This window comes from Micropterus salmoides, unplaced genomic scaffold (genome assembly GCF_014851395.1).
Source record: "Micropterus salmoides isolate LMB-PRFRI ecotype aquatic unplaced genomic scaffold, ASM1485139v1 Ms_hic_scaffold_12, whole genome shotgun sequence".
NCBI classification, from domain to species: Eukaryota; Metazoa; Chordata; class Actinopteri; order Centrarchiformes; family Centrarchidae; genus Micropterus; species Micropterus salmoides.
In genome coordinates, this window is record NW_024040263.1 from 8,869,537 (window position 1) to 8,997,904 (window position 128,368).

General features: G+C 39.3%; 7 protein-coding genes across 20 annotated transcripts; 5 read left to right on the top strand and 2 right to left on the bottom strand.

The window, feature by feature from the left end:
- The first annotated feature begins 5,348 nt into the window (after window positions 1-5,348).
- On the top strand, window positions 5,349-27,261 carry uso1 (USO1 vesicle transport factor). Of its 6 annotated transcripts, XM_038713189.1 has the most exons (27): window positions 5,349-5,601; window positions 7,071-7,157; window positions 8,158-8,222; window positions 8,388-8,464; window positions 8,722-8,733; window positions 8,961-9,014; window positions 10,486-10,586; window positions 10,684-10,786; window positions 10,985-11,040; window positions 11,621-11,741; window positions 11,889-12,067; window positions 12,163-12,303; window positions 12,426-12,514; window positions 12,611-12,765; window positions 13,590-13,795; window positions 13,945-13,965; window positions 18,555-18,665; window positions 18,928-19,046; window positions 20,439-20,620; window positions 20,722-20,843; window positions 20,966-21,104; window positions 22,280-22,446; window positions 23,607-23,663; window positions 24,108-24,206; window positions 24,635-24,739; window positions 25,004-25,219; window positions 26,335-27,261. In XM_038713189.1, the coding sequence occupies exons 1-27, from the start codon at window positions 5,536-5,538 to the stop codon at window positions 26,404-26,406; spliced, it is 2,922 nt and encodes a 973-aa protein (XP_038569117.1). In that variant the 5' UTR covers window positions 5,349-5,535; the 3' UTR covers window positions 26,407-27,261. The 6 variants fall into 6 exon arrangements, with proteins under 6 accessions (XP_038569117.1, XP_038569121.1, XP_038569122.1 ...); XM_038713193.1 differs by lacking the exon at window positions 13,945-13,965; XM_038713194.1 differs by lacking the exon at window positions 8,961-9,014.
- A 2,184-nt stretch (window positions 27,262-29,445) lies between these two features.
- coro2a (coronin, actin binding protein, 2A) lies at window positions 29,446-68,144 on the top strand. Of its 4 annotated transcripts, none has more exons than XM_038713199.1 (12): window positions 29,446-29,690; window positions 52,769-52,969; window positions 56,989-57,105; window positions 58,232-58,381; window positions 59,162-59,341; window positions 60,383-60,499; window positions 62,042-62,146; window positions 62,237-62,333; window positions 63,335-63,447; window positions 63,555-63,645; window positions 63,932-64,191; window positions 64,939-68,144. In XM_038713199.1, the coding sequence occupies exons 1-12, from the start codon at window positions 29,676-29,678 to the stop codon at window positions 65,074-65,076; spliced, it is 1,584 nt and encodes a 527-aa protein (XP_038569127.1). In that variant the 5' UTR covers window positions 29,446-29,675; the 3' UTR covers window positions 65,077-68,144. The 4 variants fall into 4 exon arrangements, with proteins under 4 accessions (XP_038569127.1, XP_038569126.1, XP_038569128.1 ...); XM_038713198.1 differs by lacking the exon at window positions 29,446-29,690 and adding an exon at window positions 44,946-45,122; XM_038713200.1 differs by lacking the exon at window positions 29,446-29,690 and adding an exon at window positions 45,971-46,128.
- Window positions 68,145-73,863: 5,719 nt separating this feature from the next.
- Window positions 73,864-80,778, bottom strand: anp32b (acidic (leucine-rich) nuclear phosphoprotein 32 family, member B). Of its 5 annotated transcripts, none has more exons than XM_038713208.1 (7): window positions 80,484-80,774; window positions 77,986-78,135; window positions 77,779-77,901; window positions 75,995-76,187; window positions 75,688-75,812; window positions 75,535-75,601; window positions 73,864-74,568 (listed from the first exon to the last, which is right to left on the bottom strand). In XM_038713208.1, exons 1-7 carry the CDS (start codon window positions 80,535-80,537, stop codon window positions 74,486-74,488), a joined length of 795 nt encoding a protein of 264 aa, XP_038569136.1. In that variant the 5' UTR covers window positions 80,538-80,774; the 3' UTR covers window positions 73,864-74,485. The 5 variants fall into 5 exon arrangements, with proteins under 5 accessions (XP_038569136.1, XP_038569135.1, XP_038569134.1 ...); XM_038713207.1 differs by lacking the exon at window positions 80,484-80,774 and adding an exon at window positions 80,182-80,411 and having other exon boundaries at window positions 73,864-74,565; XM_038713206.1 differs by lacking the exon at window positions 80,484-80,774 and adding an exon at window positions 80,182-80,408.
- A 2,119-nt stretch (window positions 80,779-82,897) lies between these two features.
- On the top strand, window positions 82,898-85,396 carry hemgn (hemogen). Of its 2 annotated transcripts, none has more exons than XM_038713204.1 (4): window positions 82,898-83,055; window positions 83,421-83,511; window positions 83,987-84,588; window positions 84,736-85,396. In XM_038713204.1, the coding sequence occupies exons 1-4, from the start codon at window positions 82,992-82,994 to the stop codon at window positions 84,846-84,848; spliced, it is 870 nt and encodes a 289-aa protein (XP_038569132.1). In that variant the 5' UTR covers window positions 82,898-82,991; the 3' UTR covers window positions 84,849-85,396. The 2 variants fall into 2 exon arrangements, with proteins under 2 accessions (XP_038569132.1, XP_038569133.1); XM_038713205.1 differs by having other exon boundaries at window positions 83,421-83,499.
- A 591-nt stretch (window positions 85,397-85,987) lies between these two features.
- trmo (tRNA methyltransferase O) lies at window positions 85,988-90,263 on the top strand. Its single transcript, XM_038713202.1, has 6 exons — window positions 85,988-86,310; window positions 86,962-87,116; window positions 87,831-88,005; window positions 88,631-88,788; window positions 89,061-89,642; window positions 89,823-90,263. The coding sequence occupies exons 1-6, from the start codon at window positions 86,222-86,224 to the stop codon at window positions 90,056-90,058; spliced, it is 1,395 nt and encodes a 464-aa protein (XP_038569130.1). The 5' UTR covers window positions 85,988-86,221; the 3' UTR covers window positions 90,059-90,263.
- A 450-nt stretch (window positions 90,264-90,713) lies between these two features.
- spag5 (sperm associated antigen 5) lies at window positions 90,714-101,112 on the top strand. Its single transcript, XM_038713197.1, has 25 exons — window positions 90,714-90,837; window positions 91,320-91,389; window positions 91,491-91,616; window positions 91,703-93,882; window positions 94,003-94,195; window positions 94,394-94,510; window positions 94,718-94,810; window positions 94,920-95,054; window positions 95,384-95,503; window positions 95,596-95,688; window positions 96,088-96,222; window positions 96,342-96,435; window positions 96,566-96,713; window positions 96,851-96,901; window positions 97,362-97,536; window positions 97,824-97,957; window positions 98,453-98,621; window positions 98,768-98,897; window positions 99,288-99,534; window positions 99,885-100,017; window positions 100,163-100,243; window positions 100,331-100,480; window positions 100,567-100,641; window positions 100,746-100,826; window positions 100,935-101,112. The coding sequence occupies exons 2-25, from the start codon at window positions 91,351-91,353 to the stop codon at window positions 101,004-101,006; spliced, it is 4,971 nt and encodes a 1,656-aa protein (XP_038569125.1). The 5' UTR covers window positions 90,714-90,837; window positions 91,320-91,350; the 3' UTR covers window positions 101,007-101,112.
- A 1,250-nt stretch (window positions 101,113-102,362) lies between these two features.
- Window positions 102,363-104,271, bottom strand: foxe1 (forkhead box E1). Its single transcript, XM_038713203.1, has one exon. The coding sequence runs from the start codon at window positions 103,940-103,942 to the stop codon at window positions 102,854-102,856; it is 1,089 nt and encodes a 362-aa protein (XP_038569131.1). The 5' UTR covers window positions 103,943-104,271; the 3' UTR covers window positions 102,363-102,853.
- Between the last annotated feature and the right edge of the window lie 24,097 nt (window positions 104,272-128,368).

Sequence of the window (128,368 nt, forward strand, 5' to 3'; positions counted from 1 at the left end):
CACTTTTCTAGCTGTTTATGCATTTGTATTTTCATATGCTGATTATTCATTGTGCTTCTTCTATTCATTTATTTTCCCAGTCTAGGCGAGTCTAACCTGAATGCCACAGTAGTCGTCTGCTGCTTGTCCTCTAGTGTATTTTTCTTTTTACCACTCTGTAGGGAGGGAAGACCTTTTGGTTTCAGCTGGAAAGGAAAACATGGACATGTTATCTTTTTTTATTTTTTTATCTTGCACTGAAAGGGGACGAGAAATCGATGTAGCATTTTTCTGGACAAATCTACTAATGAGGTCTTCCTTGTCTGGTGGTATTGCACTATTCCCAACATTTCTGGGACTATCTGTCAGTTTGAACACAGCCTCTCTCTAAATTTCTCATCTGGCAGTGGAAAGAGAGAAAATTATTAGTGCTCACCTTTTGGCATGAAACGATATTTCCTCTCTTGCAGTTACAAGATTAGATGTACAGACATGGCATATTTTATGTAGTTTTCCAAAGTGAAGCTTGCCTACTCTCCCTTGTAGTTGAGATTAAATGTTTTCAGTAGAGAGACTCCCTAATTTGTTACCATCAGTCTTTGACCCAATATTACAGAAAAATTACATCTCTTTGATCTTGGTGTTTTTAACAGACAGTTCTTATGGGTGCCTCTACCCCTAATGTTTATTTGTCAGCTAATTGCTCAACACAGGCGCTTGACTGCAATCGTACTTTTTACAGCAAAGGTCAATGAAGAGAAGTGTGAAGAGGAGCAATCATGCATTCAGACCAATCTGTTTACATCGTAGTGGTGGTAAAAATGTGTAAGCATATTTACATTGACAGTTTGATAGTTCTTCTTTCTCCACTGAGGTTTTCAACAACCTGCCCTTTCCCAAACTTTAAATGATCCTCAAAAGGAAAAAAAAAAAAATCTGTACATTTATTTTCCTGTGGGTGAGGATGCAGTCGAGTGGATCCACATTGAGTCATTCCAGTCCTTTTTTTTTTTTTTTTTTGAATGGAAGCAGTAGAAGTACCTTCTTGGCTTTAGAGCAGGTGTGGTAAACAGTTGGCTGCCATCTTTATTTTACTGTGTTTACCCTTGTTGCTAGTACAAAGTGTTGCAGGTGGAGAATCCTTTTTTTTTTTTTTTTTTTTCAATTTTGAATGTGTTGGACTTAACATACAATAAACTACTGATATCAGCACCACTCATACCATTTGTCATGTTTGCAGGTTCCTCCATAAAAGATCATGTAAATAACAACAAGCAGTTGTTACAGAAAACCCAGAGCACCGGTAGAAATCAGATCTACCGTCAGGCAGGCTTGTAGGGTTTGTAGTGAAAGAGATACTCCCTTACTGCGGTGCGGATTTGACTGCTGAACCTGTTGATGCAGGTCCAAGGGCGAGCAGAGAACTCCCAGGATCGGTTTTGGTTTTTTTAACTCAAATATTTTGCACCTGAAGAGACACGTTTTGCTTACAGCCTGATTTTGGACAATAAGTATAATGCAAAGCCTGTGAGTTTGAAATATGTCGTTGTTTAAGGCACGGAGGGTAAAAGGTGGACTTTTACAACAGAGTGTAGGATCCAGTGTTTTCGTAGAATACCAAAGACTAAGAGTCAGGATATCTTGGCCTCTGTTTAAATGTTTAAATGTTGTCTCAAAGTCCCTCATACGCAATACTAATTTGCTGGAGTTCACCTTTTTAAAGGTTCTCTGTGGCGTTTTGATCTTTATTTACACTTTTCTTTGTGTTGCACATGCTCGTGGGTGATGCACATTTCAGTCACTGGTTTCACATTATTCCAATGATCTACAGGTTGTGTTAACTCAGGCAGTGAAGAGGCAGACAGAAGAAGACAAAATGCTGAAAATGTTTTATAAAAAAATTATGAAGCGGAAGGAGAACATTCAACATGTTGATGAGGCACTGTGTTTTTGGTGACGCTGAATGAAGAAGAGAAACTTTTGTTTACGAGACAACTCCACAGGGCACCTTTGAGACTGAAGTGAACGCATTTGTGTAAATTCTTAACACAGTAATTAAGTTACAATTGGTACCCTTGCATGTTCAAAGGATTGAACATGATCTCATGATCAGTGGCACCTTCAGCATCTCTTCAGTCACAGACGCCTCTTCAGATTACGTTTCACTTAATGTAGTCAAAGTCAAACCTTTGTGCCAGTAAGGGACCCCTTTGACCTCCTGTTGGATTGCTGCTGCTTTTAGGAAACCGGCCCGCTTGGAGGTGTCCATCTCTCTAGTGAGGAGCTGGGAGGAAACTAGATGCTCCAAAAGGTGAGTGAGGAGGAAGTTGACGCCCCTCCTTGTATAAACCTGCTATAATTAGCACTTTGTCCACTAACTGGATTAGGTGGGAGGACGTTATAAGGCACAATAGGTAGATAGAGTACACAGGGTGGATCAGGAGGGGTTTCCTGTTTATCCTGTCCTGGTTTAGTGACATGAGGCGGAACGGGAGGGATTATCTGATGTGCGTCCTGCCCTGGTTTGTTGACAGATTGGAGGAGTCAAAGGATCATCAGTGATGGGAACAATCTGACATGGAGGGTTTTCATTTCTTGCTGTAGCAGCAACAGTTTCTCTCAGAAAGGACTGAAAAAATAAGCAATACAAATATGATTTAATATCACTCGCTAGCAGTGGTGGAATGTATCCAAGGACATCTACAAGTGTACTGTACTTCAATTTATACATTTGTGGTACAGTATGTTACTTTGTGTGCATTTCTTTTATCTTTCTACTTCACTCCATCTGTGTGTGTGAAATATTATACTTCCTACTCCACTACATTTGTACCATTTCATACCATTCTGTCCAGTGAAAGTGGTTATTTTGAATTACAATTTTTCTGATAAACCAAAGGCAAAAGTATTCCTTCATAGGTTGAGAAATAGACTATTTAAAACAAAATTTTCATTGTCACAAAGTTGAAAACATGGCTGTTTATCTGAGCTCATGAGAAGTTGACTTTTTTTAGACATACATGGTTCTCACACGACAGCGATGGTACAAACATATGATGATATATATAGACTATGATGCGTTGCTGTACATTAAATATAAAGTATTTAAAATTCACACATCCTTAAACATATACATGAGTAAAATGCAACACACACATTGATGCCATAGTAATATTAATGCAGAAACATCAGCTATAATTGTAAAACAATGACATGAAACATTTTACTGCAGAATCAAACTTTTACTTTTGGTAACATTAACATGCTTTTACTTGAGTAAGGTTTTGAATGCTGGACTTTTACTTGTAGTGGAGTATCTACACAGTGTGGTATTGGTACTTTTACTTCAGTAGAAGATCCGAATACTTCTTCCACCACTACCTGCTGGACATTAAAGTTCAACCATGCAAGGATCACAAATTTTACTGCTGAGAAATGATTTCATGCCGGACCATGTTTGCCATTTCCTGAAGCTTCTTGTTGATAATTTGCAAGGTTCAAAAGGATTGCTAAATGCAGGGCCATCACCATGCATCATCTCCTCAAGAGTATGTTAAAAATAAAGTCTAAACATTTTAAAATTAATTAATTAAAATGATTGGGGAATTTCATTATTTTATTCATTCAGTTAACTATAAAATAAAATAAATAAATGTAAAATTATACATTTGATCTAGCAGCTCTCCACCAGAATTAAATTCATGGCAATATGCAGAAGGCATCTAACTATGGGTGTTTTCAAAACTTAAACTTGGATTGCTGCTCATTTAGTTATAAATATTTAATGTTATAGATACATTTTTTAAAGATGTGGTCGTGTAATAATCCAGCAGAAGATTACAGTCCACATTGCACTTAGACGGGGGCCCAGCAGCTCACTTTTGTCCCAGGACCCCTTGCCAGGTAATTCCAACCCTGGGATCACCCACAGGTTAAATGCTTCTTATTTGTTTGACTTTCCGCTGGTATATGCGTCTGTACCGAAATTGTTGTTTAAAAGTGGTTTAGTACATTTTCTGTTTTTTGTACTATATTTCAAATTTATTTCATAGGTATTTTCATACTTCTACTTCTCATCGTCATCTTTACTGCATTGCATTTATTTAACAGCTATTGGGATTTTTATATACAAAACATAGGATATGTTTTGAAAATATAATTCATTGATACAGAATAAACTGCCTAAATAAACAGTGAAAACAAACTAACAAAGACAAACCTTGAATACTACTTGTCCCCAGCTTTGCATAATGTCAGATTGATGTGTGTTGGGCAGATTTGTTTTCATATGGTTTGGGAGGTCAGAGATGTTATTAAGCATATCATTCAAAACAATTCCTGACTTGCCAAAAGTCCTGTTACATAATGACGAGAGCTCCAAATGCTCTTATGTATTTATTTCTTGCTTCCTTGTCAATTTAGCGCTTATTAAAGCATTGACATTTATGAGTATATTCATCTATCAACTTTCACTGCTGCAGGTGATTAAAACTGCTCTAAAGATCATTAATAGCATCAGTGATATTGGAGAGGTGAGGTGCCTGCACAGAGACCAAAGGACACTGATGGACAGTACCCACCCCAGCCATAGCCTGTTGACCCTGCTGCCGCCTGGAGTCGTACCACCAGACTCCAGAGGAGCTTTTTCCCCCAAGGCTGAGACTTCATCTTCAGCACTCCACTATGTAAAATAGTTTTATTTCTGTATATAATTTTTCTGTACAACATTTACTCTTTGTAGGTAGCATAAAAGGAACTACAAACTTAATCTCATTATACAAACCTGTGTGGAAATCCGCCTCATGCCTTGTATGCACACTTACACACATGCATACAACAACAATGCTTCTTGCAGTACTACATGTTTATGCATCAGTAATAATATTATAATTAAATGCATGCATATGCAACATATCACGGCACTGACAGAAGCTAATCTGCTGCTGAGTATGTTTCTTTTTGTCACTTGAATCAGAAAGAGCTAGATATAGACATAAACATACAGTTGACATAAAAAGATTTAAAAACACATAAATTTGTAACAAACAGATGCAAGTTATAAAAGAATAATCAAGCTATGTGTAAAACAAAAACAATGTGGCAGTTACTTACATGCACATATTGAGCATATTTTGCTGATAAAGCCAACACTTTTTCACATTTTAAAGCAGAAACTTTGCATTTCTGCATTATTTCTACTTCACTTCTCTTTTAATGTTATATTTCACACAGTGATGAATTAAATGAAATAGCTGTCTTTGTATTAGTGTATTTTCACACAGTGTAATGAATGAATGAGATTTTCTTGCCCTTTAAATAACTGAACTCGCTTGTCTGCTGATCAGCCACGTAGCGCCACGTCTGCGCGCATGCGCAGTCCACTCACATTGGTGTTCCGGGGTCGGTCGGTCAGTGTACACAGTGAACAAATTATCATTGTGTACCTTTTTACTTTTTCTATTCACATAGTTAGTACGCGGACCTGTGAGGGGAAGTGTGAGGGTTTTTTCAGAAGAGAGACGCTTTGAATACGGCACCAAGAGGACGTCTGTGAAGATGAACTTCTTCAGAGGAGTGATGGGTGGGCAGGCAGCCGGGCCGCAGCCTACCGAAGCGGAGACGGTAGGAAACCAGCCCGGCTAGCCGCGGCTAGCTAACATATGCACCGCTGTGCAGCTGACAGACTCCACCACACACACGTCACCAATTAAACCTGGGTTTTTACACGGAGGATTATTTGTTTTATTGATCTAAAAAAAAAAGAACCCAGGATGATATGTTAAGAGACTGGGGCCTAGAACAACGAGCTAGTCTAGGCTAATAAGCTAACGCAGCGTATCTGTCAGTCAGCAGTAATTAGGGCTGTTTATGACATGTTGCTTTTACCTTCTTGTAGTAGCTATAATGTATGGGGAAATCAGTGAATGAAAAAAACAGACAGACAGGACTTCTAGGGGTATCAGCTGTCAGTCACTCAATCAACATCTTCCTACAATATATTTATTTTCAAGTAACGTTAACCTCCAACAATAAAACCGAATATAACTATATTCACATCCAGTATGAAGGATATAATCAAACAACCATTAAGCTATAAGTGCCACATAAGAATAAGGCTTTCTTGCTCTGCACTGTCCTGTAACTAACGATCACTTTCATTGTCGATTAAACTGCTGATAGAAAATATTGAACATTTGTCATCACCACTTCCCAGAGTGTTGTTCAAAACCCAAAGGGATTTTCATCTTCCAGTGATATAAAATAGCACATCCTCACGGTGTTATCAACTAGTATGAAACAATCAAGATCTTTCATGTACAGCAGCATGAATTAGATGCATCTAGTGTAATGTATGCAGTGATGGTATGTTTTGAAATCGATCCTGCTGGTTTTGCAGGAGCACATAATCAGATCTTTGTCAGTGAACATTCTTGTTTTGGCTGTTTAGAGAGGCATCTTGTTCCTCCTGCATAATGCTCAATACATTCATCAAGATGCTGTTAAATGTTCACGGCAGCACTGTCTTTCCCAATACTGGTACCTAAGGAGTAACTAAACATGAATCCAGTTTTTTGAGGCAGTAAATCATATTTACAGTCAATTTATTCTATTATAAGTTGTTTCGTGTCCCATTGTACAATGTTTTCCAGAGAAACTGTAGTAATTCTGTCCAACAGACCAGTGTTTCCCCAACTTTTTGGCCCCTTAAATTGAAGCAATGTGGCATATGTTACCAGTTGCATTCTGTACTAGTTGTGATCTTGGTAAACTAAGAATATATTTTGTATTGTTTTTTTAAATAAAATTAATCAGAAATAGCTTTGTTGGAGAAGTATGTGTACACATACAAGGTTTTTGCTAAACCTCTCAATGTTGCACACATTTCCAAGAACAGCTAACAAACAAACTGACCCATGAGACCCCCCAAAGAAGTGAAACATTTATGATGATACCTTTTACTCCATGCCTCTGCAGAATACAGCCACTCACGACGTCCACTGATCCCCCTTATCAAGACATAAGTACAAAACTCTTCATGGTAAATGAAGCAGAAATGCAAGCAAAATAAATAATAATTCCTCTGTCGACAGATCCAGAAGTTGTGTGACCGGGTAGCTTCCTCGACGCTCCTAGAAGACCGCAGAGATGCTGTCCGTGCTCTTAAATCCCTCTCTAAGGTAAAATACAAAGACAAAGTCATTGGAAACATGTGCTGAAGAAATATATTCAATTTGCACCTAATTAGGTAGGACGTAGCTAAAACTAATACAAGGAACCTTCATGAATGTGATAATGTTAGTTTTTGATTGTGGTTTTATTCTGCCTTTATAATCTTAAGAGGTCAGATTTATCGCAGAGCTGCAGTTTTTGACTACATCAGTGTCATGTAAATGATTGGCTACATGTTTTCGCCTCTGTCACACTGTCATGAATAAAACTCTCATTTGTCAAACTCTGCTGATTAAAATGAACTCATCATTGACGTAGACCTCTACAAAGCCACCTCTTCTCACTTCTGTTCATGGACTGTTTTGTTCCTGGCTGCCCCATCAACCATGAGTAATGAGTTTATCGGGCACGAATAATGGGTTTTGGAGGCACAGGGTTGCACATTGACGTGCAGCTGTGTCACAAACACAGAGGTGGATGTATAGACATCCTGTATTTTATACAAAGTACAATACAAAGTTTATTAATGTCCACATTGAACAAAATTCCTTTTTTATTTATTTTAGATTTTGTCTTCTTCAATAGTGTGTCATTGATCTTACGATCTGTTTGTAAAGCACTGAGTGGTTTAGGGCCAAAACACAAAACATTTCTGATCTGCTGCTAATTCATGAACTGTCCAGACCTCTCAGGTCATCTGGGTTCAGGTCTGCTAGCTATCCACACAGCAGCGTGCAATTTTTACTCTTATATGGAACAAACTTAAGTTCTTTGAAGTCAAGAAGTTTCCTGTTTGCCAGTGCCTTGATGTATTCATTCACATCTTCTTCTGTTTTATCATTTATAGCTTATTTTTATCTTTTATTTTACTCTTTCTATAGCCGTCTTTTTATGTAGCCTTGTGTTTCATTTATGTCTTTTTCACGTCTTACATACAACACTTTAAGTTGCCTTGTTCTTGAAAGGTGCCATATAAATAACTTCGCCTTGCCTTCCCTGTTATTGTAGAAATATCGCATGGAAGTTGGAACACAGGCGATGGATCACTTGATCAACATACTGCAAACTGATAGGTATGTTGATGTAGTATTTGTGTTTCTCTCATGGTGTCCTAAAATAGCTTTGTACATATTGTTTATAAAGTAACATGCAGTCGAAGGGTTTTGTTTGTCTCTAGTTCTGTTAACACTGAAACTTGTGTTTTGTTAACACTCTGCTTGTTCCTGCTAATTAAACAGGTCTGACTCTGAAATCCTTGGCTATGCTTTGGACACACTATACAACATCATCTGCAATGATGAGGAGGAAGAGCAAGGTGTGAAACCCTCCTGCAATTATTCGAAATAATGAAATTCATCCTAAATTGGTTATCATATGAAGATAATTCCTCCTAATTGTGTGGCTACTATAAACTGTATTGACTGACTGAGTAATTGTTTTGTTTGCATGTGTGAATTCAATTCATGTCAACTGGACATCAGTCAATTTGCATTCCCCTCTTCTGTGAACCGATAATGACTGCTTTACATAAGAATTCTCGTCTCTCTTCTCTTCCATGTTTTAACCGTACAGATGAATCAGAAGGTAAATCTCTTTAACTGTGCATGTGATCCACCCCCCAACCACCAGCAACACTTACAATCATTGGTTCCTCTTGGTTGGGTTGTGGGAAAAAGAGCAAATTAACAGTCCTGCAGTGCACACATTGTAAACTTGATGTTAAATTCAGGGCTGTGTTTTGGTTATCATCATGGCATGTCCAAGCTTTTGGGTGAAGCTTTAAAGTTACTCTTCCCCTCCTGCTCTCGCAGACGCAGTGTCTCATAACCCTGTCTCAGGGAAGCATACGAATGTTTCCATGCCTGGTCAGTACTGAAACTAAGTTATCCATGCAGTACTGCTAGATAACTAACTTCACTAAAATGATTTAACACTGGAAAACTGAAGGTGTTTGGGTGGTAATAATAATGCTTCACTAATACCATCTCATTCCCCAACCTCTGTCTGTTAATATGTCATTTGTCCTTGCTGCTTTGTTTTTCCGTCATGCTTTAGTAACTGGTAGTTTTTGCACTATTGTGGTGAAATTACACTGTTTAATTCTGTTTGCATCTTAAGTGTTTTTTTCAGCATGAGTTCACACAAATTACAAAAAATGCTCACCATCCTCTAATGGTAGCTAATTTTGTGTTGTGATCTGTGGATTGTTAGTAACAGGGACACAGTTTCTTGAAGGATACATTGATGTTTTTTTTTCACCCTATACTTGGTGATTTTTCTGATTTGTCATTATGACAAACATGTGGGCAAACAGTTTCCAACACGCTTTAGCAAAGTTTAAATTCAGAGTTGTCGCCACCTGGCAATTGTGAGACCAACATTCTCTATTTAGCTCTGTTTTTAGTCTCAACCAACTCCTGAGGGGAATGTCTGCCTCTTTAGTCACTAAATGCTCCTCTGTCGTCACCAGCTAGTCTCTAGTTTTTTCTGTCTCCTGTTTGGTGCTGGGAAGGTAGAATAATGTGGGTTTATGAGAGCATTTTCACTGAAAACAGCTGCTGCCTTCTGTGACTGAAAATAACTCTGTGAGAGGGAAGCAAGCCACTCAAGATGTAGGCCGTATAACCAAAACAATGAGCTAAAAGGAGCTAAAAAGTGTAGAGTTAGGTGATAGTTATGTGTGGGTACACTATAAATGACCTCTTTCACATTACACAAAGCCATGTGATCAATTGATTTTTACAATGCCATGACCAAAATTCCACCATCTTCATTGTTTTGGGGTGGAAGCAGAAATCTTAGAAATGGATATAACAAGATGTGGGTAAAAACATCTAAAACTATCTGCATTGCTAGATGCTGTTAAATTATGGCCAGATTAGCAGGTGGAAATTACACTTACTCTCAGTGTTGTGGTGTTGCTAACCAGCTTGTCACACTAAAGCTCTCAGCTCGTCCCACGTTAATTGTCTCTCTGCCTATGTTTACGCAGTAGAATCCCTTACAGTAACCCTGCTGAGGTCAACCTGTTTATCCTCCTGTCCAACTCTCCCCTCATATTGTGTGTCACCCTTTTTTCCCCCAGAAGGTGTGTTCACATGTATCACCTCGAGCATGTGCACATTTCTTGGAATGGATTCACATATCCATCCCTATAAAGTCATTATTCAGTAGCAGAAAACGGCCAGTAACAAACACTCTGGGAAGGTTTTAAAAAGTTGCATTATTGCTCAGGGTGATTACTATGAACAAATCAGCTGGTTCCCTCTCTAAACTGCTGGCTCCTGCTTTAGTGTTGAAGATGTGACTAAGTTCAGCTTTCAATCTCCTTCACAGATGAGGCTGCCCAGAAGCAGGCAGATGACCTGGGTGCCCAGTTCACAGAGAAATTTGTTCAGGACCCTGAGCATGTGACCCTGCTTCTCACTATGTTGGAGGTACTGAACTGTTTCCGCTCCAGTGCCAAGAGCTCTATGTTTTTATATTCGTCTAAACAACTGCCTGACATATTTATGCATTGATGTGCTTTTTTAGGAGTTTGACTTCCATGTGCGTTGGCCCGGGGTGAAGCTATTGACTGCTCTCCTGAAGAACCAGGGTGTCCAGGTCCAGGGTATCATTCTCGTCAGCCCCATGGGTGAGTTTCTCCTCTCCACATCTGATCAAACTCTTTTTGTGATGTCAGGAATTTGCTCAGGACCTGCACCCTCAGTTTTATCAGCATGTCTGTATCCCTTTACTGTGAGCATCTGTTGGCTCTAGAAAAATAGACAGTTCACACAAAAGTTAGTTTGTCAATATTTTCTTAGGAAATATGTTTATTTCTGATATGCAGGTGTTTCTAGATTGATGGACCTATTGGCAGACTCTAGAGAAGTCATTCGCAATGATGTGAGTACTTGTTCCTGCTTTTTTATGCTGCCATTTCGTAATAAACTACCTACAAAAGCCTCTAAAACTAAGGCTGCGTTCAGACTGACGTTAGCTCTGTGAGGAAAAAAATGCAGCCTTTTCATTCATTTGAATGAGGCCAGTTCGTTTGTACAGGGGCAATGCCAACACAGAGGACTCTGGCAACAGAATGCTTCATCTGGTGGATTACTTCTAATGTGAATGGCACATATTTACTGTTTACCTCACAATCATCGCGACAAAAGATAGTAATTCTAAAAATTTGAGCTGTGATAACTTTCCAGAATTGTAAAATCAGGAGTATTTTAAACCCCTGTGCAGTGTTTTGGCATCTGTGAAGCCTTCATACTCACAGATCTGTTACTCAAATTTGACTGCCTGGATTTTATTTCCTGTCTCACTGCTACCTTAAACACCACGCATCCACCAACCTGCATTGTTCTAACCCAGGGCTGATTTTGGTTTCTAGACCTTTTTGTCATGAGAATTAAGTGTGAATAACGCTACAGCAATGTCATTTTCAGGAGATGCCTGACGACCTGTTTTTCACTTCCAACAGGGCTTGCTGTTGCTTCAACAGCTGACCAAAAGCAATGCTGCCATTCAGAAAATTGTGGCATTTGAAAACGCATTTGAGCGTCTTCTAGACATCATCACAGAAGAGGGCAGCAGTGATGGAGGTAAAAGGAGTTGGAAGTTTCTGATCTTCAATACACAATTGTCTCTAAAGATTTAAATGCTTATTGTATTTTCTGCAATTGAAATAGTAAGTTTGGTGTTTTTCTTGAGAGACACATCCTGACGTACACCTTTGTCTCTTGGTGCAGGTATTGTGGTAGAGGACTGTTTGCTGCTGCTGCTCAACCTGCTAAAGAACAACAGCTCCAATCAGAACTTCTTCAAGGAAGGCTCCTACATTCAGAGAATGAAGCCCTGGTTTGAGGTCGGTGATGATAACTCTGGCTGGTCTGCTCAGAAGGTCACTAACCTCCATCTCATGCTGCAGGTAATGCAGAACAGTCACGTTTAGCTGTTGCTTTGAACAAGCAGAACAACGGGGATAATGTTTTGCTAATATCTTGCACAATGTTCTGATCCCAGTTGGTGCGAGTCATGGTGTCTCCAGTGAACTCTCCTGGAGCTACAGCCAGCTGTCAGAAGTCCATGTACCAGTGTGGCCTGCTGCAGCAGCTGTGTACCATCCTCATGGCCACTGGTGTGCCAGCTGACATCCTCACAGAGGTAATAGCAGAAAGTATTACTCAATCCTTTACTAGTCAATTACTAGTTGGTTAATCAAAAAGGCATTGCTTCCTTTTGAGACATCCTGCATTCAAGCTTGTGATCTGGCCACTTTCTTTCAGACCATCAACACTGTGTCAGAGGTTATCAGAGGCTCACAGGTCAACCAGGACTACTTTGCATCTGTCAACGCCCCCTCAAACCCACCAAGGTGAGACACCACCAATGTATGAAACCAAGATATTAAATCTGAATGTAAATTCTGTAGTGACCTAACTTTCTCTTTGTCTCCTTCATCTGTTCATAGACCAGCCATCGTGGTGCTGCTCATATCAATGGTGAATGACAGACAACCATTTGTGCTTCGCTGTGCGGTCCTGTACTGTTTCCAGTGTTTCCTCTACAAGAACCAAAAAGGCCAGGGGGAGATTGTGGCTACGCTACTGCCCTCCACCATTGATGGTCAGTTATAGACCAAGTTGACCAGTTGTTTAGTTTTGTCCTGAGAAGACATCAAATTTTCCTTGTGCAGACACTAATCCAGTAGATTAATCAGCTTTATGAATGCAGTATCGATTCAACCGCTTTCTATATAGCGCCTTTTCAGAATACTGTTAAAGTTTGATTAACACTAAAGATGATCCTACCTCAGTGCTAAACTTGAGTCACTTTTAATGCTTCCTACTCCCGCTTTAAACAGGTGTAGAATATTGACATCTCTGCTTTCCAATTGTTTTAACTGTAAAAGATTTTTTTTATTGTGGTTATGTTTTCTATTCAACACATTTAAGACACTGACATACTGACACATAAGGTAATGTAGGAAAAACAAATTATTAATACATCATTGTAAATAGCATTACTTGTGGGTATAGGAGAAGCTTCTTGCTAACAAACGTTGACAAGCCTGGTGAATCCATCAGTATTGCTTTTTGAATTGTGTTTACTGATGGAAAAATATTACATACACTTACACATATACACACATACATGTTTTTTTCTAGCTTTTGAGGTGCAATAAATGTAATCCCAATATAATTGAATCAAATCAAATCATCACTGTTAAGCATGGTTTGCACATTGCTAGTTTAGTGGAATTTACATATGTGGATTGGACTTCTTCTAAAAGTTATGACAAAATGGCATTTAGGAGTTAAGCCTGAAGCTGTTTGGGGTTTAGCCGTTTCTGCACATTTGTTGTAGTAAACCGGAATTTGCACAATGCACATTACCACACTAAGAGATATATGCACCATTATATTAATTTATTTCACTTTTTTCCCCAGCCAATTCCATCTCCGCCGGCCAGCTGCTGTGTGGAGGACTGTTCTCACCAGACTCTCTGTCCAACTGGTGTGCCGCTGTGGCCTTGGCACACGCCCTGCAGGACAACCTCACCCAGAAGGAACAGCTGCTGAGGGTTCAACTGGCCACCAGTTTGGGAAAGCCCCCTGTTTCCCTGCTGCAGCAGTGCACCAACATCCTCTCGCAGGTACGACAAAAAACAGTGGCACTTAGCATCTCCTTCATTGAACAGCTTATGTGTGTCTGGGTAGAAGACTGTGAGAATAGAGGCATTTTTGGTAAATAAACAACAGTGAACAGTGAATAGAACAGTATCACATTATTGTGGTTTTGCAGGGAGATAAGATCGCCCGCCGGGTAAGTAAAATGTGTGTGTGCTGTGCCTGTGTGTGTTTTGAGTGTGGGCGGCACCTATGCTGGTTATTTTGGCTTGGCATCTTTATTAAGGGTCTTGTTGGCCCAAGTGTTGGGGGATCTTTCTTCCCTTTAACTCTTTACTACCCCTTCTCCGTCCCTAACCTATGGCAACGACCCCTTCTTCCTCATTAGGGTGGCACACAAGTGCATTCCTCCCCAAAGATTTGGAAGCACTAGTTGCTCTCACTGTGTTCATCATTGGGGTTATGGGAAGTGGACACCCATGAGAGGCTCAGAGAAAAGGGTCACACCAGCTGTTTTTTGTGGTGTTATGTCCGCTGACGTCCACCTAACCCTTACGTTGCCCTGTGACGTTGCTCTTATCTGTCTGTTCAGGAAATGTGTGTTTGAGCAGCTTTTGGATCTTTTCCTGTCCGACTGAGAGATCTTCACTCTTGTCTGTCTTATTTCCACATACATGCTTACAAATGTACAGAGCAGGTTGCCAGAAGATTTTATAGTTTACAGAAGATTATTTAGTTTTCACTGTGCATCTATATGAGTTTAAGAGTTCTAGTGTTGATGAAGTTTGAAATTATTCAGCCATATTTTAAACAACGCAGTTTGCATTACTCTTTTGGTGCATCCCCTGGAGATGCCAACGTCTTCTTCTGTTTTTCTCTCATTGTAGATTCTGCAATGAGAGTCTTTGGCAGTCTGCTAAAATGCATGAACTTCCCTGCACCTTCCTGGTGAAAACTTTTGCTATCCGTTGACAAAGTCCTTGCTTTTGGTTAGCTTGGTCTCAAGTGAGGTGACAAAGTCTGTGTCAGGGGAACTGGGTCCCTCTCCTGGGCATCCAATTTACTTGTCAAGTTAAGCCAGAAGAAGTAACGAGGGGCCACCACCAAGTCTTAGCATAGTAGGGAATCTGGTGTATTGCCAGTCGGGCGGTACGCAAAAAGCGGAGGTCTTTTCAAACTCACTCCTGATAACTGAAATGGGTTCCTGGTGGTGTGAAATGAAGGGAAGGAGTCTGAGTAAGTACAGGAGGTCGATCAGTCCCAACTAGACGGAGTCAATCTCAGTAGACTCTCCTTTTCAGGAGTTGCCAACAGTAAGTTACCTTGGTGCGCCTGCATGTTGCAGCTAGATAACACTCAGATGCAGGAAAGAGCAGAGCTGTCAACCAATGACCGCCTCATGATGACAGACCTGGTAAATTCATTTGTACAGTGAGATTAAACTATGGATATCTGCTTAAGGCACATACCCATGGGGTCTAACTCTTGCTCCTTTTTTATGTTGGACCAATGCAATAAATTGTTTTTGGTCTGACCCCAGACCCTGGCTGTGATATCCTCCTAACTGTAGGAGCTCCCAGGCTGACAAGAATGTGGTCAGTTATAAGGGTGTTCCCATCGATCAGTTACCAATCCTGATCGGCCGATAACTGCTTTAAATAGTTTGATGGATGGTTTCTAAAAAGGCCGGTCAGATGATGCAATACTCACAATTTTTCGACCAGCAGCTAAAATGGTTTCACTACAGTCAGTGATCTGAGCAGGTTTCAAAGCTAGCTAGCACTAAAGTCCTTTTTCAGGAGGAAGCGATTGATGCGTCTAGTGCAGGTAGGAAGGGGAAGTGAGGTACAAGCTGGGGCAATCCTGTGAAACTGTCCACATGCTGCCAGAGTTGAATTGTCTCTTTTTCTACGCGGCGCACAGCGCATCAGGCAGAGAAAGTCTTATTTATACCTCTGTGTGTGTTTCCTGATGCAGACAGAGCAGCGCCGTTTAGCAGCTCAGGCGCTGCTCAATCAGCTGTCTGCCTCTCACTCTGTCTCTGCCCCACACTCTCTCTCTCTCTCTCTCTACTCCTCTCATGTCAACCCTCGTGCTTTTCCCAGGAGTCTGCTACATTTTACAGTCTTCTCCCGGTATCCTCCAATTGAAATGTTTCCCCGTAAATCTTTCTAAAAATATATTTTTTAAAACCCTGCTGAAGGAAAAAGAAGAACGGAATATTTCACTCGCATGTGCCCCTAAAAATAGATAGCCTCTGTGCGAACTGGAAAAATGATTGACGATGTGCGAGTAAAGAATGCAGCCTACTGTAGCCTAGTTAACTGTTCCGCATAAATGGTCAATTATCTTCCAACAGAACAAGAATATTTCACTTGCTACTAAAGGCCAAAAACTATAGTGGTAAACTATATATGAAATTATAAGGATTATAGAAAGTATAAGTAACATTAACATTAGTTAATTATTAATTAATTATTACATTAACAGTATACTATTGAATTAACATTGTACTTTTATTTATTTAAATGTCCCTTTTATTTTCAAATCCCATTGTTGACAGGTATGACTCCTCTCTCTACCCCTTAAAGGCAAACAGAAACTGCCTGAGCTTTCCAGAACAAAAAGCGGCTACTTCATAGTTTATCATCGACGCATATCGATGCAAAAGCCATCAATATTTAGAATATTTTGGCTATTATTTTGTTGCAGTTTTTATCGGTGAGGTAATTTTATGAAGATGCTGTTTGTTCTGTTTTTGGGAAAGCTATATTTTTAAAGCTATCCGATGCTCAGAGTAACCAGGCAAAGGCTGCTGTGTTTTAAGTCACTGAAAGAGAGCGACAGGAATATGTTGCCCATGTTTCCTGCCAATAAAATAAACAGTTGTCATTTCATGATACTTTATCATCTATTAATTGTAATACTTAATACATTGTTTTTAGGAATAGTTAAATAAATATATAATGCTACATGATAAATAAGAAGGCTTCAAATAGACCCGGTGATTGGTGATCGGTATCAGCCGATACTGCTTTCAGCAATCTGTGATCGGCCCCAAAAATCCTGATCGGAGCACCTCTAGTCAGTTGGCTTTGAAAGTTAGAGGTAATGTTTTGATGTTGAGTCTAGATTGTTTTCCCTTACAACCTGTTTTAATGGTGGTTTTCAGTTTTGAAAGAAGGGATGTGCCTTTATTGTTCTGACATAAATTCACTTTAAAGGTTTCAATGACTAGATGGAGTCTTTAATTTGAACTATTAGGCTGCTGTTTTAACCACGGTCACCCACACAGAAACATACAGAAGCACATTATATACATTATCGTTTTTTTGCTGAGGCCAATGTTTGATCAATTAATATTGCTCATTTTCCTGTCGTTTGTTTTCCTCTTCATTTGTGCATTTCGTCACATTTGGAGACTAAATCTGAAAAGGTGATTTCGTAAGTTTTTGTAGTATGGAATGCTGATAAGTTTTTACCCACACCTTCATTGCTCAGACCTCCATACTTTTCAATTTCTCAAAGAAATCTGCTCTTCTTAAAGCATGTGTGCATTAGGTGTTAATGCACCATCTTATTAGCAACGTTAAGCTACAGCGTGGAGTTTACAGATTGAATTTGCCTCTGCACTGTGTTTTAATCTGTATTCATCCTCTTACATTCCAACTCCATGAAAATAATCCCTTCTTTTCCTACTGCAGATTAAGAGAAATTATTAAAAACTGCACAATTGCTTACTTTTTCCATTGGAAGCAGACTTTTGTAAAGAAAGAAAATCCAGGTTGAGGTCTGTTGTAGATCTTAAACCTGTCTTAACTGTTTCTCAAAGCTGTTTTCATGGAAATGCATGATCATTTTTATATCACTTTTGTATCGTTACGATTCCTTTTTCATTCTTAAAATATGCACATTTAATAGGTTTTGCTTTGCATGTGCTGATAGCTGGAAATACATTAAAATGTCAATATAGTTGGATGGCAAGTCAGCAGTCACTCGTGGAATGAAAATTGCGAACTTGTGGAACATGTGACGACAGGAGGTAAAGATAAGGGTTGTTTAGGCTTTAGGGACATTGACTTATTAATACAGGATTGCTTGCTCTGGTCATCATAACCTCCTTTTTTTTTTGTTTGTGATAACCTTTTTAACTACTAATGCTTGATGTGATTGAAGTGCTTCCATTAAAGCATTGATGGATTTACTTAACCTTTTCCCAATTTTTGTTGATTGGGAAATCAAATGCTGTGTTTTTATCCCAGCATGTCAAGATGGGGGCGGGGGGGCAAGGGGGGGAGGACTTGGCTAATTGTTAAAAAATGTCATACGCCAACAAAATTAAATCTAAACACTACCTCATACACTTCAAGCACTCTTGTTGCAGTTTTATCAGCCCTCTTTTATTTAATTTTTTCAGTTTGAATTTAATACATTGGCAATAACTTTGCTTGATTTCTTGATAGTCTTGTGTCACACTAAGCAAATGCAAATTAAGTTGCTCTTTAAAGAAATGACAAGAACTGTTTCTTAACCAATTTCCCTTTCTGGATTTAATCTAAAAATCTATGACCGGGATTCAAATTGTAATTACTTGTAGTATCCGTTGCCATCCTGATACTGGTCATGATCACATTGAACATCTGGTGCTTCAATGTCAAATCTTTTAATAACTCAAAACCTCTTAAATATCTTTAGAATGTCACATTTTTGGTCTATACAAGTCTGCATGCAACATGCAAGAAGGTTATGTTTGACATATCTTTTGTTTGTTCTTATGCTCTGCAGGGTAGTAAAGTGCAGACCAGGGTGGGCCTCCTCATGCTGCTGTGTACATGGATCAGCAACTGTCCGATAGCTGTCACGCACTTTCTACACAATCAGGAAAACGTTCCCTTTGTATCCTTGAAGCAGCTTACAAGTCATCTGCCAGTTTCCTCTCCTGTTACTGTTAAGATTTACTTAACTTCTTTCAAACCGACCTTGTGTTTTCATTTTTAAGTGTTGACTTTAGGCTTAAAGTTCAATTCAATCCCTGTGTAAAATGGGCCAACATAAACTGATTATCAATGAGAATGGGGACATCATATTCCACTTCCTCGTTAAAAAGGGGTGTGGGAGTCTGAAACTGAATGAATCCTTGACTCTGGGACTTCTGTAGCTGACAGCACAGATCTCCGAGAACTTGGGAGAGGATGAAAGGCTAGTGCAGGGCCTGTGTGCGCTGCTGCTCGGCATCTGTATCTATTACAACGACAACTCGCTGGAAAACTACACCAAGTAAGCATCCGCCCCACAAGAATCCGTTATCCAGATATTGTTTTTGCACCAATGCCAATCAGATTTTGCGGGCACACAAATGTACACAGGGATTCAGTACACATATTCACAAACTGTTGTAGTCTTATTAGTCTAAAACCCCAACACACATGCAGTTGTACGGCCACATATTTGAACCAGTATTCCTTTATTTTCAGTGTATTGAAGTAAATATGAACTGTGTGGTGAGTAGTCACTGAATTTATATTGACTGAAGCTTTATTGTGTGAATACGGTCTCTCCATGTAAGTTACACAGTATCTGATTTGGTGACCCATCTTAGCATTTGCAGAGAAACACAGAGAGAGAGAGGGAGAAAGCACAGACCAGGTAAAGCCACAGTTGTTGTGACGTCATTCACTGATAGTCTGGGAATACTGTACAGTATGTGAATCATACAAATAGCCTGGTGTTCTGCTGTGGGAAACATACTTATTTAGTGTGTAGGTCTTCATTTTTTAACAAGAGTATATTAACAGTTCATTGTTTCCCACAGAATGACGGTCGGGTGTGATTGGTGTTGGGGTTAGTGGGATATAGGCTAGGTTTTTTCTTATTTAACCATTTTAATTATATTTCTTTCATTCTCCACCTTATTTTAGTGTTTACTCACTAGTCTACATGAATCTGCTCCCTTTCCCTTCAGTTCTCTTTTCCCCCCACACACACACCTCTGCTGCAAACACAGCAGTTTGCACCGCCTCTTTCTGTTTATCTATACGTGTCAGCAGTTGGCTGTGTTTTATAAAGTCGGCAAAAAGACATAAAAGTCGTCTTTTGGATTTTTCTGTCACAGGTGCCACGCATGTGGCTGCACTGGGGTGTTCACTGTCGCTTTACATGGTTCGCGCTTGTAAAATATCCACTGTGACCGCGTCTTGTAACATAAAAGATAACAACACTCTCTGTGTTTATCTGTAAAATGCTAAGATTGGTTGCCATATATACTTTGGCTGGCTGGCCTAAGTAAAGTCTACATGTGGGAAACACTGCAGTTTTTCAGTAGGTTTAATTTAATTATTCTGGGTGTGAAAGGCTGCTGCAAGTAAAGTTTAATTTCTTTCCCCTACTTTTTAATTTTTTTTATTGCAGTCATTCATTCACACCCTGGGTCTGTGTCATGCACCTAATTTGCAGATAGAGTGTATTAACATTTAAAAACACATGGATACGCAATGAAGTTCTTCCAGAATTGTACCTTTTGTTAGCCTAAGTTCTCTAAATGCCCGAAACCGATCAAGCAAACCAGGAGGTTTTTTCAAAAGATCAGATGACTTATGTCATGTCAGCACAGTAAATGTTAAAAGGCTCTGTTCTGGTTAAGACCTGCCATTTCATCTCTGTCCTCCTCAGAGAGAAGCTAAAGCAGCTCATCGAGAAGAGGATTGGAAAGGAAAACTTTGTAGAGAAACTGGGCTTCATCACTAAGCATGAGCTGTACTCGAGGGCGGCTCAGAAGCCGCAGCCCGTCTTCCCGTCTCCAGAGCAGATGCTGTTCGACCACGAGTTCACCAAGCTGATCAAAGAACTGGAGGGTCAGTCAGAGACCGTTCTCGACTCAAATTAATTTGGTGTGGAGTTTGTAAAGATTCCTGAGAGTTTTTACAAATGATTTCTCCCGCTTAACTCTAAACAGGTGTGATCACCAAAGCGGTTCACAAATCCAGTGAGGAGGAGAAGAAGGAAGAGGAGGTGAAGAAGACATTAGAGCAACATGACAACATTGTAACTCAGTATAAAGAGCTGATCAGGGAACAGGTAAACAGAGCTAAGTGGTAGTGCCATTTTCAATTCTGCGTGTGGTTTTGTATTATTTGATGTTATTTCTGTTTGACGTTCTCTCCTTGATGACTATTGGAGTTTGATTGTGTGATCCTCAGGATGCTCAGATCCAGGAGCTGAAAGAGCAGGTGAAGTCCATGTCATCTCAAAATGAACAGATGCAGGCTACAGTCACCCAGCAGCTGTCCCAGATCCAGCAGCACAAAGATCAGTACAACATCCTAAAGCTAAAATTAGGTGGGTTCACCTCATTGGTTAACATGTAACAGGTGTTTTGTGTCCGCGAAGAAAAGCAGGGTCATCGTTTATCACAAGAAGTACTCTTAATCCAATCCTTAAGGCAAAGTTGAAGACCTTTAATTATCTTTCTGTGTGTGGTGTTGTGCTGTTTTCATATAATCCTGTTTATGATGAAGTTACTCAGATAGGGAGCAACAGTGATACGCAGCGACATTGCAAGTTTTACAACAGAGGCCACAGGTCGGCAATATGTATGATCAGAGCGGTTTTAAAGGAATCCTACTTACAATTTGGGAAATATACATATTCTCTTTTTGTCACAAACACAACGTAAACATGACAATTTGTGATTTTAAGGGGAGTTACATTGGTGCCAAAAGGCTTTAGAATTTTCTATATTCCTGCACAAATATGACCTAAAACACACTCAGAGTTTCTCACTAGTCACACAAAGTAGATCAAGCGAAACCAATTACACAAATGTGGATCATTATACTTTGTAATTTATTCAACGAGGAAAATTATCCAATATTGCATAACTGTGAGTGGCCAAAGTATGTGATTATGTAAAGATGAGCACCTTAAACTGAATCCTGAACCTGATGGGAAGCCAATGCTACAAAAACAGCATTGGTGCGGTGTGACTCGTCTGACTAAACCTGGTCAATAGACTTGCAGCAGCATTTTGGACCATTTGCAGATGGTCCAGAGACGACTTGCTGAGGCAGGTGAAGAGAGACTTACATTATTATAACCGGGATGAAATGAATCTGTGAATTGCTAACTCATGTGTTTTCCTTGTTTCCTGAGTAAAGCTGAGTGTAGCAGAGTCCACAACATCTTATCTAAAGAATTTAGATAGTGTGTAAACTGTCATCATAACTGCGTATATTAAACAGACTTGCCTCTGAAGAGACAAAAAGACAGTCCAAGCTTTTGCCTTTTAATGTAATTTTTTTACTGTACTCAAACTGCTCTAATAAATCGGCCAGTGTGTCGTTATGAGATCGCTGTGTTATATTACTTGAGCTGGTTGTGTATTGTGTGTGTATATCTATGTATGATTACCTTACAAAAATCAATGGAGGGGGTAACACTTCATTGATCATGATGCATTTCCTGTTGAGTCTTAACATTTTTAACTAAGTTTGTGTATGTGGTCATAACTTCAGGTAAGGAGAACCAGAGTCAGTCCAACAGCCAGGGAGACGGCTCCCAGCTGAACGGGCTGCAGACGGAGGAGCTCACACAGCTCAGAGAGGAGGTGGAGGAGCTCCGCAAACAGCACACACTCCTTCAGACACAACTCGGGGACAAAGACGCACTCATCAACACCCTGGTTAGTCAGTATCTACGTACAGTATTTATTTATTTGTTTGTGTGTGTGTTCATGCATCACACTCAGGGCTGATTTCAGAGGCACAAATTTCCATAACATAAAACCAGTAATGAACAAAGACCATTTGTCAAAGTTGAGCTGTTGTCAGGGGTCGCAGAGTTTATCACGATGTCTGTCTGTGTGTGTTTGCTTGTGTAAGCTTCAAGAGGAGACGGACAAGCTGTGCAGGCAAAACACACTCCTCCAGACACAGCTCAGTGACACCCGGGGGGCTCGTTTCCCCAAACAACAGTAGACAAACTGCCTTTCAACTCATCACTGTTGCCTGAAAAACAGTTGACATCATTACACAAATTGTGTTTAGCTTCATCCATTCATAACAGATAAACAGCACGTAGACTTTGAACAGTAAATGACCAAACCACACTTCACTCACCATTGTGACAACAGCCCGACATCATTACACTAAATGGACGCCAACTACTGTTTTCAAACATACCAAAACTACTCGCAACAACAAACAATTTCTTACAACAGACAATTTTCTAAATTTATTAATTGTACAAGTTATGTTTATGCAGAATCCTTCCCAGTTTGGCTTCTTCCATGTCATGATTTGTTGCCTTTTTTGTTGTTGTTTTTTTTTTATCATTGTAAATTGAATATCTTTGTTTTTTGGACTGTTGGTCTGACAAAACAAGACATTTTAAAGATATCACCTCTACAGTCAAGAGTTAATTGATTGATCTACAAAATAATCAGTAGATGAATCAATAATGGAAAATAGTCATTAGTTGCAGCACTGGTCTAATCTTACGATTAGAATTGCATGTGCTGTATATATTTTGTCCTCTCATAGTGAAATCTACTCTGTAGCATACAAAGTATCTAAAATTGGCTGCACATTGATGACAAAATTAAAATGCTCTTATATGTATTTGACAGAAAAATGTTATATTCTATAATATAACACGTAGGAAGTGAGTGCTTCCACTTTTGCTACTTTAAGTACATTTAGCTGATAATACTTCTGTACTTTTACTAAAGTAACATTTTAAATTCAGGACTTTTACTTGTAAGGGAGTATTAAGTAAAAAAATCTGAGTACTTCATCCACAACTGAGTCACTAATATATTATTCTCACTGTATGTAACTGTAGAGGTCGCAGACAGCAGAGAGTTCAGCGGGAGGATCGGAGAACACAGAGCTACTCAAGGTGGGATTCATCACTACTCACTTCCCCTGACTTTTGTTTCCTAATGAATGTGTAAAGAACACTGCTGGTATTCTGTATTTTTCTTATCGTTAACAACAAATCCCGTGAAAAGATGAATACAAACAAAAAAATGGTCTGCCTCTTTATCTCTTATCTTCTGTCACTCAGCCCAAAGCCCATTGATCCTATTGAAGATGGTAATCTTAAAGATTGGTCATGGTGATGAAATGTTATAACATTTTAACCAGTGTGCATCATTTATGTGTTTTTAATTGTATTGTGGTAGAGTGGGATTAAATTTATTTGGCTACACAAGCAATACTTGTTAGCGGGATCTTTGACAATAAGAAAAATATAGAATATCACCAGACTTGACCTTAAAACTTCAAGCTAAAGTGTTTTCTTATTTTCAGAAAATGCATTTACTACGTTTGTTTTCTGCAGGAGCTGGAGGCTCTGAGGAGTCAGGTCCAGTCCCAGTCTGCAGAAATCAACCAGATGAAGACAGAGAGACAAGAGCTGCTGAGAAGAGCTGAAGCTGCGGTAAATATGACATTTTGTGCCATATATAGATATCCGCTGTCATACCACAGGACAGAAGCTTCTGCCCTAAGACTGTGAAACTCCTTAAATCATCCTCCACCATGTAAAACATTTTTATTTATTTTATTTTATTTATTTTATTTTATTCTACTAACAAACTCAAAGGCCGGTCATTTCATTCGTACTTATTACGGTCCTGCTACAGTCACAGATACCAGATTTTTAAAAGAGATTTTCCCATTTTTGATTTATTGTTTGCTGTCGGGAAGTAAGGAGAATTTTAACTCGAATGCTTCTGAAATAAATGACCTACCCTAACTTTAATCTTGTTAGACAACACTGTGTTGTAAAGTAATAAATAAACAAACCTTGTAGCTATTCTTCTTAACAGACACTAAATTAATCAGCTTTCCACTGGTTTCTGTCAGACCTCAGACGCAGTCCCCAGCAGTGACGGCTCATTAGACGCCGCCAAGATGGCTGAACTAGAGAGCAGACTCGCAGCCCAGACGACTGAGACAGAGAGACTCAAGGTGTGTAGAATGTTATAACAAAATGTCTGTATGACTATTGTCTCTGAAGCATCACTTGGTCCTGATTGACTTCCACTATTTACACACTTGTTATTATTAATACACTTGTTTATTTATTCATCAGATGTTAGGATTTCTTCCTGTGTTCCCATTATTTGTATTTATGGATCATTCTATTCAAGATCTACACCCTCGGCCTGTCATTGTCCCATTCCGCCCCTGACTCTTTGTCCTCTGTTTTCTCCATCTTCGTTCTTGGTTCAGGAGGAAGCAAAGAAGTCGTCGGAGGGCCGAGCTGAGCTGGAGCAGCAGCTGGCTTCAGCCACCAGCACAGTGGCCATCCTGCAGACGGAAAAAGCAAAGCTGCAGACGGAGGTGCAAGAGTCCAAGAAGGAGCAGGATGACCTGCTGATGCTGCTGGCGGACCAGGACCAGAAGATCCACAGCCTCAAACAGAGACTTAAAGACCTGGGAGAGACGGTAGACAGAGATTTCTTTTCTGAATTCATCAGTAGTTGTAACTCTGGTCATAATGTTATAATTGGAGGTTGTATAGATGAGGCAAATGCTAGTTGGACTGAATGACAGTAAAAAAAAAAAATGCTGCTTTAAAAGGGGGACACGCATAATGATTGTGGTGCTGATTGTAGTCACAACCTATCAGACTAGGTTGGATTGAGTTTTTCTAGTCTGGGCCTGTTGGTGTTGATTGTCAAGACATAAAATCATACAGTGTTGATTTTGTCAACAAAAACCGTGACAGAACATTGCCGTTGACAATCTTTTTTCCATGACTGCAACGACACTACAAATAAATAATAACTTGACTATAAAAAAAAAAACAGGCGATGGGCCATGAAGGACAATCATTTTATAACCTACTTATCAGTTTCAGTGCAGAGCCACGGCTTACCTCACTGGTTCATCTCACTTTGATGATGTTCAGCCACCTCCAGCTCTTGTTGGTCCTGTAGCCCTCGTCTCTACTTCCACCATTTCATCCAAATGTTGTCGTAAATTAGCAAGTCCAGCTGTTGATATTTCTCCTTGGGTACCATCCCGCATCAGAACTGGTGTCATTACAGGATTGTGGAAGTTGGCTAAAGCTGGAATTGTTAAGCTTGTACGGTACGAACATGCACGTCTCCGTAAACCTGCATAGATGAGGGTGTTATTAGTAACTATAGGTTGCAGAGTGGATCTGGGTATCAATCAAGCTGATTGGTTGTACCAGCTTTTGTGGTGTTTTCAATACGTACAAGTATAAAGGAAACCGCTGTACGTTATAGCTGTAGTCTATTCTATGTCCAGCACATTGTCCTCTGTCATTACTCATTCATTACATCCTCCTCTCTGACTATTAAGACAGAAACGTCTGCATATGTTGGTGAAAAGAGGAGTTAATTTAATGGGTTTCTAGTCTTTTAAGCTGTTTAACCAGTTAAACTTGGTGGTAGTTTTTAGTAGCAGAGATGTCGTGACTAGTAAACTTTATGGTAAGAACAACACCTTCAGAGACATTACTTTGTGTCCTGACCACTCAGCTGTGTGTGTTGTGTGTTTGCTTTAGTTAGACTGTGACACTTTCCTTACAGGTGGAAGATGAAGATGACCTCGACGCTAGGGATCAAACAGATGACGATGAGGAGGATGAAGATGAGGACTAGAGGAAATAAACACTGAAAGAGTGAAAAAAGGAGAGATGGGAAGTTGTTTTCCAGCAGGCAAGAAAAGACACCTGAGAAACAAAAGCATAGGACTAATATATTGAAGATGTTTCTCTTTCCAGCTGCCATGACATGTTCATATTTCTTTTCCCCTTCTGTCACATCACATTTACATGTTAGTCATTTGGACTGTTTTTGATGATGTGGTTCTTCGGTTTTCAGTGACAGCTAAAAACACGTCAGTGCATTCATCTCTGCCCTTTTACCGTCAGGTTTTGATGGATTTTTACCAGTCTTGTGTTTATTGTAATGTATTGTCATAAAAAAAATGCTAGGTTCATTTTGACACACAAGTCATCTGGGAAATTTAGAGATGAGGATTTGAAATGTAGCAAAAATGCAATTATAAGCAGATGTGAGATTATTCTCATTTCATCATAAAGATGCTGCCAGAGCTCTTTTGGCTTTTTCCCATACTGCTCTGCTGCTCTCCCCAACTTAAGATGCACCTACAGCAGTAAGATCACCTGCAACATGTCACTGTGCTGTGCCCTGACCTCACACCCCCAATCAGTTGGAGTGTTACACTATTTCAACACTCAAGAGTTGTTTCATTTCACTTTGACGACACACCCTATCTGCTCTACAATATGCTGCAAAACACTGACCGAAAAGATGTAAAGACAAAAAAGATATTTTTGCAACTTTTTGTCCAGTTCTGGCATCTAGCTTCTGTATGATATTGTGTAACTTATCAATTTATGAGCCACACTGAAATGAAAAAAGAATCTTATCAGTCTTTATGCCTGTATGGAGGAGTAATTGTAGATAAATAAAATTTTACTAAATCCACAATGAGATTTTTGCGTATGGCTTTTCACACTTATTTAAATATAGGGCACGAGAACTTCTAACACGTAGCCATCATATGAATACAAATGATGCTTGTGTTTCAGTATCTTTCTCTTGTCATATCATTGCTACTTCAGATTTGCCAAATAATGTCTTTGCTGGCAAAGATCTAGGACTTTACAATACCTAATGATGCTTTGCTGATTATAAACTGCAAAATTTTTTTTTCCTGCAAAACCATTTTTGTGATATATAATAATATCAGATGCATTTATATATTATATATATATATATATATATATATATATATATATATATATATATATATATATATAACATGGATGTTTCAGGAAATATCTGATATAACTATAAAGTCTAAGCATTCAACGCCCCCTTCAGGTACTTGATTGGTTGTTTGGGGGCATTTTTATGTTGCATTCCAGACTGAAATACCCAAATTTCAACCTCAAAGCATTCCAGGTGTATGGTGGTGCATGACGCCGAAAGTGAACGAAAAACATGGTTGACCGTGAAAAATTTATAAATATATTTATTATTATCAAATTAGTTGCAAATAAAATGAGGTGATTCTTCTTTCAGTGCAACACACCTGTTTCCCCTTTTTTGAACATTAATCTTATCTATATACCAGCTGGACTGATACTGTCTAGTTTACAGATAATTGATACTTTTGTCTGCATAATATTAGTAAAGGTGTCAGTGAGACTTGTGTTAGGGCTTGTGTGCAGTACAGATGCTCTTCATAGAGGCCTCTGCTGTTGTGAATGCTCTTGTGATGGCTGTGTTTCAACACTGGAGGGCAACAAATGCCCTCAAATAAAGATGTGCACCAAACATCACTCACAAAATGACATTATATGTTCTTTAAAATAGTATATGAGGAATGCAAGAAGGATTCAAATGAAAATTTGACATGACTGTCACCAGTTGTCAGTATTCAGCTACTGTCAGCTACTTTTTCTCACCTGAGAGCTGAGATCCTACATTCAATTATCTAAACATCATCACTCTGTATCTATTGTGTATTTCCTCCGTTAAGTGTCTACCATCAGTTAAAGCTGAACAGAAGAGTGCTCCTCGCACACACATACACACAGAACCATATGGGATCCATGCAAAATACTGTGATATTTATCGTGTATAACAGCTGTACACTGTTTAGACCACATTGAACCAGTTCCACATGCTTCAGGGCCCCGAGGGCACATTGTGTATATTGTTCACTGTGACCTTCAAGGACCCATCGAATACAGCGGACACAATAGGCTACACACGACAGCTTCATTGTTCTACTAATCAATATCATATGCTCCAGGTTTGCTGTGTGTCATTTAGATTAAAACATTGTTTTAGGTATATGAACCATGCATGAACAAATGCCAACTATTTTAAAACCAGATTTTGACCCAGGTACAGAGAAACACTATAATGGCCCAAGCCCTTAAGATGTCATCAAACATCCCACTAGCAAAGTTAGCTAACTTTCTTTCAAATATGGAAATCTTTTTATTTGGGTGAAAATGATTAAATTTCCAGAGACTATTTATAGCAAGAATCTGTTTTATGAGGTCATAACATACACAGTATATTTTTAATAGTGTGGATTTGTTTTATGTTATTAACTCAGCGGAAATCCATTAGCCCTTTTACTTTTTTTCCTGCACACATTTGATCATTAAATTTGATTTGTATCTTACTTCCATGATTTTATGGAGGCTATATAGGACATTTACTTACAGGGAAACTCACTGTGCTTTACATTAAACAAACAAATAAATACAAAACCAAACAACATAAACAACCCTGATAACCCTCCAAAAAAACAAATATAGAGATGAAACTGATCAAAAAGGCCCTCTGAAGCTTTCTCACATGTCATGTTGGAAACCACGGGCCGACGGGAGGTACACGGGACTACCCCTGTGGTAGTTCAGTACAGTTTATCTAAGACATTTTCTTTGGTCTCATTTCTGCAGGGGAAAACATCTTGTCTTAGGGAGTTTGACTCTCATTTTATGGGAAATCATTTTTTAAAGACTCACCCTTTAATGACACAGTATATTTGAAATCAACGTGTATTGCCTCGCCCCTCCCTCCCCTTCTTCCTCTCTCGTCGCATCCTGCTCTCATCTCTCCTCCTCCTTCTCTGGCTCTTGTTTTTCTTTTTTTTCCCTCGTGGTGACTGTGCAGGAGGGGTATGCTCTGTCTGTGAGCTTCTTTTTTATTTTTTATGGGAGACTCAAGGTCGTGCCGGGCATCATGACTTTTAAATAACCATCATGCAACAACCACCGATGTTATAACACGACTCGTCTCAGTCCACCACCAGCTCCAGCTCCACCATCACCACCTCTTCAGGGAAAACTAACACCACCTGCCGACGCACCTCACACCATATGACCGTCTCAAAGGTGAGTTTAGTTCAGTCTAACATCCCGCAGCACGTTAGTTGTCTCTTGTCAATCTGCAGGTCGTATCTCTGCAGCTGCACGGTAATCGGATTGTTCTGGTGACAGTCGCACAGTTTTATTTTAGGCTGTTACACTTGCAGCGTGGCTCCGAGCTGCAGCTCTGCCATGCGGCTTCTCAGCCTTCTCTAAGCAGGCAGGGAAAACGCAACTCGACTCCAGGTTTCAAGTGTGCGCGTGAGGGAGTTTTAGCTGATCATTTGTGGCAGTAGGTATAGTCTATTAGTGTATCTATGTCAAACACAGACCAGTGAGCTTCTTTAATAGTGTGTTAATCCCTTTGAATAGACACAGTGTGGTGTTTGTGCACAGCTGTTTCTGCTCAAATCAAAATCACTTTTCTAAATTAGATTTTTCCCTTATTCTTAACATTATGCTTTTGATTGTTTTGGCTGTAAAATGTCAGAAAACTAGTGGAAAATGCCCCATTGTTATTGTCCCTGAGCCCAAGGTGTAATCCTCAAATAGCTTGTTATATATTCAGCAGTCCAAAAGCACAAAGATTTTCAGATTACTATCATAAAACACAAAGAAATTCACAAAATTGTCAGATTTGAGAAGTTGGAGCAAGCTAATTATATTTGGAACAATGACTGAAAATATTGTTTTTCAGTGCTGATTAATTTTCTGTTAATTGACAAATGGACAATTGAAAAATGTAACAAACTAATTGTCTAACTAATTAACTATTGTTTATTTAGATGCCTGAAGCTTCCCCACATGTCACTTTTGAAAACCACTGATTATTGGATTGGATTATGAGATTATTTGTGAAGCGAGAGCGCAACAATCTGTGAAAATGTACAGTAGATACAGTTATATTATTTACTGGAAACTGCACAAAAAATCATATGAAACACTGAAAAGATGAGCCATTCAGAGTTGATGAGTTGATAAATTGATCCCCAACAATACTGATAACTGATTAATCATTTAGGTTATCTTTTCAAATGTGGGAATTTTCTCTACTTTGAATGCCTGTTGTTTATTTTTTGATAATTTGTAGGATGAAACAAACTAAGGTGGCACCTAACAATTATTTTTATTAAAGATAAATCTGCAGATTTTATTTCTCGATTATTCTTTAAATAAATGTTACATCGAACATTAGCTAATCGTTTCAGCTGTAAATAATTAATAAATAATATTAAATAACAATTCTTTATTTTGTCTGAAGCGTCCTTGAAAATTCCCCACATCTGATTCATGACAAGAAATGTCTGTCGTTCACTGTAAACTACTGAAACTTTCAGGAGTTTCTCTATGATTGTAAATCTTTTGGTTTTATAATTATTGGTTGGACAAAACAAGCAATCTGAAGATATCACATTGGGTTCTGGGAAAATGTTTGCAGACTCTGATTCACATGTCCCATCAGCAACAGGATCTTCAAAACCAGAATAAACTGTGTTGTACCCATTCAGATAATGTCATCTTCATGTCTGCAAACACATCATTAGTTGAGTGAAATCTATTAATTTGCTCGGTGGGTGGCTCCAGATCCGGTTCACCAGATGGTTTGGATGCATTGTTTTTACTCACTTTTGTCTGGATGGACGTAAACAAACTTAAGACAAAAGAAAAAGCAGTTTGAGAGTTTGGTGTTTAATGACCCGAGTTTAATGGTCACCACATGTGGAACAGTGGGAGAGATTTAGGACTTTGTGCCAGTTGGCTTTTCTAGTGTACCATGGCACATCGCTCCACAGGGGCAGATCCAGAGCATGCAGTTTGTTTGGACTCAAGAGCAGTTTTAACATTATTCTGACCAATAATTCAATATTACTATTTATGGAATTTTTTTATCATGGTAAATGTTGAAATCAGAAAATATTATTTTTACTGTTGTGAGATTTAGTTCAGCCATATTCCTCAACTTTTTAGCATTAGCTCCAACTGAGCGTTCTTACCTGAGGCCCAGCAGTCTGCAGGACCCACTTAAATGAAGATTGATATATATATATATTGACTGTAATTTCATTAACTAATGATTAGCAAGACAAGAGCATGTATAAAAAAACGTACTATTTTGTCAGAAATTGCTGTTTTACATCCATAAATGGTAATCAATGGTATAGTGAGGTGAACTACTACAGTTTGCTATGTACAGAAAGTTGTGTAGATCTGTGTATTTGAGCTCAACATTGTGGGAAATACACTTCTTTGCTTTCTTTCTGAGAGTTAGATGAGAAGATTGATACCACTCACATGTCTGTGCGTTAAGTACTGAGCTGAGGCAGGGAGGTGCTTAGGTTAGCATAAAGAAACCGGGGCAGAATAGCTAGCCTGACTCTCTCAAATATACTTAGCAACAGCTCTAAAGCTCACTAATTAACACACTGCATCTTGTTTGTTTAATCCGTACACGAACAGAAATGTAAAAATGTTACGTGCTGTAACTTTGTTGGCAAACAACATCCTTGTTGTGAGGAAATGCTTACAGAACGTAACTCCCCCCCTACTGGGGAATACACTTATTTTATGACAAAATAATACCACTCTCATGTATGAGAGGTGTTGAAGTCAGGAAATGGTTAGTACTGATACTACTGGCTACTAATACTTATCGTGATAATTATTAATATCGAAAGATATGAAACTTTTTATCGTGATAGCATTTTTGGCCATATCGTCCAGCACTACTACCTAAGTAACCTGCATGTTAGATCACCAGCTTTTCATTCACAAAACTGAAAGGTGTTTCAGACTATAAACAGCAGCAATGTGCAAAGTTTAAGTGTGACAACATGAGTCATGACTTTTGGAGTTGTACAGACTGTAGAAGTGTCATGCCAGCACTAGATCTGTCTAAGTAGGTTTGTCATGTACCTAATGGCAAACGCCGGCCAAAATGAGCATTAGACTGATGAGTTTGCAACACATCTTCGCTTGTGGGAAACTCAAAACTCCCAGTCAAAAGTAAACCTCACCCCTTGTAGCTGGCTTTCTTCATCTTCACGCTCTTTAGACATTTTTTTAATGAGGTGGTTGTGGTATTTGAAGAGACTGTACTCTTTTTTTGTTTTATTCTACTCTGTCTCTAGTGAAATCTGTTGGGCACTTTCATGTTGGGCAATACACTCTAGCCTTTATCTCTGGCATGTTATCACAAAGACTGTTAACACATACCTCAGATTCTCCCACTTTGTCCAACTTGTGACGTGCATTTTGTATAGAAGCTCACTTCTGAATCTCAGAAACAGACTCTTTTCTTTACTGAGTGCCTTCCTGTGAAAGACATTATTTATTTTGTATTGTATCTCACTGTCACTCATGTCAAAACAGTAACTAGAGCTCAGGTTTCTTTGATGATACACACGCTCTTTGCTGGTTGAAGGTATCAAAGTCCAACCTGCTGTAATAACTGCTGTGAATCAAATGCATGCTTTTGAGCAAATAGGCCCTCTAATCAAGAGGCCATATTGGCCTTCAGGCAGTAAGTCTATGTCATGCTGCTGTTATTCAACAAAGTGGCCAAATAACATGAGGTATAATCTGTATTCTAGACAAACAGTGCACCTAGATTACCCCTGAAGCCTGTTGATATTTACTCTTAAGATTGCACTCTGCACTGCAAGTGTAGTGTTTTTTTTTCCTGGGGAAAATGAGACAAATTGAGCAGGAGGTGTTGTACTAGAAAAATCTGATTAACTGATTAGTTGATCAACAGAAAATTATCAACAACAATTGTGAGAATCGATTAACTGTTCGAGGTAATTTTATAATCAAATATAGCACACATTTATTGGTTCCAGGTTCTCAGATGGATATATTTGCTGTTGTATTTTTTTTGTACTTTTCCGTGATGGCGCACTGAATATCTTGGTCCATTTAATAGCTGATCTGGAGCTTTCAGTCACATCACACAGTCTTCATTGAAAGATGGGTGTTGGAACTGTTTAGCCAACGTGGACAGGAAGTTCATAATTGCTCAGTAAACATGGACATTTGAACATCTATATTTCCTTGACGACTGGGCAATAATCCATCGGCTGATGAGGATCATGTGAAATAGCAGAAAGCTCCACAACAACTACTAAATGGACCATGAAGTGAGATTGTTTTGTAAAGGTCAAGATGAACTGAAAAGTTGGTCAGACAAAATAAGTTACAATAAACAATTAATAGAAAATTAATATACAGACAAATTGAGAATGAAAGTAATTATTAGTTGCAGGCACATATGGTTTTGATGTATTTTTACTTTAATGCAAATGAGTCAAAGACGTTAGCTGATAAGAAAATGCCCAACTGTCCCTGATGCCTAGATAGCGTACATACTGCTCTGCCCGGTGATGTTTGAACTGCAGAATGTGTCAAGTTTGTGGCATCTTAAAGGATCATTATTTTTTTACTCCACACAGACGTGAAGAAACCAATTAAAGGCTGATAGTTCCTTATGTAACCAGGCTAACCTGTCGAGGGGGGTGTGCGTCTGTGTAGGTGTGTACAAAATGCTATATACAATACAGCAGAAGATGGTAATATTATGTAGCTTTGTGAACAATATGACTTATTATTCTAATGTAATCTTGAATTAGTCCAAATATTCAGTTTACAAACTGAGAAAAGCAGTAAATCCTCACATTTGAGAAGCTGGAACCAGAGAAGCGTTGTCATTACGGGCATGTTGGCATGCTGACGCTGGCATTTAGCTCAAAGCACCACTGCTGGAACCAACAATGACAAATGAAAACAAACTGATTAACTAACCGTTTCAACAAAGTAAATATGTGTACTTGTGTCCCCTAGTAATGTGTCGCTCCCATTCTTCACTTAAAGGAGCCGGCTCCTGTCCGAAAGTGTCTTTTATAGAGTTGTGTAATCATTTCTTAACCATATTTTCATTAGCAGGGTGTTATTTTTGTTACAACTAGGATAGTTATTCTTGACATATCCCACTTTTTAACCATCAATATGACTATTGAATATTTCAATGTATTGCATTGCATTTTTGTGCATTTTTTTTGCAATGACCAGGAGAAGTGGTACTAAATGAAGAGACCGCTCTCGGAAAGGAACCAAGCCATGTAATTCCCATCACTAGTGCCCCCTAGCAGCAATTGAAACTCTGTGTGCACCATGTATCTTTATTTGCCCTTATTCTGGGTTATATCACTGATTTAGTAACATGTTAGCCTAAAGCTGAATGAGATCATCTCACATGTCCTCTGTTGCTTCACTATCAGAGTCAAATGACATTGTGCCTTGAGGTGGTGGTGGAAAACCTGATGTTGCAACTAAAGGAGGCCTCATACATGACTATACCTCCAGAACAAAGCCCGCAGGGCCTAGTCTCTGACTCCACCACCACCTCCTGTGGTTCACTCATGACTAAACCTAATGAAGGTCTGCCTCTCCGCCCAGTAGGGTGGAGGTGACTTCATAGTGTTTGTACCCTGTTACTTTTTAGCCCACTGTTCTAAAACTGTCAATGGCCCAATTGATACAGACTTATACTGTCTTTGTCAGCATTCTTAAACAAATCATATCATCTTAATCCTCTATAAAATGTCAGAGAATTAGACAGTATAAACTAAAAAAAATTAATGAAAAACAGCAAATCATCACATTTTAGAAGCTTTTGACACATTTGAAAATTGACTCAAATGATTAATCAATAATCAGAATAGTCGCTGATAACCTTTCTGTTGGTTGTTTCAGCTCTGTTTTGTCTGATTCCTCACTTACCCTCTTTTTTTGTTTTGCTGTTGGAGTGTGAGGAGTGCATGACGTGATAATTACAACTCTTTAACACTTGTTATCAAGCATGCAGAAGTTTCATTTTTAAGTGGATTTATCATCCGACACTTTGCGTTGTGATCAAATCCAATCTTTGTAATTACAGTGAGATGTTTGATGGATTTTTATATTTGCAAATCACTCGGTGCTAGATGCACTCGAGGCGACACCCAAACGGATTCAAAAGTGCACAGGCTTTAGGAAACAATCTGCTGGTGGATGGTAAAGATGATTACTGTACTTGTCCTGACAATGGTTTGGAAATCCTAAAATACTCTTATGTAACTAGAGAGTCTGCACGTGACTGCGGACACTCTCACTGTTATAGTCACACACAGATCTCCTAAAGACCACCAGCTTCCCCCGACAAACCAGCTCCTGCTGTTTCTTGTAACTGCAGTGCAGTGACATTTACACAGCAAAGCATAATGACTTTTTAAACAATTGCTTAAAGAGACCTGTTTGTATTTCCAGTCTGTGCTTCTTCTCTTTAACTGTCATTATGAGTCTTGAGTACATTAGTGTCACTCAGATCAGTCGTGGCAGGTTGTGCTGCACGTTCCTGACATGACAGCTGTCCGACTGTTTGAGGATTATCTGGTGCTGCTCCCACGTGGGGCAAACAGGGAGGGGATTACTTAAAAAAAATAGAGAGTGTATGGATTTGTTCAATGTCAAGCTTACAGGGCTCTTGGACAAGTTTTTACAGGAAAGAGGAAACCTCTGCGCTCCATTTGGACACAAGTGAGTGAACCAAACTGTCTAAAATCTGACACTGCAGGGTAGCCCTCAATTTTCTGTAGCCCCAGTTTCTGCCTCTCATTAACTTTACATCTGTTTTCTGAAAAATAAATACCTGGCAAGCTTTGAAAAACCTGGTAAATCATTTAATAAAAAAATACTGCTATTATAAAGATATTTTCCTCAGGACTCTTCAGTCTGGATTAAAAAAATATTAGTTTGTTTGCTTAGTTAGCCACGCAACTAACTTAAAGGCCCTTTTAGCGGTTTAGAGTCCAGAATGGGCACCAAAAACCAGAGCTGAGTGACTGGACAACGGAACTGGGATCAGCAGCCTCCCAGTGAACAGGGACCAAATACTGCCTCTGAGACCGACAGAGGCCAGTTTGACGACAGGGGATACAGTACAGAGGTGATTTACAGTGGCTCTGGCCAGGACTCTGATTCCAGGGTAACGAAGCCAGCGGCGGGTTCAGGAGGGGAGAGAAGAGGGTTCAAGCGTGAGAGGCTGGGCATCAGAGAGGCAGCGACGGCGTGTAGAGACAGAATATTTTCACATTAAACTCGGTGGCCTAAATGTTTATTATGATCAAATCAAAGCTGGATTGTTGAAACTGTGGAATGACTTACCATTATGTTTATTTATTAGACGCTGAGAGCTTTTGTAACGTAGTAAGCCTGCACAAAACTTCCAGCTGTGAGGAGGGGCCTATTAGACTATCGCCTCTTAAGATACAAATGGTATTGCGAGACAGGACGTGCCGGGGCTAGCTTGTTAGCATGCTAATTTCAGTAGATATCTCTGCAACAGAACACCTTTGACATAACTCCCGAACTGATACTTCTTCACATTACGATGATAATGTTTTTTGAATGTTTCAAACTAAAATTCTGATTATGTGAGTAACTTTTGCTGTCATGACTGAGATCTGTTTCAGCACCAGCCGCTTAATACATTATTTTTTTTTTGCCACTATCAAAGTAATCTGGCCACAGGCCAGACATTATTGCTGGCGGCCCAGCTTTGGCCTGCGGGCCGGCTGTTTCCGACCACTGATCTAGGGCTCCATCCACTAAAGTCAATGTCTGTTGATCTCCGTACCCATTCATCCCCCATGCCACTCACTCTAGAGTTCATATGTACACCGCTGTCTTTGATTTTATCGATGTTCAAATAGATTTTTCGGTCTTCCATTGAACTACATCAGCAGCGACAGGATGTATTTATTTAAGTAACACTGTTTCAGGGTGTGCTCCTGTTTCTTAATCGTGAAGCAGATGGGTTTCTGATTCATTATTAATGTGGAGAAGGAGATGGCCTCTTACGTGTGTGTGTGTGTGTGTGTGTGTGTGTGTGTTTTCACACCATATTGATTGCAGATCCCCAAAGTAGCCCTGTTGGTTGTGCCTCATGAAAAATGCTGTCAGAGCAAATTAATGTTTGCTCCAAGAGAATATAATGTAGGTTAAATGCTTCAACCTAAAGTGTGTGTGTATATACAAGATCCTTCCTTATATGTAGGGTCAAAGCAGCTTATGTTATATTGTAAAATGTGCTATTTCGGTCCATCACTAGTGCAGACTGAAATACCTCAGCAGCTGTTGGATGGACTTTGGGAGAAATGTTTGGTGCCACCAGCATGTTCACATTTGTGATTTTCGCTGAAATGTCTCGACTGCTGTATGTATTGCCATGAAATGTGTTCAGACATGATGTATGTTCCCTCAGGGTGAATTGTAATAACTTTTTGAAAATTTCGTAATTTGACCAAATATGCAAAGGATGACATTCTCATCAGCTACACGCACCTTATGTTCGTCACGACTGTTTTAGTCACAATTTGCAAATACTAGCATGCAATCATGCTAAACTAAGGTGGTGAACATGGTAAACTTTCCACCTGCTTAACGGCTACATGTTAATATTGTGTTTTGAGCATGTTAGCATGCTTAGCACTTAGCACTTTGCTCAAAAGTGCACAGTAGTGTTGTATATTGTGATTGCACACAAGTATTTTCAACTGGAGGTATTTTTCCTTTGTGTTAGACGTCACAGATAAAAAACTTTGACATTAGCACGTCAGTGAGCTGCACATTCTGTGTGTGTTGAGTATCACAACACTTTAATGCAGTTAGTTAGTGGGGGTGATCTTATTAGCTGTGGCCTCCCTCACCCTGATAACAGGGCGTGCACTGCAGCAGTACAGTGTCTGTGTATTGTTTACAGACAGAGGCTGAGCCTATATAAAAGCAAGCTAATCCCCTTGAGTCACAGAAAGTGAAACTCACCTTGACTACAGTTAGGATGGATGGCTTTAGCTGGTGTGGCTCACTGACACTGTATTAATTTAAGCGATAAGGATCCCTGTGACTTGTTAGGTCTGCTCTGAAGAACAAGCACATTGCCATTGCTGAATTATTGATAATCCTTCAGCCAGTTTGTCATTTAATATTTATTACGTATATTTAACAAATAGTAAATTCTGCAATAAAATGCATCTTTTTACCATTGTAATTCCTAAGGCAGGGCTTCTTGATCTAATTTTAGAACATCAAAAGTCGTTTTGTGCTGTTGCACATATTTATCGTCTTCCTTCTTCTTTTTGTTGCAGAATATTTTTAATTGTTACAGGAGCCTGTGCTGCAAAGGCTGTCTGCCGAGCAGCTCGACTTGTTGTAATTAATACAAGATAACAGAAACCCTCTGGAGGGTACGACCTCGAGACACACTCTTTTATTCTACGATGTGATATGAGCCGTAATTACCTCATAATGTGGGGGAGAATTTTTCTTTTTTAGTCTTGCAATTTCTTAATAGGACAGCTCCACATACAGTTGAAACCTCTGGCACCTAGCATTTTGTGTGTAAATTTTATTTATTTTATGTGCTGATTCTTATCAGATGGTTTCTGTTCTGTAAAATGAAGAGACATGCAAACAGAAAAGGAGAATAAAAGACATAAGCATATACACATACAGGTGCGGTGGATATATGTGTACTTTTACAACTGATGATAAAAAAGTTTGTCCTTTCCTAAACAAGCGATGCAACAAAAATTCTATTTAAAGTCCTTTCCCGTTGTTGTTTTGCATGTTGTAAATTAAGTAGCGTAGTACCCACATAGTAAATGCCATTTTCTCCCCGCCTTCTGAAAAACTTAAAACGCATGACAGTAATAGGAATGGATTTAACAGTGTGTTATCTGCTCTAACATAACCTGCAAACTTTAATGTAGCATGCCCGGTTAACTAGCTTTAAAACTAACGTAGTAACATTAACGTAGTGTATCTTCCAAAGCCCGGGCTAACTACATTATTTTCGGGGGGTACAGTAGAAAAGCTCTGTTCACATCCATTGTGTGGGAGCCGATCCGGGATTTTGATATAAAAAGTGTTGGCTGCACTGTCCTGCATTTGCCAAACTGTGAACTATTCTAGAACTATGTTAGAACAAAATAATTTTAGGGTGCTATAATACTGGGGTCTAACTAGCTGTAGGCTACACTGTAATACAAGAACAGTTTTGCTCCTTTATTTCCATGGATCATCAGATTTTGCAAATGTTGACTTTTTGCCTGGGACGTGTAAAAATTTTACTTAAGTAAAAGTAGCAATACCACAGTGTAGAAATACTCTATTACAAGTAAACATTCTGCATTCAATATTTTACGTAAGTAAAAGTACTAAACTATTAGCTTCAAAATATAGTTAAAGTACAACAAGTGCTCATTATGAAGAATAGGCCATTTCAGAATAATGTATATTATTGCATTTAATTTTACTATATACACTCACCGGCCACTTCATGAGGTACACCTTGCTAGTAACTGCCATAATTCTTCGTGGCAAACTTTCAACAAGGTGTTGGAAGTAAGACTTTGGTCCATATTGACATGAAAGCATCACGCAGATGCTGCAGATTTGTCGGCTGCACATCTATGATGCAAATCTCCAGTTCCACTCTAATGGATTGAGATCTGGTGACTGTGGAGGCCATTGGAGTACAGTGAACTCATTGTCATGTTCAAGAAACCAGTTTGAGATTATTTGAGCTTTGTGACATGGTGCATTATCCTGCTGGAAGTAGCCATCAGAGGATGGGTACTCTGTGGTCATAAAGGGATGGACATGGTCAACAACAATACTCAGGTAGGTGCGTTTGGACAGTGCTCAATTGGTACTAAGGGGCCCAAAGTGTGCCAAGATAATATCCCCCACACCATTATACCACCACTACCAGCCTGAACCGTTGATACAAGGAATCTTCTGTTGTCCAGTTTTTATGAGCCTGCGCAAATTTTGGTTTCTTGTTGTAACAGGAGTGGCACCCGGTGTGGTCTTCTGCTGCTGTAGCCCATCTGCTTCAAGGTTTGACATATTGTGTGTTCAGATGGTATTCTGCAGACCTTGGTTGAAACGAGTGGTTATTTGAGTAACTGTTGCCTTTCTGTCATCTTGAACCAGGCGGCTCATTCTCCTCTGACCTCTGACATCAACAAGGCATGATCGACATCCCTAAATGCATTGAGTTGCTGCCATGTGATTGGCTGATCAGCGTTTTGTGTTAACAAGCAATTGGACAGGTGTACCTAATAAAGTGGCCGGTGAGTGAATACTGCTGGGTATCTTATGAATTTCACCAAGGGAGCAATAAAGTATTCTTTATCCATAATAAGATTTTATAATTGATTTGCTTGTGATTATATTAATTTCTAGGCTCTTATTCATCTGAATCTGCAAAGTAACTAATAACTAAAGGTATCAAATAAATGTGGTGAATTAAAAAGTACAGTGGTCGCCTTTTGAATTGAGAAGCAGAAGTAGCAGTTATTGTACTTAGTTACTTCCACAACTGCAGATATGTAGCCATCAAGTGCATATTTAAGACGTGCTTCGAGTCTTTCAAACGTCCAGTTTTCAAACTTGTCCGCCAGAGTTAATTAGCTAGATAGCTACAGTAGAGCTCATACAGTAAAGTCCTCCAGTTGTCATTTCTGCTAGACAAATCGACAGTCACTGCTTGTAAATGAGAAGACCTATTGTTTTCAGTTGGTATGAAATTACACAGCCCTGTCTAGAAACCTTCCTAAGAAATTACAATTAGGCAACATATCAGTTACCCTTCTAGGAAATTATCAGGAAACTACAGGACCTGTTAAATAACACAGTAGTTCTATTTTAAGCAAATGGTAGTGCTTAAAATATTCTGTGTCTGAGGCGTAACCGTATGTGGAGCTGTCTCTTTCCCACTTTCTGTCAAGTGATCATTATGTGAACCTCTATCCAGCATGTCTTAATACCGGGGCCTCTTACTTTAAGCCAATAAAGGAAACTGATTTGGTTTCCAGCTTGTCAAACATAGCCGACGTTTGTTGTGTTGTGCACCTGGATGCCAGACGTTTGTGTGTACGTGTGTTTGTCTGAAACATTCTTTACAACTGTAATCATCATAGTTGCCTTCTGTGTGAAAACCGAGAGAGGTACACTTAAATGATTTTAATATATAACAGATTTGAACTTACATGTGATTCTTGAGCTTTAAAGCAAGTAAAAATGCATTTTTTTTCCTGAGCATTTTCTTTGATGTGAATTCAGAGATTATTGGCTGTACAAACCGCCTTTTGCTGCCAACGTTGATGCAAGCAGGTAAGTAAGGATGTGATATCACTGAATGGGAATGGTTTCAAACCAGCTTTGTTGATGCAGATATTTTGATCAGACTTGAAAAAACAAGGTGCACTGCACAGGCATGCTAATACGTGAGTCATGTCAAATTTAAGCTACCTGGAGGTGAGATTACCATCATGGGATGTACTTTAGTCATCCATATGATGAAATGTGGCTCTTTTAATCAACAGCAACATAGTTTTAAAATGACTTTTGATTAACTTATCAAAGACTTCACTGTCTCCCTCGTCACTACTGTCTGCTGATTGCCATCACCATATCTCCTTGAACGGATCACAACTCAGTCACCACGTCTGACCTCTGACAAACTTTGAAAACTACTCAGATTTAGGCTGGCAAATATGAAACCCAGTGATTGTATCAGTGGAACTAGTGACACCTTAACCTGTTGAGACACATGAGTGGATTACCTGGAAGATGATCGTTCATGTTGCATCTCCATTTTGTGCATGTGTGTTTGTATAACTTTATTTTCACCTTAGATTTTTCCTATATCATACATGCTCTCCTTGCACTGTTTTCAACACCCCCCCCCCCCCCCCCCCCCCTCCACACACACAGTTTGGGAATCACTAGCCTAATACAACAACATATAAAAAGTTTAGCATAATATCTGACAGTGGTAGAATGTAATTAAAGTACAAATTCGAGGTACTTGTACTTTACTTGAGTGTTTCCATTTTATGCAGTTTTATTCTCCTACTACACAACATCTCGGAGGCAAATATTGTTCTTATTACTTCATTTCATTTGTTTGACAGCTGTAGTCAACACTGATCAGCTGTGATGCTCAGAGGCTGGGAGCAGGTTTGACATCACCATTTACAAAAGAGGGAAAATGTATTTCTTTTCCCATTTTAAAAACTAAATTTTTGAGTTTTAACATTTAGTCATAAAAGCAATGCTGTTTCCATTAGATCGTTATGTAAATTATCTTTATTTTATGCTGGCATGTTGGAGTGTCTAAAAACTACTTACCCCCCCTCAGTCACTTAAATTATCTCAATTAACTGTTACTTTATTTATATAAATGATACATTCACATTTATAAATGTTTTAAATGTTTTAAATGTTTTCAGTGCATGGCCTGTTTGACGACTCGTAGAATCACTACCTTTCGTGGGTCCACCAGGTGTGGCAAAACCAGAATGTAACAACATGCAAATCAAAGACAAAATGGAAAAACCTCGCTTTTCTCATGTACAGTGCTGCTCAGTGCTCTGACATATTTGTACCATAACAAGTGATGCAAAAGGGTTTTGTTTCTACAGTAGGAAGGTGTTGGCCTGAGCGGTCATTCAGACATTTATTTGCTTCCCGAATGACTCGTGTAAATAAATCTGTTTTCAATGGAGGTTTCTGTGTACACTGGACTTCAATAGCTCCAGATGACTTGAGCAATTATTGACTCCACCTGTTGAGTTAAGTATATACTTGAATGGGACAGTGCTATTTGCTGGTGAACACATGACCATTTAAAAGTATAGTGAAAACACTCCCACATACATAAAGCCTAAACCTCACTACAGCAGTTTAGGCCCCAAACTGAGGCATAGGGTTGTACTTGGCTCTGAAAACAGGTGTTTTACAGTCACAGCACAGTCAGACGGCTAATCGGGAATTACAAAGTGAGGAAGGGAAGGTCATTGTGTCTCTGTAGTGTCAAAGGCTCTGCCCTATTTTCTCACAGCAGCTAGCTATTAGTCTGCGACCGTGAGCTCTATGATTAGAGAGCGAGCCTTGTGGTTTGAGCTCTTTGGAAAGAGTCTCAAGCTTTTAGGCCCTGTCCTTATTGATAATTGCCACACACTCGAAACGCCAAGGTTTAATCCACAGCCAAGGGCTGAAGGAAAGGAAATGCAATGTGTAACAACAAGTGGAGCCTTGGCTACCGGCAAGGTGTATATAAATAATATGTCTGCTTTGATAAGAGGAGTCGATACGTGGTGACACTGGCCAATCACTCCACTGTCTGTCAGGTTGATATCTCTGACACATCTTTGGCACAGTGATACGGGCTATTTAAGGTAAAGATAAGAATGTTCTTACATTTTCTTTTAATATTAGGGTTTGGTGTGTATCAGATATTCTCGCTGATATCTAAAATGATCCCGAAAGATGGTTCCATCAAACTCCTGCCCTTTTGATAAGCCAACCACATCTCCCACATCTGTTCCTGTGCCTCCCGTTTCTTATCTCAGAGACAGTTTGTGACTGTTGGACTTTGTTGTGTATTCGGGGGCGATGTGTTTGTGCCCGGCTTCATCAGTAGGGTGTGTGTGTGTGTGTGTGTGTGTGTGTGTGGAAACTAAGAACAATTTTGAGCTAACTTGTACTCAGCGACATAACAGAGGGAAAGATTATGATTTTTACTCTGTAGAATTTACCTGACGTCTATGCAAATAAAGATTTTTTTGAAGTACCCAACAGTGTATACAGTAGTTAAAATTAGCTCCAATCCAACCAGCTACAACTTTGAACTGTTGCTGATTCATCTGTTGTAATAATTCAGTGTTCTTGCTGCATAATGATATTCTGTACTAAATACTCTGAACTGATCAGACCACATCCTCACAGTCCTGCTGAAGCAGATTCTTAAAAGTTTTTTTTCTAACTTTCAAAGTTGATAATTTAGTAACAAATATTTAGTTTTAAAGAGAGTGCCTAAGATGTGAAATTTAAGCTTCCAGATGCGTTTAGTACAATAATGTAATAAATAACAAATATGTATTATAGTATATTTATACTATTGTTACCTTTTTACTTAGATTAATTAATGCATTAATGAAACCTTTATTCAGAGATCTGAATACTTACCGGCATGCAGGCATGCACGTTTCTGCAATAACAATAATTGATCAGGCCCTCCACAGTTTGAATGTGTGAAGGCCAGTTGTCAGTGGCCAGCTTTTTTCACCCGGTCCTATTATCGACCCATTAGCCTCCCCTAGCCTCTAGTGATAATGTGCCATTATATAATGCCTCAGTTTGACTTGGAGTGATCACCACTGCTGTCCAGCTAAAGCCATGTGAATGGCTGAATGGTTTTCGGGCTTTCGTCCAAACAATCCAGCCGATCTAATTTTGAGTGCAGGTTGCACCTCTTTGCTTTAACTTGAAGGTTCTTAGTCTGCGGAGATCGAACTTCACAGAGGACAGATGGATTGAGAGGGACTGCCAGAGATGAAAACATTACATGGAAATGTAAGTTTAGTTTTTATGTGGGGTTCAGAACACCTGGCCTTCACTCTCACATTGCAGCTTATGAATGAAAGAAAAATTCCCAACTTTCGCCTCTTTCACGTCTTCATTAAAAGTTTTTGTCTTCATTAGGAGACAGTGTAGAGATGACAGGAGGGACAGGGAAGGGGACAAACTGGGAATTATAGAACTTGAAAGAAGTGTGCATTAATCAGTTGGGGAGGATCTAACAAAGGTTTTATTGAGATACATTATGAGAACTCTTGGACAGTCTTTGTTTGGAGCTTAACTCATACTTAAAGCTTGACCTATAATAAGGACTAAAAGTCAGGATATCTCAGCCTCCTCTTACATTTTGACCATTCTTAGCAGAGCTTAAATGATCAGCTGATCATAAGAAGCAGCAATTAATTTGATAACCGTTTTCGTAATGTTGTAACCAGAAATGCCAAACATTTAGCTGTCTCCATCTCCTCATATGTGAGGATGTGCTGTTCTAATTTGTCACATGATTGTAAATGTATTGAAGTGTCTTTGGGTTTTAGAAAGGTAGTCGGACAAAGGCTTAGGAGAGAAATACAGAAGAGATGAATGTTATGTCTGTTTATTAGCTACATCTGATAAGTAGGGTATTTATTATGGTGCAACAAAGGTGACTAAGAGCATCTGCCTCTTTCTTTCCCTCCTCCCATGTTCTCCCAAAAGATCGAGCCAGAAATCCTGATTGAGCAAACACTGTGGAGAATTGACGAGAGGGAGTGGCGCTCAGAGAAAAGGGAGGGAGTATGATTACCTGTGTGTGTGTGTGTGTGTGTCTCTCTCTCTCTCCCCCCCCCTCCTTGTAGTCACCTCCCTCTCAGGGAGTGTACGCACTCCTGTCCTCTCCCCGCTTGTTCACACACGCACTGAGCTCCATGCTGTACAGACAACACCACCGTCTCCTCTGACTGTCTGTCTGTGTGGACCGTCAAAGAAAACTCTTGGTTGGGACTCTGCTCTGGACAGGACAGTAAGACCTTGGACAGGCTGTGTGTGTGTCTGTGTGTGTTTAGAATAAGTGTCAAAGCAGTGTTGATCCATGTGCTTGAGATAAAGCAAGACAGGTGATCATTTTATTTGGGGGGGGTGTTGGCTTGCCACTCAGACACAGAGACGTAAGTTTTTCTCACTCAAAGACCCAATGCTGCTTCTTGTGCTTGTGACGACTCACTCGACAGGGTGAGTGCTACTGAACTTCCAGTTTGACTTTCTCACACAATTGCACACTCTTTCTTTCTCTTCCATCTCTCTGTCGATTTCTTCCATGTCCTGCTCCCTCGCATCTGTCTCTGCAATTTGACATTCTGTTATTGATCTTCTTTACTCTTTAGACCACGTGTGTGTGTGTGTCTGTGTGTCTGTGTGTGTCTGTGTGTGTGGTTGTATGCTCTCACTTTTCCCCCCTGGGGATTCAAAGTCAGTGTGCATGCAGCAGGCTTGAACAAGATGAAGCAAAAATCTTTCTTTCTCAGCTCTTTGCCTGAATCTGAGCACTTTTTTAAAAACTATTTTTTAAAAACTTTTCCTGTGCAGACTTCTCTGACAGCCGACTTTTAGTCCTTTTTAACTCAATTATCCTATTGCTCAAACTTGGACAAAGTAGCCAGGCATTCGCTGCCATAAGCGTGGAAGTATTTTCTATTTTTTGCTGACACCAAAACAAAACTGAAGCTGTTCCACAACAGTGAAAATGACATCATCATCCACCGTCCCAGTCAAGTCATCTCTAACCACAGATGCCTATTTATGGCATCCACCCTTCAAAACCCTACCATTCGCTGAAATATGTGCCTTGTGGTTTGAATTGCAGTCTGTTTGAGGTCGTTTCATTAAGCCTGGTATCCTGTTCCTCACGTCATGGTTTCGTCCCGGCTGTGAAAGTGAAGGTTCGAGCTTGAACCTCAATACTTTTTGAGCACTGACCAAACTGTAACCATACTGAAGCATCTTGTATCAAAAAGTTCAAATTTAATGCTTGGCCTGATTATTATTACGCTTGTTTGCTTACACTGCACTGATGCACTGAGCAGGTTAAATGGGGGGGAAAAAAACAGTTAATCCTATTTATATTCCCATCAGTAAGGTGTTGGGGGAAAAGTATGGTTTGGTAATTGTGCAAAAGCTCTGGATTACATTGTTACCAATATAAAAAATGTGTCAATGCACCTAGCCAATGTGTTTGACTGTGTTAATATCGGTTTACAGGAAGGCTATCGGTGTATAAGTGAAGTGTATAAGTCTTACTGTCTTTCAAATGACATAATGGATGTTCTTTAGAAGCTAATGGACAAAGGAATTGTGGACAATCATCAATAGAGAGATAATATGAAGCTCCCGGGGTAAACCCATGATTTAATGTGATGCCAGCTCCCCGTGAAGCTTCAATAGATTGCTGAGTATTGTTTGATTTCATCTTTGCACCTGCAAACCTTTACACAGAACAAACACACTTAAAGGGTCAATCTGTGGTAATTTCCAAAGTGTTGGTGGCTTATATTTCTATTGGTAATAATACTAAGTCACCAAGTTCATTGCTGAGATCTGGGAATACAGCAATGTTATTAAGTCAAGCTGTGGAAGAAACACATGTTGGCGGATAGTTATGCAGGTTTTAATCAATATATTTGAAAATATAATGCAAATAGTAGAATTATTACCCAAACTGTCAACATTCATCACAGTTTACAGATCCACTTTGAGCTTTAGCTTTGACTTGATGTACTTGCTGTAGTTGTGCAGGCATTTTTTAGGTGCTCTCACTTTAGCTTTCACCTCCAAATAAAGTTGTTTAGATAATTTGTCTAAACTGTTGGCTTATTAACAGCCTGTCTGGTTGTCTGACTTCTCGCATTTCTTGCCCTCATTGCACTTTGTAGTAGTAAAGTCACTATGTTCCCAGATCTTAGCAATTACTGTAGTAATAATTATTACTTTGGAGTACAATGTTATGCTGCTCCAAATATGAAGACCCAAGTTGCAATGAATGGGAATAATCCTTTAATTACAGCTTCATATCCTATTCTACCAGACTAAGAAGATTTATTAGACTTTATTTGTCCTTGAGATAGGCTGAAAGGAGGAAAAAAACAAATACTTTTCATTTCTCAGCTATCCTATTGACTGTGCCTTTAAGATTCACAGATGTTGCCATGGGACAGAGAAAATCAGTGCGAACCTGACTAGGAACTTGTTGGTTCTCCAAAACAACTAACAACAAATATTTTAAAAACACCCACAGCAAATGTTTTTTTCTCCTCCATCATCAATTGGTTCAGTTATATTCTCCACAACCTGCACACCAGACTCCTGTAAAGGTTAATCATTAACGCACTTTTTTTCTGTTCAAGAATTTTTACACCAGTAAAACAGCCTCCTAAAATGAAGGACTATTGTGAGCTAATCTGAGTGCACAAACGTGAATTCAGTGGGTCCAAAAGTGCTTTAAAACATAACTGGCATAGGTATTACACTAAAGCGATGTATGTGCACATGTTGGACTTTGCAACAAATGCACTGGCTTGGTTTTTAAGTTGGAAGTTTCTTTCCAGCGCCACAGCAAATGTGCATCTGTGTCACAGACTGACACACAGCCACGTTATACATTCATACTCATTCACATGTGTGCTCTATAGCAATGAAGCAGGTATTGGATTACCAGTGTGGCTGTTATCCTATTACAAGACAAAGGTTGTAAGCTGTCATCTGTGTATGATAGCAGACAGTCCAAACCAAGGGAAGTGTGTGTCACTCGCTCAGACACGCACAATGAATGTGTTACAGTTAACACATTGCCATGGTATGTGTTCACACCTGTACATTCCTCGTCTTGAATTTCACTTGGCGCGTTTACAAAACATCACTTCCATCGCATTTTTCAGAAGGCGAGGCTGGAGCATGCTTGGTTTGATAAGTTGTGGGTTTTGGGGGGGGGGTGGAGGGCGGTTGTCATTATTAGGACAATAGACGACCAAAAGTCCTTTTGTTGGTGGTATTGATAGTAGATTGGCAAAAGTGTTAGGATGAGCAGAATTCAAATTGTCTTTCTGCTCATAGCTTTAGGCCCACTGCTGCTTAAGTAACCGATATTGTGACACCGGTAAGTAAACTTTGAACTCCCCCTCCTCCAGCACGGAGCCTTGGCAAGCCAAAGAGAGGAGTTGCTGTTAGTGTACACGTTTGAGTTATGAGGTGCTTAAAAGAAAGCATGTAGGTGAGGAATAGGTGAATATGTATGCTTTGCACATCTATATACAAGAACAGACCCACACAAGAATTCTGGCTGAGCAAACCAGATGTACAATATATCTTTTTAAAAAGTCATATCTGTGTTTTCAGTTTAGTTTTATGACCGTTTTTACAGCCCCCTTATTACGGTTGCTGCTGTGACTCACTGGTCACAGACTAAAATAAATTTCCCTCTGACAAAAAATGCATCTCCTTTTTTTATTTTTTTATTTTTAAATGTTGCCAGACATAAAGCCTGTCAAAGAAACCTTTTGAATAAAACCATTTTTCCTACTGTCAGTGAATGTGCCTGACTCTCTTTTGATCAGCAAGAAGCTGGTGTAAAAATAGCCAGAATAGTGTTTTCATCATCAGTTCTGTGAGGCAGCCCGCCCACCAAGCAGCCTGCTGTGTACCTGCTGCAAGACGCAGCTGAAAGGGAGCTGCCACTGGCCTGATTACAACCTGCTTAAGATGTGACAAGATGTCTTAGCTTTCTTCCCTGGAAGCCTCTCCCTCTGGTCTTGTAAGCCTCAACAACACATGAATGCTGATAATATCAATCCAGATATCCAGTTTGTTAGTGCACAGAGCTTACTGAGCATTGCATACAGTCCGTCAGAAAAAAATGTGCCCCAACTGGTTCATGCAAATATTGTGTCAAATGTAAAGGAGATAACAGTGATCACCCTTATTTGCTGTTTGGCATGTTCAAGTTCCTAAGAGGAAGTTGCCTTTTAAATAGTGGTTTTGTTATTGCAGGGCTGGTGGCATTTCTTTTGAAGACACTAAGGGGTATTTATGATCAAGAATGATCAGTGCAGTGCCAGTACATTGTGTACAGGATGTACTTATGTAGTGTGTGGATTTAAACAAGGTAGTGTTGTCTCAATTTGAACATGCCTGTTGTGCACTTCGTGATGATCATGATTGATGATTTGTCGTCTTCTTCTCAATGGCCAATTGCAACTGTTCACGGTACCAAATCATAGCAGATTGCTACATTAACTGACTTGATTTCTGTGCAGATTCTCACTCATCCGGGTTATGGTTATCCAAGAAAGGTTAAAATCAAGGGCAACTGGACTGGTTGAAGATATCAGCCATATAAAAAACAAGGCTAACTTACATTTGTATAGTGCTGTGTTCAACAGAGCAACCTCTGCAGCTAGCACTACATAGCCAATATGGTAACCATTGAGGATGAGAAGTGCCCAGCGTTCTCAACATTGTCAACATTCAACACTCAACATTTTTGACATTATGAGTGTACCATCCGGGTACTCAGTGCACGGCATTTTTCCATAATTGCAGTGTGAATGCACTTATTGGGCATATTGAGACACAGCTCACAGTTTGTGTTTTTCAAGGTAAGGATGTTAGCATGTAGACATTAGCATTTAGCTTAAAGCCTAAGTTCTGCTTAAGAGCTGCTAGCATGTCTGTAGACTCTGTTCAAGCAAAAATAACAAACATTTGCTTGTTCCAGATTCTAAAATGTGAAGATTTTCTGCTTTTCTTGGTCTATTATGATAGTAAATTAAATATATTTGAGTTTTGGACTGCTGGTCCAGACAACACAAGCAATTTGATGACGTCGTATTGGGCGATGTCAAATTGTAGTGGACCATTGTCATTATTTTCTGACAAAAAAATTATTCAAAGTGCAACGAAAGTGCTGCCTCATGGAAAGTTTTTGTTGCACTGCTCCTGTTTGTTTGTGTCTTATGTTTGCAGTAATTTTGCACATAACTTTTACGCTTATTTATTGTATACGTTTGATTATTTTTAGCAAATTGCACTATCAGGGAATGACAAGACTATGTTTCATTGTACAGAAGTCACACAAGTACACAAAACGACAAATGAAGCTGAATTTGATAATTGGCTGTTGCAGCCCTATTTTTGAGTGATGTTCATCATTTGTTTAGTTTTTTTTTTTTATTGAGGCAATGCAAAATGTGTTTTTTGCCCTAGCAACAAACGCTGACAAGTTAAATGTGAATACTGCATGTTCAGCTGCCAAGATGGTCATATGGATGTGACTGATAATGTCTTAGAGGCTGTCAGAAACTCTTAAACAGCTGAGGAGAAGTTTAATGAAGCTGCTGGTCAGGTAGGGAAACATTCCAGTGTGACATCATGAGGCTCTCCGTGATGCCCTCAGGGTAGAAGGTGAGAGGTGGCAGAGTAAACCGAGACATGTAGAGTCAAGAGCCCCATTTCTGCATTTTTGTTACTCTGAGATTCTCCTTCCTTGTTTATTTTCTTTAACCAGATTTTCTCCATCTGTCACTTTCATTCCCTGCTCAGCTTCTTTCCAGCCAACAGCGCTGCAGCCACACCTGCATCGTGCTAACCAAGTGCTGTTATTTTTACTTACTCTGATGTCATTCTGTTTGTATCCTGGCTGTATTTCTTTGGAAGGCCAGCAGGCATAAATCAGGAGAATTATGTCATTGTTTTTAAGGACAGGAATTGTTTTCAGTTGGCGTGCGATTTCCAAGAAAACAGTATGTTGTTTTGTTGCTTTGCCCTATTTTCGTAACCCCTTTACCTGTTTTCTCTCACTCTGTATCTGCGGTACGTTGTTTGGGTAAATGTTTGCATTAACATCTTGTCCATCAGCCTCCTCCACCCCTAATTCATAAGTAATGACCATGCAGCAGGCAGGCAGGGAGCCAGACAGAGTAGCAGAGCAGACATGCTGGCTAGCCAGGCCTCGTCCCAATGGACCAGAGCCACTTATCTCTCACAATAATGACATATGCATCGACTAGCTTAAGGAAATTGGCTAAAAAGAGACTCCGGATTTGAGAAGTCTAACGTGTTTTCCTCCCTACATTTATTTATAATTGACTGAGCGATTTTATTTGGAGTGTCTCAGAAACAACCTATTTCATGCAATTAAGTTTTCTGGCCGTGGAATATCAAGGATAACACTAAGTCGTAGTATACAGACATTATTTAACAAGCTGTTTGTAACACAAACATAATGGCAAGCATGACTGTGAATATTGTCATTTACAACACATAAACAAATGATAAGGATTACAAATAAACAGTTCTCCATAACCAACCTCAGAAATCCTATTCTTAAACCATAAACAAGGTTTTCACACTTAACTGATGTCAGTATTTTGATTGCAACCTAAAGCATATACCACTTCCCTGCATCAACGGTCAAATGGTCCATCTTAGACCCTGCTACAATTCATACATTTGCAACGAAGTGTGGTGTAATTTTGGGGAGGAGAACCAACTCCCTGTCATGCAAAAATAATCCCACCTACTATTGTGCTTGTGAGAAAAGCCCGTAACTGTAAGAGATGATTCTCCTTGACTGACCTCCCTTTCCTTTCCTCCCTCCCTCCCTCCTCTCTTAGATGACATGGCGTCCTCAGTACCGCAGCTCCAAGTTCCGCCACGTGTTTGGTAAGGCCGCCACCAAGGAGAGCTGCTATGATGGCGTGCCAATCACACGCAGCGTCCAGGACAACAACTTCTGTGCTGTCAACCCACGTTTCCTGGCAGTCATCACTGAGTGTGCCGGGGGAGGGGCCTTCCTGGTCCTGTCTGTCCATCATGTGAGTGTTTCCGTCTCATGGCAGGTTTTACAGACTGATGTTAGCGTTTTTAAAGGCATGTGCATGATTCGGCTCAAAATGCTGATAATTGGATATTTTGATATGATCCATTGAAATTTACTCTGAAAGGAGACAATATCTCTTGCTACAAGGTGAAAAAGGGGAGAATTGCCTGTCAGGTTTTTTTCAGCGATTCAGTTACACACACGGAAGTTTCTCCGGTTGGAAAACAAGTGAGCCAAACATATACACTCAATGGCCATTTGATTGGGTACACCTGTTCAATGTAAAACACCCGAGGCATACAACAGCTCTGCCATGAATTCTACTTTTACAGAGCTTATACATTTTCAGTTTTTGTTGACACGTGCGTAATTCACTACTTCTAATGTCCTAATGTAACTAAATAATAAAGTGAAACGAAATGACAATTCAGTCAGATTGCTGTGCTGGGAGAAAAATGCAGCTGTGACTGTTCAGATAACACTGTAGAAAGAAACTTACATACTGAACGGTATCTCTTAGCAAAGATACCAGCACACAAAATTCACCTGAACAGTGCATTTTTAATTTGTTGATACATCAGACCAAGACCTTAATGAAGACAATTTGCATCATTTGTTTTCTAGAGGGAAATAGTTGGAGATTTGGAACTTTGCCCAGTCCATTTTTGAGGCGAACCTGTCTCGAAGCAAGATGGCTTATTGTCCTTGCAGTAATTAATCTTTTTGCTGAGACAGATCAGTGTAAAAAGATGGTTAATACTGTAGCTAATGAGCATACTGCTTAAGGTTTCTTTCAGCTTGCTACTTAGCCGGCAAGCAACAGGAGAAATTGGAAAATCAACATGAAAGTAGCTTTGGTCTCCGCCCCCCCGCATAAATACTACAAATGTTCTGATTTGTTAAAAATGATTTTGTGTAATCCCCCCCCCCCCCCCCCCCCCATTTCCTCTACACCTGGAAAAGACTCTGCTTATAAAGAGGACAGCAGCAGTAAAGCCAAAAGAATGTCGAAATACCAGGAAACCCCCGGCAGCTCATTCACTACAACCTAAACACTGCAAGTGGTAATTTTTTTCCCCTCCTCATTATTCTGTCTTATCACACAGACCAGCTTAAACAAGATTAATCAAACACTCCAGACTTTATTTATGCATATTGTCACATCCACTGGTGTTATCAGTAACAACAGGGATCTCTCAAATAAACTCAGCCAGACCTCCTCAACCGTGTGCTGGTTAAATTTACAGCCCCGCTGTATATCTCCAGTCCAGAGTGATTCATCAAGCTGAACACCTCTCCCTCCTTTCTGTCTCCATCTTTTAAATCATCTTGGTGAATTATCACCACCCCCCTGGCATGGGCAGGAATTGCATACGAGCTTAGGAATGACATAACTCATCTTTTGACCCCCTTCTTCCCCTCCTTCCAGTGTCTCAAGGAGGTGAAACTTCAGAACTCTCCCTTCTGCCACCTTCACCTCCCATCCATGTGTGTGCACTTACAGATAAGCTATTGCTCTGTGGAGAAAAGTAGTTAACACACATGGATACAAGAACAGAAGCACTATGTTCTACTTACTTGTGCATGTTTGCTTGAAGCACAGGTAATGGTTATGTGGTTCCAAACACACTTTACCTGCACAGTAATCTAGTCTGCAGGTGTGTGTGTCAGTTGAGGGTTTCGTACAAACAGCATAATTAGCAGTCTTGTTGAGGCAGAAAATCTTCAGCAAGACTTTGTGACTTTTGTCTTGTAACAGGATCATCGAACAGCAGGGGTGTGTGTCACAAACATGTGTAATTCCAACTTCAGTCAAACACTTCAGGTGATGTTAACGCCATGAAGAGTTTCGCTGCTTGCAAGCTGGGATACTTGTCCCAACCTGCACAGACGTCCTGTTTAGATATTTTGAAACTAGTTGGCCTAGCACTCTGCACCTGGCCTTGCTCTCCCTGTCTTGCTGTCTAATCAATGTTTTTAGGTTAAATAGGAACTCCAAGGAGTAAACGGTCAGTTTACAGATCTTGAGGAGTAGTGCTACTGCATATGTGAGAAAAGTTGTATAAAGCCTTTTGTGGCTCCAGAGCGAGATGTGTGAAGTCTGATAAATTGGTGTCACTTGAGACTACAGACTGGAAAATGAAAAAAAATCTGGGGGTGTGGATTAAGAAAGAAGTGAGTTTACCAGACCTCTGTAGCCTGCTCCTCGTCTCTCGAGGCTACATTAGCTGCTACTAGCATAACACAACCAAATCTCCAACCAAACCATATATATATATATATTTTTTAGTTGCATTGGGGTAATGTAGGCACCAGAGTTTGACAAGGAAGAAGCGATATGTCTGGTTCTACTGCATTGATTAGTTTTTATTTTTTGCTTTCCATTGTCCAATAAGTCTAATAACAGTATAGAAGGGCAATGCTAAATGAGTGGAGTTTTCTTTTTAGCAATTAACTAAATCACAACAAGTTTCAGATAATAATTTAAAATGTTGTACTACCCCTCAGCTTTTAGCATCTTTGCTTTGGTTCTTTCTCATCAGTTCATCAGTGGTGTTGTCCAGCCTGCAGCCATTTATAGTGAAAAAGCACTCACAAAGTACCTGCTCAGCACCAAACGATGTAAGCGATTAGCTGGCAAACATAGTGAAGCTTTTACCAGCTAAAGAGTCAGATATTTCCCCCAGGAGTTGGTGAAGAGCTTTATAGAGCACTATTACCAAAGTCACTCTGCATCCTGCACTCTCAGGACTCCCTGCTCTTTTCTAAACCAAGGCTATGTACAGAGCTCAGTAAAAGACCTTTCATTGTGGGCAGCTCCGTCTGCTTGGATTGAACTACAAAAACACTCTGAAATTACAGACACTAGTCGCTTTAAATCATTTTAAGCATTTGACCTTAAAGGACCTCCAGAGTACTAAAATGTGTAAATGGAGTTTTTATTGTATAGTTTTTAACCTTTTTCCACTTTTCCTTAGTCTTCATCCCCTTTATGTATAATTGGTTCTGTATTGCTTTATGTAAAATAATTATGCAGCTTTATAGGTAGGACTCTATGTTTTAACCCCTCTTTAAGGCTTACGTGGTTCTATACAGACGTAGGAAATGAAACCCTGGTGGAAAAAATTCTTAATATGCAAGACAATCGAGCTAAATGGGGTTGTTTTTCCTAAATCTTGAAAGGTTTGTAGTTTGGAAACTAAATCTTTGTAGTTAGATTACTTTATTTATCCCAGTGGGAAAATCAGCAAGCATGTCACAGAAATCATAAAGAAAGTGTGTTTAGTTAACAAGCAAAATGCAATAAAAAGTTACAAATAATGAAGAGTTCTTCAAATCAATAATAACCTTGAGAATAGAGACTGAACTAAATCTAGGACCATCCTGTGTATTGAATATACACACACTGTACATTTATCATACCCGGTAATATGCTATACAGTAATAGTTCAAGTCAAGTACATGTATTATGTCATATGCTATACAGCAAGGTGCTGGATTGTGCTTACATATATTAAAATAGAAATGTTATAAGAGAGTTTAGATGAGAGGATTGACACCACTTTAATGTCTGGACGGTAAATATGTAGTTCAAGCCAACAGTTGGTTATCTAATCAACTGTTAGCTTAGCGTAAATTTGCCAAGCAATCAGTGGAAAGGCTTGGTTAAGAAATGGTCCAGCATGTATCCCTGCTGTAAAACGGTGAATTGATGTTTTTACACAAACATGTTTGGAAGCGTTATAGGTGCTGGTAGGCAGATTTTGCTACCTTTGGGCAGAGCCAGGTTAGCTGTTTCCACCTGCTTCCAGTCATTATGCTAAGCTAAGCTAACTGGCTCCTGGCTAGAGATACAGTATTTACCATACAGACTGGAGATTGGTGTCAGCCTTCTCTGCAAAAGAGCAAGTAAGCATATTTCCCAAAATGTCAAACTGTTCCCTTAACCCAATAATAGACATTAGTTAGTTAATATATTCTGTTTTATAATATTTTCATGTGTTTGTCTATCAGACAGGTAAAGTGGACCCTCACCACCCTAGAGTGTCGGGCCACAGAGGCAACGTGTTAGACATCAAATGGAATCCCTTCAATGACTACTGCATCGCCTCTTGCTCTGAGGACACCACGGTTTGTACACACACACACACACACACACACACACACACACACACAGAGTACATTTTCAAAATGGTTCACTGACTTGTTATCATTTTCCCTGGAATATGAGCATGTAGCAGCAGGGAGATAATTTTATTGCCTTGCCATTTAGCCTTCGAGAAGAACTAGAAGTCATTCCACACATTCCTCAACTCTGACCTGGTTGAGTGGTTCAGAAAAAGTCAACAGGTTTTTTACTCCCTCTTCACAAAGTGTGTCTTGTTGCTTTGTCTCTCGTTTTCCATATTTTGTTGACCCGGGATTATTTTTGTATTGGCTATTTTCCTAGATTCAGAGGTGTTGACTACATGGATTGTCCATTTTATTGTGTGTTTAATTTGTTTCACTATAACCACACTGTAAAATTTGTAACAATTAAACATCCTGCATTGAGAATGTTATGTAAAAGTATGTAAGTACAATCAGAAAAATGTACTTTAATGTATTAAAAGCAAAAGTACACAATGCAGAAAAATGTCCCCTGTGACTGTTATACTATTATAAATCATATCATTAGATTATTATTTTTTTAGATAATTATTACTGTTACTTTATTGTAAAAGCACGATTTTTCTTGAACTAATGATTCTTTTCATTATGGATTAATCTGGTGATTATTTTCTCCATTAATCGATTGATTGTTTGGTGTGCCAGAATTCTGGAGAAATGCAGTCATAATTTCCCAGTTCCCAAAATGAAACCTTCACAATGTCTGAACAAACCTCAAAAGTATTAAAGATAAATGACAATTAAAGTTATTAAAAGGAAAAGAAGCAAATCCTCACATTTGTGAAGCTTGACCCATGAGATTGTCAAAAACAATAAAATTTTCTGTAAATCAATTAATCAGCTAATTGTTTCAGTACGTGTACATTTTCATAAGTCTTGTGTGCAAAAATATTAAATTGAAACTAATGCTGTATAGATACAAATACATGGTAGTGAAGTAAAAAATACAATAGTTTCCTCTCAATTGTAATGGAGTAGAAATATAAAGTGGCATAAAAATACTAAAGTACAAATACGAAAAACTTTTACTTACTTACACGACTTGAGGAAAAATACTTTCATTCCACCACTGTTTGTGTGTCTACAGGTGAAAGTGTGGGAAATCCCTCCTCATGGTGTGTTCAAGACCCTCACAGTACCGTGGAAGGAGCTTCAGGGTCACAGCCGCAGAGTGGGCCTCATCGAGTGGCACCCGACTGCTAACAACATCCTCTTCAGTACAGCCTATGACTACCAGGTAACACAAACAAACACACTCAGGAACACTAACTGTAACACAGCCACAAAGAAACTATAAGCTGAAAAGAAATTAATGTATTTATTACAATGCAATCAAACAGGTCACAGCTGTTTGTGGCAAGCCAGTTCAATTCAAATCATGATACAGATTGCTCAAGGCTTCGCTGCAACCTACTGCTTGTTGCTGCTCTGGCCTAAAGAGATTTTATGTTGGTACTGAACACCGCATCATGCTTTATATTTTACTGCAAGAATTACACTCTAAACAACAGGCTGTGGTAGAATGTAAAGTATATATGCTCAAGAAATTGTCTTCAGTACAATTTAGAGGTAATGCTCCTTTCTTGAGTATTTCCATTTTATGCTACTTTATATTTCTACTCCACTGCATCTCAGAGGGAAATATTGTACTTTTACATTTATTTTAAAGCTTTAGTTACTTTGCAGATTAAAATTATTCAGACAAAATATGCAACAAATAAAGGATGATTTATCAGTAAAGATAATACTACCCAGCAGTATATAGAGTAGTTAGAATTAGCACCGCCTTCACCAGCTGCAACATTAAAGTGACACGTACATTATTGCATCAATAATTATAATCCAATAATACATATTATCCTGAAATTGAACATTCTACATCATTTGTACTTTTACTATTGGTACTTGCATATATTTTGATACGAATACTTTTGTGCTTTTACTTAAGTTACATTTTGAATGCAGGACATTTTACTTTGTGTGTGTATTAACAGTATGTGTCTTTTTACACCTGCAGGTGATGATCTGGAATCTGGACTGTCCAGAACAGGTGATCAAGAACCCTGTGCGGACAATCAGCCACCACACAGACGTTATCCTCTCCATGTCTTTCAACACAGATGGCAGCCTCTTAGCCACCTCCTGCAAGGACAGGAAGGTGCGACTCATTGAGACACGCTCAGGAAACCTGCTGCAGGTAATACTTCGTGTGTGTGTGTTGTCTTTACCAGTTCTGTGTTTAAATTACAGAATTCCAGTGCTCTTATTTTGAAAGGCAGTTACTACAGTATGTACAACAAGCATGTAGTAACTGCTAATCAAATGTATGACTTGTTTACTGTAAAGCAATGGTTCTCCAACTGGGGAGTGGGCTGCCACTGGGGGGCATAGAGCCTCTTCAAAGGGGGTTGTGGTATGTGACATGACAGAAAACGTTTTAGAACCACTCCTGTAAAGAAAAGGTAACTTACGGTTAAAACACAAACAAAGGGGATAGTTTATTTTAGATATTAAAAAACATGATAATCTAATTTAGAAAAAATAATAACACAAAAATCTGTTTAGAAAACACAATTTGTAGCACAAACATTCTGTAGCTGAATCAAAACATAGCGTTTTTAAAATTAGTTTTAGGCACTCCGTTGCAGAATCAGCAGCTCATTTGCATTTTATCATCACATTCTTTTACTGGACGCATCCATTTTGAGATGTGATCTTTACAAAATAACCTGATTTACTTTTGGTTGGTTGAAATGCACTTACTGTAAGTCACCATGAATAAAAGTGTCAGCTAAATAAATGTAATGTAATCAAATCTGGGTGAAAATCACCTAAACTAATACTTTCCTTTTGAAAAATCCAGATTATTTTTCAGTAAAGATCAATAACACCTAAAAAACCATGAGCCTTAGTGGGAGCTCCCTGCACCTTTTCCCCTTTCCAGCACCAGGCACTCATCCAGCACCACACAGCTAAAAGTGACACTTCTGGCCCGAGCAGGTCCACAGCATAACTCCTCAGACCTCTGGGGCACCAGCCAGTGACTCACACACTTTACATTAGTCTGCTTTCACTACCTATGCCTGCCAAAGGCTCACAATGCTGTAGTGTTGATGTCTTGAAGTCAATATAGACTGTAAATTAGTCTACACCTTTTTTGTGCAGTTTTATCCTGTAAATACCAAATGTTAAGTGTGCCTGATGCTTTTTTTTGATATGTTCTGCTGTGTGTTTGTAGGAAGCAAACTGCAAGACGCACAAAGCCAGTAAGGTGCTGATTCTGGGTAACATGAAGATGCTCCTCACAACAGGCACTTCACGTTGGAATGATCGACAGATGGCTCTGTGGGATCAGGTGAGAGCGACGGCAGAACAGCAGACAGCACAACAAGAGTTTTTGTAATAAAATAATCTCATCTCAAAGGTCCACTTACTAGCTTTTCCTGAACATTCATCTGCGTTTCATAATCTGCAAATAGAGCCGGATCAGATGTCAATATGTGGGACTACTGTCACGTGATGACGACTGACCCAGCTCCATTTAACACAACGTGCTCTCAGGTTTAAAGTGGATCTCAGATCATTTAGTCACATACGCTGTTCCCATGATCAAGAATGAACTTCCATGCCCAGGAAGTATTTTGATGTGGTTGCTTAATGTTTCTTAAATTATTTGTTTCTTTATTGGGATACAAACAAACATCATTACTGCCTGTCTTCTTGTACTATCTTGTGCAAAAATTTAGCAAATGAAAATTGTTGAAATTACCCGTGAATGTCCCTTGAAGTTGTTTGACTGTTTTCTACACTTAACCACTAATTTGCAGTCAATACAGGCTGCATTTGCATTCATTAGTTTCTGAATGTTTCCTGCCCTCACAATTTATCCCCAAAAGATTCATTAACTATTTATTTTGACAATGAATTTGGGCTGCAACTAGCGAATATTTTAATTTTCAATTAAATTGCCAATTGTTTTTCAGTTAAACATTTTGTTAAATGTCAGATAATTGCAGAAATGTCTATAATATAATATGTTATAATTTCATAGAAGCAGATTACAGTAAAGGGCTACAGAGGTGCGCACAATCCCAATAGTAGAGAATTAATAGTAATGCAAATTAAGTAATGGGCAGCATATTACATCACCAGCAGAGAACTCACGAGTCTTGTCGGCCCTATTTCCTTGCTTACATCATTAACGCCTCTGAGCATTAGAGAGTCAGGATAAAGGGGAAAAACTGAATATTGAAATACATAAACAAAGGAAACAATAATAAAAATTGAGATAAGGTGAGGAAAGTTGAATATTTTGAACATAATAAACTATTTTCAACTCACTGGTTATTCTGTTTTGCTCCAAATGGTGTCATGTGTGAATCAGATACTCGGACTGTAGAAAAACAAAATAAAAACATGTAGTATATACAAGCTTTTCCCATCCCTGATGTGTGGCTAAGATGCTGCTGCTGCGCTCCCACTCAGTACTCCCTCTCTCACACACAACTCTGCCATCTAGTGGACAAACTGGTTGAGTTAAGGTGAAACCACACAGCAGCAAACCCTAAGAATTCACTGTGCCTTTTGTTAAAGCAGAGCCAGCGTGTTCTATTCTTGATGTCACTGTCAAGCACTCCGATCAATCACACCTGGTAGCCTGTAATAATAGTCGGGGTGGCAGGCTGGCGTGTTTTTATGTGTGAGAGTGTATTGTGGGTGGGAGATTATGGCCGAAGCACGGATTAGGGATTGAGCGCTCAGTGTTTTTAAATCAGTGCTGGAGAGTGCTTCTTATGTAGAAGTGGATTTAAATGAATGTTTTGATATCAGGGATTGTTGTACATGTTGCTGGTGCTTTAGTGTTGTTTTTGATCAAGTTGTTTATCTGTGTTTGTAGGACGACCTGTCTGTGCCTTTGTTACAAGAGAACCTGGATGGTTCGTCAGGAGTCCTTTTTCCTTTCTACGACCCTGACACACACATGCTCTACATTGTTGGGAAGGTGGGTATCTGAAAACAAACAGAAATGCTAAGTTCATACACAAAATATGTTTAATACTATTGTTACAAAGGCTTCTCTTGTCGCTGGCAGGGTGACGGAAATATCAGGTACTATGAGATCAGCTCAGAAAAACCTTATCTCCACTACCTAACAGAGTACCGCTCGCACCTACCTCAGAAAGGAATGGGTATGAAACACACGTACTCAAATACACACACTGCTACTTGATACTTTTCCAGAAAATCCAGTATGTTGGACATTTCATTTAGCTATTCCTTTACTTTGATGTGTGTAAAATGTGGCTGTTGATCATCACTCTTTATTAATTCCACCTGACTGCTGGCCGTGCCGACTCTCTTGCACATGTAAGCAAAGCTGCTGTGCAAATAAACCTGCAATATTTGACTAGCCAAACCAGCTGATCAAAGTGATGTCGTAGATCATGTGAAGGCATAGAGACAGACGGACAGACATGTTTTAGATTTTACTAACTGAATGATAGTGTTGGATGGAAGATGTTTAGAAACAAGTCTAAAATGTTGCCATTCAGTTTTTAATGGAACTGAGCAGCAGCAGCTCTTAATTCTGAAGTTACAGAGATACAACTGAAGTTAGCACTATGTAGAACTTTCACAGATTGCTGGTACTGGGAATGGTTCCATCAACATGTAATGTATTGACAGATTAGACCCAGTAAACCTGCTCATCCATAATTGTAATGGGAGTAATCAGCCTTTTCACCAAGATTGCTTTTTTGATTTCCCATCTCTCACACCAGTCAAACCTCATCCTATATTTGTTTCCTGTTATTCACAATCGTCACTGTGAATGCAGACTGTTTGCGCTACAGTCTTGGTAAAAGCAGTCAGAACAGCGGAGAAAAACGTTCAGCCCCACTCAGCCCTGCCTGAATTTTCAGTCCGCCTACAGAGTGGAGAACTATACTAGAGATTCTGCTCGGCCCTGTTAAGAATGTATTTGTAGTACATCTTATTTGCTGTTATGTTCTGTCTTGTTGTTCTCTTACATTTCTACCTCATCTCCCTCAGTCAGCACACTTTTGTAGTGTACAGTAACTGTACTCAACAAAATATACTCTAAATATAGGATAGCACAGTAGTGCACCAGTAAAGGTTGGTTTCTGGTGGAACAGAGTAAAACTGTCTTGGCCTGTGTGTCTCCCTTCAGGTGTGATGCCAAAGAGAGGTCTGGATGTGAGCTCCTGTGAGGTGTTCAGGTTCTACAAACTGGTGACAATCAAGAGTCTCATTGAGCCTCTTTCCATGATCGTGCCCCGCAGGGTGAGAGCGCACGACTCACACAAACACCAGGGGGACATAAAGAGAAATGCATCCACTTTTAGCTTAGTATGTACGTCTCTCTGAATGTATTGTCTATGTGTTACCAGTCGGAGTCGTACCAAGAAGACATCTATCCAATGACAGCTGCTAACAAGCCTGCTTTGACTGCAGAGGAGTGGCTCAGTGGCATCGATAGAGGTCAGAGTTAATGGGTGGGGGGGTTTGCGGGGTTTGGGCATATGGGGGAAATCAGGATCACAATGTTGATGGTATTAATATGGCAAATGCATCCAAAATGAACATAAATATGTAATGTAATCAATAAACTGATGTATTACATGTTACAAAACAACACTGGTCAAGCTGGTCAAGGTAGGACTGATTTGAAGTACTGTTCTGTCAGGTAGTTTTTTTTTCTCTAATTTGTGTGTCAGGATCATTCTGTTTAGCTCATCATCCTCCTGTCACTCCCTTTGTCTTCCAGGCCCAGTGCTGATGAATCTGAAGCCTGGAAGTCAAGTATCAGAGTCATATTCAGAGATGAGCAAGGGCCTGGGAAACTCGCAGGACACTCGCAGGTCTCAGAGCAGACCAGGCATGCTGCAGCTGGCGTACATTCAGGACCAAATGGGAACCAAAGACAGCAAGGGAGACGGCGGCAATGCAGAGGATGACAGGAGTCGGACACCCGTCAGCAACGGAGAAGACCTCGCACTTTGTTCACCCCCGAGAACAGAGAACGAGGTACTGAATGGTTTTAGTGTCACTACCGTTAGGGTCAGAGTTGAGGGTATGAGTTTTTATCCTGCTGTTTGCACAATTCTTTTGTTTTTGCATCTTTCACACATAAAGGTAAAGATTGTCAATACTATTTATTTACAAACTAGTTAATTACACTTTATGAAGAAACTGAACTTTGTGCTTACTATCAAGTCCAACGGTGGAATTGGAAATGTGGCCCTTTCATTCATAAACTGAGACTGAGAAAAAACAGAAACTGTTTCAAGGGGACACTAAAAAAGGAGGACACGGTAGACACGGTTGGGACACGCTCATTTTTCAACACCACCTACAGATAGCTGACTTCAGTAACTTGATGAGCCACAAAAAACGAAGAGAACAAGCGCCATGTTTTAGCCAAGTGCATCACTTTTTAGTGTCCCCTGGAATCAGTTTTACTTTTCGCCTGTGCTTTTGCAGTTTTTCTGTATTTGTTTGTTTTTCTCTATTTGCAGTGTGTTTTTTATAAATGCTTTGCATATGTTTACACATTGGTGAAGATATTTTCCTAATTTGCTTGTGTTAGGTTTATTTGCATGTGTTTTTTTTAAGGTGCAGTGCATTGAGCTCTCAGGGTCACCGTTTAAGTCAAACTGTAGCCTAAAAGTAGGGGATGACAAAAACAGGATTTAGGCCAGTAAAAAAGAGAATAGCGCATTTCTACCCCATCTCCAGTGGAAATTACACCCTTGATATGTGTTTTGTCTGCAGTTGCGTCTGAAGTTCCACAAGCAGCAGGAGGAAATCCGACGGCTGAGGGAGCTCCTCAATCAGAGGGATGTGCGCGTCAAACAGCTGGAGCTGGAGATTAAGAACATCAAGAACACCCAGTCTCAGAGCTCACTTTAAGTCTTGCCCGGCCTACGACGTCACCCTCACCTCCTCATGGGAGGCATTACTGTACAAACCCCATTTTCAGACCGCCATACCCCTCTTAGGGTCCTGACTCTTATCCTTTAATGAGTTCCCCATACTCACTTGCACAGGGGTGACTGAAACCTCAACGTTGAGTTTTAATCAATCTGTCATTCTGTCAATTCCACACAAGATGCACAGATTCTTTGTTCATGTACATACACTCAGAGTCTAACCCAGCTGTAACATGTTTTAAAACTCTCGCAACTGTTGACCTTTACCCAGTTTCTTTTATACGCTTAACAGCTATGCAAGTTTCTTGTAATTTTTTGCTTTTTTTTTATGCTGTGAGATCAAAGGATGTTTGTGTCTGTCGTGACTGAATGATGTGGCTGTCTGCGTGTTGGTTTGAAAGTTGTTGCAGGGCAGGCGCAGACATCCTGTGTGATTGTACGATACCGTTGAACTTATTTTCTATGCTTGGTGATTCCTAACCCCCCAATATTTAAACTAGTCGAGATGGCTGCGGTGTTAATGTATGTGTGCTTGAATGAGAATGATCTAAATGACCTGCGTTCCATTGAGCTGCATTTGTTTTTGTTTTTGAATGACTGGCAAATTGGTGAACAATTGATCCGTTTCTCAGCAGCTGGTGTGTAAGCCAATTCTGTAACTGATGCCATGTAGCAGTTCTGATCTTCATTTTTATATTTATTTTTAAAATACAGTCAAAGAAAATACCATTTTAATCAAGTACTTGAAAAAAATACCATTTTAATCAAGTATTTGAATTAAAATGTTTTAAAAAGGACCAAAAAAAGCCTGCTTTCTTTTTCCTGATGTGGAGTCACTGTGAAGAAACAATTGAAAGTCACTGTAGAGCTGGAGTCTTGCACCACTTCTGGGTTATTTTGTGTTCCACTAGCTTTCAGTTCTGAATGTATTTTCCTCAAGTGTTGGGGTTTCGTATTTAAAGCTGAAAGGGTATCTGCTACTGTAGTGGACAGTAAAATTTTAGCAACTCGCAACTTTGGTGAGTGACAGCATGAGTTAGTATGGCAGATAAGATGCTATAGTTTTGCCATACCTTTTAGTATTTTTGCTTTATTAGGCAAAGATACTCTGTGTCTTGATTTGGTAATAATTTAATTTACTGGATTAGACAAAAACAGACATTCTCATTTTCTCAGTAGGGGTATAACAGTTTCCAGTAAATTTAATATATCATGATATATATTGATATTACAATCTGAAAATTATAATAGCATTTAATTCATATTGCCCACTCCTATGCAGAATGTGTTGTTGTTGTTGAATGCTTACAAAAAGCCACTTACTCGCCTGTTCTGGAGCTTTATACGGTCTTCATTAGCAGATGACATTTGTAGGTAAGGGGACTTTGAGTAGAGATTTTCTTTTGTCAGCTGCTTTTTCCAAGGTCAAGAATAAACTGTCATGCTGAATTTTAAGCCAACAAGGATGAGAAGTCCTAGTACAGATAAGTAGATTCCCAGTATGCTGTTTCAGCTTTGAAAGAACCCTCTTGTTTGAAATGACTGGATGAAGCTGAGCTCAACAGGGGGACAGGTCTTTTTCTCTAAATATGAAAATTTTGCTCAAATGTGAAAGGGAACTCCTCAATGATTTGTTATATGCTTAGCTGTCATGATCTGTTAATGCAACCACAAAGACTTAAATAACTGTATAATATATTCTGAGCAGTTAGTGAAGTCCATCCTAATGACAAACAGCAATGTGTTTTCCCTCAGGGAATGTCTGGATGGTGGGCATGGTTTTTGCCACAGTGCCGTCAGACCAGCTCATAATTGTTGCTTTCAGAATCGAGGGAGTTGATTGTAACCTGCATTTTGTTGAGAGGAACAATTCTCTGATTGGCATGTAAATATGCATAGATGTAACAGAACCGCTTGCAGATATTAGGTAACACAAACAATATAGCTGTTGATCCTAAGAAAACCAGTCAGATGCAGCATAAATTACCATGCATGCCTGCATTTATGTAGTCAGAGGCACAAGCACCATAATGATATTCTAGATTTAGCTTAGATTTCATGGCCACTTGTCAAAGATGTAACACATGGAAACTGCCACACCAACCCACACACATACAGACTCACTGGCCTCAATACAATTGTGAACCTTTTGACCTCTGGCAGGACGGTTCCAGCACAGCTTCATCTCTGGGCTGACTTTTGTCCAGGAGCAGCAACGCCCAGCCAGTGTAAACTCTAACCACCACTGCTGTTGGTGGACAAGTCTCAACACATTCCTGCTGTTCTGCTGTTTTTACAGTTGCTCAAGGGCTGATGTGGCTGTTGGTTTACATCACAGCAGTTCAAGGTGACAGGTTGTGCTTAACATTTAGCTTCTTTTCTGTCAGTCATTCCAAGCAGCTTAATCATGTCTGTGTTTCACATAGAATTTATTCAAACAATGATTTTATTTGTGTTTTTATAGTATTTGTGACTCTCAGTAATCTGCCTGCAAATGAAAAAAAGGATTGTGGGATGAAGGAAGTGATTGCCAAAATAGTGCATTTAAAGAACAATTATTGGTTAGCTTGGGAATTCAATGCTTGGTGCAGTTTGTACCACAAATAAATACTGCATATCCAGGGTTCCTACAAATTTTCCATTTCAAAATTCATGCTTTTCCAGACTGAAATTCCCAGACTTCTTGGTAGATTTTTCAGACCATATTTGACATCGGAGTACAAATAGCTAGATGTTTATTATGTAAATAAATGGTTTTAAAATCCAACTGTTAAGATGTATGTTACATTCTGACTATATATGCTATTATGTTGCCAATGCCAAATAAGTGCCAGAGAAGATTGCAGCTAGGTACTATAGCTGATAAATCAACGTTGTGGCTGTTCAGTCCTTCAGAGGACACTTCAGAGGAAGTAAACTAACCGGTGCTACCTATATATGTATTATTTTCCCTTAAAGGTTCAGTGTGTAATATTTAGGAAGATCTATTGACAGAAATGCAATATAATATCCATATCAAGCCATACCATAAAGACCCTGCATAATGAACCGTTGTGTTTTTATTATTTTAGAATGAGCCATTTATATCTACATATACCGCGGGTCCCCTTACATGGATGTCACCGTGTTGCGGCGCCATGTTTCTACAGTAGCCCAAATGCTCAAACGGCTCTACAGAGTGCGTTTTGTTACTGTGTTGAATATATAAGAAGAAGAACAACAAGTACCGTTAGTAGTTGTACTAGTAGTAGTCGACTGGTTTACTAGAAGTAAGAAAATGAGAGAAATTTGGTCAAATGTCTACACATATTATTTAGCACGAGCCGACAGGGCGCGTTGGCCACCGTTAGCTTCTCCTGCGAGTTTGGAAAGGGAGGGGTCGAGTGGTGACTGATGGTGCATTCATGTGGTGTCGGAATAAGCATTCTTTCAAGTGTAAGCATTCTCCTTAAATCTTTATTGCAAAAAGAGAAATAAAATGTACATGGGACATAAATAAGTATTACAGAACTTCGATTTGTGCAAAATCATGTATTGCATATACACATAATGAAAACATGCAATTTGTAACATGGTAATAACAGTTGACCTAGATGTCTGCATGTTGTTTATATGCTCTGATAGTGCTAATCCAACACATCTTTGTAATAGCACCCATGTTGATTCCACATTCCGATTTAGGAGCACATGAACACACAGTGAAGTCGGAAGAACGATTTCACAACTCGGGAAATGGGACCATCCTAGGAGCATGTGAGTGCGCCATGAACCACTGGTTGCAATTCGCAACCCTCACCACTAGATGCCACTAAAACTAACACACTGAATCTTTAATACAACTACTAAATCATGTTATATTATTGTTTCCCCCCATATTTTTAGTATCTTTTATAAATAACTGAAATAATTTGAAAAAAGTTCCATTATTTAATGGAAACGCAGCAATAAAAGTATGATTTTCCATACGCATAAAAGACTGATGACTACATCGCTGCATAACTCTCAAATGTTTAGACAAGATTATTATTTCATTATTTTTGATGCTATGTATACATATGTAGTGATAGACTGATTAATCGGTGCCTGCACTCACAAGGCCAATAAACAAAAATGTCTGCGGACACATCTGCAGGCACCCTTGTCACTTTGGCTGCTGTGGAACTATGTCAGCGAGTTTTGGGAAGGTGGTGAAAAAGACAAGGCTCTTTTTGTTTCAAGCCTCTTTTCTAAATGTTAATACGTTTCTCCCATCCAAAGTGACAGCAAATCTAATCTAAACCCATTACTGGCATTAGCATTAAATATATAGGCTATTATACTGTAGAGAATAATACAGTTGAATGATGTCACTTCTGACAAACTGTACCCCACTCTCCCTTAAACAGCAGTCACGTTCTAAAATCTACAGCATAACCCAATGTGTTTTTAATTATTATAATAATTAAATAAATATAAATTAGATAAATAATTAATAAAACTTCCATCTAAAACAACACATCAACAGCTAAGATAACCATGTACTCAGCATGGAATAATTATACATGATATTTCTTTGTTTTGATATGTGCATTATTTATCGGCCATCAGTCACCTTACTCTCTAAATATCTGCATCGGCCATTGTAAAACTGAATATTTTTCCATTCTCTTTTTGTTTTTCGTACTTGTCCAGACCTGGAAATTGCTAAAATCAAATTCCATATTTTTCTACACTGCATAGGAACCCTGCACATCTCTAGGTAAATAACAATAGCCGCTGCCATTTTTGAGCACATGTTCACTTTCTTTACTACTGCACCATTTGGCTGCCTGTGTATACTACTGAACTCCAAAATGTTCAATATATATATAAAAGACTTGCTTATTGTGAATCAACCAACTAGAGGCTGTTTCTGTAAATAAACACAAACACAGTCACTTTTATGTTGCTTTTAAGCCTTAGCTTAACAAGGCTGCTCATGCTACCTAACTAGCTAGGCGGCTTGTGAGTGTACTAGTCAGCATCAAAGTTTAGTGACCATGTTAGCATTGTAGCTAGTTCCTGTGGGCTTGAGCACCCGCGGTTTTTCCACCCCCAACCTAAATTATGTCATTTTCTGAGGAACATCTTGATCTTAACTCTGAATTAACTAGCTAGCAGATGCTGTTAACGCTACCTCTTCACATTGATAACCCAAACTCACCAAGACAGCAACGCCTCAGACATCCCTCCTCAGGCCCCTCAGACTTCTCTCCTGGACTTTTCTCAAACTCACAGCCCCACCTAGCTAGTTAGCTAGAAAGGTAGATATTTTAGTTTCTGTTCACCGTGTATTTTACACAAGCAGCTAGATATTTGAGTCAGAATAACTTTAAGAAGCAGGGGCATATAATTGCCTGACAGGTGAGAGGATGGTGACAACACCCCTGTCATGAAAAGACAGACAGAAATATAAATTATCATGAAAAGTGACATGATGAAACTAGAAGGGCACTCAGAGCAAACAGACGTCCGCCAAGGCCAATAGTCCAGTTTTCTATGATATGCAAATCTGCAAGTGCAACCACTATGTCTGGAAATATTGCCAAAACTGTTAGAATAATAGTATGTCAAATTGTGCGTAGCTCAAGCCTCATCTCGGTTGTGCATTTATTATGTACTGTGCACAGGTTGGAAAATCTGGAATTACAGATTAATATGGAAAAATGACATCCCTGATGCCCATTTCTTACATTTGTTTCAAAAGTGAGTTTTAAGTGGCTGACATGATTTGTTGCATGTTTAGTTGCACACTTTTTGTGTATTCGCGATGACTTAAGTTAATTTTGCTATAGACACCAGTGTTAGCATTGATCTATCTTGCAATGTTAACGAAAGTGAAAAATAATTAGTCTATACTATGATTCTGATCTGCTTAAAAAAATTATGGATTATGCATTGGCCCATGCTACACCATTCCACCATGGACAATGAAAGTCGGGTCAGTAGTTGCCGTAATCCTGCTGACAAACAAACAAATGGCACCGAAATAATGAAATCAAATAAAAATGACTTTTTAAATAAAAAGTACAGTCTTATAAAATTCCTTGTGAAAAAAGAATGATAAGATATGATATTTGTTTCATTTAAATATTTTCCATAGTTTAGTTATGTGACCACTTATTTCTTAATTATTGATTTAATAATTAACACTTTGGAGCTGCTGAATTTGGCTGACTCATTCATTGAAACTTAACCACTGATAGCAGTTAGCACGTGGAGCTTGGACTTTGTTGAAAATATGTGTCAATTTTACATAAAGTCAAAGCCCTGAATTTAAAATTGAAGACATTTTTTTAGGACTGCTGTTAACAATTATTTAAATAATCGATTGATTGGCAAAGCCTTTTTTTATTAATAAAATACTCAGAGAATATTGAAAAATGCCCATTGCAATTTTCCAGAGTCCGATGTGACTACTTCAAATGTCATTTGTCCGACCAACATTCCAATATCCATAGACGTTCACAGGTTAAACAATTGATCAATAATCAGAACTGTTGCTGATTCATTTTCTTTTGATCGACTAATCGTTTCAGCTCTTTTTTTGTAGCACTGTCAATCTAAGGACCAAAAGTCATGATATTTTGACCTCTGCAGCACTGATTTTTGCCGATTCTTTTTGTGTGCGTACCAAACCGTTGGAGTGTCCATTTAAATTGATAAATTATTTAATGCTATTCTCATTTTGGTGAAATTACACTCTTTTAAAGGTACGGTATGACAAAAAGACAAAAATATAATGACTTCACTGCCAGCTACATAAACAAATAGCCCCTCATATCTTTTTCTTTTTGTGGTGTACCATGCTGTATCAATCAGTGGCTCACATGTGCTTGTGCAAATAAAGTATAATTTCAATATATACATCATACATTGGTATGAATGATTAACAATAAGCAGTGGGGAGTAGAAATGGGAAGTTATTTCTTCATAATTCTTTTTCTTACTGTTTTCAAAATTATCCCAAGTTATCTTATGAATGAATCATCACAATGTTAGTGATGATTGCTTTGTTGTACTATGACTTCAACCCTGCAGAGGATCATCATTCCGTTGCTGCATTATGAATGTGGCCAATACCAAGTCCTCAGAAAAAAGATTTCAACATAACAAGCCTTATGAGAACAAAATCAATCCATTCCAGAGATCTCTCGGTATTAAAGCATGCACACTCTCACAGTCTCTTGCGTTATATTGGAGCAATAATATAGCTGCAGAGATGACTGGAATTTACTGTCTGAACATGTCTGATTCAATAAACCATTAGATTAAAGGGTTGTTGCTGGGTTCATGAGCCTTGTTGTGCCTGGTCTAGATGCATTGTAATGCAATTATTGTGTGTCTTTAAAATTGCCTGATAAATGTATTTAGTAAAAACTGAAATAAAATTGTATCCCATTTCTTTTAATGTAGTTTCTAAATCAAGTACAAAAAATATGAATGCGTTAAAAATAATTAGCTTTTTTTTGCCTCTTCTCTAAAAGAGCAGAATATTTTCCTGCCCAAAACAATGAATTAAAGTAAAAAAAAACAACATTTCACTCATTTGCAGTAACGCATTAATATTTAAATATAACAGCAGTGCGGCTCGCAGCTCCTAAAGCTTCCTCAATTAGCTGATGGCTGCAACATCTTCTAACTGTACATGATTGCGTGGCTCATAGTTAAAAAAATTTTAATGGGCTATAGAAGAAGCAGCAGCCTGGAGAAGATAAGCAGCCAAACAAAAACAAATTATTGTTCTTTAAAAACACAGTAATGCAGTGTAGTTGCTATTGCTGGGCTTAATGTTAAAAATAAAGGCATTACAGGCCAATGCCCTCTATCTCATCGAGTCTCTGTCAAAACAATACTCACATGCACATATGTGCATTCAAAGTTATTGGTCGCTGTAAACTACTGGTTCCAAACCTGGAGGTCAGGACCCCCTAAGAAGTCACAAGATAAGGGGACATTAAAAGATTTAGAAAACACGTACCATATTTGCTATATACAATTTTTAGGGCCCGAGCACGAAAGTGCAAGGGCACCAACGGTGTCCTAGCACAAAGTGCAAGGAACCTTTTGTTTTTGCTGGGATTATTATTATTCTCCCTCGGAAAAAAATAAAAATAAGCCCCTTGGAGCCATACCCTGAACCCAACAGCCATTTAGAATAATTTATAAGCGTTTTCACCGTTTACAGGCTCCCTACTTTAACGAACTCCTCCTAGAGCTTTACCCCGATCAACTTCAAATGTGGGTAACACCATCTTAAGAACCTTGCGATGTTATATTGAGAAGCTTTTTTTTGATTACTCAAACACGGCATGGCCACGGCTATATATATATATATATGGCAGTCCGAGATAGCCTTTAAAAAAATAAACATTCATACTAAAGACTAAATTTGGACAATTTGAACTTCTACACAGAATTAAGACTGGATTTTGTCCCCCCCTAACTGACATTGGAATTACTAGAAAAAGTTTCTCATGACAATTGTGGACAGGAATCATGATTACAGCAACTAATAGCTATTTCCACATACAAATTAGCATTTGAGTGTTGTATTAAGATGGGAAAATTTAAGACCAGACACTGTTGGTGACTGCAGGCAATATTGTCTGTCTACATCAGTGAAGAGAACAAATTGAGAGCATTACAGAAGGGGTGGATAGGAAAAATTTACCATATGGCCACCATTTCATCCCTTTGTTAATTTTGGGACACCAGAAAAGCAAGGCAGGACAAGAGAAAAAGCACAAAATGTTAACATTTTATTTACAAAGTTGTTTTTTGTCATACAGAAAGTAAAAATGTAGCTACAACCTTGATTTGTGCAACAGGCAGCCACACTAAAAATCATGGCTCGCTGGTTGCACAGCTGCTATAGCAATAATTTTATTGGGGAAAAAAATAAAGAACAGGGGGAAAAAAAAGACAAAAAATGAGAAATAATAAACCCAACAACAAAAAATAATTCATCCAACAAAATATTAAAAGCACAGACCCAAAACTAGATACCAGTCCCAAAGTCCTCACACGGGAATACATAAAGAGGGATCAACAGTGAAATTGTGGAATGCTGAGTGCTGGGCTGCCTGAGAACCTCGGAGGCCGTGGGGTGGGTGAGGTGGAGGGTGTTGGGTGGCTCTCAGTTCCATGGGGGGAGGTGAAAAAAAAAACAACAACAAAAAAAAAATGTGGGGAGGGGGGTGCAGCTCCACTTGGCCCACCCATCCGGTACAGTCTTGCCCCATAAAAAGAGCTCAGAGCTGGGGGGGTAGACGTGGATTACAAAGGCGGTGCGAGTTGTAGGAGGGCGGATGTTCGGGTTTGTGGGGGAGGAAGGGTAACTCGGTAGGCTCTCGTTTTCAGTTTTGCTCTTAATCGTCGTCGTCGTCGTCATCGTCATCATCCTCATCCTCTGGGTCTCGCTTTCTCTTCTCGCCTTTGCCAGTTTCTGCTTCTGGGGGCAAAGAGGAAATCTGTGTCATGTGGTGTCAGGGGATACCAAGACCCTGGAACTTCAATCTTAGCAAAACAGTGAATTTAAAAAGGGACTATTTCCTCTGCAGACAGCAAAACAATAACCTACACACGACTACAACTGTTCTCCATATAATACAGTCTTTATGTATTAACATTTCTTACAAATACCCACGCTCATAAACAACTTGCATGAGTGAGCAGTGTTTAAGAATGGTCACGATCACGTTTTGCTGTCCCTGCATGTTATAATGTTACGTGATTAGGAGCTCAAAATAAACAGTGTCAGATATGAATCTTCAGTCCTGAAATTTTTCCCTCAGATGTTTTACACTTACAGGCATGTCAGTTTTTTTTAAATCTTAATATTCTCATATCTCTTTTACAGGTAATTGATAATGTCTTAGCGTAGTTGAATGGACAATATGGCGCAACTTGATAAGGCCCTGTGAACCTTTTTGACTCTCCTGCATAGAGCTTCCTCAGTAAATACAGCCACCTGTAGGTCTCATACAATTCCTGATATCAAGTTTATATTAGCCATTATCAAAGTTCACCATGGCGCCCATTTATGTACAGGTAGTCAACCTTCTGTGCACATATTTATTTCTTTTTACAGTTTATTTACAAACACACCATAAACTCTGAAGGACACTAGGCCATTCTCCCTGCAGTTTAACTACATTTGACTGCTGACGATTGCCCACACACCACATTTTAATAACAATAAGAAAAAAGGGAATATGATACTATGTGCTCAGTAGTATTATCTTGCACTTTCACTTTAAAGTTATGAGTACACACAAATAGGAAGAATGGGAGAGAAATATGAAAGCATAGAGTGTTGTGTTACAGTAGTAGTTTCTGGTGTTTTTGAGGTGCTCTGGGTTTGAATGCATTTTTGATGTCTAAACGGGCATGTTCCAACTAAGGAAATGGTACATACCGTCGTCATCTTCATCCTCATCCTCATCTTCTTCATCCACTTCTCCATCCTGACCAAAATCTTCCTCCTTGGCAAACAAACATTTGCAGGTTAAAAATTAGAAACAATGCATCTGAACTTCTGGCAAGAAAATGTTATCTCGTTTTTGGTTACCTCATCTTCTCCGCTGACCTCATCATCATCGTCTTCTCCTTCTACCTCCTCTTCATCTTCCTCATCCTCCTCTTCCTCGTCAAAGTCCTCCTCCTCTCCGTCCTCATCTTCCTCCTCCTCTCCTTCTGTGATGCAAAAGTAACAACAAATAAGTCAACCACAAACAAAGTGGAATCATGCTGTAAACGGAAGCAAATATTATTCTCAAACTCCACTTGGCAGAAGAAATGGGCAAATCTTTCCAGTGATTGTGGAATTACAGCAGGAAAACCATAGCCATTCCTGAGGTACTGGAAGAACTTCTAACCTTCATCTTCATCGTCGTCTACGCCATCTCCGTCCACCTCTCCATCAGAGTCAGAGGCTTCCCTGTCCTCCATGTCATAACCATCCAGGTAGGTGAGCTGGGGCAGCAGCTTGAACACACTCTCTCTGTAGTCATTCAGGTTTGTCACTTCACAGTTGAACAGATCCAAACTCTTCAGGTTATCCAGCTTTTTCTGTTGATCAAATGCAGTGAAGTACTGTGATGAGAAAGTGCTGCATGTCACATCTGGAGTTAAGGGCCCTAAATGCCAGTGTGCATTTACTGTGCATAAGGTTGTGTGATGTGTATTCATGGACTGTATATAAGAACATAGTCATTGTGACGTCACCCGTTGGTTTGTGAAGCCTTGAGTTTGGTTGATAGGGTGGTGCCATGTTGAGTTTTTGCAACGAGCGGCACCGGACGTGACCATATTTGGACGAGATGGTGGACCTAACAGCCGTGTGTGGAGCTAGCTAGCTAGCTTAGCAAGGTACATGTGTAATTCACGTTAACTGTCATCTTAACAGGGCTGACAACTTTGTTTAGCAAACAACAGTCTTAAAACTAAATGTACTCACCAGAGAAAGTGAACAGCCAACTCCTAATACGCTGGTTAAATTTACACAGTGCCATGGGTACACGTCACTCTAGCCTGATTGACAGGTCGCCATGGTAACGACTGTCACTTCTCACAGATAATCCCGCCCTGAAGCATACTTTGCTTCATGATCTATTTTTCTCTAAATGGGACCATAATTTACTAAAATGAACATCATGTTGTATTGAAGAAGACATGAAACTAGCGATTGAGACCATAAACTCATTAGGAAAGTGTTTACCGGGGTAATAAATCCGGTGAGAAGTAGGGTCATTTTACCATTATTTCTAAGGGAACCGGACTTCTTTTTGCAACCAGAAGAGTCGCCCCCTGCTGGCCGTTCAATCGAATATAGGTCTCACTTCTGCATTGGCTTCATGTCTCAGACCAGAAGCTTCCCGCTTGTGTGTACTATAAAATTTATCAACCAGTAGGTATTTTGCTATACCATTAAAACAGAGTCAGTTATACCATGTCTAATATCTCTGGTTGTATTAGGACACTATAGGCAGAACTACTTTGTGGCAATGATGAATTTAGAGGCACTTTCCATCAAGGTGATGAACTACCTCAATGTGTCAGGTACTTATATTTTTGGATTAGTCAAAAACACTTTGTCATGTGGTTATTTTAGCAATAAATTTGAAGTTTCTTAAATGAATTTCCAGAAAATAATACACAAATCACAAAATACATCACAATTTCGTGCACCCATAACTACACAAATCCTGTCTGCAGTTTGCTCAAATGGTCTCCTATAAATCTGTTTTATATGACTTTCTAATAATTATTTTATATAATATATATATAGTGGGTATTAAATGCATGGACAATTGATTAGGAGAAGCTCTCCCGGACTGGCCCAGTCTATGATGAGTGTAACAACAGATAGTTTGAACATTTAAATCCAAATATACAGAAACTGAAATTAGAAATGCCTATATTATTTGTATGCTGTGGGTTAAGGAACAGTGGGTGATAATTAATACATCTATGTGCATAACAAGATTCACAAATTCAAAATACTTTGTCTTATTATAATACATTTTGCGTTAACATCAGATAAGACAACAAAAAACACAACGTCTGTACCGGCCTATGACTAAGTATACACATTTTGAAGCCATGCAAATGATGGTTATGTGTGGGGAGTGTTGCCTCTAACAAATCTGGATACACATACCAACGGTTCCAATGTGCTGATGTCTTTCAATTTGTTGCCACTCAAGTTTAGATGTGTGAGGTTGGGTAGTTTCTCTGCTAAAACATCAAGGCCGCCACTGATTCTGTTGTCACTCAACTCCAGCTGAAAGATGGTAGAGACAGATGTTATTTTGACTGACACTACAATTCAGCTTTTACGTGGATGTACAAAGGTAAAACATTTTACCTTTTTGAGTTTTCCTAGTTTAGGTAGGTTGGAGACTGAGATTAAGCCAACATTTATCAAACTGAGGAACTCCAGGTTGACAAACTCAGCTGTGAGGCCTTCAATTTTTCCTTCCACTGATCGACAATTGTCAAGGACAAGTTCTCGTACCTGAAATACAGAAAAGTATCACATTTAAAAATATCATCTCCACTGGTTTTGCATTTAATAAAACTATTCTTACTAGTGATCCATAATTAAAATGTATTATAAAAAAATATATATTATATAATAACATTTTAGAAGCTCTCTTCTCTTAAACAAAACAATTTAATTTATTAACAAAACCATCTAGAAAACAAGCTGCCCAACAACATAACCATAACAGTGTTTAAAAGGGGATGATGATGTTTAGCAGAATGGCTCTTTATTTGTGTAAAATAATCTAACAACGTTTTGTAGTTGCTTTAAAATATTAGACAAACAAATCTGAAGGCGGAGTTAGTTTGACTAACACTGGTTGCGCAATTCATTGTTAGGAAAAAACGTTGCAAAAAAAAGTTGTCAAACGTCAAAGATCACGATTTCTAAAGTAAAACACCGACATGGATACTGTGTCTCCATCTAAAAACACTTTGCGTCACTGTGTGCTTAATTTCTCCGGGCGCGACAGTTAATGAATTGATTTCTTTGAAACGAGGAAGAGCAAAGCAGTAGCTGCCCACGGCCTGCAGATGCAGTCACTAATGACAAATGCAATGATTTTTGTGAGCTAGCTTGCTACAGGCTAGCCATTGCCCCTTTTAAACGCTGCCGTGCAGTAGAGGAGCAGCTACAGAGCTGTGTCTGCCCGCCATTAGCCAACCCAACAGCAACGGAAAGGATTGCGAATACACCCTTAGTAAAGAGTTTCTTTTTTTTCTTTCGTAAAACCAGCTTTCATTGGGGAAGTGGAATATTCTTTGTCGTCGAGCGAACGACCGATATTGTTACAGGGCACTACATCGTTTTCAGGTCGAAGTGGCGAAGGAAATATATTGAGAACGGAAATTTAGTAAAAACAAAGATGGAGACAGTTCCTTTCTCCCAGAGCTTCAAAGACGACAGAATGACAACATGGCGATTCCTGAGACACAGTATGCAGTTCTCTGAACACTTCAATGGCGAAAAGTGATGTTTGGAGAGAGTAATTATCGTTACTTACACATTACCTGAGTTATTTTTCGATGTTAAATTAGTTTTATTTCGTGCATGAGTCGAGAGGAAATGCCCACCGTCGAGTTTTTGGCTGCCCACGCATCAAGCGCGGTGCACCGGATCTCCGTGTCATTCAAGCAGCCTGGCTCGGTTAATGAAGCCGTTGGCCAACACGTCGGTCCTTTTTAGTGGCAAACAACGTCAAGTTTAGCTTTTAACTACAATTTGTGGACGAAATAATCGTTGTTTGATGTTTTGAGTTTACACTTGGATATATTTTCTTGTTTTTGACCTGTGTAGGGAAGAGGGGGTAATATGGCGGGAACAAAAATACTAAGTTCGGTGGCTGCTGCTGGGTGATTCTGAATCGGAATCACCAGACTCCATTAAATGAGTGTGCAATGTTTAGACGAGTAGAGGCAACGACATGAAAGGGTACCGTAGCTGCTATACAAGTATGTAAGCTATTTTAGGGAATTAACTGCTGTACATTTCCTTTTTAAAACTTGCCATTCGTCACATCTTAACCATGGCTTAAAACAAATAACGACTGCAGGAATAGTTGGCTATTTGCTGTTAGTTTGTGTAACTATAAACGGGATATGGTTGTAGTAACAGTGCCTTAACATTAAATGGTCATGGTATGGATGACTGGTGAATCAAGTGACTGTTTTTTGTTGTCGCTGCTGAATCTGGCCATTTGATATTAACGTTAACGTACTCTATTGAAATTTTAAGACCCAACTCGTGATCGGCGACGGCCCGTTTACATGGTAACAAAAGTCAATTTTTTTGCACGAACACATTGGAGTTGTAAAGAACATTTATAATAAAAAAGCGCCCCGTTTTAGCAGTTATGCTAGCAGCAAACATGGCTCCCAAGGTCTGTATAAAATATACCACTATGTAAATGCCAAACGCGGCGCTGGAGGCAAATTTCCTAATATATCAGCGTAAAAAGAAGTTTACTAATTGTGCTACAACGATGAAGTCGAGCTGAATCGTGTGTGCACCACTGACCAAGGAGGCTGCGAAACGGTTAAAGCACTGCAATAATGCCAGCAAGCTGAGGAATCGCCGTTTCAAAGTAACGATTGAATATAGCTTTTCTCGTCTCGTTGTCCCCATACGCCCAATCCAGAACAGTATAAGGGATTAAGCTTGTTGTGCGAGTGTTTTCCGCCCTATTATAAACGAGAAACATAATCTAAAGCCCATGTGGTCACCATTACGTTAGCCACACAGGTCACTCGCAAAGCAAAAAAGTAGCTAGCAAAGGCTAGCCAGAAAACTAAGGGTTGGTTTTAAAAAGCACGACTCACATCAGACGGTGTCCTGTTTCTTAGCTCCAAGTGGATCCTCTTTTTCATGTCCATCTTGCCCTATGAAAGTAAAACTTTTCTCTCTTGGGTTTTGGTGGGATCTTCAGTCCAAAGGCAGAGATGCCCTAATGGAGGGAGAATATAGGACTGTATAATGAACTGAGCCAAACGCTAAGTTAGTCGGAGAGAGGAGAAACCATGGAGGGAAACGGGACTGAAACAAAATATATGCTCAACAGCGCCATCTGCGCCCAGAAACGCCCATCGCCTCCACAAAGGCATTGCAGTCACAAAACATGACGCTGCCCCGAAACAGTGCTATGGTGCAATTTATTTCTGCAAGGAATTACTGTACTATGTTCAGTGAAGACAAGAGCTTTTTTTTGTCTTTAATGTCCGTTTTATTAAATGGAGGAGTGCAGATAGCGTGCACAGTTTATCCCTTAAAATAGCAATCGACCAATTAAACGTCGATAAAGTAGGTCATACGGTGAACTTTGTTTATCTGCCTAAGTTAATAAAGTTCCATAGCTTCAAAACATGCCCGGGTTTGACTGTATATAACGTTATATTATTGTTGTTTCATATTCAATGTGTAAGTAATGCAAATAACCAACATCTTAAAGAAATCCTGTGTTAAATACTACTCAAACCTGTTGCCCACCAAAGCAAACATATCTCTTTTGTTTGTAGCCCAGCCAGTGATGCGTTTGTGATGCTTGTGACAATTTTGATCAATAAACCCGCATAATGGATAAACTGTTGTACTTTTGGTTCATAAATGCCATATTACTTTAACCGTTTGGACACGGTTTGAAGAAAGGAGGGGTGTGTTTGGTTTGCAGTAAAGAGATTATTGTATACATGCATGTGGAGAGCAGGGAACCCCCCCCCCCCTTTTTTTTTAAACTTCCTGAGACACCGGAGCTCTCCCGTAGAAGTCTACTGAGTATGAATGGTAGATTTTTATAACTTCAAATATGAATCACCAATGCTATTCTGGATTTTGGGAAAATTATAGATTCAGTTTTGATCTTAGTGGTAAAGATTTAACATGTACACAGGCTGTAATACTGTGGATACACTGTTTAGGGAACATAATCCAAATAGTCTATGTTTGGCCTTGTGCAAGCTATTCATACATAATATATACATGTTAAATGTTTTTAAATTAGTGTTTGGTAGTTGAAAAAGTACACCAGAAGATGGCACTGTAGTATCTATTACATTCCTTTTAAGTTTCATTGTCCAACAGTAGGGGTGTTTGTGTAAGTGAAAGCGTTTTCAGTTTTTGTCTGAAACAGTAATATTGATAATAATCTGTCATTTGGAAAGAGTGCATACTTTGAAGGAGTCCAAGTTTCTGTCTGTTGACTTTTACCAGTTAACGGTGTGCAGCCTGTGGTGTAGTGTATCCCAGAGTAGGACGTTATAGTGTATGGCTTTGTAAAATGAGTTTTTATATTCAAATCCACCCTGGACGAAACAGGTAAAGGAGCATATTTTTCACAAAGACCGGCTTGCACCCATAGGTTCATTCATAAAGAATGCACTACGTGAACCAGACAGTAATTTAGACAGAGAATTCTCATACTATAATTTTAGAAAGTGTGTGTGAATTACAAGAAGGTCCTTCCACACAGACAGTGGGTGAATTTAACCAAGAGACCCTCAACTTTTCCCCTACAGTGCTGGAGGCAATTGGCAGTTGGGCGTTATTTACTCTGCTGGACAGCTTCTTTCTCTGAGTGGCTCAAACACACACATCAGGGCTCAATGTGCTGTGAGAAGATTGAGAACACACCCCAACTGAGCAGCTCTCCATCTGCGAGATAAGATGGTTATGCCCCCTACTCCAGTTGAAGACAAGATTTCTTGCTCGATCTTTTTTGCTTTCAACATAGTAATCCACCCAGATACCTTAACAACACATGGCTTTATTAGAAAAAGACAGACTCAACATGAATAAAAAGGGTTTTTCATATGTTTATTTATTATTTATGTAGAAAACAACATGTAGGGCTTTGAAATATTCAGAACTTTATTTATAAGGCAATTTAGACATTAAATAATTTTCTTTAGTTTAAGTATACTTTTACCTTTGCTAAGCAACAGCAGTCTTTTAGCTGGCTTCCATAATAATATTTCTGTCTTTACTGGTTTAATTAAGACATCATTGCACAAATTATTTTTGCTTTACTTTACAGTCTAATAAACCAATTTCTGCATATAGTTCCTCCTTTACCACACATTTTATTCCTACCACACAATGCCCACACACAACTTGCTCCAGTCTTCTTTTTTTCCCATCTCTGTCAGTCTGCCAACTCCTCCAGCTTTACAAATATGATAAGACCAAAGCTGCAAGAACTCTTCCAGCACTATGGTAATGGTTAACCAGATAATTCATTTAGGGGTGGGAATAGAAAACAGTCAGAAGTTATTCGGTCCTCTTTTCTGTGCTTACCCGCCATCAATGAGTTGAATTCATTCATAGCAGGACTCAGAATGGAGGAGACGTTGCAGCAAGAGAAACAAGAGTCGGAATATAAAAATCCAAATGAGGACCAAGGTAACTTATCAAATTTCTTCTCTTCCCTTGAAATTGAGTTCTTCAGTATTTCTACACTAGAGAGCTGAGTGAGACAGCTATTCATTTTCACACAGTGTGGTGTCTTAAGGTCAGTTCAGACACAGAAATATTTGAATTTAAGGTGTCTGACTACAAATAAAAGACAGGTTCAGTCTATTTGTATAGTTGTGTTTTAAACCTTAGGGGGGAAACGCTTCTGCCAAAGACTTCCTATGAAGCTGGAAGAAAAGAAATGCCTCTAAACCACATTTGGCAGTCTTGTGTAAACACTACTGCTCTGCATATCTTAGATTTAATACTGGCCTTGTTTGAATGGTTTCTCTGCACGGATTTCTATTTTATAGGTGGGATCCGCCGCCGATTGCGGGACAGGGATCTCCTAAGGAAGAGAAAGGCTGAAGCAGAAGAGAAGGAAACAAACCAGTGGGTTTTTGGGTAAATTTATAGAAAAGCACTGCCAATGTTAGTGCAGTGACCTACATTTGCAGCTATGTTCACTTCACTAATGGAGTAACCATCATAGGTTTAGCAGTACAGACAAATTGTACAAATTCAAGTACTTATGTACCAGTGTATTGATAGAGTATACAAAAAATTGTATAATTGTTTTAATGCAATCTAGAGTAAAAATAGCACTTTTTGCATCCATTAAGAACGTAAAGTTTTATTAAGAATGTGTGCATTGTAAAACACTGTACTTCACAATGTGAAGACTTTATCAGCTGCTTATCACTCCTCTGCTTTATGTTGAATGTGGAGCAAGAGAAAACCAAAGGTTGCTCTGGTGTTTCTATTGACGCCCCAAATCCAGGTCAAGGACTTTGTACTATTAGCTTTGCAAAAGTATCACAAAGAGCTGTATCAATGTCCACTGTTGTTGAGGTTGATTACAACTGTTGTACTCTCCCAGGGTGGAGAGCCAGAGGAAAAGAGCAAGGGCTGAGGACAAGACCGGCTCAAAGAAGAGAGGGAGACCCAGGAAGACTGAACCCACCTCAGAGTTATCTGTCATTCAGGAAAAGCAAGCAGTGCCTCAGGAAGCTCCTGCAGTAATGGTGGTGCCTGAACCTGCTGAGGCCTTCCCAGAGCAAACATCAGGCTCTCTATCCCCCTTTCTTGCTTTAGAATCACAAGCAGCATCTGTCCTCGCTGCCCCTGCTCCTCTGCCAGTGTTTGGATCTGTCCAAAGCCCTGTCTTTGCTCCTACCATGACTTCTCCAGCTCCAGTTAACCCAACTCCAGCCTTTTTTTCACCCGCAGTTCCTGCTCCCTCTCCCACCAAAGTTCTAGACACGGCTCCAATTCCTGTCCAAGATTCGGCTCCAGCGCCAGATGCTGTTCAAATCCCATTCCTGATCCAAGCCCCTGTTCCAGCTGCAGCCACGACTCCTCTTTCAGCTCCTCCTCAGGTGGAGACCCTCTACAAGGAGTCACAAGAAAGGGAGGCCCAAGACCTGGTCCTGATTGAGGACTTAGGCCCAGATGAGGAGGTAGACAAAAGAGCTGATGAAGGTAATAAAGAGGAACTGTAGACTCCTAGAAGAATGAATGGTGTGGAAATGTAAGCTTGGACAAAACTTTTGAAACACTTCCTGGTTGAAGGTTTTGAATGTGTTAAAATATGTGTCTTTATATTAACTGTATCCTGCCTTTTTTTAGATTTGAGTGAGACACCGTCGATCAACATACCTGAACAAAACAAAATGTTCTCAATTCCCACCATGTCCTCGCCGCCTCCTCCACAAGAATATCTCCCAGGAAATTCATTCTAATTTTCTAAAACACACATTTCAGATACTGCCTCAGTTCAGAACACGCAAGCCAGACTTCATACTTTTTGGTCACAGTTTGTATCTAAGTATTATTCTGGTTAGTGTGCAGCCTGCTGGTTCAAGAGAACAAACATGCTGAGCATATACATTGCTTATCTGACAAATGTATGAATTCAAACCAAACCTGTATGCTTATTTATTCTGGTTTGTGCTTCACTGCGAAGTTCATGAAATTTCTTTTTGTATTTTGCATTTAGTAAACAAAAAAATTTGCCTGCTTTTATTTAAAAGTAAATTATATTAATCACTGGTAATTATATATTTGTAATTGTGGATTTATTTCATTGAATTTTGTAAAAGTTGTTTTTCACCAAAATAAAATACAATGCTTACAATCATCTGTTGTCATTATCTGTCACTCACAGACATATGTGACAAAGATAATTAAATAAAAGCTCTCTAAATAATAACTCTCTCTAAATAATTTGATAAGTAACTTTTCCCTCTGCTCTGGTGAGTAAAATTAAAAAGTATCTATCTCAATATTACTTGCAATGTGAACAGAATATCTGTGTGCCTATAATTCATCTGTGCCTTACAGCCTACCTGGTTCTACTTAAACTGCCTGTTTGTAAAACTGTTATTTTGCTGGCAGTGCTTCACTTAGTACTATATACAGAGTACAAAAAGTATTCAGATGTTTTACTTCAGTAAAAGTAACAATATCACATTGTCTATTACAACTCAGTCCTGCATTCAAAATTAGCATTATCAGTACAATGTATTTAAAGTATCAAAAGTAAAAGTGCTCATTATGCAACAGAATGGCACCTGTCAGTATAATATACTTTATGTAATATACATTAGATTATTCCGTTATTACTACTGATGCAGAAAGGTGAGGTGGAGCCAATTGTAACTTCTTTGTATTCTGTTTAATCCATAACAGTGCATTGCATTATATATTTTGTGTGTAACATTTGAATCTGTAGAGTAAAAAAAAAAAGAGTAAAGCATGACATCGCTCTTTGCTGCCCTCTAGTGATGTAAAACATAACTAATGCAAAATTATTAATGACTTCATCTGAATTCATGCGGCATTTATGTCTATTAGCTGCAAGTAGTGTTTTCTTTCTACATTCACGTTACAACACACGACATAGAGGATGTGACAAAGCCACAAAAAGCTGCACAGCCCAGACGGTTATTATGTTGTCACGTGAAACGCTCTCAACAGGAAATCCAACAAGTGCTTCCGCATAGAGAAGCTCCCACGTGTTTCATCCGCGTGTGGTTTGTTGCCGTTTAGCAGCTAGCTGAAAGCTTGCTTATTCAGATCTTTGTTTTTGTCATCCTTTAGACTCATCAGTAAGATGAGTCCTCTGTGTGGCTGCTGCGGCGAGTACATTCATAAACTGAACCAGCAGGTTTCTGTGATGAGAAAAGAAATCAAGAACCTGAGGTATGTTCACAGCATCGCGGGTAGTAAACAAGTGGATATCTGAATGCACAGTTAACCTCTGTAGCTGTTTTCTCTTTAGACATGGCGTTAATAAATGTCTTCTTTAAACACGGTATTAATATGCAACGCTACTTCACCTGTATAGGCATGAAGTCGCACTCCATTTCCATAAAACTTTTATTTCTTTTCCTTTGAAATTAAATTCAGAATACTCTTATTTGCCCCTTAAGGGAGAATTCAAGGCAGGATAGTATGCAAACAGAAGTACACATAGACAATTAGTTTGACACAAAAACCTAAAACACAAATCCATTCATTACAAAAAATTACAATATTATTAGAAGAGTTTAAATACTCAAATATGGCACATATGCAAGAATCTAAAGTCACAGTGCAAGGGAATTTATCAGTATACACAGAAGTTAATCTGACCATTTCTTGTACTGTGGCTTCTGTTTGATTTACATAAACACATTCCTGATTACAGCAGCTTAAAGTGAGAAATTTTAAATATGTTCCATAAAAGAAGAATAAAACATTATCAATATTCTCTGATCTAAACCAAAGGCATTTAGTTTACGTAGACGGTAGAGATGCTGCTGAGTGTTTTCTCTGATATGTTGTTTACTTGTCTCTGCCCTTCTTTAACAGGCAGATGTTGGACAGTGCAGTCAGAGCTCATCGCAAACATATGACATCCATTCAGTCCGCTGTGTCAAAGATGGCACTCCGTGAACCTGACCATAAAAAAGACCAGCCACAACCACCGCCTTCACCAGCACCATCACAGGCTGCATTAGAGCAAGGTAATTACCATTAGTACAACTGTAAAGTCACCCACAAATGGTAATGTAAAAAAAGATGTGTATTTCAGTATATCCATCGACATTACAGTGTTGCTGCAGTTCATACTACTGCGTCACGTCACATAAAATAGAAGATTATTCATCCCAAATATTTGTGCCAAAGGTGTAAAATAATAGTAAAAAAAATCATGTGCTTTACCATTGTTATATTAATTGTTCAATAGTCACTAAAATAGTAAAGAAGATCCAGTCACAATGGGCCAAGAGTCCAAGATGACATCTTCAAGTTTCTTGTTTTGTCTGAGCAACAGTCAAAAATCCAAGATATTAACTTCACATTGTTGTAAAACAAAGATCTGCAAATCTGATTCATTGTCTGTCAGTCGACTAATCATTTAATTCACTCATCTTCACCTTCAAAAACATGTTAGGTTAATACTCTGGCAACAACACTGGCTTAGAATTGGAGTTGGTCCCTGGGCCCTGTTCAGTAGCTGCCGACTGCTCCTAGAAGTTAGGATGGGTTAAATGCAGAGAAAGAATTTCACTAGACAATGTTCTGTGTATGACAGTGTATGTGACTATAAAAACTTGATATATATACAAAGTTCAATAAAAGTGGAGAAACACACACGTAGATTTAAGAGAGTATGGAACGTGCAGAGTTCTGCTCACCGTTTTATTATATTATTATTTTGTGATATGTTGTTCCAGGAAACATCCAGACAGTCCCGATTGGTCACATCAGTTCCTGTTTCTCTATGAAGAATGGGACACCCAGACAGCCCACCATCTGTGGCCCTTCAAGGGCAGAACTGCGCATCCAGCAGAGTGTCTTCAATAACCCTGAGCACGCTCTGATGGGCCTGGAGCACTACTCCCACGTCTGGTAGGTCACATGCAGAGATGCACGTTTGTACTTAATCTTAACCATATACACTTACCGGTACTTTTATATTATACATGCATATCTAGATACAGCTCACCAAAAACAACCTTACAGTTAGGCTATATTTTTTGCATTGTGTATAATTTGGATTTTGTGGATTTGGGATAACTGTTTATTGATAATTGATATAGCACCTTTTATTGATATTTTACTTTTGCACTCTTAACCTGCTGCAACTGCTTGTCTTAATACATTACATTTTTTCATTTAGCTGAGCCAAAGCGACTTACAATTGCTATATAGGGACACATTGGTGGATGTGTCACAGTGGGAATTGAACCCCGGGTCTCCCACACCAAAGGCATGTGTCTTATCCAGTGCGCCATCACCATCCCAAATATGAGTGTATAAAGCCTTTTGAGAATGGTATTGTAATTAAGGGCTGAATAAATACACTTATCAAGTAATTTTCAGTAGCCTTCTTTTTCTTGTGACAGCAGTACCATTAACCTCTGTAGCTGTTTTTTTTTTTTTAGACATGGCGTTAATAAATGTTATGTTTGTCATCTGCTTTAAACATGGCTATTTATTTCATGACTGTGCTTTCCTTGTTTGGTCTCTACAGGATCATCTTTCTCTTTCACAAAAACGGGCACCTGAGTTACAAAGCCAAAGTCAAGCCTCCTCGACTCGATGGTCAGAGAGTTGGTGTGTACGCGACACGCAGTCCGCACCGACCAAATGCCTTGGGCTTAACTCTAGCTAAACTTGATAAAATTATAGGTGAGTGTCATTAACGAAATGTGTCTTATATTGCTAACTATGTGTCTCTGTCTTTGTGAGGAACTATGTACATTTTTAGCAGAATGTAAACATATTACCATGTTTAAACTCTAAATGCTAGACTATACTAATGTACAGAATGTGTCTTTTTCTGCTCGCAGTTTAATATACAGAAAGTACAAATTTCAGCTGTCAAATTTAACATCAGCCACAGTAACAAGTACTTTACTCTGCTTGATAGAAACAAATACATTCCTACCTTTATTTTCTAGGTGATACGCTACATCTGTCAGACATTGACATGATTTCTGGCACCCCAGTCCTGGACATCAAACCTTACATCCCAGAGTACGACTCCCCCAACGCCAGGATGGGCATGGACTCGGAGCCTTGTGATTTAAACACAGACCAACCACAGGCAACTACTTTGTCGCTAAATGACAGTACAGGTATATTAAACATTCATAAAACCTCAGAAACAGATGATCAGTCAGGTGACGTGGGGAGTCTTCTCTCAAGAGACATTTTTGAAGCTGGTGTTCCAGTCACAGATTCACCTATAGTCAGTGCTCAGTCTTCCCACTTTACAAACCTACACAATGTGCTGGAGGAGGTTAAGGCCTGTGTGACGCAAGGTGACCTTTGCCAGCTAAGCTGTGAAAGAGAGGATCAACTTTCAGACTCTCCCAAAACCAAACCACCAGAGTCGACAGTGGACCACCCTTGCTATGGAGAGGAAGCTTATAGCACCATTGCTGGCTGGATCAGAGAGCCTCCTGTTGGCGGTCTGGAGGTACGCTTCACCGTTCATGCTAAGAGGGAGTTAGCAGAATTCCTTCCCACACACCTGTCAGGTAAGCCAAACTTAAAGTATGCATATGATTAGTATAATTAAGGCCAATGTCACCCAGAGAAAAGGGTGATGTTAATTTTTCTCCACAAGAGGGTGCTGTTGTGAAAGATACGAGTATGAAAACAGTCAATCATAGCAGAACAGAGTGCTGCCTTTTAAAGAAAACTTGCACGTCACACAGGACCATCTGAAAGTGACAGACCCAGGTTCAAGTTTCTGCGCAGTCCAGAGGAGGCTGCTGCCGCCATCAGAGGAGTGCTGTCAGCAGACCCAAGGTCAGTCTACAGGAGGACACGTTGCAGAGACAGACTCTTCTTCTTTACCCTGGACACAGCTGACATCACCTGCTGGTTTGGACGAGGCTTTGCTGAGGTGCTGCAGGTCCGTCCTGTCGAGCAACACACTGCCTCAATGTGAGACACACCTTTCAGTGAAAGCTTCGAAGCTACAAAGACTTTTCATGTGCGTAGAGAAGCAAAAACAGAGTGGGTCAAGTGTTCATCTTAACGTTTCTAGATAATTTATTCACTGACAAATGTATATCTCAATGGTAATATTGATTATTCATACTTTCTTTAAGTACTAAGTAAGTAAATTAAATAAAAGATTATTTTCAACAGAAGTGCCCTCTGTTTTTTTCCTTTTGTCCTTGTGTATGTGTTCTATTACTGACAGGAAGCTTTAGTATTGCAGAAATGATAAACAATGAAAAATTATTTTACTTTTTTTCTTTCGGTCAAGTACAAATGATCCAAAAATGTGGTGTGTATATAGAGTGATTATATTACAACCTTGTGTTGTATAATAATAAAAAAAAGTAATCTAAACTGTCAATGGTTTTATCCATTTGCCCAACAATCTTTATAATTAAGACAATTGTTTGCACATTTATAATCAGTCAAGGCTTATTATATTTCATGGAAACCCACCTAACTTCACGAAATACTGAGAGAGAAGAGTTGAGAAATGACAAACAGCTTTGTGTTTCCATTACCGTCCGGTTGGGGGTAGCTGTTTGTAGTAGTACGTCTTACGCCCGCCAAGTGCGTCACACCTCCGAAGAAGATGAACGGACCAATGGCAGAGCTGACATTCGTGTTTGAATGAAACGCGGTTGATGGTAGCTCACCGCTGGGTTTGTTTACCGTCCGTCACTTTTGCAACGTCGGTTAAAATTAGCTGGTGCAAGTCAGAAGGTAATGTGCTTTCACATAATTTCCTGGTCTGCTCCAAACAATTTATGGTTAGTTTTAAATGTACGTTAGCTGCCGCCGTGAGGCGTGTGTAAGTTAAACTAACTGGAGTTAACGTAACTTTACGTTAGCTAACGTTAAACACTTTGGTAACGCTATCACAAAGTAGGAGTTTGCCAGCATGTGCCCTTTCTAACATTATTCTTCGCAACACATTTGTGTGGAAATTTAGTGTTAACGTTACTTCATACATCCAAGTCAGGCATGGTTAGTTATTTGCGCTTTTGAATGCGTTAATAACCCTGCTTTTCGGTCAACTGCCGTTAAGTTACTGAATACGTTACGTAATGTCAGTAACTTTAGCTTCTTAGTTAGCGTTAGCTATTCTATCTAGAAACTGGTTTAACATTAATGTTAGTGTTCACCGAGCATGCTTAATGAACTTTTTAAAACACGTTTAATAGGACATTCTTCTTTATTTGCAGTTGTAGAAGTTGATTCCCAGCTGCAGGAGTAATGTCCTCCAGGAAGTCAAGTTCCAGTGGGGAAGGCTTGGTAATGTTAAGACTTTTGTGCTCTCTTATTCACAATGTATGTTGTTAAATTATGATTGAACAAGCTAATAATATTTATTGTTTGACTTCTGTTGATGTTAGCCTTCAAGCAGATGTCGGGAGCGTACCCCTCTGAGAAGTATGCAGAATGAAATGCTGCAGCTGTCAACTCCATCTAGGTTCAAATCAAAATCACTGCTCAATGCGGAAGTTGTGAAAACGACAAAAGTGGGTTTATACTCCTATTTGGAAATGCTCCTATTGTTCTCAGTAGCTTTGGCTTTTTCTTACCCTCTGTTTATTCTAATCAACAGGGTGATATTCCTCTCTGGGACCCAGAGACCAACTTGCAATCTCCTTCATGCAACAAAGTGATACAAACCAATGATTCCAGTATTGATATGACAACTAATAAGACAGCTTGTTCACTTGGAGATGTAACATTTAAATCCTTTATCTGTCCTGGCGGGGAGGTTGAGATCACAGGCTCTTCATTGTGTGCAGAAGAGAGTATTATTTTGCCCAAGGATCAGGCTATGAAAAACACTTCTCAAACAGAAGATACGGTCATCTCTGACAGTATAATAGTGCAGTCATGCAGTGACCACATGGAACACCCATATTGCAACCCTGAGATGAAAGATGCTTCCTTGGTTGACATAGACGCAGCATGTCTCTATGTCAAATCTGAATTTTCTAACATTACAAGGGCCTCTGGACACTTGGATGATAAACTTGACACACAAGATTTTCGGAATGACTGTTGTGGAACAAAAGACATCACTTGGAGATCCTTTGCCTGTGATGGTGGTGAAGTGGACGTTTCTGATGTCACCAGACTACAAGATAAGACCATTCCTCTGCCCAAGGCACAGCTTGGAGAACCTTTAGCAGACAATAGTGTCAGTTTAACAAACCTGTCTGACTGTGGTCAACTATGTCAAGCGGAATATGCAGACCATCCCTACTGTAGCAGTGAAAATGATGTTTGTGTCTTCACCACAAGTGGTTCTGAGAAGTCTGCTAATGGAGTGAGTGATGTAACCTTCAAATCATTAAACTGCACTGGTGGTGAGATTGAACTCCTAGATGGCACCAAACTTGCTGATGACATGGTTCCTGTACCAGCTGACCAAACTGTGACCTACAGTGAGTCAGTCAATTATGGGATAGACCTAAGCGTGTTAGCTAGTGACCAAGATGTGCAAAACGGTGCTGATCATGTAGATCACCCATACTGTAACGCTGAAAATTATCAATCAAGTGGCAACCTCCCTATAACCCAGGAACCATTACATTTCAGCCTTGATGCAGTGGATGAGGTTAAACAGATTAGCTTGGTGGTACCTGAAAACCAGACTGGTAGACAAGAGGCAACATTCAGCTCTTTTATCAGTGACGACCAGGATGTAATTTGCCAGCCCCTGAATGACAACAGTGGACCTACTTCTGTAACACAGGATCACATTCGAGATGACTGTGAACAACCCAACAGTCACGTGGAAAACGAAGTTGTGGTAGCTACTGACCCACCAGCCATAGTTGCATCTTATCTGACTAACGTCTCTTTAAAGGCAGTGGATAATAAATCTGTTTATTGTATACAAGAAACATCAAAAAATCCCGAAGACAGTGTTTTGCCATCAGTGGTTCACAGAACTACGTCTTCTGACTGCAGCCATCTTGCGACCTTGGCGGAGACATCTACAACTGTGGAAGTGCATCTGGAACATGTCTCTTACAGTGGACCCCAAGAATCCAGTGAGGCAAAAGACAGCGCTTTTGGTTCATCTGAAAATGAACCTGTTTGTAACTCTGCAGGAGAACCCCATGCAGAAGACCTCCCTGATGTTTTGAAAATGCTGTCAGAGTGTCCCTCAGCAGCATCAGCGTTGCAGTTTGGAATCCTCAGTCCTATTGTTAGAAGAGCCTCTATGGTTTTATTAAATGCTCATAAGGATCATGCGGTGGACCAATTTTTGGCTGACTATTCTGCTACTGAGGGTGAAAAGACCGTGGTGGCTCCTATAAACATCGACCCCACTGGGTTTTGGGTGGAGCACTTGGAGAGCCCCATGCCACGTCCTTTGTTTAACTCGACGGCACTTTGCAGGCCCCAGCCAGGCCCACTCAATGGGCCAGATGTGGATGTGAAGCCTTGTGCAGTGCCTCAGTCTAATGTGGAGAAGCCGGTTCTGGATATCCCTTTCATTCCAGATGGTCCCCTTCAGCAGCAGCTTCGGCAGATGGCTGAGTTCCTCTTCTTGGCATCAGGAAAGATTGCGCCTGCTGCAGTCTCCGCTCCCGTTCTTCCTCCTGCTGCCGTCATGGTCCAGTCGGCAAGAACTACACCTTCAGAATCCCACAGTATCTGTGTGGGCACCACTCCTATGAAAGTGGTGGACCACAGTGTCAATACATCTGGCCAGTTTGAGAGAAAGAGAGATTTCTCTCTCGTTGATTCTAGCACTCTGACCGACCCTCTCCTGTGGAAGTAAGTGTTGCTTCTGGATTAGTTATGAAATAAAACTTTTGTGATTAAGACATGCTTATTTGGCTTCCTGTGTTTTCTCTGTCAGCATCTCACTCTTTCCTTCTGTTGATGTGCTCCCAGTGTACCTCCAGGCAGCCTGGCATGTCTACCCAGACAAGAGCTGGAGCAGAGGCTAATATCTAGTATGATCATGGTGGAGGCTCTGGTGCAGCAGTTGTCTGTAGCCAGGACACATGGATGTCCTTCTGCAGGCCCTGCACCTTCAGATATCAGGGAGAAACTAGTGCAGACAGACCACACTGAACTCAGTCAGGTAAGGACACATTCCGATATCTTTAAGGGGCAGACAGTGGGAGATGTGAAGCATTTATAGTTTATACTTTTGTAGATTTTATTCTTTCGCTATGATCATGCGACACAGACTTCTTAAGTTTGTCTAATTCAGCACTCTGTTGATTTTTGAGACCACAATTTCAGTTTTAATGGATTATTTGTTTTGTATTTTATATAGACCACAATGCACAGAGACTTATATTTGGAGGCTCTGCGCAGGATTGGTGAGTTGGAGCTGGACGGAAGTTCTCTACAGAACCTCATCCAATGTATGCAGGACATGAGGGTCATCATGGTAAGATGGTATTGTTTAACCTGATAGATAAAAGGCTGTGACATGTAACTGTGTTCAAGGACTTCTCGCGCAAGTACATAAATTGTGTGAAATTATTTATTATATCTTACAACAATGCATTGACACATCTAATTTAGTTCTTTAATAACAGAAGTGTGTGTGATTATTCTTTTTTTTTTTATTATTATTTATTTTTATTACCAACAGTCGTCTTTGAGCTCTGACACGGCCACTGCTCTCTCTAACATGAAGCAAATAGGAGACATCGTCAAAGAGGATCATCAAAGCCTCATTTCAAATGTTCGTAAACATGTCTTGGCTATTTTTGACATCTAAAATCATTTGCTTGCTTTTGTGTAGTTATCCAGTGGGTATGAATTAAATTATATATTTTCCCTGTGTTGTGTAGTATGGTCTGATGAAATCTCTGTTTGAGAGAACAAAAGAGACACAGACAGTAATGATGCGGAAGGTCAAAGATGCTTTTCACCAAAGAGATGACATGAAGGTACAGATGGAGGAGGCCTTCACAGCCAAGGAGGTGGTAAGCACAGTGACAAATCTCTCAAGTTTCTACTAGCTCCATGACTATTCCAATCCTTGTTCAAGTGGCTCTACTGCAGGTTGCAATGCAAAATAATATTTTGTAATGTGTATTTTTTTAAACCAGGGCTATACTTTGTTATGCTTTTGGAATATAAACAACTTTAATGAGCCAATCATGGGCCTATTCATAGTAAACATTTTATGTAGTCTGGTGGTCAAGTACAAAAAATGTGTAGAATGCCTTCCAAAGTAACTTTTTTGCATGTTTATTGCCAATTAATCCTCACTCCAGGAGCATTAAGTGTGTGTCTGGTTGTGTGTTTCCAGGCCTTCAGTGCGATGGAACAGCTGCGGACACACTGTGCCACAGAAATCTCAGAGCTGGAACGGATTGTGGGGTCTCAGAAAGAACTGTTAGCTGCCCTAGATCAGACTTACCCAGAACAGGTATAGAAAACTGTCAAACAAAACGTCTGTATTTTCATCTATTCAGCATATCCATCCATCATAAATGTTTTCTTTTTTCTCTGCAAATGCAGGTTGCATTGAACCAGGCCTACAATGAAATGATAAATTCTGCTTCTGATCTTTTGTCTACAACCATGGAGGAACAATCGAGTTTGATGAAAGAAGTATGTGTAGTAATATAGTATGTACTGCTAGTACTTTGTCATATCAGATTTAAATTTTTATTTATTTATTTATTTTTTCTCTGAGAGAGACTCTAACAAACACTATAACAATACCTTCACACAGTATGTTGCAGTTCTCCAAAGTCGCAATGTGCCGGGCGCTACAAAAGATTAGATGAGCAGAAAGGACCAAAATCTGATATGACAAAGTACTAGCAGTGTTTTGATTTTAACTATTTTGTTTCAATTGGGGTTTGAACTCTGCTCAGAATTTAATAACTAATAGTTTAATAAATAATAGCTCTATCATGCAATTGTATAGAGACAGCATTTACAGCTTTGTTTTAAATGCAGTAATGCACATAATGCTGATGCTTTTCTGTGGTTGTCTTTTCACAGCTCTGCACAGTTAGAGGCCTTCTGCAGAAAACTGCTCCCATTCTCCTGAAGCTGAATGAGAAGGCAGCTGCTGCTTTGAAAGAGAGGGATGAGCATATCTGTGCAAGAGACCAAGCTGTTGAAGAGAGAGAGCAGGTCTGATGTCTGCTTTGTTGCCCTGCAGCTCTTTTCTACTTGTCTTGATGATCTTGAATGATCATGGCTGCAAATCATGAAGGTTTTTTATTTTTTTTTAATTAACTTGTACTCAACAGATTGAAGAAGAATGGAACCAGACTAATACGAATCTCCAAACTGCCAGAGAACAGATTGGTGATTTAAACCTGCAGGTGACAATTCTGACCTCAGGTAAAAACTGAAATAAATGTTTAACTTTCTGTGATTGTTTTATTCCTCATTTTTTCAAACCGTCAATATAGTTATCTTCTTCATCAGCCTATACAATTGCTCACATTTCTTTCTTTTCATTAAATTTCAGAGATGGGTGTGCTGCGTCAGAAGCTAACAGAAAGAGAGGAAGAGAAAGGTCAGCTGGAGAGGAAGGTGACAGAACTGTCTGCCACTGTTTCCTCTACTTTGGCCTCCTACACCTTCCTGGAGCAGGCCCTTGCTGCCGAGAGTGCAAAGTATGACCCTGAATTTGTTTATGGCTTACACGTGCTCAGGAATAAAAGGAATTGTGCTTTTAAAACCTTTTTATCAATGGGGCTCTTGACGAAACTAAAATACGGAATGCAGATGCTAAAAACTGTTGTTGTTTCAGGTTGCAGCAGTCATGGAAGGACATCCAGCTAGCCAAGGAGAGAGCAAATGAGTAAGTGATGACAATGATTTTGTCAATCATTGGGGATTAAAAACATTAACTGGTAGTAGTCTGTAGTAAACACTGACTACATGAAGAAAAGTTTATTTTTGTTAAACCTTACGTTAAACACCTTCTCACAGACTTGTTAATATCCTATATTAACTTTACATTTGTTTCTAAAAGCATTCATAAGCCCATTTAGTGAAGTTATGTCTTTTCCACACGTGTTTTCATATACTCTATTTGGTTGGTAGGGAACTTATCCCTCTTTCTGCTGCTGACAAGTTGCCCTCACAGTTGTCCATATTCAGTAGACAAAGAAACAGTAATAGTTTAAACTACAGAAATTATGACAGAAGAGTGAGGCCAATACACAACCCTCTCTGCGAGTAGAACAAACTCCCTGCCACACATCTTAAAATGTGACCTAAAGTACAGATGCCACTGCCTGCTTTTTTCCTGTGCCTAGGTTGGAGACGTCACTGGGTCAGTCGGAGCAGCGTGAGTGTGAGCTCAGTCAGGCTTTGGCTAAAAGTGAGGAGCAGCTCAGTCAGCTGCGGGCCATCTCACAATCCCAGAACGTGCAGATCCAACAGCTCCAGGACGTTTGCACGCAACTCAGTGGTGTCCGGGAAATGAACGAGGTTAGCTTTTAGATTGCAAATGCCTTACACAGTACTTTTTTAGATTCTTGACTTGGAATGGTTGTGAGATTTAGACTGCCTATAATGTCTGAGACTGAAGCACATTTATTGCAAGGAGACACCTGCCTTATTTTTACTTAATTATCATCGTCTCCATTATAACATAATACATTTGTGAAATGAGCCAACATGAAAGAGTATCTTTGCCCATAGAGAGAATATTTTTAATGCACTTTGCTGTCTGATTGGCAATTAAGTGGCTTTCTGTTTTTGTGTGTGTGTGTCAGTTCTTACAGATGGAGAATGAGTTGGCAAGGGAGCAGATGGCTGAAAGTGAGCGTCTGCTGAGGGCCAACCTGCAAGGGCTCCGGGAGAGGAACATCCAGTGTGAGGACCTAAAAGGAGAACTTAATCAACTTCAGTAAGTTCAAGTTAGCAACACCCATGTAAAAAAATGTTTTTACATGTTTTATAGTTGCATCTGAAAGCCGGCATTTTTAAAATTTTTTATGTGTCGTTATTATATCGACATGCCAGTCAGAAATTTTTATTAGATTCAGCAGGTTGCATCTGTCGGGTTTTCAAATCACTGCTGTCTCACTTCATTACAACATTTTTTTTTTTTGCTGTGCCCACCAAGTTCTTTGCAGTATGTAATACACTTTATATATAATGCCGATTATCTCAATGTCAGATATCCTGATTGACCGACCGGTTGGTCTATCACTAAAACAAAACAATTGTTGATTTTGTGTGAATGAAAGTAAGGAAATAAGCAAAATGAAATAAGTCACAGCTCTGCCTTGGTTTTAAGTTTATATTTTATCATGATATAAACAAAAAAAGATATTTAAAAAATCTGGTACTAATTGTTTTAAAGTTGTCTAACTTACTTGTCTCTGAATGTATGATGCAGGTTGGAGAACAGGAGTTTACAGGAGGAACTGGAAACCACAAGGTCCAGAGCCAGTGCGACCCAGCTGGAGCTCAGAGATAAACTGGGACAGGCAGTCAGTGAAATTACTTTGCTGCATCATACACTGCGAGGACTGACCAATACACTACATGCATCGCTCACTGACCAGGTAATGCATAACACATGTGGTGTCAAACTTCATGTTTTTTAAATTTTTAAAAACTAATTTTGTAAAAGCAGGTAATTCTGAAATGAACTGTCAGTAAGTGGACCATAGCACTGTGGAGAAAAAACACATTTTTCTTTACTTTTCAGAAATCAGAACCACCGAAGGATAAAGATGTGGAGCTTCATCACTCCTCCAGCTCCTTTGTCGACAGCGTCATGGTTGCATTAACTGCTGAGAAGGAGGAAGACCTCAAAACAGAGACACCTCCTGGACCAGGTAATGTAGCTAGTTTCCAAAATGTAATCACTGTTTGCCTGTTAAGCTTCAAATAGCTAGCTCAGTTCTTTTAAGGCAATTATTTAGCTTAGTTTTTTTTTTTTTTGTGGAAGCCTTGTGCACAATTACATTTTCTGCTGTTACACGTATCACATCATCTCCATGGTTAATAAACACGACTGACATTTTCTGCCTTTTGGTAAAATGTGTAGCTAAAATTCAATATGTATTTTGAATGAACACATCTGAGTAATTGTGAAGCAATTATTAATTTGCAGAGCTAGCATCTTAGTTACAGGGACCATAGTGGAATGAAACTGAAAATTGCACATCTACATGTCAAATCTAATATCTCAAACTGAGTTAAAGAGTGGCTGTATGTCTCTTCAGTCCCCTCAGACATGCCTGAGCCGCAGTGTGAAACTTTGTTCAGTGAGACAAGTGCCTTCACACGCATTGCAGCCGTCACCCCTAAAAAGAATTTGAACGCAGTACAGTTTGAGCCCGAGGAGGAAGAGCAGAGCAGCATGACAGAGCTGTTTGCTGACCTGGGCAGCACCGTCACAGAGCTCATCAGCACCCTGAAGCTGGTGCAACAGCGTAAAGACGCTCAGCTGGAGGAGCTACACAACACTATGTAAGTGCTGTAACAGGTACATGATGATGAAATAAACATGGGCACCTGTTTTGAGATTATGATTAAGAAATGTAGGAAACTAACTTTTAATTATTGATGAGTATGCTGATAATATTTTCATTGATTAACTGCTCTGTTGAACTGTCCAAAACCCCAAACATACTTAATTATGTTATTACACAACAAAAGTAGCAAATCCCTCACAGTTGGGATATAAGGAATATTTGGTGTTTTTGCTTGAAGCAAAGCTTGCCTCACTTTAGAGAAGAGCATTGTTCATTCAAGCTTAATGTAAAATTTCAGATGGTGTATGTAGTCCTTGTCCAACATTATCTGATGCATTGTTTCAGCTGTGGCCTGCAGGGGGAGCAGCAGGCCGCAAATAGCAGGCATGAGGCTGAGGTGTTTGAGCTTAAGCATCAAGTTAGCTGTCTGAACAGCCTGGTTGAGAGGGGCAATCATGCACTGCAGCAGAAGGCTCAGGTAAGAACCACTGCATCTTCTCAGTGTTTACTTCATCTATGGTACAACAAAATGGGGACTGAAGAGAGCTGACCCATAGTAATGATCTTGTTGGGTGGGGATAGGCACCGAAATGTATTTTTTAAAATGTTATTTCTTTACGCAGGATGAGAAAACTTTGACAAAGTTGATGTCAGACATACAGGAGACCCAGGAAAATCTAAATAAACATAAGACTGAGAGTAACGTAAGGCACAAAAATCCATATGCATATTTAGAAACACTCAGAATACAGTTGGCCACACATACATTTTTTTTATTTGTCAATTCTCAGGAACTGCGGAAGGAGGTTGTAGAGCTTAATCGTTTGTTCCAGCAGTCGAAGGTGGAGACTCAGTTCCTGAGGGGGGAGTTGAGAAAAGCTGGTGGCCAGTCAGCTAACCCGGCACATTTCATGGAAGAGAAGATCCAGTTATTGAAAGAGGTATGATCCTGTTCCTTACAGTGTGAGAATTATTGAGCAAACACTTCAGGTTTAACGCACATCTCTTTATAAAATTTTATCTGTAGGTGGAGAGACTGAAGTTGAGTCTTCAGGATGTGGAGCAAGCCAGAGTTAAACTCCTTGATAGAGCAAAAAGACATGTAAGCATCGGCTTGATATACTGTGCTCTTTACTGATATTACTGCCTACAGTTTAAACGACTATATAATCCAGTATGGTCATGATGTTGTAATTTTTCTCACAGCAAATCATCCACCAGACCAACCAGCAGAAAAGTGAGAATGAGCTTCAGATGTTAAACAACATGATCAATAAGATCAGAGAGGTGAGAGATGCTTTTCGTATTGCGTTTGTGCCTTCTTTCATCCTTGGTAGCCTGTATAATGTGGTATGCACATTTGAGGTAATGAATGTTTTCTTGTTCCCCACTCAGACTCTGCTGTCTTTGCCCGACGTTGTGAAGAATTGTGATCAACTCCAACAGCTTGTTGAATACATTGGCTGACATGTTTGTCATTATCAGCTGTGTTTGTTGTATTTGTATGTTATGTTTTAGCTTGTCCTAGCTTATAAGTGTTCATATTTTTTGAAATAAATATTTTTAAATCTTATGGATTATCTTTGTTCTTTTTCACATTTCAAGAGCAGAGGCGGTGATATATTACACAATTCAAAATGTTTATCCACTTTTTGTCAGCAGATAATATTTAAAACCACACAAATAGATACTGACAGTTTTATATACAATAAATAGAAAGATGAAAACAGATGTGTTGTTCCAGGTTGGATGACATGATAGATTATTTTTAGGTTTTAATTTTTTGCATTTGTGTGCCACAGCCTTCAGATTTTCTTGTTTGGTTTTGCGTTAATATGCAAAATGCACAACTTTAATTCAGAAAATGTATTCTGTCCACCTTCTGTGTTTAAACAGTTTCTTCAGAAATGCTGTGTGTGTGTGTGTGTGTGTGTGTGTGTGTGTGTGTATATATACATACATATACACACACAAACTTCCTCCAAAGAAGAATACTGTGCTCATCAGTAACATTATTTTTGTCATGTTAAAAAATTTAAATTTTAGATTAAAATGTGGTTGGATAGGCTGCACAAATCCTGGTTGCGTAGCCCATCTCTTTATCTTGAGTTCAGGCATTACAATAATTAAATCATTGTCTTTTTGAGAATATAATTTGATGTTTGCTGATTATATATGATATCATCATTTAATCCACATAGATTTTAAGATTCAGCTGCACTCGTGAAAGACTAGTACCTTTTCCATGACTAAGGATAAATTGTTGAAAAGGAAAAAGTCATATCTGTCAACAAAGCTTCTTTTCTGAAAGAAACATCAAGTGTTTTCACTATAATGAAGCATTTCCTTGCAAGTCCTATCTTGTCCTATCAGACTTTATTGTAAAGGAGGTTTCAATTGTTTAGATACTACTTAACTTTATAGGCTGAAATATCGAGTTACAAGTCAATTCATTTTCTCGATTAGTGGATCTGTGTGGTAGATTAACTGTGTGTGTTTGTCTAAGTGCTGTGTTGATGTCTGGACATGATAATTGAGGCTGGTCACGGTAATACTGGGGGCTCCAGACAACACTTCAAACCAGCTGAGCTGAAACAGCAAAGTAAGCAACACAGCACAAAAGAAATGTTTTTCTTTTGTCTAGGTGACGTGTTGATCTGTCAGTTGTTATTTTGCATATGTTTTATATTTTAATTATAGCTATTACAAATATATAAATTCACTTTGTGGCTAACTGATGTCACCTGGCTGCAAACCAAAACCTTCCCCTTTAGACATTATAAAAATAAATATTTAAATTGTTTTATTTTTGAAGAATAAAAGTGCTCTATAAGTTTGTTTATTTTCCAAAAGGCAACCTAATATGCATTTGGCAACAAAATACATGCAAATGTACTAAAGCTGATGTTCTTCATACAAGCCACTTATTGTAAAGCGTATGAACATGAAGCACAATAATTTATACTAACATTTCAACTCACCAGTAATGTAAATATTAAACTTGGACATTCAATTCATGACAAAATAGTTGCAACCACACACAACATTAGATTCATTTTACATTGTCACATGTTGTGAAGAAGACTTGACATCGAAATCCAAATGTATAGCGTGGACCTCAAAGTAAATTACCATCAATACGGAAAATGGATTGTAGGGTTAATGTGGTGAGCAGAGGAATTTTTTGTTTTGTCCTTAACAAATCTCAGAACAAAGAAAAACAATTGTGTTTGTTATAATGTCTGGCTCACTTGGTGCCGACTCTAGTCTCTGATGTTCTGTTTGCAAGGTAGTGAGATGCTTGGATCTACTATTCAGATGGCAGACACAAACCTGTCCATATTCCCTGGGTACGTGGGGTGCCTCAGGTAACCCCCAGTGTTGGCAGTAGGACCTGCAGCACTGTTATACTGGGAGAAAGAGCCCAACTGCACTGGGGAGACCCTGCCGTAATGGTCCATGGATTCCACAGACCCGTGGGCTGAGGAATGCAGGCGTCCTGTTGCTGCATACCCCTGGGTGTGGCCCTGTCCATACGAGCCCTGGTGTGTATGATGGTGTGGGTGCCCGTTTGGCCCGGAGTAGGTAAACCCAGGATGTGTGGAGTGGCGAGATGATAGGGCCCCTCCGCACGGTTGGCTCTGAAAAGCTGGGGGTCCCAGGCTGCAGGGACTGGATCCGTTTGGAACCCCCTCAGGACTGAAGCTTCGGCTGGGCTGCTGCATCACCTCTGGCCCTTGACCTCCCAGCATGCTTGCTGGAGTCGGGTGTCCTATGAGGTTATTGATGCTGAACATGCGGGACTGACCAGGTCCAAACCCAGGAGGCGATGAAGAGGGGTAATAGGGCAGCTGCTGCCCGTAGGTTGGACTGAGTGTCATGTTGGGATAGACTGAGTTGGCATATGCGGCTGATCTGGCAATCTGGACAGGAGAGAAAACTGGTGTTTCGTGGACGTATGAGGTGTAAGTGCTGAAGTCACATCGCTTAAACCTCTTCCTGCGCCTCAGGAAGCTGCCGCTCTCAAACATGTCCTCTGCGTTTGGGTCTAAAGCCCAGTAGTTGCCCTTCCCTGGCCGCCCAGGCTCTCGTGGGATCTTGATAAAGCAATCATTGAGAGTTAAATTATGGCGGATGGAGTTCTGCCATTTCTTTGAATTGTCCCTGTAGAAAGGGAAGCGCTCTGTGATGAATTTGTAGATGCCCCCCAAAGTCAGCTTGCGATCGGGGGAGTTGGCTATGGCCATAGAAATGAGTGCAATGTAGCTGTAAGGGGGTTTCCCTCGCTGGAGAGGTCTCTTTCTTCTCCGACCTTTGGGCTGCTCCTCTGTCTGTGGTGGAGGGTTGGAGGCAGACAAGGTGGTGTCTGCTGGAGAATCTTTCTCCACTTTGACCACTGGCATTGTCACAGACTGTTCAAAAATGCCTCTTAAAAGACTTGATGCACAGAATGCACAGTATGAGTACTTCCCCAGTTCAGAAGTGTCCTCTGTCTGAGCAAAAACCCTGCTCAGTGGAAGTCAAAACAAGATATCTGCCCGGCACATAATCCTACTAGAGCGATTACATTTGTTTCTAACAACTCACTGTCTTTTAGTCCAAATCCATCAGTTCTTCAAATGCACGTGATTTGCTTTTCCAAGAGATCCTCTTTCATTAAGTGTAGCTTATTCCCACAGTTTGTTGTCAGATTATGTCGAAGAGTTAAGGTGTGTGAGCGCCATGCGTGGTATTTAAGGTGTGTGAAAGAATGAGTCACTCAGTGTTACTTATGCAGTGTATTACCTCCACAGGGCACCTGAGGGCCACACCCCCTTAAGCATCACATGCTCTTGACATACCTCAATGTTATAAGGGTCTATTGTTTAAATAGTCTGCTTAGTGCTTGGTGAAAATTTCTATTTCAACGGTTTTGACATATTTTAAATGTAGATAAATGTGTCTGATATATAAAATGTCCAAATCAGAATAAACCTTTACGAAGAGATTTTAAAAAAGCTTAAATTGTTGTTAATCAAAATATAAACACAGAAATTTCAGTTGCTACCTTTGACTACCTTTTACTGATTGCAACTATCAGATTTATTCTATTTGGGGTTTTTTTAGTTTCATAGACCAGAACTGTCAAAACAAACATCGTTTCCTCTTAAATATTCAAATTTGCCTTTGAGCTGACCTCAGTTTATTTTAAAAAGTCCAAAATGGTCCATGTTGTTTTGATGTTTAACACTAAAATACCTCTTTAGTGGTAACTTAACCTACCTGTTGTTTTTCTACCTTGCTTCATTGTTTGTTTTGTGCCAGTGGTTGGACAAGCCAGCTGTGTTAAGAAATGTAAATGTTTTCCAGACAAAAGCCGTCCTGTGATTTCAGCATGCAAAATATAGGCCATCATCATAATCCCTGGACGCAACCCCAGAGACAGGAATAGCCAGTTCACAAAGTGAAAATTGTTAATTGAACAGGATTTTCATTATGAACGTCTTCAAGGAAGTGGTTGTGTTTTAAAGTCAGTGTCATAGAAGTTTTGGTCTGTTTTTTATGCACAGAAATTACTGCACGCACAATCAGTCTTAAATGACCAAGCCCATTTTTTAATTATCTCTGAAAGCTATGGTTTTAAGCTGAGTTTAAACACTATTAAATGTCACCATCATTGATGGAGACAATGCGGGCTCTCTGAGCAGCTCTTTTGGCATGAAGTCCGAAGCCTCCAAAGGGCTGGGGTTCACCACCTTAATCACTTAAACAAACAGAGAGGAAAACACGGCAGCACACTCCCACTGCTCAACACCAGGCTGGGTTAACACTGCGGGCATGTGTCAGAGCGGGAGCTTGGTTGAGAGAGCGTGGGTTTGCTCAGACAAACAGCCTGATGAAAGGTGGCCTGTGGGGAGGGCCAGGGATGTGGCTCTCCTAGGCTGGACACACAGCACCCTTTTATGTGATGGGGTGGCGTGTATGATGGGTTAACATGAGAATCCACGTACCTTTTAGCTTCACTTTATCGTTGTCGTTATATTTTTGAACAAAAAAACATTGTGAAGTATTTAATAAACAAAATTTAAGTTGCAGGACAATTTTAATTTTCACTCTCAGTTTAATTATTTAGACAAGACTTTATTGTTATTTTCTTCATTATGATTTTATTATCAGATGAGGGAGACATTCATTGGAAAGTTGCAGTATTGTGCAATGATTGATGTGTCATGGTGGTAAGACTAAGCTGCTGTTTTTATCTGACAAATATGTTTATATAACCTTACTCTTTGATTAATTGATTTTAATTAATTGGAGACATATTTGTCTTCTTGGTTACTAAACAGCCTACACTTTTTGTAGATATTTAATTTAGTTAAACCCAGCATGTACTTCTCTTTAAAGCGCCTCCAGCTTTAAATGTCCTCCATCTTTTGTTGCTGCTTGAATTGTGAAATTTGCATTTGATCACAAATGTTTAATACTAAGTGTTTACTAGTAATCTGTGAGTAAACTGGGATTTGCCTACGATTGTACACGTTCTGTATATACAGTAGAAGGGTGTGTGTGTGTGCATACAGCATGCAAAGCTACCTGACACCCCCGTCAGTGACAGGAGACTTGGAGAGGCAAATACACTGCATCACAGTGGAGAGAATTATTTGTCACTGTGAGAATTTACAGCCCAAATGAAAGATACAATTTGTTGATCAATCGATTAGTAGATTGTCATAAAATAAATCTTACTTGATAATCATTAAAGTTGTTTATTAAGCAAGATGTCTATGAAGATTCTCAGTCATCCAGGTCATAGTTATCCAACGAAGGTTAAAAACAAGGGCAACTGGACTTGGTTGAAGATGCTGGAAGACGTTTCGTCCCTCATCCAAAGGACCCCACTGAGGTTAAATAGCTGAGTTTCCCTGCCAGTCAGTCAGAACTGAAGAAGTCCTTTGGATGAGGGACGAAACGTCTTCCAGTATCTTCAACCAAGTCCAGTTGCCCTTGATTTTAACCTTCGTTGGATTTATTAAGCAAAACAGCCAAAAATTAACTAATGTCAGCTTCTTAAGTGTGAAGATGTTATATCGGTCGAACAAAACAAGCTATTTGAAGATGTCATAAGGTAATATGGAAAATTGTGTTGGTGGATTATGAAGAAAATAATAATAGTTGCAGCCCTAATGTTAATACTGTTGTTAAGCCTGCATCTCAACACTGTGAATGAGAGTGTGGCGGATTTTAAATATCTTTTGGTTCTCATCTAAATATAAGCTAAATAAAATGTTTAAAATACACTCTACTACTCCAATCTTTGTGCTTTACTTATTGTCTAGTTTATTTTAGTTCAGATCTTTATTGTCCTACAAAAGGAAATTGCTGCAAGGTACAATTAAAACAGTAAATTAGTAGAAACTGCAAATATGGTTAATGGTTTATTTGAATGAATTGCATTTATTGCACTTAGAATTAAAAAAATTTTTTAACCTGTCACCTTAAACTGTTTTAAACAGTACAATTGAGTTGTTTTTTTAAGACAGTGTAAACACAGGGAATATTGTATTAGGTTAATGCACTATTAACCACATGACTGTAATAATGTGTTTTATTGTTTGGTTACTTCACTTCTGTCAGAAGTGATGGACATGTAATATAATTTGCAGTGGACCTCACCCTGTCCCTAAGATAGCTTCTTATGCTTTATGGTTATGAAGAATTAGTGGTGAGTAATTTCTCAGGTTCCTGTTGTTAGTGAAGCTCAGGCTTATAGTTGCAGTAGTTTGCTTATGCATCATGATTTGGCACTCGTAGAGCGTTTACTGTTAATATTTGTTCATGAGCCTTTTATCTCAGTGTTTGTGCTGGTGGATTAAAAAAATGACTTATACTGCTGAAAGGTGACTCTACTGTCAACATTTGTGATCAAGAACATTTTATAACGTGTGGATGCGCTTCAGTGACTTAAATGATTCTCACTTCTTCTCTGTCACTTTCCCACTGTTAGTCATTTGACTGAGTAACAATGAATATAGATGTTATTATTCTTTAATTGCTTGTTTTTTCACTATAAAGCTGCGCTAATCATTATTTTTAAATTAACAATCGATGAAATGACACTCGCAGTTACAAACCCACTGGAAATGATCACCCGAATTATTAGTTTCCCTTCAGCTTTGCTGTACTTTTTAGCATCTTTCAGCTCATTGTTTTGGTTTTCCTGACTGCAAATTACTGTGTTGGTTCAGTCTCACCAATGTCAGTTTGCAATAAAAACTGTGATAAATCCACTGTACACTACCTGCCCAGCACCAAACAGCAGACTGATTTTTTAATTTTTTTTATATGTGTATATATATATATATATGTATGTATTCTTAGATTCTTTTTATATATGCTTTTTGTATGAGCGTTATTGGAGGGAGCCTGAGAACAAAAATTTCATTGCCCTGTAATTCTTGTGCATATGACAAATAAAGATCTAACTAAAAAGTAGTGAATAAATCATAATTGAATGTTTCAGTTTTGACTGCGGTACGATAGTGCTCTGCGAATGAGCATTTTGATATTTGATAGACATCAAAGAGGACAAAAGAAGCCAAATCATATAAACCAAAACCAAAATCAGTCAAAAAAAGAGAGAGACAAATTGGATGCATAGATATGGATGCATTAATATATTGTATGCTAATATAAGAAATTTACTTTTGTTGCAGTTCTTAAAATGGGGATTTAGTTACCTTAAAGTTAAAGTACATATTTTTTATAATTGTCTACTATCTGTAGTTTCAGTTTTGAACCCTCTCTCTGCTGAATTTTTTTAATCTAGTGTAGCTAGCTGCAAAACGAGTTGTCCTGTTGAAGTGTACTTGGATTTAGTATCACTGAGTATACGTTAGGGCCTCCACAGCCAAGGGCCCTGGAGCCATGCATCAATACCGCCGTGAGAGGCCTCCACCTGTCCGTCACAGCACAGTGTGGAGACGCAAATGACGGGTGGAGGCTGGAACAGCTGCACAAGAGAGCAGAGCTGCAGCCAAGGCAAATGAAGAGCTCTTCACTTTGTGTCTCGCGTATACTTCTGGCTGCGCCTGAGAGAAACGGCTCTGTGCAAACAAAGACAAACAAATTAGACATTTGAATTTGAACACTTGACTTTAACCATTTGATGGCTGCATGTATACAGGTGGTGCATGACTTTAGACTGACTGATTCTAGATGAAAACTCATGTCACATGCAGTAATGTTTAGAAATGGGTGAAAAGAGTACATTAACTGCGGGAACGAATAGGAAGTTTATAGTTCACTTAAATTGTGCTAAATGAAATACAACTGGTAAAATAAAAAAAATAGAAAATAATTTTACTTAACTTTGAAGTATGTAGTCATTAACACATGCAAATGAAGCAACATCATATTGAAATTTAATTGTTCTCACTATTGTTACTAATATCTCATGGCTCAGAAACTTCCATGTCACGTGTGCAGCTATGACCTGTAAATTTAGCTAGGATCTTTGAAAGGCATATATGGATTATCGTTGCTAACTTTGTCTGTCTGATAGTGCTGAGCAGTTGGTCGGTGTCTTTTTCACTACACAGCTGCCTGCTGTGGGCAAAAACGAAGCTGTGAGAGTGAATCAAAACAGTAAACTCTATGGCTGACATCTAAACAATGAGCTGAAACTCTGTAAAGCCGATGATCATTCTCTGTAGGTTCATAACTGTGTTTTCACATTTATATATTTATATTATGTTTTGTCTGAAGAATATAAAAAATATATTCCAAAAAGATACATAATATTCTATAAAAGGCACCATAATTGATTTTTCATTATATGCTATAAAATAATTGTGTTTCACTTTGTTCAAGGAGTGGATTTCATGTTGTAAGATGGAGCTTTTTGTTTCTATTTGAATTTGAATCTACTGCTGTTTGTGTGTGTCTGACCCAGTCAGGCCACTGTGCAGTGAGTGAGGGCTTCTTGTTTGCATTAGGGGCCTGGTGAGGATGCAAAGTCCTGACGGTTGACTTGCTCCTAACTCGGGCCAGTTTACATAACTGAAGCACTGCACTGCCTGGGGAGCCTGCCGTTAAATCACTGTGTGTGTGTGTGTGTGTGTGTGTGTGAGAGTTGACGTGTGTGCCTTTATTGACACTGAATAATAATCATGTAAATATATGTAGTTTAAGAATAAGTGTAAAGCAGATGTATCTAATTTATCCAGTTGGTACAATTTTAAGTCAAACTAACAATCCACTAGATCCACTAGACTGCGGTTGTAGTTTTGAAGACATTTTAAACTGCAGTATTAAAATACTGCGCTATTGACAGGCCAACCGCAACAAACACCATGTTCACACCACGTGTGTGTTAAATGAATAAATCGGTGCTTCAAAAATTTGACAAGTAGGAACAACAATTTGGAAAGTCAAAGAAAATTTTGGTACACAAATTGCTGGGTCGTCATACGTGTAGGATAACATGGGTGATGATAAATAAAATAAAAAATGCATTGGTAGATGATAAGACACTTTTGCCAGTGGTGCAAAATCAAGTATTGCATATAAATGTTTTGCTAACATTTGTAATATGGTAGTAGGTTATAGCAGTATGCTGCTTAAGTAGAAAAGGTTATTTATTAGCAGTATTTGCAGTACAGAAAATATTTGAGTGGTTTCAGGTAATGTACTGGTGAAGCAACAACTCTGGGACAAAAATCACTTTGTAATAGAAAGGGTAATGATAATGCTAATAAAAAGCCATCTTTATAGTAGCGTCCATGTTGTCACATTCCGAGTTAAGCACATGAACACAACACAACGTAAATAAGCAACTATTTGCTACCAAGTTCACCATAACAAATTAAAAGGAAATTGTTTCCACTTGTAGTAGTTAGTTTCCCCAAGTTATTGTAGGTTTAAGGTGGGAACTTAACCTGGTTAAACTGGTAAGGTGTGTCAGGATGCGCTTTGAGTAACTGATTGCCTAAGAGATTTATGCAGTGAAGTGAGGAGTACAGGTGTGTACACTATGGAAAAAAAAAACCCTCGACGATACATGGAAGAGCATGCAAGACTGAGTGGTATTCATGCATTTACTGTACAAGATAAAATATACAAACCCTAGAGAGAGTGGACAGAGTGAAGATAGAAAAGAGGTGCATTGCTGATATAACTTCACTGTCTCTGTGTTTCTCTAGCAAAACCACAAGCCCAGCCCTGGTAAAAGGACATCTCATTTAGGCCTCAGTAGGCTTCAGCCGAAGTCCTTGTTGAGTAGTATAACAGCACCTGAACCCCCCCAAGACCCACCCACCCCACAGTTGGTGGGGCTGCGTCAGGCAATTTCTGTAACTTTCCAGAACCGACAATCTGACTCACACCCTCTTCATGCCATGATTGGCCAGGTGTGTGGCGGCATAAAAGTAAAAGGTTTTGAACTTCTCCCTTAAGCTCTCTTTTCTTCACACAACTGTCACACTTTTTGTGTGCAGAAACAAGTTCAGGACTATGAATGCCTTCCAGGAAAGATAGTCTAAAGGTGATTATTGCCATTTGAAACAGCTATTAACACGTTTGCCTTCTGGCGTGGTCAGGCAACAGGTCATACTAACTAGTTCGGCCTTAAGGCTAAATGTTCCTGACAGCGTTTTACTAGTATCCCTTCCCAAGCAGTTTCACATTAATTAAGACTTTTATTAATCTGAATCAATCATGTGACTTCCGTGTAACCACTCTTATTTGATTTCAGGGTGTGAACAACCCACAGAGATTGAAAAACTTGGGATTCCCACAGAGTCTGTAGAACTGATGACGCCTCTTGAATAAGAGGGAAAGCTACAACAATCCAGTAGCTGAATTCATTTCTGCTTGACATTAAAGGATAAGAATGGGTTTATTATATATTTTTCCTATCATCAACAAACTCTGTGAAAGGATGAACAGTATTTTAGTTCATCTCTCAATACTTTCCAACTTCCCAACCCATCACTTGCACTCATCTGCGAGCTCATTGGTTCCTACTGAAGATGTAAATCTTTGACAATGGACATAAGTTCATAAAAAAAAGGCTCAATCATTTTCCAAAACAGCAGGGCACTGTAGTTTTTGCAAACATGAATCAAACCGGAATTAATAGTACATTTGTTGTTGGAGTATTTTCCAACTGTGGATTGTTTTGCACTACTGTATGTTGTTGTGTGGCTAATGTGGTGTTGGTGCTTTATTACATTTTAGGACAACAAATAAGGTCCATGTCACAGAGGTATACAGTGGGTACGGAAAGTATTCAGACCCCTTTAAATTTTTCACTCTTTGTTTCATTGCAGCCATTTTCCAAAAATCAAAAAAGTTCATTTTATTTCTCAGTAATGTACACTCAGCACCCCATCTTGACAGAAAAAAAAGAAATGTAGAAATTTTTGCAAATTTATTAAAAAAGAAAAACTGAAATATCACATGGTCATAAGTATTCAGACCCTTTGCCGTGACACTCATATTTAACTCAGGTGCTGTCTATTTCTTCTGATCATCCTTGAGATGGTTCTACACCTTCATTTGAGTCCAGCTGTGTTTGATTATACTGATTGGACTTGATTAGGAAAGCCACACACCTGTCTATATAAGACCTTACAGCTCACAGTGCATGTCAGAGCAAATGAGAATCATGAGGTCAAAGGAACTGCCTGAAGAGCTCAGAGACAGAATTGTGGCAAGGCACAGATCTGGCCAAGGTTACAAAAAAATTTCTGCTGCACTTAAGGTTCCTAAGAGCACAGTGGCCTCCATAATCCTCAAATGGAAGACGTTTGGGACACCAGAACCCTTCCTAGAGCTGGCCGTCCGGCCAAACTGAGCTATCGGGGGAGAAGAGCCTTGGTGAGAGAGGTAAAGAAGAACCCAAAGGTCACTGTGGCTGAGCTCCAGAGATGCAGTCGGGAGATGGGAGAAAGTTGTAGTAAGTCAACCATCACTGCAGCAATCCACCAGTCGGGGCTTTATGGCAGAGTGGCCCGACGGAAGCCTCTCCTCAGTGCAAGACACATGAAAGCCCGCATGGAGTTTGCTAAAAAACACCTGAAGGACTCCAAGATGGTGATAAATAAGATCCTCTGGTCTGATGAGACCAAGATAGAACTTTTTGGCCTGAATTCTAAGCGGTATGTGTGGAGAAAACCAGGCACTGCTCATCACCTGTCCAATACAGTCTCAACAGTGAAGCATGGTGGTGGCAGCATCATGCTGTGGGGTGTTTTTCAGCTGCAGGGACAGGACGACTGGTTGCAATCGAGGGAAAGATGAATGCGGCCAAGTACAGGAGATCCTGGACGAAAACCTTTTCCAGAGTGCTCTGGACCTCAGACTGGGCCGAAGGTTTACCTTCCAACAAGACAATGACCCTAAGCACACCGCTAAAATAACGAAGGAGTGGCTTCACAACAACTCCGTGGCTGTTCTTGAATGGCCCAGCCAGAGCCCTGACTTAAACCCAATTGAGCATCTCTGGAGAGACCTGAAAATGGCTGTCCACCAACGTTTACCATCCAACCTGACAGAACTGGAGAGGATCTGCAAGGAGGAATGGCAGAGGATCCCCAAATCCAGATGTGAAAAACTTGTTGCATCTTTCCCAAAACGACTCATGGCTGTATTAGATCAAAAGGGTGCTTCTACTAAATACTGAGCAAAGGGTCTGAATACTTATGACCATGTGATATTTCAGTTTTTCTTTTTTAATAAATTTGCAAAAATTTCTACATTTCTGTTTTTTTCTGTCAAGATGGGGTGCTGAGTTACATTACTGAGAAATAAAATGAACTTTTTTGATTTTTGGAAAATGGCTGCAATGAAACAAAGAGTGAAAAATTTAAAGGGGTCTGAATACTTTCCGTACCCACTGTATATCAGGCAATAGAAATGCAAATGATCAAATCATTGCTGGTTTTGATGTTTTTATGGGTTTTGTAAAAACAAACCAAGAAAACAATGCAGAGCACTAGCATAGATCTTTGGAAATGTTGCTTGAATTATAGCCTACCCTGGAAAAAAAAAAAGAAAACTCGTTAGGTCTTCATACCTCAAAATACAAGTTTACTATTTCTTTATGCTAAAAATTTTAAACATTTCAGCAGCCAAATTCATGTAAACAAATTTCCCTTTCATGCCAACATCAAAAAGTTTATAGGACAATACAACAAACACTATGTACTTTATGTACATCCTCCAATTAAACATGGCTAGATAATGAACTAATGCATCAGAGCCAGACCAGCTCCATGAGTCAGCCAGTGACACTCATCAGCACTTATCAACTCAAACTAATTATCACTGAAAAATCCACACTTATTAATGCTGGAAGATGAGAGGTGTGATTTCAAACGATGAGGAAAAAGATCTGAGGGGGAAATATATCTTTACCAAGATAATGAGAATAAATCTCTACTTTATTACTATATTTGGTCTATTCATTTATCAGTAGATAATTAAATGATCCACGTTTATATTCCTATTCATACTCAGTTGTAGATCAGGTTTTCTTTGCATGACTCACACACTGAATGACTCACCCCTTACCTGATAGAGACAGTATCTCTCTTCTGCACTGTAACAGAGCTCACAATTATAGTCATGCCTGGCTGCAAATGTCAGTGCATCTATGTCAGTTGGGTTCTGTTAGGATCTATGTGTCAACACCTCATAGATGTCTCAGCCTGCACTGAGCCCAGGCGGCTGCACATGAGCATTTTTACCTGTGCCTGCACCTGAAAGGAACCTCAGTTGCACAATAGGATCGCATGTTAGGATGGTTATAGAAGTTGAAGACTATCCTCCTTATTTTGTTCTACTTCATTAACATGGATTCATTTCTCTCTCTGTGTGTCTGCTGTCTGACAGCGAGGCGGAGAGGACACTGTGTGTGTGTGTGTGTGTGTGTGTGTGTGTGTGTGTGTGTGTGTGTGGGGGGGGGTTGTCAGAGGAGATGTGTTATTACCACACAGAGCTCTTGTGGCTTAGGCAAAGTGTTTCCCATGAAGAAAAGCTTCTGCTGTCTTCTCCTGAGTTTTGCGGTTTAGCCCTTTCTGCACGTAATGGCACGCAATTCAGGCTGCTAAGTGATGTAATTTAAAAAACAGGTTATTTTACACTCAGATTTTAGAAATGCTTTTTTTTTAATGAATATTCTCTAATTTGCTTTCTTTCGGAGAGTTACATGAGAAGATTTATACTACTCTCATGTTTGTACGGTAAATGTAAAGCTACTGCCAGCAGCCGGTTAGCTTAGCTTAGCATAGCACAAAGAGCGAAGGAAGGTGGAAGCAGCTAACCTTGCTCTGTCCAAAGATAATAAAATCTGTGTACCAGCACCACCAATGCTCACTAATTTAAATGTTATATGTATGTATATTAGTAAGAAATACTCCTGCATAACCCTGGTGAAACCACAACCTGGTGTTTTAACGCTTTATTTTTTTTTTTACAGATTTAACTAATGAGATATAACTTGTTATATACTGAGCTTTAGAGGTGCTGGTGGGTGGATTTTGTTTCCTTTGAGCAGAGCCAGGCTAGCCAGGTTTTCCCCATTTCCAGTCTTTATGCCAAACAGCTACTTGCTGAAGCTTCATATTTACCGTGCGGACATGAAGTGGTATCAATCTTCTCATCTAACTCTTGCAAATAAGCACATTTCACTGTACGTCTATGGTTTAATTTGATTTATTACATGGTTTCTGTTGTCTGTCTTGTCTGCTTGGGCCAGGACCTCTGCCAAAACCGTATTTCCGTTATTGCAGCAATAATGGGCAGTTCATTTTTTAAATCTTCTATCTTAATTTCATCATAATCACTGCTTTGGTTGCAGGTATTGCAATTGCTCAGTGGTGCACAGCAAGGCTTTGTGTGTCACTGCTGACAAGCTTTCACCGCCACCTAAATCCTCTGATTCCTAAGCAGGAAGATACAAGTATTCATCTAGCTTCCACTGATATCCTTGAGCATAGTGTTGTGTTTTCTCAGCTGTCAAGCTCCTGACATGTCTTTTTAAGCTTGGCAGATGAAGCACTTGCAGAAAGGGCCTTGGCTCAGAAAATGCGTGTTTGTCATTGTATGATTATACATATGAACCACCTGTTAATTTTTTTTAATATGAAGAATATAATGATTGAGCTTTATATAAATTGATCACATAAGTAGATTTTGTAAAAGACTATAATACCTCCTTAAATCATATAAATGCATAGTACACGAGTTCCCAAACTTTTTAGTTTGTGACTCTTCAACTTTAACATATCTTTAGTGTCCCCAAGGGGACATGTGTGCAAGACAAAATTGTCTTTGAATACACAGATGTGGACATATGATACTTATAATAAGAATAAGAGTCTATAGCCACACTAGCACATCTGTGAGGCTGAACTTAGTTAAAATGCTAACCCCTGGATGCTAACATGCTCACAATGACAAAGCTAACATGCTGATGTTTAGCAGGTATAATGTTTACCATGTTTCCTATCTTAGTTTACTGTTAGTGTGCTGAAATTTGCTAATTAGCATTAAACACAAAGTACAGCTGAGGCTGGCAATCCATCTAATAGTTAATATTAATTATTATTATTTCACTAAAAACACAAATGTCGGGATCACCAAAGTCATTGTGATTTATCCTCTGGGGACCATTAATGTCTCTACATGTTAATGTCAGGCTTCAAGTTAACCTTTGACTTTTAAACAATGTCTGTGGTGTGAATCCTTACAAATAGCATTTGTCAATGAGCTATGATCAGCTCAACCACACAATGATTTTTGATTTAAATTGTTTTTAGAGGTCTGAAGAGATCTCTGGTATTGCACGAGACAACAGTTTTTTTTCATGTTAATCATCTCACTGCAGGTAGGAACCACAGACATAGTGTATTTTACCACTTTGTAAAGTGTTTACATTCATTCATGAGTTTAAAATTAAATTTGTTTAGCACTCTTAACATTTCCTAGTTGGCAGAGCTAGATGATAGTTGACCTTGGTCCTTTGAAATGTAAAATAAAAATATTTGCTCTTGCCACAATGCATGTTTGTTAATCATTATAAGACATTAGTTAGTTATTTTTAGTTTCATATTACATTTTCTGGTTACACTATCTGCCAGGGTAATTAAAGCTCTTTCCACTTGAGAGAGAAGACACATGGAATGGTAACGGTGGCACCAAATCTTCATGCGTGACTTGAGATGAGACTTGAGCATGACCTTTCAAACAGGATGTGGCGCAGAGCAATCCACTGTGTGTGTGTGTGTGTCTAATCTAGAAAAAGAGAGAGAGGCACCACAGCGTATTGGTCTCACACATACCTGGATCTAGGTTGTGAAGAGGGTGGTTGCCCTTCTGATTCAGCCTTGCATGGTGTAAGAGAAATCTAGACTGGTATTCTGTTTCTTTTCAGTGCCACCTGTGTGTCTGTTACTGTGGGGTTTGTACCTCCTCCATCACTGACACATGTGGATTATCTGTACTTAAGGCAAGAAGCCAATACAAGCCACATCTTGTGTGCAAGCAATCAGGCACTCAAATGCAACATATCGTTCCCTTTGTGTATAGAATCTTCTAAAGATCTGCTACTAGTATAATTGCTGTAATTAGACCTGGAAAAGAATGTTATTTCAATGTAACCCTTCCCAATTGTACATTTAATACATTTTTAAAAACACAGACTCCCTGAGGCAGTATTGTCTTAAAAACTACTTTAAACTGAATGCCGTATGTGACATAATGTGGATTTATTCTGCTGGTGCTTATGATAAGTGGTCTTTGTGGTTTTGTCATGAAGGTGCCCTCGGCTTGTGCTTGGCAAAAATAGCTGAACTAAGGTGCGAACACAGGTTAAAGGTTGGTCAACTGTTGAGGAAACAATACAAGCGTGTGAGTAAGCCAGAGAGAGAGAGAAAAGGAAATACTGTTGAACAATGCTGATAATCTCCCTCATCAGAAACCTACTCACCTGGATTTCTCTCTGTGTAGGTGGAAGTCTGCCATATAGCAGATACTTTCCTTATCTTTGTTTAGCCTTCACATGTGTTGTCATCATCTTTTCACCATTTATGCTCCCAGGGATTCTATTAACTTATATATTGTGTTTCTTATTCATATATAGAATAACTAGAAGAGAGGGAAGGAGGTCATTGAAAAGGTTCATTCTAATAGTGTGTCTGTGGGCAACTTTGTAGGCTTTTCAAAGAGATCAACAGCCTGATCATTAATCCATGCATCCAACCATTAGCTATACCCGTTTAGCCGGAGCACCTGGAAACCCACGCAGACACAGAGACTTCAGACTTCACACAGAAAGGTCACAGATTCGCACTCAGAACCTTCTTGCTAGCTCTAGCTCCCGTCACTAATCCAAATATCAACAAATCAAATACATTTAAAGCTCATATGATACAGATGCAATGTATGGAGAGTGATTTTATCAGCTGTCTGTAGTAGTATAGTTAGGATAGGATAATTCCAGTTTATTGGCGTAATAAGATTTTAAATAAGTTATTTGCTGAGATCTGATCATCAGGTTAGCCAAACTTATTTGGAAAAAGAAAACAAATTTCAACGGTAAAATTATTTCAAAATCTGTGTGTTGTAAACATCCGTCACAGTTGGTCCCTTGGTTCCAATTTTACAAATTGTGCTTACTGTAGTTATCGAGTTTGTAATGTTATCATAACCAAAAGAAGTGATGGGTCTTTTTTGGCCAAGTTTTAGAAAACAAGAATTATCTTTTGAAGGCAACAATTGGAGACAAAGAGCCGTAAACATACTAAATTTAGAGTTGAAGGAGGAACAAAGGAGGCAGAAGATGTGTAGGAAAGATGGCACAATGGGATTAACATGTTGCATAATCAAAAGATAAGGATTTCACCTGGTTAAAGAAAGACACACATGCTATGTGATTCCTTAGACAGTTTAGATGGATGAAGCTTTGCTGCTAGACAAGTTATTCTGGATTCTTTAAGAAAATAAGAGACTATTTTCGTGTCTTAAGTGCCTGATGATGAGGCAAAACCAAAACACAGAAAGAGAGAGAGAGAGTGATGCACATACACCTAGATGTAGGTGGAGGCCCAAAATCTGCAGGTATACATTAATACGGATATACAGTAAATGCACAAAACACGAAAAGATTTTGAATTGCGTGTGTATTTGGGTTTGCACGCTATGTATGTACGCTGCATATCTGTGTGTGGTTTATGCTGTGCTTGCAGGTTAATAAACCCAAGTAGCCACACTCTGTCATGCATGGAGAGGTTTCAGCTGCACAATGGCAGTGTGATGGGTGTGACTGTCTCCAGGATTAAAGTAGGAGAATAGATCCAGAAATGGACAGGTTCCACCGCCTTGCTCGCTCTGCACTTAGACTCCTCCTTATCGCCGAGCGGGCAGTTCTGGCACTTTTTAATCACAATATCCTCGACAACTTTAAGTCTGAGCTGATGTTAAATGGTACCTTTAAAGGTCAGTGGGTGAGCAGAGAGCTCCCCCCCCTCAGGTTAATTGATTTGTTTGTGTATCAACTTTTGTTTGGGACACAATTTGAATGGACTGATGGATTTGCACACCAAATGTTGTCCCATTGTACTGTTTTGCATGCTGTGCGGCTGGCCCTTAACCTGGCACCATTTGTCCTGAAAGCCCTTCTCTCTGGTTCACTGTTGGCTCACACTTAAAAGCCTTTCACAAGCTAAACCACTGTGGAGAATTTATGACCAGGAATGAGCTAGACTGAAGTTGAAGTGCTTTATCCTGCCAAATAACTCTTAAAACCAACTTCTTCATAAATAGCCTGGGGTAGTGGAGGGCAAGCTAATTGTTTTGTGTGAAGAAGATATAAATTCTCTATCATCGCCTTTTGTCCTAAACTGAACAGCAGCATCATTCTTTCTGTTTGTTTCTGAGGGCACAATTGTAATCCTTTACATCTTAACCCGAAAGCGGTAGTGTTATGCATAATATATTAATATTATTTGCAACATTGTATATATCATTATGGACAAACATGGGTATTTTTAGGTATTTCTAAAAAGTCTTGATTGGTAATGTTTATATAAATCTTACACTTTTAGTCAGATGTTTTCTTTTTGATTGATTTCCATGAAATGCATATATATATATATATATATATATATATATATATTTGTTCTTTTAAGCACATTCTTCCCTTTTTTCATCCAGGCGACTAAAGGAATAGCTTCCAAAAAGGGAAAGACGTACATACAAGGTTTTTGCTTGTTTTATTAGCAAAAATCTTGTGAATTGCTTTAATTAGTCCAAAAGTAGAATGGGAGCAAGAGTGTTCAGTTATCAAGCTCCTCTCCTGTGGAACCAAGTTCCACATTTAAGAGTAGGCTTAAGACTTTCCTCTTTGATAAAGCTTATAGTTAGGGCTGGCTCAGATGAGTCCTGAACCATCCCTTAGTTATGCTGCTATAGGCCTAGACTGCTGGGGGACTTCCCATGATGCACTGAGCTCCTCTCTCCTTCTCCTCCTCCTCTCTCTCCGTATGCAACCTCATCCCATTAATGCATGTTACCAACTAGACTTCTTCCCTTTCCCGTGGTGCTTTCTCGTCCCTCTCCTCTCTCCTCCTATCACTTCCTGCAGGTGTTTCTGGCTCTGGAGCTGTGGAGTCTGGATCTGTGGTTGCGGGTCACCTGCTGCCCCCGTGTTCCTGCTCGACACCCTCTGCTACAATTATTGCTACTAGTCCTATCATTATTATTATTGTTATTATTATCATTAACATTACAATCATTATCTAAACATTACTATAAATATCTGTACCATTATTCATTCAGTCTGTACCAACATCACCTTTACTGTATGTACCTCTGTGCGTATATTGTGCAGGCTCCCCCCTACCCCTCCATTCCCCTCTCCCATCTTTATGGCTCTCTCTCTCTCTCGCTTTTTCTCTCTCTGTCTCTCCTTCACCCCCAACTGATCGAGGCAGATGGCTGCCCACCCTGAGCCATGGTTCTGCTCGGGTTTTCTGCCTCTGTTGCCTAGTGCTTGCTCTTGGTGGGAATTGTTGGGTTTCTGTAATAAAATCAGAGTACAGTATAGACCTGTTCTTTTATGAAAAGCTCTAAAACTGAATTGAATTGAAGTTTAGGTCATATACCATAACAACCCTAATAGTTTTGGCATGAAAATGGGCAAATATGACCAGTACAAAATACATCAGAAATGTTGATTCAGAGATATTGGTATCAATATCAAAAGCCTTATTTCTGTGACTACATAATGTACTTAAGTCACAAATCTACATTTGTTGCAGTTACCTTCTCAAATCACCCACATGCAATAAGGTCACAAGTTGGTGAGAAGTTATCAGAGTTCACTTCTGCCAGATACTGTGTATCATCACTGTAATCCTCCCAAAACAGAAGAAAATGGCCTTCCCCAGTGGGATGAAGATTATATGTACTTCACCTAGATGGACAATGAAATGATAAGTTTAAATGAAGCGTACAATAAAGCTTGTCTGTCAGTTTCCTGTGTGATGTACCTTATAAAAGTCTGAGGATAGAAACAAAGTTTGCAGGAGTTTTTGGTTCTGTCACTATCAGTGTGTGTGTACTGAAAGAAATTGCCAAAAAATCGTACATGGTGTTGATATAAGGACCGCCCCAAGGCCTTATGGAGCCTCCTTTCACTCTATTCCAATGCCTCTAACCCTTTTACTTCTTAAGTCCACTCTTTGAGGACCGGTCCATACCAAAATGAAGCCTGACGAAGAGAGGTGAGGCCTGACACACACTCTGCCCAACAGATTATTTAGGTTTACAAGTTGAGTATTTTGTGGTTGTATTTTCACACATAGACTTTATCCTTCCTATTTTGGATTCCAGTGTGTAAGTCTGAGTGACAGAGTCCCTCGTGGGGGGACAGAGCTGGCGTTGGAAGTGAATCCAGAGCCGGAAACAAACTTGACTCTCCTTCAGACTGACAGACAAACGTGGCGTCAGACCCACAAGACCCTCACGGTATGATTAACAAATATGCAACAACACGCACACATAACCACACTCCTCCCTGTTGGCACTTACATGCCTCCTCTCTTTTTCCTTCGTCTCTCTGCTGCTGCCAACATAGCTGCCTGACCTGTCTTACTGCCTCGTTTGTCATCTCCAATCACTTGCTCTTTGAGCGACTCTGACAGACAGGGGTATTAGCTGCCTCTGTCTGGTGTTGAGAGCTGGGCTTTCCTGCTGAATAGAGAAACTATGTGTGAACGCCGCAGGAAAACATGTAATGACACACACTGGCACACTCCCACCAACAGCTGCTTCTCAGAGTGCATGAGTGTGCGTGTGTCTCCACTACTCTTTATTTCTGCTTTAATATGTATTTGTTTTACATTTTCTTCTCAGCTGTTAAGTAAATGCTCAGTATTTGTATATATTCTAGTCTTTTAAACCAGTGTAAAAGCACTTTTACACTACATCTGCATTCACACACATTCATTCACTGAGCCTAAGTGCTCAAACAGAAACTAACATTCACACACATTCATACACTGGCGGAATAGCCACCAGAGGCAATTCGGATACTTCAAGATGAGTTTTGGGAAGGTGGTGAAAAAGTTATTTTTGAGCCCTAAATTTCCTTAGTCACGATCATCTTTTCTAAATGTTGACAAGTTTCTCCTAAATGATGCAAATACAATCTAACACCATTACTGGCTTGTGTTAAATATATACTGTTATACTGTAGAGAATAATGCAGTTGAATGACATCACTTCTGACGAACTATACCCAGCTCTCCCTTAAACACCAGTCATGTTCAGAAAACTACAGCATAACCCAATGTATTTTACTATTTCATTAATTAATAAAACTTCCATCTAAAACAACGCGTTACTAGCTACGACAACCATGTATATTAGATTGTACTCTGCATGTGATAATGGAATTACACATTATGCTTTTCTTTGTTTTGATATCAACATTACAGTATATCTCAGCCATCGACCGCCCTGCTCTCTAAATATTGGCATTGCCATTGAAAAACCCTAATTATAATTTATATAATAATAAAATTATATATTTCACGAGTATTGTTCTTTTGATACTTAATTGGTTAGTTAAATATTTTACTGATAATACAAGTACTTAGCTAAGATTTTGAATGTAGAACCTTAGAGACTTCCACAGTGTAGCATTAGTACTTTTTACTTAAGTAAAGGATCTGATGCTTTATATAGAGTCAAACATGCAAACCAAAGATGTTGTGTTTTTATGTCGCTGCCCCATTTCATCAGAGGTATGTAATTGCTTTACACATTTGAAAAAGTTCGGCTCGACATACATTCTCAGTTGGCAGTTTATTAGGTACATGCAGCTAAAATGAATGCAGTCTGATATAGTGCTTCCCTAAGAAGGTGCCTTAAAGATGGGCCAAAGGTGCCACAAGATTTATTTTCATTTTATTTTATTATGCATTTATTGTATTTAGTTGAAAAAGTTTTGTGAGCTTTTGACCTTATTGCAGACAGTAATAAAGAGATGAGAGAAAAATGTAGGTATGTTTTCGACCGGATTCAATCCAGGGATGATGCAGTTCATGTTCAGTGTCTTAATCCTTAAGCCATGTGGGGTTCCTTTTGTGTAAAGTTTTAATATTATTTCAATGCATTGAATAAAAACAATGTGACATTTACTTTATTACATGTTTTCATGTATCAAAAATAGAAAGAATCAATCAAGAAATCAAAATCACCATACGAAAAAGTCAGTTAAATGTGCACTTATGCTGCAGTTAAGACCGGGGAAGACGGCTCACATGGAGAGATGCCATTAAAAAACACAGTAATGTAAGATTAATTAATATTTTGTTTTTTTTATCCACCCCACTTATATGAAATCAGGGTTAACTAAATAATTGAAATACCTTTCAGTAGGATGCATTACAGGCCAGCAGCCTAAAACACATGGACTCTCTAAAACAAAAACTCAACAAGTAAAGGACATAAGTTCTCCACTTTTACTAGATGTACTTAATAAACTGGCAGCTGAGTGTATTTGGGATATTTTGGATCTTTGAGATATTGAGTAGATTTTAAAACAATGGTCTGAATTTGAAAAGTGCTTGGCTGTGCCAATATGCATTTGTAGTAATGGATACACAGTGTTGAAGATTTTAAGCAGATTTTTATCAGGGGTGTTTTTCTTCAAATGCCATGTAAGAATAAAGACAGAAGTATTTACGGTACACAGTATCTTTTGAGTAGTAGTAGAACCAGTTTTGATGCACTGTAGGTTGTAGGATTTACCTGTTTGATACTTATTGTTCCCTCGGCCTCAGTGAATATGTGGAACATGTCTGTAACTCATGTGGGTGTCTTGCGGTCTGCTGCGGTTTGGGGTTGGCCAGAAAACAGATGCAGCCTGCCATTCATGCATTAAGAGCTGCGCCTGATTCAAGTGTCAAATATGATGGAGTGGCTGACTTCCCTGCCAGTTTAAGCTTGCCACGGCTGGCTAGCTGAGCGGCTGACTGAATGTGCAGCATCGTTCCTCTTAACACGCAAACTAAATGAATCATTGAATCCAACTCCTGCAGACAGGCAAGTATATCTAGATCATTAGGAGGAAAACTTTGTCATCTTAAAATAGCTGCTGTGAAACACAAGTCAGAGGCCCAACAAGGTAGATTTAGATACATAACAAGTGAGTGATAAACAATCATTTGGGCGATACATGTTTAAAAAGATCTATTTCAATACTAGTCATGGATCATCTGGCATTTAAACACCACAGGATAGAAAAGTTCAACAGCTACGTCAGTGTGACAGCGGCTATATCACAGGAGATGACGTGGGCAGACACAATGGCTGTGAGGGTTTTTTGGAAAAGGAGCTGCTGTCTCTGTGGCGCAGCGTCCAGGCAGGCCACCCACATAGAGAGAGGGTCTGAGGAATGCTTTTTACAGGATTGCTTGTCTTGCCCCCCCCTCCATGTGTCAGGAGTGCCATTACATACATTACCTGGAGAGGAGTGTGTGTTTGTGCATGTAGTCAGTGTGTTTTTGTTTGCCTGGACATGGATTTTCCACGTGCACCACGGTGTTGTGGTTTTGTGTTGACTATTCATGAAAAGACTGCACAGGAGGGCCTTTTATTTTTCTTACAGTTGGAGCTGAAACGATTAGTCAATTAGCTGAACGACAGAAAATTATATAACAGCAATTTTGATTATCTGTTGATTGTTCAAAGGGGAACTCCACTTTATATGTGAAAAAAAAGTTGTTTAAAGCCTTCATTAAGTCTGATAAACTTGAGGCAAGGGACATCACTTTTTTTTAAAACAAAAGACTACAAAATTAAAGAAATCTGGGTGTGTGGTGCTAGAAATAAGTGAGTGAGTTAGCGAATTCTACTATAGCTAAGGCATGACCCGCCCTACTCTGCCTCTGATTGGCTTAGCCTGATTACATTTCTCCCGCAGCCCTCGCATGCAGTACATTTTTATTGTCTTCGTCAAACAATTTGTAGTTGCAAATTTAATCAGGTGCCAGACCAGCCAAGAGATGGCATGAGGTAGTCACCGTATTTTAATTAGAGATTAATCCGCTAATTACTTTCCCGAGTAGTCTTTCTCTATAAAATGGGGTAAAAATTGGGGAAATGCCCAGTCCAAGATGACGTCATCAATTTGCTTTTCTGACCAACAGTCTGAAAAACACTTTAGATCAGATTTATGATCAAATAAAACAAAGACAAACACAGCAAATCAGGAAGCTAGAAGGAGGAGATGTTAATTGATGCTAATAAATGATAGATGCAGGTTAATTTTGTGCCGCTCGACTAATCAATTAGACAACTAATTGTTACAGCCGTAAATGATACCAGGGGTTGGCGCCTCTTTTGCCGCATTGTTTGTTTGAAGCGGTAGAAGAAGGCAAGATGAAACGTCAATTTCTAGAATTTAAAATAAATATATATTGCATCAGACTTATGAGTGTTCAACTTTTGCTTGTTTTTTGTTTCTTTTGTTTTTTAGTATCCACTTGATAAACCGCTGGTGAAGGCTTGATTGACACTTATCTTTGGTGTCATGTTAGCCTGCAGCTGAAGATGACGTAGCTGAAATGTTGCTGTATGTTAGTCTTTGTTAATTAATATAATAATATACATGAAGTGAACAAAAATAGTTAAATGAGCATAACAATAGATTTTACTTCCTATTTTTACTTGAGCTTTGACTATATTCATGGCCCCACAGCTCTTTTCTGTCTTCTGTTTATTTCTCCTACCCTTAAATGTAAAAATACCATTTACGTAAATCTGCATACTAACTTTTTACTTAAACACACTGGTATGGAGATCTTTTTTTAAATTGATAGGCTCAGTGACAAAATAAAATTGACAACAGATTTATGGATCTTTGGCACCCTCTGATTAATCACTTGACCAGTGATCTAAGTTAATTTAGTTAGTTAAGGGAAAGGGACAAATTGGACTGGAAGAAGGTCTCTTACACAATGTAACACCTGTCCTTTTGATCTAGATCTTTACTGTGTTAAGGATCAGCTATGCGCTTTCCTTTTTCTTCTGCTCCTCCCTCCTTCTTATAGCACAGGCCTTTGATGTTTGGTTGTGACACTGTTGTGATGCAGTAAGAATACTGTATATTAATAAAAAAAGCATACCAAATGTAACTCTTACACTGATGAGCACTGTCAGTTTGCCACCACTAGAGGATGCTTTACTTCTAGTTTCAATTTTTCCAGCAGCAGCAGAGTGAGTGATACTCTGGCAGATAGCTGATTTCATAAACAACATTTAATAGGTGACGCCCTGTATCCACAATATCCACCTGTACACATATGGCAATGCCGGTTACTTTAAGTTGTGGTTGTTATAAGTGTTTATCTCACCTGCACCATGTCAAACAAAGTGTGGGCTGTGCCTATATTTGCAGTTATCAGTGGAGTGACAGGCCGCAGGGTGTGTGACTGTGAGGGTGACATGCTCTGATGCTGTTCAAAGGACCTGACTGCTGCAGGATATGTGCAGGAATACATACACTGTATACTTGACCAATGTCAGCGCAGCACAGCGGTGTGTTTGTGTGTATTTATAATGCATGTTAGAGGGAGAGTAGGGGTTAAACTGTGTGCATGAAGAGAGGGTGTAGCCAGATCGACTGTGGTGACAGATAATGGGTGGGGACCAAAAGGTGTCACCTCACGTCTAACTGTCATACATTTATAATCCGAGCCGGCTTATCATTTTTGCCATAGACAGGTCAGCATCAGATGGAACGAACTAAGGCATGCATTAGTTTCTGACTCCGGGAAAACAGCTTTTAGGCTACATTTAGGCTTTTCTGAGCGATTTCTTCTATGTGAGTCTTAACAAATGTAATAACTACTATAATATTTTTTCACTTCCATTCTCTGAGCCTCCCCTGAAACAGTTTGGAGCCCCCCTGGGGAGGCCCGCCTGCCACTTTGAAAACCTCTGCTCTACCACAGACTGGTAGATTTTATTCAATGCCTCAATCATTTAATCACCAAAATACAGCCAGCTCATGTACTACTAAAAACAAAACAGAACAGTGTACTCCACTGTAGCAGTAATACATTACAACAACTTGTAAACAAATAGAAAGCAATAGATTGCAGTGGTGGTGAAGTGGTGTTGCAATGATGTTAAAGTAAGGAGAACTACTTTCCGAGGTGCACTGATTTAGTGATCTGTATACAGAAATATGCCTTGGAACTTATGCTAATATGAGCTGGCTGTATTCTGACTGACTGAGTGTGTGATTTCGCGTTTTTCTGTGTGATGACACTGAATTTAGCAAGTCAGTTTGGCTCTTTGCATTAAAAGTTTTTGTTTCAATTTTTGGAGGAGTATTCAGATCCTTTACTAAATCGGTTATAATTGATATTTATTCATCAAATAACAATGTGAAAGGACTTGTTCATGGTGATGAACCTACAGAGAATGAATCTGCAACTCAGCTTGATAGTGAGTTTCAGCTCACTGTTTAGCTGCCCAGCCCACAACTGTTCTGGTTCACTCTCACCACTCTCATAGTTCCCAGCCACAGCAGGCAGCAGTTTTTAATGACAACCCACTGTCCACCTCCTTCTCAGCACCAAAATGCAGACGGACACAATTCGTCATCAGCGGGTGAACACAGTAGAGAATTTAGCAGTTAAAGAGCAAGATATTTCTCTCAAGAGTTTTTGGTGTAGACCAAAAACAGAGCTAAAAAAAGACTGGACACTCATGAGGGGGTCAGAAACACAACTCCAACTGAATGATAATGTTGACCGGTAATTGCTACATGTGTAACTAAGCAAATGTTTGATAACAAGTTCACCAAGTTCATCAGCTTAAAAGCACAATCTCTTAATGTCACAACTTGTTTCTGCTTAAATAACTTATTGCAGGTTTGAGTGAAAGTTTATTACAACAATGTAAAGATGCTCCATTACAAGTTCTGCATTGAAAATGTCACTTAAATGAAAGTGCGGCAGTGTTGTCCTCATCAGCAACATATACTTAAAAAGGTAAATATGGCCCTTATGATGTAATATTAAAATTTTTAATGTTATTCAAGTGTTATCACTGATGTATTCATGTGTGTATGTGGCAGTTGGTGGAGGTGGAGCCAATTTCCACTATTGACTTATTGGGTAGTTTAATCTGTAATGTTAAATCATATTTTATACAGTGATCACATCATTTGTATAAAAACATAACTGTCTGTCAAATATATGTAGTGCAGTAAAAAGTACAGTATGTCCCTTTGAAGAGTAGTGCAGAAAACTAAATGGAAAATGGTA

What these genes read in the sequence shown, in the direction of transcription:
- coro2a (XM_038713198.1), top strand. Translation starts at nt 45,102, where the DNA reads ATGAAAACATTACATGGAAAT. An exon ending in TGCTCTACATTGTTGGGAAG is followed by an intron (nt 62,147 to 62,236) that starts GTGGGTATCTGA and finishes TGTCGCTGGCAG; the next exon opens with GGTGACGGAAATATCAGGTA. An exon ending in CCTACCTCAGAAAGGAATGG is followed by an intron (nt 62,334 to 63,334) that starts GTATGAAACACA and finishes GTCTCCCTTCAG; the next exon opens with GTGTGATGCCAAAGAGAGGT.
- hemgn (XM_038713204.1), top strand. Translation starts at nt 82,992, where the DNA reads ATGGAGGAGACGTTGCAGCAAGAGAAACAAGAGTCGGAATATAAAAAT. An exon ending in ACAAACCAGTGGGTTTTTGG is followed by an intron (nt 83,512 to 83,986) that starts GTAAATTTATAG and finishes GTACTCTCCCAG; the next exon opens with GGTGGAGAGCCAGAGGAAAA. An exon ending in AGACAAAAGAGCTGATGAAG is followed by an intron (nt 84,589 to 84,735) that starts GTAATAAAGAGG and finishes GCCTTTTTTTAG; the next exon opens with ATTTGAGTGAGACACCGTCG.
- uso1 (XM_038713189.1), top strand. Translation starts at nt 5,536, where the DNA reads ATGAACTTCTTCAGAGGAGTGATGGGTGGGCAGGCAGCCGGGCCGCAG. An exon ending in GAGAAGTCATTCGCAATGAT is followed by an intron (nt 11,041 to 11,620) that starts GTGAGTACTTGT and finishes CACTTCCAACAG; the next exon opens with GGCTTGCTGTTGCTTCAACA. An exon ending in AGAACACAGAGCTACTCAAG is followed by an intron (nt 23,664 to 24,107) that starts GTGGGATTCATC and finishes TGTTTTCTGCAG; the next exon opens with GAGCTGGAGGCTCTGAGGAG.
- foxe1 (XM_038713203.1), bottom strand. Translation starts at nt 103,942, where the DNA reads ATGCCAGTGGTCAAAGTGGAGAAAGATTCTCCAGCAGACACCACCTTG.
- trmo (XM_038713202.1), top strand. Translation starts at nt 86,222, where the DNA reads ATGAGTCCTCTGTGTGGCTGCTGCGGCGAGTACATTCATAAACTGAAC. An exon ending in ACAGGCTGCATTAGAGCAAG is followed by an intron (nt 87,117 to 87,830) that starts GTAATTACCATT and finishes ATGTTGTTCCAG; the next exon opens with GAAACATCCAGACAGTCCCG. An exon ending in TAAACTTGATAAAATTATAG is followed by an intron (nt 88,789 to 89,060) that starts GTGAGTGTCATT and finishes TTTATTTTCTAG; the next exon opens with GTGATACGCTACATCTGTCA.
- spag5 (XM_038713197.1), top strand. Translation starts at nt 91,351, where the DNA reads ATGTCCTCCAGGAAGTCAAGTTCCAGTGGGGAAGGCTTG. An exon ending in GTTCCAGTGGGGAAGGCTTG is followed by an intron (nt 91,390 to 91,490) that starts GTAATGTTAAGA and finishes TGTTGATGTTAG; the next exon opens with CCTTCAAGCAGATGTCGGGA. An exon ending in GTGTCCGGGAAATGAACGAG is followed by an intron (nt 97,537 to 97,823) that starts GTTAGCTTTTAG and finishes TGTGTGTGTCAG; the next exon opens with TTCTTACAGATGGAGAATGA.
- anp32b (XM_038713206.1), bottom strand. Translation starts at nt 80,289, where the DNA reads ATGGGGACAACGAGACGAGAAAAGCTATATTCAATCGTTACTTTGAAA. An exon ending in TCAGCACATTGGAACCGTTG is followed by an intron (nt 76,188 to 77,778) that starts GTATGTGTATCC and finishes TTTGATCAACAG; the next exon opens with AAAAAGCTGGATAACCTGAA. An exon ending in TGAGGATGAAGATGACGACG is followed by an intron (nt 74,569 to 75,534) that starts GTATGTACCATT and finishes CTTTGCCCCCAG; the next exon opens with AAGCAGAAACTGGCAAAGGC.